The sequence below is a fragment of the Chelmon rostratus genome, chromosome 10 (genome assembly GCF_017976325.1).
Source record: "Chelmon rostratus isolate fCheRos1 chromosome 10, fCheRos1.pri, whole genome shotgun sequence".
In the NCBI taxonomy this organism is placed as follows: domain Eukaryota; kingdom Metazoa; phylum Chordata; class Actinopteri; order Chaetodontiformes; family Chaetodontidae; genus Chelmon; species Chelmon rostratus.
The window spans coordinates 13,960,117-14,102,399 of NC_055667.1; the positions used below are offsets into that span (position 1 = coordinate 13,960,117).

Sequence of the window (142,283 nt, forward strand, 5' to 3'; positions counted from 1 at the left end):
TTTCTCATACTTTCTTTTAACCCTGTGTTCAATGCACTCTCCAGCGGAGGAGTCCGGACTCGGGCTGCCGCACATGCTCATTTTTAACATCAATGACGTTTTTTTGGGGGGCATTTAGATTGTCTGTTTAATTATTTCAAGATTGAAAAATGGTAAAAGTGTCCATCACAATCTCTCAGAGCCGGTGGGCCTTTTTCACAGCAGACATTTTGACGTATTACAGGCACAGGTGTTCCTACTGTGAAAAAGGCCTATAGTGATGTCTCCTAATAGCTGGCTCTGTCCAAGAAACAGCCCAAAACCCAAACATAGGCCTTTTTTTCCACAGAACACATTTTGACATCACACCGGGAAAAGCACAGGTCTAAACAATAAAATTAATAATGCCACTGTGAAAAGGGTCTCCATATAAAGTAGAGGAAAACAGAAAATCCTCACATTTGAGAAGCAGCAACCTGCAAATGCTTTGCAGTTTTTTTTCTAAATACATAACAACTGATTAATCTCTCATTAAAACAGTTACTTAGTTACTTAACCAATCAGTGTATTAACTGATTCTTTCTGTACACATCCCGACCAGCCCTCATATTAGATATTAGAAGTGAGACCGCTTATTTAACGACACTGTCTTCCCACCTGGAACACTTGGTCCAGTTGCTAGAACGTATTCAGGGTGCATATACACTTTAGCTGCCAGAGCCATGTTTATTTTTAGGGTCTTAGAGCAACCAAAAAGTGCCTTTACTCATGAATCAACTTTATGTTCACAGCGCAGAAGAGAAGGCATGAGTACTTAAATGTGAACCCGTTTACCCTGTTATGAAGGGCTCGGCAGCTTTGAATACAAATCATGTGCTTTATTAAATAATGCCGAAGCAGACATTAACAATAAAAATGGATTAAATGCTAAAAAGAGTACCGTTTCAGACGAACAAATAACAAATCTAATAAATATCTGTCCCTTTCTCATGCTTAAAGATGTCATCTTTATGACCTCCAAGCAGCTGAAAAATGAGGAGATTTAGTTGTAGCAAGTAAAATGATAAAAAACATACAGAAAGCAGTCTTTCTGTCTCTGGATCACCACTGTTTTCACTCGTATCTTGACTCTGGTTGCTCAGCTGCCTAGTAAGAAAAGTATCTCCCTAAAAAGAAGGAAAGTATAGATGTGTCTGTGTTCCTCCTTGTAAGCAGGCCATTCTGCAGAATAATACAGTTAGCCGAGTTGAACAACAGCTCATGTGAATTTCCTGGATCCAAACCTCCTCATTTTCCTGTTATTCCCTTTACTGTCTGTTTTCTCTGTTTATGCCATGAACCCATGAACCCCATGTTTTTGCCAGGCAGCATTGGCCAAGACTCATAGTGATCACTGATTTCCCAGAAACTATGAATGTATTTCTTTTTTTCCTTCAATCTGTGTCCACTCAACTTCTTTCTCCATTTCTTTCCTCACTGTTCTCCTTTGTCTTATTCACATCTCCTAAGAAAAACATTTCATGATTGTCCTTATTTTAGTCTTTCGGTTTGCTTCTTTTGTTATTCCCAGCTGCCGGCTGTGGCTCTTTTCTCCTTTTTAGCCTTCTCCTCCTGTGTCCATGCAGCCTTATATTCCAGGACTGGAGGGCTTTTAGCTTATTGTCTATAGATCCAATGGGTGCTTGAGGACATGACAACAAGTCAGTCTTTTTTTTTTTTTTTTTTTTTTTACAGTTGTATGTGTATATGTATGTGTCCACTACACCTCCCTCTATGACACAGCGTCCTCTTATCCCTTCCTGCTTTAATTTGGCGTGCTCTCCATCTCAGTACTTCTCTCCCTCTCTCGCTGAACCTCCACACCCATACTGCAGCCATTTACTATATTGCTTCCATCCCCTCGCTCTTTAAGCTGATGGAATTGTCTCTCTCTCTATTTTGCTGACTGCATCTGTTTTTCCTGCAACTCCAGACTTTAAGTTGTTCATTCATAGCCTTCCCCTCTCCCTCTCTCTCGCTCTCTCTCTCCACGCTGCCGTCTTCCTCCTCATATATCATTCCATCTCTCCCGCCAGTCTGCCAGCTGACTCACTTACAGTCGAGTCGGGAGAAAGGAAAATGAGCAGAGAGCTTTTGCAAGGGCAAGGAAGAAGTCTCTCACAGATGAGTGGTTTTGAGTGAAGGCCTGGCCAGTAGGTGCTGTATGAAGGAGTGACAGCCTAGGTAAATGTCTTCTCAAAGATAAGTTTATACCGCAGAGGTCAGGGAGGTGGAGTTGCTCTCCAGCTTGGGTCTCTTTAACATGGACCTCTGATTATGAGCAGTTAAAACAGTCACACAGGAGAGACACTTTTTATTGATCAGTCTGAGTGAGACGAGCTGCATGCTAATTCTCCTCTATAATCTACTTGCAACTGCCTTAGAAATAGTACAGTGTTGGTTTTGATTTTAATAGCCTGCTCTGAACGGAGGCAGTGGAGATGAGATGACTCAGGCAGTGATTCCCGGAATCACACTGACTTTTAAATCCTAATAACTTCCTGTTGACAAAGTAAAATCCAGTTTGTGTTATTTATGTCATGTGCACATAGTCTCTCTCTTCAGGGTCTGTCCCAAAGATGTTACAAAAATGGATCTGGATTCCACATTAGTTTAATGCTGTCATGTCCCATCCTGTTTTTGTTCCCAACCCTGGAGTTTATCCTGCCACAGTCTTGACCCTGAACTCACCGGCTTTTCTTCAACCATCCGACCTCTCTTGAGGATAATGGCAGAGGTTCTCGCCTATCTAAACTGGCCTCATCAATCATTTTTCCCGTGCTGTCTGCTCCTGTAGCAGCTTTTGTCTGCACGCCTGGCATATCCTCGGCCACCAATGGCAGATGGGCCCGCTGGCAACCTCAGGCTGGCGAGGCACAAAGAAAAACTACAGCAGCACGGTGCGAAAGGGGTTTTCTGACTGGACATTGTGCTGCCCCAGTTACCTGAATTGTACTTTATTTTTAGGAGCAAGTGTGGAATGAGTATGTGTTCGTCCTCATGTCCGTGTGTTTCTTACCCCAACTTCAGTGTTAATGTACTTTTTCAGGGTGTTCAGGGTTTATCTCTAAAGTACTACATACAGTGGTATTTAAAAAAAACAGACGTTCAACATTAAAACAAATCATTTGATTGGTCTAGTTGACCACTGGTCTACAGCTCTGTGAGGCTGTACTTAAAGAGAGGGGTGATTAGTGCTAAATGCTAATGTCGACATGCTAACATGCTGATGTTTAGCAGGTATAATGTTCACCATGTTAACCATTAAGTTTAGCATGTTAGAATGCTAACATTTGCTAATTAGCACAAACACATGGGAATGTCATTAGTTTTGCAGGTATTTAGTCAAACTATGGGTCGGATTAATTCAAGTTTTGACCTGATGATGGTGCTAGATTAGTTCATTCATCCTGACGGAAACATGAATGTCTGTACCAAATTTCATGGCAGTCCATCCAATAGTTGTCAAAAACCACAAACCACAAATGTGAACCTCTTGGTGGCGCTAGAGGAAAAATCAGTAAGATTAATCGCCAAAGTTAATTCATCCTGTTAAAACCTGTTCAAACTGTAGTGAGAATCCATCCAACAGTTTTTGAGATATTTCAGTGTGGACCAAAGAGAGAGAGCCATGCTGCTGGGGTGGCTAATAACAACACAGAAAAGCATAGAGACAGAAACGCAGGACAAAAATATTCATGTTACAACAACAGTTGTTTAAACTCAAAGGCACTGTAGTTACTGTTCGGCAGTGTTTGTTCCTACTTGCTCAGGGACTACAGTTGGAAAGAAGCTTGTAGTTAAATCTGGAACAAATCCTACAAAGTCTTTGTTTTCTATGGATATTTTTGCACATGGTCCTTCTCAAATTTAGTAGAATGAAGATACAAACTTGAAAAAAGAGTCATTTTGAGGTATTTTTTTCAAAATGTCAAAGCCCTCCTAACAGAGAGATGTAAATTGCTCAACCGTCTGCAGGCAGCGATGGGAAGAACACAGTGAGTTTCAGATTTTAACTGGAAGCATGGAAGAGAGGAGTAATTGTTTAGAGGATCTAAGGGGTTTGAAATGTAAACTGGTGCCAGTTCAAGCAATGCTTTGAAAGCAAGAAAAACAAAACAGGATCTTGTATTGCTGGATTTTGGATGAGCTGGAGGGGAAATAGGCCAACTGACCAAATTCACAGTGATTAAGATGCAAAGAGATAAAAGCATGTAAAATTAAACATCTGTAGATCTCTATTGTCATGTGTCACAGTCGCCCCATGACACTTATCTTGTCACAACAACAGCAAACACAGACAGACAACCCCTGGATTACTCAGCCCTTTATTAGACTGAAATCGGCGCATCTCTGCATCTCCTCGACCCGCCCCCCAAGTCTCAGATAAAAGGAGGCAGTAATTCCTGACACATTTTTACTCACCAGCGTTACATAACACTCATCCCAGTCATGCCTTTGATTACACTATAATGAACTGAAGCTCAGTCGATTTCTTTGTGGCAGAATGAATTAAACAAGCTTATGAAAGTTGAGCCCAGTGGAGCGTAGAGATTACTAGCACAAAACCTCATTCGGTCATTATTTCACCTTTGTAGTCTATCAGCTCCTGGATTGATGCAGGAGGAGAAGGGGGAAGAAGTGCTGAAGGGCTATAGGCTATGTGCTATATGCTAATGCCCAGCATGCATTATTATGCTTGGCACTGCACGGCTGAATGCAAGAGCAGTAATAAGAGCCGCTACTAATCCAGAAGGGAGGAAGACGAGGACAGTAGCAATAGATAGAGGACAGGAAGAGAGGACAGGAGGTGGGGGTGGGGGGTGGGGGGTACAATAAAGGAATGGTCAGAATCCACAGAGAGTGAGGTGAAGAGAGAAGGAGGGAGGGAGCAGAGGAGGAGGGAGGGAGGCAGGCAGGGAAGAAGGGTGATGTCACCTCTAACAGGCAGCCAATGAGAGTCAGGGAGGGAGAGAGAGAGAGAGCGGCCGAAGGAGGGTGTGTTTTTCTATCACTGCAGCATCAGCAGAGAGGAGAGGGGCACAATCAATTTCATAGAATAGAAAAGGCACAAGTAGATAAGGAGAAGGGAGCAAAAAGGGACTCAAGGAGTTGCCAGAGGAAAGGAGCATCACTGTGAAGGTAAGGGGATGTTTTTGTGACGAGGTGCACAGTTTGTCATTAAGGGGAAAGAGAGCGGGGGAGAGCTGGTGAGCGGATTAATTAGGCTGTTAGGTGGAGGTGGCTTGTTATGGAATCACACCTTTGCCTCGTCTTCCGCTGGCAGTAAAAGATGACAGTCTGGTTCATGTAAATCACTTTAACAGCTCCTCATTTAAATGTTTTCTCTATGGGCATTTGTCCGATCCCCATCAGGTGTGTTGATGTTTAGGGAAACTATAAAATTTGAGCCATTTCAAGCTACTTAGTTTGAAAAAATGTTAAAATGTTAGAGCACTTCTTTATTTCAGTAGTAGTGGGGGTTGTGATGAATTGAATACACGTCAGCAATGCATTACTTCAAACTGTTAACAGAAATTTGGAGTATTAAAGTCAGGAGTCATGGATAACCTGTTGGGGCAGATTACTTTTAAAGAAAATGCTTTTCTTTTGTTTGTGTGTTTTTGTCCTGCTGTTTGAACATTCGGTGTGTTGCATGCAACAGGGTCTCCTCTGACATGAATATTGAATATTCTTGAATATACAGCAGTGCCGAGTGCCATTGTGCTGCCTCACTTTGTTGGTCAGATTACAAGATTTGCTCTCTAAAATTGTACAAATCTGGATGCAGTTTGGGATAACTTGATTGTAAATGTGATTTTTAATTGGGTTTTTTAGTAACTGCAAAGTGTGTTGAACTGGACTTTAAATCTGTTGCGTTACTATATATTTACAGCAAAGATTGACTTAACAATTTCCTATGAAATGTGAAAAATATATAATTCAAATATACTTTAAATCTGCACCTTGCAATTCATATTGCAATATGTATTTTTCTGCAACCTGCAGGAAATTTCTCAGGCAAATTCATTGCTTTGCCTGTCCTCCTGCTGCTTCGCTACTTTAATATGAATATTCGTTTTCTCTCCACGTTCCCATCCCCCAGCTAATAGCTGAGTGGCTTAATGTTAAGTACTGCCAATGATTGCAATGTGCTGCTACAAATTTCATTGATGTGGAGGATGAAACTCAGCTGTACGGTGAACAGCACAGCAGAGCAGACAACAACAATTTTCCAGTCTACCAATCTTATCTCCTGCAGCTGCAGTGGGTCAATGACAGAGATGGGTAACCAGAAACTACAGACCTTGGAGGGGATCTAAAAAGAACTGGAAGAGGGAAAGAAAGAAAGCGAGACTCAGATATCAACAGGAGACGGCGAGTGAGGGAGATATTTATACGGAAGGAGATATCAGGGGAAGTACAAATAAGGGTGGGGCAGCGATCGCAGCAGACTGTGGAGGTGTGCCCATGAAAAGGAGGCGCTCACCTGGCTGTATGCCATACAGCTGCCTGCTGTCGCCCTCTGCGGCCTGTCACACATCTGTTCCACCCAGCGGCAGAAAATAGACAATGTTCCACCAGTCGTGTTAATGATGTAAAAATAAAACAACTGTATTGCCAGAAGCAGCTGCCAAAGGCTGTGAGCTTGTTCCGTCTCTGGCTTGTTTTTGCACATCTTGTGTTTGGTGAGTAAGCGTATCTTTGTGCGTCCGTTCACATCGGGCACTCCCGTCCTAACACTCTGACCAGAGTCACAAAAACATGATCAGATGCACAAAGATATGTATGTGCGTGGATATACGTGTATCCCCGTGCAGCCGCTCATATCACGCCAGTGCATGTGTGCGCTGGTGTTGTAGTGAACCTGCTGTCTCTCTCCCTCCCTCCATGCCTCAGTAGCCTGCAGCTTGTCCCAGATGAACCCAGTCAAGGGACTGGAGGGGAGGGAAGGCACTGCGCCTGACAATGACTTGTTACCATCTGTACAACATCCATAAACATACTGCACTGCACACATTCACACATTAGATCAAGATACAGCTGCTGCTGAAGAGGGCGTGTTGGAGAGAGTGAGTATGTGTGTGCATGCGTGCCTGTGCGCGCGTGCATCCTCTTCGTGGCCGCAATGCTCCAGAGACCCACTGCTGGTCACATTATCATACTATTTAATGCAGTGGGGTTTGTATGGCAGTGGATGGAGTGGATCTCTAGACGATGTTGCGAGCTGCTGGTGTAGCAGGGATGTTGTTGTCGGAGTAGCTAGACTTGGAGTATATGATTACCCTTGCTACAGTATGGTGCAGAATGTAATCTCCCCTATGACGCTGGGCTGGTTAATTGAGCTGTTCCATCAAAGAGATGGATGGAAACAGGGATTTATGTGAGGAGAGAGGGACACAGAGACCGGAAAAAGAGAGAGAGAGAAAAGGCAGGGGAGGATGGCAACATAAAAAAGATAAAGGAGGAGAAGAAAGTGGACTTCCTTTTGAAAGGCAAAGCACTTTGCATCCTTTAATGTATGTTCACTGCGATGGCTATTGAAGAGAGTAGAGAGAGAGAGAAAAGGAGGGATCAACTAGGATATAGAAAAGGGCAAGGTCACGGGAGGATGGGCCGTGGCAAAAGACAGAAGCATAGAAATGAAAGGCGAGAAGATTAAGAGGAGGATTTCTAAACATTTTTTTTTTTTTTTTACAGATAACTGATTGAAGATTATGAAAGAAAAGCCCTGCAATGTCTGCTCTGATATTTCTGTTTAATTTTTATGAGATGATCATGTCAGACTGGCCTTTTTCTAGATGCCTTCAGTCCTGCAGGTGAAGTGGAGAGCTGGTGTTGTGTAGGAGGAGAGGAGTGATCTGCTCTCACACTGCCAGTTAGGAGCAGCTCCAGGGAAGAGCAGTGCTGCTCTGGCCCTTTGCTCCTCAGCAACCTGTTATAGCCTCAGGACACCTTTGCCAGTCATCCTGCTCAGCAAACACAGCTATACTAACATACACGCATAAACACATCTGCACACGCACAACTTCTGCAAACCCACACTGCAGAGATCCTGTTGCAGTGCGCCAAATTAAAGATTCTCTGGTGTTGTCTCCCTGCCCTGATTACTTTAACGTCTGCTACTGATCAAAGACCGCACGCGGCACTTCCTGGGGATTCAGCCATTAAAACAGCGGCGGGGTAAAATAAGGGTTAAGAGAGAGAACTATCGCTTAGACTGAAGTGCCAACAATAACTGTTTCATCTCTGGTTCCCTTTTTATCCTCCGTTGAGAATAATAGTTGTAAAGTGACAAACTCACAAAGTAAAAAGCTTGTGAGCAAACTCCCTTGAGTTCTCATCCAGTGCGTGTGTGTGTGTCTTTTCGATGCCCTGCACGTGTGTGAGCACACTTGCTTGTGCACCTTCAGGATGCTGTCAAGACAGAGAGTCAGTCCCCCTACCTCCACCCCCACCACCCGACCCCACCCTCCCGAGTTGCAGCTTGGAGGCTGTTTGATTTAGACTGTGCAGATGGGAGTCAGCCCACTGTGTGTCAAGTGGGGGATCGTGTAGACATGCTGTCAGGGTTTGGTGGAGAATACATTGTGGTGATTTAGGGAGCTAAGGGTCAGATGGATTGACAGGCCAGCCATGGGTAAATGATTATAGAGAACTGAGGAGGAGGGAAGGAGGCCCGCGAAAGGGGAGAATGAAATTTGCAGAGGTGAAATGAGGCAGGCAGGGAGGAAAACCTAAAGCTGGAAAGGATTGATTTAAAAGGCAGCAGGATGGTACGGAGATGGCGGAAAGATAAAGGCTGTTATGGAAGACGAGACAAAGTATAAGAGGATCGTCATTGCAATCTCTCTGAACCACCTTGTTCCAGTCATCGCTTAAGAGTCATGTTCTCTCTTCTTAGACAGCTAGAGCAAACCATTCAGCCTAGGTAATTCATTTTTCCTTTACTGCCTCTGTATGTCTATTCTTTTCCATACTCTTCCTGCCAGTGTGGTTCTTTGGTTTCACAGTATTCATACAGTGGTGGACAGAGAAGCCAACATCGGGGTCTTAATCAAAATAATGACTTAGGCTCCTATTAGCCTTCCCAGAAAGATGCTCTCAGACAAAGACTCATAAATCCAACCCTATTATACAATTGAACCTGTGATGGAGACTAGGGCACAAATAGAGGCGTCATGTATGGAAATGAATTTAATTTGGCAGAGTGAATTACCTTATTAAAGCTTTCAGGAGTGATGGCATGAGAGAGGAGAAATTGTCGAATTCCCCTGGGTAAGAAATATCATTTTGGCAGTTAAAATTACAAAACTGGAACCCCACAGTGGATATTACTTCGAATCGGGAGAGAAATTAATCACTGCCAAACCAATAACTGAGGCGCCAGATATTGTTAAAAAAAAAATCTTTAAATGAGAGAATTAAAAAACGCATTCTTTCTCACTTTATATTGTTATTACAGTGCAAAACATTTTCTAATTTTGTGAATTAAGTTTCTTCAGTGCACATTGAAGACAGAACCAGACTGGAAAGCAGCACAGCAATAAAGCTACACTGAATATGAATTACGGCAGAGAGGAACCTCATGTCTGACCTTCTCTGTGTCTCCTTGATGCTGTCTTCATCTTTTTTTTTTTTTTGTCTCTAACTAAATTATGTCTTTGTCTCAGAGAAACAGAGAATTCCCCCTTAGCGTCACTGCATCTGGACAACAGTTAGCTCTATCAAAGAGGCTTTATTGTCCGCATCAGTGACTATAATTGGACTAAATTGACCCTCTGTCCAGTGTGTTTCCCAGTTGCATCTATGAAGTGTTCTGTTGATTGTCAAAGATGTTTCTCTGTGCATTTATGTGCGTGCCTGGCTCATAATGAACAGTGGCCTGTATGAGATGTCCTCATGAATGAATTAATTGTACTTCAGATACCAGTGTTGGGTTTTTGCCTTTCATTTGTGAAAGATAATGTCAAGTGTCCAATGATCAGTAAGTTAAGCCTAAGTTTAACAGCTTCTCAGTGGAAATAGCTTAAAAATTAGCTTATGAAATACCTTTTCTGCCTCACAGAGCTGCTTTTATTGGTAAATGATTTTATTTTGCCTCTAATTCTTTCTTTTAATTCAGCGCAGAAGCTTTGACTTGCTAACCATAAAAGCAAACCATATTTATTATCATTATAAGCAGTAGCAGTACAAACAGTACAACAATATTCCATTGTTGGCTTGGTAAACAGTTATTGGTTAGCCGACAGTAATACACCTTAATCAAAATTTCTTAAACGTTAAACTGACATAACTTTACATATTATCCATTGTGTTTTATAGAGTAAATACAGAATTATATGTTATTATACATTGTAATGCTAACTGTAAAGTTATGTTTATATTCTATGCATGGAGAAATATGCCTGAAGTAGCTAGGTAGCTAGCTATGAACCGATTAACGCGTTCAGCAGTTAGCTTAATTAATAATAAAATTAATTGAATAGCTTTTTGATGAAAGCATTCATTTTATTGGTTGTTTTATAAATATATTCAAAACATTGTCTGAGAATCAAAATTATTGAGCATATTGAGCTTTTCCTCACATCTTCTGCTCTGAGAAAACAATTGTAGCTACATTAAAAGTAACGTTAGTTAAGTTCGCTAACGGTCAGTGGAGCCACATAACCTCTATTATGCTGCCTTTGGGTGCTTTTTGAAATTCCAGATAACAAATATAGTGCATATAACATTATAAGCTAATACATTTATTTGTTGTAGGTTAATTCCTTAAGGATGATATCTCAGACAACTGTGACCGTATTGTGACACTTTGGAGATTTACAGTCATTGTGCTGTCCTGCTTTGATTACATTGCACAGGCTGTTTATTAAGGGGACATGACAGCATTGGTTTACTAATTTATTGATTTGTTGCTGAGAGGCCAGCTGCATTTTTAATGAAACTTGGGGGCATTTTGCACATATCTCAGTACTGTCGGCTACTTCAGCAATGTTGCTTTGCTTGAAGTTCAGCCATACTGTTCTGGTAAGCTTTTAACTGCCTTTTTCAATACTGTTGGAATTAATTCTTCAATTGCGCTCTGCGTTTTTCTCATCAGTTTCCTCTTGACAATGCTTATTAATGTGAGGCCCAGACCCAAAACTGTTTATCCTGTTAGCCAATGGACTGTTAATGGAATAGCCGTGTTTGGCTTCACTCATACTCATCTGTTTCACGTGCCATATTTGACAGAGTTGAAGAAGTTCATGTTCTGGCACCGATGCATTATCACAGTTGAGTATTTGACATCCCTAAAAGCCTGGACTGCATTGCAACATCGAGGGTTATGCCAAAGAATATCTAGTCATTTGAAGCATCACAGAAGCACATCCAAGAGTTTGCTTATTAAGATGCTGTTCCTGGAACTCTAAAATAAGCCTGGGAACGGTGCACTTCAGTTGTAGATTAATTAAATCCATAAATTGTACTGAAGCACCGCTCGGTTTGTTGCAGACAAGAGATGCGTAGTCAGGAAAGCAAAAATGAATTGTGTTTTTTGAGGCCTTAGTGTGCTGAATTAAATGTGACTGCTTAACAACGACTGAGTGGCACACATCATCATTTTCTCACATGTGAAACACACTGTGGTTTGATAGCGTTCTGAATCCCTCTGAAGGCTGATTTATTTGGACTGTTTACATTGAAGTGTATTGATTTTGTTTCACTTGGCACTTCCCCACTTCATACCTACACTTCATTTGAATTAACTGTAAACGAAATAGATGGGGCATGAAACACGAGCATCCATACACACTTTAACAAACAAAGCATCCTCAAGTACTGCAGGTGATGTAAGTAAACAGGCTGTCTGTATTTGTCTCCTCTCCATGTCTCGGTGATGTTGTGACTGCAGTTTCTCGCAGGCGCTTTATCTGCTGTGTCAGCCATGATATATTCATTAGGGTTGGATTACAGAGAGTGGGAGGGGATCAGGTTTTGAGTGGGTTGTAATCCCCATACACTGGCCTAATTTAATCTCACCTACTGTGCCATCCTATTACACACTGCACCCACCACATGCATGCAGGCGTTGGCAGGGGCAGAGCAGATGAGGGGCATGCAAGGTTAAAGCAGGGTAATGTCAGACAAGAGGCTTGGAGACAAAGAGGGAGGATTGTAAGAAAAGAGGTGCAGAGAAGGGAAATTGATTATGAGCGGCAGAAGAGAGATTCAGAGAAAGAAACAAAATGTCAAGGAGTAAAGAAATGTCAGGGACAAAAGTGGAGACGGATAGGATTTAGAGAAGGGTGCTCCGTGTAATTCTGTTTGTCATGAGTAACAACAGGCATATTGGCTTGCTTCTTTCTCTTCTGTGTGAGAAACCTTTCAGAATGCATGTGCGAGAAAAGTCCACCTATGAAGAAGGTGGTTGGATGGGTCAAACACAGGACAGGGATTCATGTTCTGTGTGAAACCAAAAGTGTACTAAATTTTCTCAACCCATGCAGGACTGTAGAATTCCTCAGCTGGTGATGAAACATTGAGATAGCCAAGAAATTGGGACATGCACCAAGATTATTATATCATATAGCTTTTTCATGAACAACATCATAATCATGTTTTCTAATAATTATTAGACGTGTTGTGTCACATTTTATTACACAGTCTGTGCCCTGCATCACATCAATGCATCATTATTGGGCTGAAAAAGAAAAAAAAAAAATTTCAGTTTGGCATCCCATCCAGTGTGCCTTCTGACTAGCGTATTTCGGGATGCCTCCCTATCTCATTATATTTATTTGGTCAAGTTGCAAATAATTTGCAAGTTGGGGAGATTTTACACAGTGAAGTGAGGGTTTATGCAACATATTCTGCTGTTTTCTTTACCATTATGACCTACATCCCTTTCATCATCCCTCCTTATCTGCTCATAGCCAGAATAAATTAGGTCGGGCTAGCCTGCTACATACTCTTTCCACCTGAAGAGCTGGATGTCAGTGAATCTGTTCTTGTTAGCCTCCTCTAAATGCAGACTTTGTGTTTTTAAATCAGGTTGGTGTTGGAGTTGTTGGAGTTTATTCTCTGAATTGATCAGGGGTAATTGGGCATGGCGCTGCAGAGAGCCTCGCACAGTGCCCGAGCTGCAATAATGAGACACTATACTTAGCTGTAAAACTGTCTGTTTACATCAGCCATCATGCTCTATTGCACAGCGGGAAGAATCGAGCAATTGTGTTTTTGTGGCCAAACTTCCAGGGCGCACTTTCCGTGTAGGGATTTTTGTAAATCATTTGTTGAAAACTGTACTGAAGAGAGGACTGAGTGATGTTGCAGAAAGCGATAAGGAGACATGGGGTGAGGAGGCCTCTTGTTAATACGAGAAAAAGATAAAAGGCCCAATCCCCAAGAGAAAACACAGGAGCAACAAGAAGGAAAAATAGATTTATTCAGGGGTACAGATGTCACATCGGGGGAAGGAGGGAGATGAAGAGAGAAAAGGTGCAGAGCAGAAAACAAACCACATGGAGATAAAGAGAGATGCTCTGGAGTGTAGACAGAGGGCCCGGATATTGTTAACGAGCTTAACGAGGTAATTATAAGCAAAGACCTCATCCTCCAGGCCTTACGCGGTTGGGTGGGGCAGGAGAAGCAGGAGAAAAACACTGAGAGAGAAAGAAAGGACGTTTATTATCAGTAACCTTTTAATAATGTTGATTGTAGCGTTAAAGTGTGATCCTGCTCGCAGCGACGAGCAGGAAGTGTGAGAGGGTGGAGGTTAAGATGGGAAGACAAAGAGAGGGATGGCGGGGTAAAGGACAGAGATCCTGTAGAGATTAAAATGTCAGCGTGTGCAGAGGCAGATGCGCACCTGCCAGGCACGCACGCATTGACACACATGCACTCACCTGCATCTTCTCAGGCTATGTGCAAAGCAACTGTGTGGCACTAATTAAATAAGAGGAACACAACCCCAAACACAAATAGTGGAAGTGCCTACAGACTGAAGTGACAGGATAAAATCAGCTGGGATGACTTCATCCTCAGTTCTCATATATCATCCATCTTTATGGCCTATGTCCTCATAACTCTTGTTTTTCACTCCCCCCATCTCTTCCGCCTTTCCGTCTCTCCTTCCATCCCCTCTGTCCAGTGGTCCATTTCAATCCATTTGGTGTTTTATTTATGAGTGTGCGGTGAGCACTGTTTTGACCGGCCTGCGGTTCGGAGGGGGACAAACAATCCCACAGTAAATGTTAGTGACAGGGCTGTTACAAGCCATGCGGCCTTCATACACACTGTTCCCTGTGTTTTTCGGCCCGTCAGCCCGTCCGCCTCCACAAGTCTCAGAAAAGCTGGTTTCTCCTTTCAGTTTGAATCAAGGAAAAAGTCTCTGAGGTGTCTGAGAAACATCATGCAAAAGCTGTGTTTGTTTGGCTATTGCTAGCTGGCAGGAGCTTCTGATGCGGTGTGTGGGTGTCCTATATAGGAACCTGCACGATCAGCATGTTTTAAGCCATGCTATCATGGGATGGAGATGATTTAGATATCTGCCACTATCACAGAGGATTTAGCATTCTGGAATATTACCAGTGGTCTATTTTCACCTTCAGAAAGTGTGGATGTGTGTGTGTTATGTTGCTATATGTTTAGCTGTGGGAGTATACACAAGAGTATCAACAGCTGGCGGCGAGCATCTTTGTTTTGCGTGCGTCTACAGTATAGATGTGGATTGTCAGACCTCGTTGGCCTAACTCTCTATGAAAAGCTCATCAACTGGTTGTTTAGCCGCAGGGAAAGGTCACCACAGCTTCCTCTGCATCCCTGTGGCCTCTCTCTCTGTTTCTATCTGTTTTTCTCTCTCTCGCTGGAATTGGGGCCGAACCCTTTCTGTCATCTCTCATAACTGAGTCAAAACGGGAGGGAAAGAGAGATGAGAGAGTGCGGCGGAGTTGTGGCCACAGCTGGGGCTTCAGTGTACGGGGCAATACCCCGGGAGGAAAGGAGGGTGGGGGGGGAGAAAAGAGAATACAGGCGGAGGGGAGCAAGGAGGGAGAGGAGCAGTGAAGCTCTGCAAAACAGTACAAATAGAGAAGAAATGAAACAGCAACCTCACTTTTTTTTGCTTATTCACTCTGTCTACCTCCTGGAATAGCTAATATAACAGCAGATATACTTGTCACTCCCTTTAACTGTCTGACGGGAGATGACGCACACACATGCACACAGACTGATGCGAACACAGGCGGGACGGAACAGGTTGTCTGTTTACTCTCTTTCATTTTGCGCCTTGCTGAAAATTGCAGCGCGTTCCGGAAAATGTCATGTCCTTGATCTCTTTGCACCACTACACACTGGTGCGTGGAGGGGCTGGAGCTGCGTGGAGACGTGGGGTGGGGGATTTACAGAGACGGGGGAGGGGGGGGTCTGCAGCAGAGATGGGGCTGCGCGCCTAAGATAACGCTCCGGCTTTTGATGGAGCCTGGCCCTCCTGTGTTGGAGAGCACAAGCCGCTCCGTCTCAAATAGATCTCCGCCACGGACTCCATTGGTAATGATTGGATTTAGTTACAGAGCAGAAATGGTGTGCTGATGATAATGATAACAGATGTGATGGGAGTTAGGCTGCCACTTAGGGTCGCGGGATTGTATCGATGCTGTGCCAGCCTGCAAATTTCCCCTTAGACTGGATGGTCTCTCTCGGGCTTGATAAAAGTTGATGACAGAGGCTGATAGAATGCTACCTGTAATTGCATTGTGCATGATCTTGGCTGGGTGGCTGTAATGAAGATGTAGTGCAGGACAGACGGAAGGTAGTGTTCCATAAGCTTCATTGTGTAGAAGACTGGGAGGGAGGGGTGAGGTAAAGGAGTTCACGGGGAGAAAAAGGGAAGTTTCATACTGATGTAAGGAGTGAGAGGCAATCAGCGGGGAGCAGAGAATAGAGAACAGAAGTGAAAGAGATAGAGCAGCGCAAATAAAAGATAGACTTTCTGCAAAGACGACAGTCAGGAAGGAGCAACTCTTTCAAGTGTGGGGAGCATGTAGACATAACGGGAGATGGAGAAAACCGGAGATGGGGAAGGAGCAAGAGATGGAGACACTGGAGACAGGAGATGAAGGTAGAGAGTATAAAGTACAGATAGATGAGACAGAGAGGGAGAGAGGGGATGGGGGGATGGGGTGTGGAGGATGAACATGTTTGAGGGGGAGGGGAGAGAAATATTTGCTGTGTGCGGCTGAGCTGGAGTCAGGAGGTTGTCATGGTGATAGCGGGGTGAGAAAAGGAAAGGGAGGCAGGAGTATTGACACCTAACCCTAGACACTGCGCACACACGTGCACGTACACACACTACGACAAACAGAATTAGTCATGCATAACAATACTGACCTGCCACATCCTAAGTAAACACACACTCACACTTTTTCACACAAACACACACACTCACACAGGTGGTGCTTACAAATAAGCCGAGACCACGTATGAGGCTCAGCGGCCATGTCACCATGCAAACCCTGTCTCCCATCTCTCTGCTGCCCTTTTTTATCGTCACTCAGCCCTATTTGAATGGCAGGCAAATCCCCTTAAACTGACTTGTCTTGCTAGACAATTACCTAAACCTCAGTTTGTGTGTGACTGTGTGTCTTCTTCTTCTGTCTGAGCTGTGCTGTTTTTCCTGTGTGTGTCGATGACACAAAGAGATGAGAGACAGAGGCAAAACAAGCTGATGCAGAGACAAGCAGCAGCTCCAGCGGGCCATGATTTTCTGAGCCAGTGCACACACTTATATAATATCTGTATTTGTATATTGATTTTTCTTAAAAACAAAATTTATATAGCACAAAACTGCAGCAAAAAGAGACATCTGCAAACTGCAGCAGTCGCTGAAATAAATGTAAAAGTTATCACTTTCTTGCATCAGAGTGCTCAGAACAGCAGATATTTATATAAACTGAATATACAGTTCATTACTGGGACCTATTAGTAGGGAGCATTTTTGTAGAGAATAGTAATCTATTGACATGAAAATGAATTAAATTCACCTTGACTCAATTCATATGAATTTTACTGATGTTAGAAGTCTGGCTGAAAATAGCCTGACTCCACACAGATAAATGGGATAGAGATTGACTTGTTCGTCGCTCTGTGGCGAGAGAGTGTGGAGCATAAAAGGAATACAGCAAAGTGCAAACACAGCAGGAAGAAAGACAAATTTCCATACTGGACAACAAACAAATCGATGAAATTGCTCAGTCAGAATGTTAGCGCTTATATAAGATGTGGTTTTAGCCGTGTCCTGACAGAAGGCAAAGTGCTGGGAAGTGCAGTTAAGGTAGCTGATGGGACTGTGATCATTTCTTTAATTTTAGTCCGGACTTGGGAGACTGGACTGTTTGAAGAGAGATATTATATCCATTATTTTCTCTTTGCTCCTTCTCTCATTTCTTTTCATTCATCCACATACCATCAGCCCCTTCTGCTTCCACTCTGTTTCCACTCGATAGACATTTACTAGCTGTTTAGGGGCGTTACATCTACTTCCCCGTCCTCAAAAGACTTTGTATTTGATTAGATGAGGAGCACTTAAGGGGAAGTGCTGCTTTTGCAACTTTTAACAAAGTTAATGGGATTTCCAAGAAGCCATTGTCTGACCTGGTTAATCATTTTGAAGATGCCAATCACCAGATCCTGTGAGCTGTTTTGCTAAAACTGCATCTGCTCCACCTCTACTCTAGTCAGTTAACTTGTGACATCTGACTGGTTATGCTCAAGCCGTTTTTGTTTGCTTTAGTTGTTAAAAATTTGCAATTGTTTGTATTTAAATTTTTTTCTCAACTGCAGCAGTGGTGGTGTGTGTTTGTACGGTGCTTTCTGTGCATGGGTGCAAGCATGTCTGATGTATGTTTCTTCATGTATGGCTCCTGCATGTCTCTACAAGCCCAGTATAGGGCTAGAAAAAAAAAGAAGAAGCTCCAGCCACTTTCCCACAGTCGTTGAACCACTGGGGCCCTTCCATGCAAATGTGTTAGCAAAGCACTATGTGTGACCTTGCCCTGCCAGCAGCTCATTTCCCTGAAGTGGTAGGGGAAAAAAAGGATTACATAAAACCAAAGGAGACCTTGTCAAATGTTTAAAGACTAAATCTTAGCAAGAAGCTGTCTGCAGGGAAGCTTAGGGCCAAAAATTACCTTTTTGAAATATTATGAAAACAAGGTGCATGTGCTTAAGAACCTGGGAAAAACGGAAACTTCTTCAAAACAAAGACATACCACAGTTTCACGCTAGGCAAATTTGTATTTTTTGTTATGTTTCTACAGTAAGAGTGCTTTTATTCAGTGAGACACAGGTATCTCAAGTGTCTAACCTGTTGTGATGGAGGTCGTAGGTCACGTATACACACTCCGCCCCTCTCCTCAGGGTGTGGCGTGCTGATTCTCCCTGCGGAGGCGGCCACGTGTCCTTGCATGTCACACAAGCCTCTGGCAGCTGTGTCCTCCAGCACTGTATGGACCACTTATCACCTGACCCAAGGGACCACTCCCTCCTCCTCTTCTCTCCCTCTGTCTGCTGAATGACTGACTGCACAGCCCCTCCTCAGACATCACTACCTGCAACAGCCAACACGAGCCTGCCCCCACCTGCACACTTCACTTGATGCAACCCAGAAGCACACACAAGTGCACACATATGCTCCCATTCACACCTGAAGCTTATCAGATAACCTTAGCACCGCAGCCTTTCCTTTGAGGCCTGTAGAGCGTTCTGCTGCTTTATGCTGTATTTCTGCATGGCTGACTTGAATAACAATGTAACTTGCATGGAAAAAGCATGATAAAGAAGTCATGTGTTAGGTTATGTTTAGTGCCCTTCCTGTTTATATATGTATACACACAAACACACACACACACGACCGTTGGAGCATCTGCTTCAGTGGTTGATTTCCCTCTGGTGCTGTTGCATACTGTTTGTTGTAGCTGGTTCGTCATCTCCAACAGTGTTAAGCTGCTGCATCTGGTTTCAGGGCTAACACTGGTAAATAACTATACTGATGTCAGCTTCTTTTAACCGGCCTGCCTGCCTCCAGTTTGATCCCCAAAGGCTTTACTAGCACGTTCACATAAAATCTCATTTTCACCCATCTGATCTCCCTCTAATTTCTCTCTCCGAGGGATGAAAGGCCACATAAAAACATGTTTACTCTAGGATCTCCACTGAGTTTCACTTCCTCAAACAGCACATATTGTCAAGGTAGGAAGAAAAGAAAAAAAAGTGGCATTGAAGGTCAAAAATGCTCATCAAAAACACACACACAAAAAACAAGCGAGTCTGTTAGCTCACGGGAGAAAAGGCGAGAGGCTGACTGTGAGAGATAAAGAGCAAGAGAAAGCAGGGGCTATAGGACGGAGCAGTAATAGGAAGCAGGGAGGGGAGAGAGGGAAGGTCACTCCTAATAGCTCTTCCACGTAATTTCATAATGTCATGATTGCCCCTATTTACTCTAGCTTACGCCATTAACTATCTACTGTATGGACACTAAACCATTCCGCTGCAAAAATGTATCTTGAAGAGCTGCATGCATTCATCATTGCATGTTCCTGCTGCACACAGAGTGCATAACAAGTGCCCGCGAGGAGGTCTGGCATGCACAAGGGTGTTTGCATGCATCGAATCTTATATCTCCTGCATGACACGGAGGGTGTGTCTGTAATTACTGCGCTTTGTGCTGCAGGCGGAGAATCTGACTGATGCTGCAGCTAATGAAGCAAATGACGCCCACAGGCAGCAGTGCAGCAGTCTAAGGAGAGTTTATGCATGTGTGTACATACAGGATACATGTGTTTCTCATGTCCATATCTGTTGCCTTTAGATTACAGGTGAATACTAAGAGAATGGAAAAGAGAGATTCAGTAATGCAGCACTGCCCACATGCTGTGCCCATTTAACTATTCCATACAAACGTCTACAGTCATGATTTTATCTACCCAAAAACACAAGCCCTGCTCCATTCTGTTTTCTTTTTCTTTACTGATACCATGCATCTCTATTTCCTGTTACTAACTGACTGACAGGCAAGCCATAAGCAAATTACCTTATCGGTTGCAGACTTAAGTGAGCAGCAGCTAACATGCCAGAAGCAGAGAGAGCCAGAGGCAGCACTCCATCTGCAAGGCTGGCTCCATTAGCTGACAAGAGAGATTAGCTGACCTGCTGACACACTGGCTGATCTTTACTGATATAACACACATGGACTCATGTGCACACAAACACACACACATACAGGGAATCTGACACTATTACATTAGGGTATCACCCCTGTTTTTGATCGTTACCAGGCTTTTACTGGTGAGTGATCCCATAACCAGATCTCTTTCTTTTCACATCTGTCATTTACACTTCTCTTTTTTTACCATTTATTTTTGTTCTTTCCACCTCTCTTCTGTCTCTCTTTGTTTTCACTTTCTATTAATTTTTCAGACTTTTTGTTGTCAACCCACCCTTTGATCTCCCGCCGGTGTTGCCCTTCTTTCTCTTTGTCAGTTTTCTTTCCGCCGTCCCTCCTTCCATCCATCCACCTCTCTTTCATTCTCCAGCCCTCACGGATGTCTTAATGAGTCCACTCCCTTCCCCTTGAATTATTCACCACTTCTTTTATTCTACCATTCCCATTGTGTCTTAAGGGGAAAAACATCAATAAATAAATCACACCAGAGGTAGCTGCTTTTGCAGTCTTGGCAATAGGAGGGATGACTGTCTCTGTGTTTGTGTGTTTGTTTGTGTAAGGAGAGAGAGAGGGAGAGGAGAGATTTGTAGAGGACTTTTGGACTTTTCTGTTTTGTGTTTAAATTTCAGTTGGACAAGTCTGTGCATGTTTTCACCTCACAAATCTATGAGTAACTTAAACAGTATTCTGCCAGACCTTTGTCTGTTTGTCTGTTAAAGTATGTGTTAGAGGTAAAGACGTGAAGACATTAAGTATTTGTACTTAAACGTAAGTGTGTGTGTGTGTGTGTGTGTGTGTGTGTGTGTGTGTGTGTGTGCATGTTTAAGGGTCGGCCTGTCAGTGTGCGCCAGCCAATGAGTGAACGTGTGTACGTGCGTGCGCATATGTAAGTGATACCGCAAACCTGTTAGTGTCCATGTGTGTGAATAACTGAATTTGTATGTACAAGGGGGATGCTGTGTGGAGACCCTGTTGTCATGGCAACCGGGAGAGAGAGAAAGAGAGAGAGAGAGAGAGAGAGAAAGTGGGCGGTTGCCCTCACGGCTACTCTGAAAGCCTTTATTTTCTCCAGGTTTTTGTCACTCCAATATTAACCTCTAACCCTTGACTGAACGAAGTGGGGTGGGGTGCGGTGGGGTCTTCGAAAGAGGTGCAGGCGGTTGGAAAATGAGGAGAATATGGCATGCATTCTATCGCTGCATTTGACACTAGTGGGAGTAGCAAAGTGTGTAATGGCCAAGCTTATGCTAATATTGGTATTGATAAATGTGCTGTCTGTATACCCTGATTCCAGATAAGCTGTGGCTCTGCAGCTTTTTTCTGCTGGGAAATTTCCATTTGGTGGTGACCATGGCTCATCAGTCTTGAAACGCATGCTACTTGGCCTTTAAAACAAAGAGTACCATCATGAGGGAGATATTGGTTTCCCACTGTGCTGTAAAGCCCCTTTTCCATTAAAGTTGCAAATATTGAATTCATTAGCCGTGTTGCCTATTGTCCAAGCCGGAGTGCTACCGCAAGCAGTTTATTAAATTGATGGAGAGAGAAGGTGTTGAATATAGAAAGAAGAGAAGGAGAAGGAGAGGAGGAGGGGCTAGGACATGTACTGTGAAAAGTGATCGGATGGGAATTGAAGAAAGCTTTTAGTGTCAGCTACCAGGGGGGCTGAGAGAAGAGAAGGAGAAGACTGATAAAAAGGTGACAGGAAAATGGGCTCTCATCATCCTTGGACATTTCCTATTATAAGTCTCGGCTCCTAAGCAGAAACACACAGAGAAAACGTGAAAAAATCTTGGAAGAAATGCAATCTTCACTGCGGTGAATGATGAAAGACGTGTCTGCGTTGCAAAGTGAACTGTGGAGCGGAGCGGAAACAGGTAGCCAGTGTTATTTCACATGATTTGTGGTATTTTTCTGCTGTAGCGACAAAATGGGTCTGAGACTTGTCTCACTGCAACAGGCTCATGCATTAAGTATGACCCTGTCAGAGAGAGGAAGAGGGGAGGGAGTGAAGGAGAGAATCAGACGGCCACACCAAAGACGGCAGGTATAGATGGACAGCATCAGTCTGGGACCATACCAAATGTATGGCGAGCGGTGTGAATGAATTATGAATTTGGGTGAATTTAGGGCAAATTGCGCCGACAGGAAGGGGATTTCTATGAATAATTCACTCTGTAGGGGGCCTGATCATCAACCCCCTGCCAGCATCACCTTGTATCTCAGAGCCCCCTCCTCACTTTTACTATCCGTTGACCCTTATAATCTCTCACTGCCTCTCTCCTGTAATGCCAGTCCATTTGCCTTAGTGAGCGCTCTCTCTTTTTTTTAATGTCTAAATCACTCCCCTTCCTCCTCCTGTCCCTCCGTCCGTCTCTTTTCAGCCTGATGTTTCACCAGACAGACGAACCCTGGGGGGAGAGTAGGGGGTAAAGGGGGGCATGTATTCATTTATTTTTCTCCCCCCCACCTCCTTCCATCCCGCATCCTCTCCCCCTACACATCTTCACAGCTGGAGGTAGTTAATATTTAAAAGCAAAGGCATGACAGGACACAAGACCTGCACACATGTTTGAACATGCACACACAAACACAAACACACACACTCGCTCACACACAAATCCAGTAGAGCAGCACATCTGATCAAAGTACAGAGAGGCGTTTAGAATTGATATTTGCGTGACTCACTGCGTTGAGAGAAAATATACCACGCTACATTCATCAGCATAGCAGCTCCTCAGACAGCCGAGTGAGGATATGAAGCAAACAGTAAAAGTCTCTCATGTATATGTGGGCGGTTGGCACGATGGGGATCAGAATATGCGTGAAACTCAGAACACGATTTGACTCTTGAGGTTTGATCTTGTGTGTCTTGCCCCCCCTCCTCTACTGATAAGACAGCCTATTCAGCACTGGAAAGTCCTTGGCAACGCCCAACATGTCTACTTAGTCCTAATTACAACATTTTGCAGAGCATGGAAAGGGTGCAGTTTTCTGTCTAATGGATGACAACGCGCCACAATGGCGTGCAGCAATTAAATCCTGCTATTGATAGTGAGACTAACAGCATAATCCAAAATGTTTTGGTTACTTGTGTCTCTGTGAGCAAAAAGCCTCATAGCAGGAATTCATGAATAATTGAAGGAGTAGCGAAATTGGCTGGTTTGATTTTGCTTGCTTAATACGTGGCCTGTCGGTGGCTAATTTTCTGCCGTCAGTCTTTCTTGCGGGTAAAAAGGGACCAACCACGCCCTCAAATCTCAACACAGCGCTGCTCATTCTACAATCTCCCTGTGATTGAATGACTTCTGATGGCGCCTGTTGACGTCCCAGCAGCGATAATAGTTTTAAAAAGCACTCAGAAACACAGTGACGGGTCATCTCAGCCCAGCTGCAAGCAGCCATCACAGGCGTGACCTCTGACCCTGTCCAATGAAGCAGGTAACGGGGCCGGGATTGGATCTCTGACAGCTGCACAGTGGACACCCTGAAGAAGTGAAATCAGGCGTCTGCTTTGATGTCAGTGTCTCTCACCCCTGTGATAATGGAGCGTCACAAGCCTCCATGCCGTGCACACAGCTTGGAATAGTGTCCATGTGTGTTTGTGTGTGTGTGTGTGTGTGTGTGTGTGTGTGTGTGTGTGTGTGTGTCTCAGGCCACATCAGTCTGTGCTATCAGCATGTTTGTGGTGGCTGGGTAAGCCTCATTAGATGGCAACCTTCCATGCCACTTCTCTCTCCCTCTTTCTTTCTCTTTCTGTCTCAGCCTCTCTCTCACTCACCGGCCCTCCTTTTCAAACCCCTCCCAACCCATTATAGTGTTCCCCTTTACTGCGCCTACTCAACATGACTGGAATATTCTTTGGCAAGGTCGACCTCCTGACTGGAGCCCACTGGACCATGCCCTTTTATTTGTCTGATCTCTTCTGTCAGACCACTGGAGGTGTGTGTCTGTCTGTCTGCCTTCCTTCCTTTCTGTCAGTCCATCTATGCATAACAAGCTTCTTTGTATGCCTGCCCATGAGTCTCAGTGTGTGCGTGTGTGTGTGTGTGCCGGCTTGTGCATGTGCAGCCCACTCCCCCTGTGAATTATGATTGGCGGCATGACAGGCTACGGCGCGCCACATCGTTAATCAGCGTCTTGCCTTGTTCCGCTGCGTCTCCCACTCTGTTTCCTTGGAGGGGACACTGATAGGCAAAGCTCCCACCTTAGATCACATTAACACCCATACTAATACCCTGACCAGCCCCACTTCATTCACCTGCTTCGAATGGCACGTTTAAGGCCGGATCACTGTAATTGGCCGCCTGTCTCCAGAGAACCAACAACCAATTAAAATGGCTGATAGAAGGACGGGAAAATGAGAAGAAGAAGAAGAGAAACAAGAAGAAAGTGAACAAATGATTGGAAGAGCTTGCACATGTGTGTGTATGTATGCAAGTGGATGGATAGGATTAGCGTCACAGCTGTCGCCCTTTGTCGTCCCTGCTCCTCCTCCTCCCCTCTTTCCACAACCCTCCACTCCTCCCATCGCCTCTCGCCCTCCCTCCTTCACTCTTCTACCTCTCTCTTCCTTCACCTCCGCCTCTCCCTCTCCACTTTCCTCCTCAAACCCACTTTTCCTCTTTATCTTCCCCTGAAGTCCTCCACCCACATCACCCCTCCTTCCTCTCCCTCTCTGCGTGCTTGTTGCGCCGTTCTTCTGACAAGGCAAGCAAGTTAGTGTAATGGCTCATTTAATCCTAATGCCGTTAGTTTAAACCGCCTTATTAAGGGCTCAGCTTTTGTTTGGTCTTTAATTTAATCTAAATTGGCTTTATTGATGTAGACAAATCCAACATTCCTGTTTCTTTTTCTTAGATATTGTTGAAAACATTGTTCACAGGGTGACGTGGAAAAATCCAAACTAATTATCTGGCCAGCCATTACTCACTGTGAATACATCTCTCTGTCTCCTCTCACCTTCCACTCTTCTCCATTATCTTCATCTCCTCTCTTCCCTGACCTTCCCCCTCTCTCCAAGGTCACCCATCACTCCGTTGTGGCATTGCCAGCAAACAGAGCTGTGCGGAGCCAAGACTCTTTCAATCAGGCTGCCATCATTGCAGAGCTGCCAAACAAGCAACCCCTCTCTATTATCGCCATTTTCTTTTGTCTCACATGTATGTCTTAATCATGGTGTGCTATAACAGTCCTTTGTGTGTGATACCGACTAGAGTAAACAGTCAGCGGGCTGCGCCACGTGGTGCCGCGGGGGAGGATAGTCTGCGTGTTGTGGCGAGGACCGGATCCAAGGGTACAGATGGAGAACGGATAGACTCCTAGCAGGGGTGGCTCGCCTTGCTCACCATGACTGATAGCATCTTTATCGCACACTTATCACAGCGCCATCACCCAAGTACACCACGAACTGTTCGGTTTGTGCAGGCAGCCCTGAGCAGTCGACCTAATTATCAACTATTTGTTTGTCCGTCTTGCGTATTATCTGATTTGACACTTCATCAATCTGCATTTGTCTGTCCGCAGCCCATCTGGGAGCTGGGAGGCTCTGTTCAGCTTCTTGTTGTGGTATTCTGTCCATCTGTCCCGCTGACTGGCCCTTCCATATGGGCCACTGGTCATGTAATCAACCAATAGGAGATCTTTCTTTGTAGGAACAGGTTCAGTGATATGCATTGTTGGTGTTTTTTGTGGGATGTGTCATTGTTGAATCTTGATTGGCGTGTTAACTCCATGTCCTAGTCTGTCTATAGGTCTGACCACATGGTGCAGGGTAATTTTTCTCCCATTCTGACACATGGCCCCCTGTCTACCCCTCCCTCTCGCTTCTCCTCTTGCCCCCCTCTCCTTTTATCTTTCAGAGTGGGGACCAGCAGGAGGGCGTGGACCTGACTTAAAGAAGACAAAAAAAGAGAGAAACAGACAAGAGGGACCAAAGACGTACGAGGCAAAGCCAAGGCCTCCTGCGAGAGAAACATAGCCTCACACTTGCTCTGCACAAGTGTGTGTGTGTGTGTGTGTGTGTGTGTGTGTGTGAGGTTGCCCTCTGTGCGCATTTTACTGTACGTGTGTGTGAGCAGGTGGGACTTTGATGGGACAGTGAGCAATGCCTCACACGCAGCGACAGCCGGTAGGCAGTAGGGGGCAGTGCTCCTCACGCCTCCTCCCCATCCTCCTCCTCCTCCTCCCCCTCGCTGCCCGGCCCAGCCAAGCAGCCATACACATACCCTCCAACTGTGAGTACAGATTCGTATCGCACCATTCATAACAATGGCAGCTGAATGCTTCCATGAGGTTCAAAGATCTATTTGTTGTGTTAATTACATTGTTGGTTCATCAAAGCACGCTAATAATGATCTTTCATCATGATTAATTAGTGCAAATGAGCAGAGTGAACGTGCGTTTCTCTTTCGGTAACCTCAATATTCAGGGTTGGATTGCGCTATTATGCTTGAAATACTACACCGTCTGAGGTTTCTTTGGTTAGCACTCATCTGTGCCTGGTGTGCCTAATTACTTTGTAATTGAGCCCCTCATACTCTATTGATTAGCCCCACTATTGATCTGGTTTCCTTGGTGCAAACCAGAATCTGATTGGGGATTAATTTAATCAGCGATCGAATTACACAACAAAAATCCAGCAAGGTTTTTCCTCAGTCGCTCTCATTTCGTCTTCCTCCTCGATGCAATATGTGGGCATTGGAAATACAGCTGAGCTTGTGGCCCTGCACTGAAATTGATCTTCATCTTCTCAGCTGCTGCCGGCCTGCCCACAGAGCTCCAATGGAGGGAGAGAGAAAGAGAGAATATTGTTTTCACTGCTGCCTCTGTTCACTCTTTATCTAAGACTACTTGCAGTGAGTCACAGGCCTTTGCCGCCCACGCAGCTTTCAAACGCGTGTGTTCAAACAAGCAATCGCACACGCGTGGACACACATGCGCTCACGCACTCCTAACCCATAACTGTTGATGAGATGCAGTAAATCTCCCGATCTAATCCCAGAAGGGGCGAGGTGACACAGGGGTGAGAGGGCCAGGGAGGATGAAGGGATGACGATGAGGAGGAGGAAGGAGGAGCGGGTCAAAGATGTGAAAGGTCAAGGTGTCCCCTGCCTTTCAATTAGCGAGGCCCTGCCACGTCAATGTGAGCCACTGAGGCAGTGATTGGGATCAATAAAGGAGATGCATTAGAATCTGTGTCAAGGAGGCCGGGGTCAAAAGCCACACCCCATTACAGGAGACATTACACTGCTTTATCGTCCATGTATCATAATTGTTGTTCAATGATCTATCTATCTATCTATCTATCTATCTATCTATCTATCTATCTATCTATCTATCTATCTATCTATCTATCTATCTATCTATCTATCTATCTATCTACAGTATCTTTCTGTTTTTCGACCTGTTTTTGTATTTAACTCCTCCTTGTTTACTGCAACTAAAATCTTTTCTCCCTCATTGCCTTTTCTCTTGCCACCACTGTGGACAAACAGACCACATAAGTGATCGTAAGTGCTTTTAACTTTGTTGACGTCTGTCTGTCTTAATGCAGGTGTTGGCAAAGCTTATTGTAAACACTTACACTCTGCCAGAGAGGTTATCTTACATCCAGCACACAGCAAAAGTCCTGTCGCACTGTGTTGCACTTTCATGAATCTGCCATTAATGTCCATTTCCAGCGTGTGCGTGTTTATGCAGCTGTCGTCGTGCACGCGCGTCTCTCTGTGTGTTGCACATTATTATTGTTTAGCATTATTGGCTCCCAATAGGTGAGATCCCTGTAGGAGCAGGGAGGAGGAAGTGTGAGGAACTACTGTCTGCAAGGAGGCAGCAGGGCTGTCAGATCAAAGACACAGGGAAATAAAGAGGAGTTAAAGCACTAAGCACCAGCTCCTCTCCTCCTCCTGTGCCAATAATGGAGCAGCGCCTGCAGCCCGAACTTCAATTTGATCAGCTGAGGAAAGGGGCTTATTTCTTCTATCAGTGGGAATTCTTTCATTAAATTCCTTCACTCTCCCTATCCGCCTCCACCCCTTGTTTGTTTTTTTCCCTCCATCTCCATCTTCCTTTGCTCTGTTTCCTCTGTTGCTCTGCATGTGCTCTGCCTTTGCTGCACTTCCATCCATCTCCCCTGTCCACTCGGCACTCCATCTCCATCTCCGTCGTCTGATCCACCGCAGCAGCCCTTCCTCCATGCTGTGTCCTCCTTTACCCATTTACCTACATAATGTAAATTCATCCCTGACTCGGGCTCTGTCTCTGTCCCTTAAAGTAAAATTAAAGACTCTAACACGTCTAACAAGTATCAAGCTGTGACCTCTATTCTGCTGCAAACAGCCTTTGTGTGTAGTTACTGAAGCTCTGTGGAGGAAAAGATTTAAATTTCTGCCCATAAGTATTGAAAAGCAGAACATAAAAACACGACATGGGCCGTAAAGCATGTGGAGGAATCAAACACGCTGGTTCAATACAGTAGTCACACAAAATCCCAGCATGTTGGTTTTTATGAGTCTGTTATCGAGGCTTTGCTTTATGGCTGTTATGGACCGTGGTGACAGAGAAAGAGAAACCTCTTCTTGTGGTCATTACTTTTTTTTCCCTCGAAATCCCTGCTTCATTTCCCCACAGACTCGTTCCCTCGCTCTCCCTGTCTCCGAGCCTCACCAGGAGCACTGTGCTGTATATCTCTTTTACATGTACTCTCCCTTTTACATTATGCTACATCAATTTCCTCTCATCTCAACCCATTTTCTCCGCCTGCTCTCTTCCTCTCACTATGTTCCTCGGCCTACATTTCATCTCTTTCTCTGGGGAGTCTTTTTAAGTGATATTGACTGAATGTACTTATCGGCAGCTGTTAAACTATGAAAATGAGTGGTATCTCTGGTCATTCTGTGCTGTTTGCTAAGCCTACCAACAGCCATAAGAATGCGTGTGTTACGATAGGGTCATATATGTGTGTATGTCACAGCTGGAGTTATTACAGCAGCGTGCAGAATGAAAGCAGGTCATGTGAAGGCTGCTGCACTGTTCTGAGTGTGTGCATGTGTCTCTATCTGTTTAAACCGTATAGGTGTGTAACAGCATATGCCCGCCTGCTTTTTAACTGGTACTGTGACAGAAATAATTCTGGTTTTGGTCCTTGCAGTCAAGAGGCCTCCAATGATCTCCACACAGCCGGAGTCTGTCACCGTCTTTAGTGTTGAAGACCTCGTCATGAGCTGCGAAGCATCCGGCAACCCTATACCCATGTTAGTCAGCACACACACCCATTCACACAAACCGATAAAGTCTGAAGATGCTATATTAGTCATGGAGGAGCCTAGCCACTGGTTATCTTTTTAGACAACTGAGAACAGTGACCTTCTCTCTCCTTGTTCAGCTGACATCTACATATTAGTATTACATGAGAGCACAGATTCTCCCAGTCAGAGTTCTCATTTCAACAAGGGATAAATGTCATTAAGCCCTCGAGCAATCTTTTCAGAGTGTCTTAGCTGCTCTGAAGTGGAAAAACGGCTCCAGTTGCCAAGGAAAAGATGAATATCCCAATTACACAGCACAAGCTTAAGAGTCCCACTGGCGCATCTAGTGTAAATTTTGCAGCCATTCATTTGTGACCTCAAATTCACTGACATGTAAGGACATCTTGTGTTAAAAAATGCTTTTTTCAAAGGCATGGAAATGATTTTTCTGACTTTGATTTTTGAGTGAACCCGCTGCCATCAGTGTTGCTAATTTTCTTTTCCTTTGCTCAAGTTTCCGATGGACGAAGGATGGGAAGGAGTTTGACCCTGGCAGCGACCCAGAGCTGAAGGTATCAGAGCACGCTGGCTCAACCGCTTTCTACACACTCAGTAACACTATGGACACCCTGAGGCAGTACCAAGGCAAATATGTCTGCTACGCATCCAACGAGCTGGGGACAGCTGTCTCTAACGAGGCCATACTCCGCACCGATGGTAAGAACACACTGATGGCTGATTATTCCTAATGCAACCCCTGACCAGTTATTGTGAAGGAGTCACTAAAATCTGACTGTTTAATATTCCAATTGAGTGAGTATATGCTGATTTGTAAACTTTAAGGAGACAGATCACGCCATTTGAAATAGTGTCATACTAATAAAATATCCTCTGATATGTTTTCAAACAAGCTGCAACACGTCAGAGGAGCTCCATGTCTTTTATAGATGTCAGTTTCAGCGTCAGTGCTCCTGTGAATGCCTTCAAGGTCCAGATTAGAGGCGAGCTGCGTTGTTGTTGGTTTTATCAGCAATAACAGAGTGATTTACAAAGCTGTGAGCGGAGCCCACGTATAAACCTTTCCTTACCCGGTTTTATAGAGAGCTTCCAGTGCCGCCACCCAGAACATGATTACATGTAATAACATGATAATCAGCATATACTCATGTACACACAAGCACACACACACGCACACAGGCCCCTGGGCGAAAGTAAAGAGCACCTCTGTGTATCCATCCACCTGTGTGACTGGCTCTCTCCTGGGCAACCTCCTTCCTTCACAGTTTCCCTGACAACGGTTTCCCCAGAAACGCTCTTGAGTTGATGTCATGTGAAGCGCTCTTCAGTGGCTCCTGTGGGGTTATCAACAATGATTGGTGAACACATATGACTCACAAATCATGTCGTTCCACTTCTGCAAGACAAAAGACAACCTGGCGCCTTCTCTGAGCACTCAAATACTCGAAGTTCCTCAGATAATACTCCTAATCCACTGCACTGCATGTTTAAGTTGACTTGCGATGTGGATATGCCTCAGGAAATCTTGACATGATGCCGTAAATGTGTGTACAGATGGTTGTGTACATGTTTTGCATGCACTTGGGTATATCTATGCACACTAACAGGTGTGTATGTTTCCTCACTTGCCTCCCTTTAGCTCCCCCATCTCAGCAGAAAGAAAAAAAGGTCAATGTGAGGTCTGAAGAGGGAAACAGTATTGTTCTGAAGTGTAACCCCCCGCAGAGCTCTATGGAGCCTATCATTCACTGGATGGACTGGAGTGAGTACATTACCTTTCCATCTCTCCTTCCATTATCTCCTTCCTGTCTCCTCTGCCACTTAGACAATCTATCTGTACTTTTGTTGTCCACGTTTATCACATCACAGTGAGGTAGTTGATTATTTATTTCGGAAATAATGTTATTTCTTTCTTATATCCTTTCATGCATTTATCTATTCCTGAATGGGTTTTTTTATGTATTCAGTACCTTTTGTTGACAGAGTCTATTCTTAGCCCTATTCTCCGACATCTCTTTATCATCATTTTTCTTTTTCTCTCATCCTATTGTATCTCTGAGGCTCCCTCTTATATTCCATCTTACTAGTTTATTCTCAAGCTCCTCTTTCTTTCATTTTTCGGCTGGCTCTATTTGTCATCATTTTCTCTCTTGATCTCTGTCTTACTTCCTCTCCCCCTCTCTCTCTACAGGTCTGCACCATATCCAGCTGAGCGAGCGGGTGGTGGTGGGGAAGGATGGCAACCTATACTTTGCCTATTTGAAAACTGAAGACAGCAGGGATGACTACACTTGCAATGTCCAGTACCTGGCAACACGCACCATTCTGGCAAAGGAACCCATCACTCTTACTGTCAACCCCTGTGAGTTTCGCTCTGGATCAGCTGAACTAAACTGACCGGAACTGAACTGAGTTCCAGAAATGCATCTTCAGGCTACGACTGCTTTTTATTCAGATTTTAAAGCTATAAAGTGTCATGGGCTTACCGACCCCACCAATAATGGTACTGCCATATCAGGAACATAAGAAACAAAACATTACAGGTGCTCAAACTTTATTCCAAAATTTTTTATTTCAATGGGAGGTGCAGGCCACTCTACATTATACAGTATGTATGTATGATGGCACCGCTTCTGTTCATGTGCTCATAAATAATATAGACTCACTTGAATTACAAAAAGATGTTTTGTACCTCTAGTGGTATCTAGACAAGCAGATAGATTTGGGCTTCAGGATATCTGCCTCTGAGATTTCTGCTGCCACTTCACTGACAAATTACATTTAAAAGATTCAGCAGCTACATCTCTCTCCAGAAACGCTTGAGAGAATGCACTGTCAACAGTTTCTAAACGGACAATTTCTTTGGTGTAAAATTACTTTCAGCGAAAAGTTAAAGTAGGCGCTAGCAGCTCTGCGAGGCTGTACTTAGGCACAGTGGTGATTAGAGCTGAATGCTAATGACAGCATGCTAACATGCTGATGTTTAGTAGGTATAATGCTTACCATTGTTCGTGTGTTAGCATGCTAACATTTGCTAATTTGCAAAACAAATGTCGACGAGAATGTCATAAAAATGCAGGTATGTGTATGTGAGCAGCGATTCCTTAATGAGCCAAGACATGCTTGATTGCCAGGTCAACTCATTGCAAAACACACTCCATTCAAATTCGACAGGAACAAAATCAAACTCACCAAAACCACCTTGTCTTTCCAATGTTAGAACAATCACCAACTCTGGTTTGGTTCTGCGACTCAGAAGATTCAGAGCAGCTTTAGAAGCTGCTTTCCCAGTTCACACCCTTCCTGTCCCCGCCTGCAGCTAACTAGCTGATGGCAGCGAGTGGCAACAGCCAAAGATCTCTACAGCAAAGACATTAGTGAGCACTAGTTGGCCAGTTCTTACACATTGTACCTTTAATACGTGCATTCAGTTTTGTAAAGTGCATTAATTTTGAAAGACAGCTGGTACGGTTTGAGAGTAACATCTCTTTAAAATCAGTCCTCTTTCTTTTTTTTAATATTTGAAATAAATCTATAAAAGTAAAATACTGTATAGGTCCGTATATAATAGTGGCACACACAGTGTGACAAATAGCATGACAATTTCTTGAAAACCACTGAGCCCCACTGTTAAAGTCAAAGTCAACCCACCCCCATGTGTTGGCATGTTGTGCTGACCGAAGCAGCACCATATCCAGTAGACGGTCCCAGAGCCGGCAGGGGGCCCATCACCTCCTCAGTCCAGTGGTAATGAGATGCAGCTCACACTGAGATGAGGCTGCCAGCATCTGTGGCCCAACTAGAGGTCAGAGAGATGAGCACATGTTAACATGAGACCTCTCTGTATGAGTGTGTGTCGAGAAAATCTGTATGATGATGCCTTGTTTGAAAGGTAAAGTCTTCTCCACATGCTTCCACGCCCTGCATTTGTCTGTGTGTGTGTGTGTGTGTGTGTGTGTCTGAGTCTTTAGAGTGGCCGCTGCATCAGCAGTAGGGCAATTTGAAAATTACCTATACATATGCATGAATCTGCCTCTCCATCTTTGTGTTTCCTCCTCTGTTTCTCCAGCCAACTCCGTACTGCGGAACAGGAGGCCCCACATGATGAGACCGACTGGAAGCCACAGCACTTACCATGCGCTCAGGGGCCAGACCATTGAGCTTGAGTGCATTGTCCAAGGCCTGTGAGTGTCTGTGTGTGCATATGTGTGTGTTACTTCCCCCATCAATCAGAAAGCTTGAGCAGCTCCTTTTAATCAATCTTACCTGTCTCTCATCCATCTCTTTACCCTCCTCCTACCTCCCTGCACTCGCTTCACTCCATTATTTCTGTTTTGCTGTCTCCTGCCAACTCTGCCTCTTGCTGCCTTCTCATTTTCATGCATTTCTTCTCTTTTCACCCTGCACGTCTCTTTCTCTCTGTGTCTGCCTTCTTCATTTTATGTCTCAACTACATTCCTCACTTCCTTCCTCTATTGCATCCCTCTATTCACATCCTTCACACTACTGCTATACCTCTTCCCCACCTCTCTCCTCCTCTTCAGTCCAACTCCCAAAGTGTCGTGGCTGAGGAAGGACGGCGAGCTGTCTGAATCTCGAACCACTAAAGACATGTTCGACCGCCGCCTGCGCTTCAGTAATATCTCTGAGAGCGACGGGGGCGAGTACCAGTGTATAGCCGAGAACTCCCAAGGGAAGGCCACACACACTTACACTGTGACTGTGGAAGGTATGCCACACACACTCATGCACATATAGTATATATGCTCTTTTGAATGTGAAATAAACAAAGGTTTAAAAAAGTACTCGAGTGATTTAGGATTGCATTTTCATACACTTAATAAAGAATCAGGTAAAAACACGTAGTTAGAAGGGATGTCAAGGAGGCAGACAGATATTTCACTTTCAGTCCCTCATATGGCTACAACTCCTGTGTTCTTCATCTCGCATGGTACCTTTTCCTAGATCCCTGCAGAGCTAACATTCACATCTTTAATGCTTTAACAGAAAGCCTGTGTCCTTGTTAATGGGCTTTCAGTAAAGAAAATGTTGTCCAAGCCCAAAACAAGATACCCAGGTGATGTAATTTCCTCTTGACAAAGAGAAAAAGACATTTTCCAGCTGTCACAAACTGAGTAGTACTCCATGTGACTAGTAATAGACCTTCACTAAAAAGTGATGGAGTGCCCTTTTAAGTATAACAGACCAGTTTGGTGATCAGTTGCTTCATTTTTGAGACTTTGACAACTTGTGGGGTGTGACCGATCAATCTCAACCCATCAGCCTCACCAAGTACTGTCTTGTGTAACTTAAGCATGTAATGTTTTGCTTGTACTGTATGTCACTAATATATTTCTTCCTTTGTAGCGGCTCCCTACTGGATCAATGGGCCAGTAAGTCAGTTATATGCCCCAGGTGAGACTGTCAAACTCGACTGCCAGGCGGATGGCATCCCCTCTCCTACCATCAGCTGGACCATGAACGGGATCCCCCTCTCAGGTCGGTGCACAAACTCCCCTGCGAATACAAACCTGACCACATAACCTTGAACGCTGAGCGTGTGTTGACTGTGTGTTTTTTTTTGATCAGCTACCGACAGCGACTCAAGACGCAGTCTGACGGCGAGTGGATCTCTAATCCTAAAGGATGTCAACTTTGGAGACACTGCCATCTACCAGTGCCAGGCCTCCAACAAGCACGGGACCATCCTCACTAACACCAATGTCTATGTCATTGGTGAGTGTTTGCTTTGTACATGTCACTCATTCAACAGAGCTTTTGTGTGTGTGTGTCTGTGTGTGTCTCATTTCTCTTTGTGTTTGTTTTTTCAGAGCTGCCTCCCCAGATCCTCACTGAAGATGGGAACACATACACATTTACAGAGGGCAAGAAGGCTTTACTGGAGTGTGAAACCTTTGGTTCTCCAAAACCTAAAGTCATATGGTGAGACACATAACCTGCCTTGTTCTATTCTGCCATGTTCTGTTGCATTGCATTGTACTATATTGTGCATTCAAGTGTGTTGTCTGGCCGATTTTCATATTAACAAATTTCACAGAGGTGATATTTTTGCGTAGGTAGCTCTTCATATGCATAAATTAACAGCCAAATGCCGTTACATCTGGGCTGTGACTGTGAAATTTGTCAGTGTGGCAGATCTCCAGCCAGGCTTTGTTCTTTCTGGTGAAATAGGCAAAGTGGCAAGTGAACTGGCGGATTCATCAGCACCTGCAGTAGCTGAAAAGGTTTACTTCTAACTCTGCTTGCCAAGTTTCTAATGTGTGTTTTTGGGTGTGTGTTTGCCAGGGAGAGCAGCAGAACCTCCTTCCTTCTGGCAGATCCCAGAGTAAACCTGCTCACCAACGGGGGGCTGGAGATCTCTAACGTCACACACGACGACGAGGGCTTCTACACCTGCTCTGTGCAGAACAGCAACTTGTCTGTCAGCGCCGAGCTGGAAGTGCTCAGTGAGTGAGACACTGTGTCCCTGAGCAGCTAATGTTATTTGCGCCTCATGCAGCTTGTCTCAGCATTGCATGTCTCCTTGCTGTCTCCTCCAGACAGGACAGTGATCCTGACACCTCCACAGGCTCTGAAGGTGCAGCCTGGACACACAGCAATCTTCACTTGTCTGTTCCTTGTTGATCCCAAACTCGACTCTCCACTCATTCAGTGGAGAAAGAATGATCAGAAGCTCTTCGAGTCCCACAGTGACGAAAAGTAAGACTAAATTCTATACATTAAAGAAGTGATGATGAGGATAATATTTCCAAGACTAACTAGGAACAGTGTCTATAAATCAGCTTCAGCTAAACATCTTTATATATTGTCTTTCTCTCATGTAAAAATCTGCACCAGTATCATCGCTGGTATATAAACAAACAAATAAACATGTTGCTGTGGAGACAAAAATAAGAAGGAGGAGTTGGTGACGTAGCGACAAACAAATAAAGGGACGTGATTGCAATAAAATGGCTAAAATAAAAGAAGGAGTAAAATGAGGATAACAATGATGATCATTTTCCCTCAGATACACATTTGATGGACCAGACCTGATAATAGCCAATGTAGAACCAGGTGATGAGGGCATGTACACCTGTCAGGTCATCACTAAGCTGGACATGGCTGAAGCCAGCAGCACCCTCACTTTATGTGGTAAGATCACTGATCATATACTGCCTGATCAAAAACCTGCGAGAGACTGAGTATACAAGATAAGCAAAATGTTATATTTTTCTTAAAATTACACAGATCTATTTGTTTAAATTCGAGGTGTGGATACATGCAGTGTGCAGGGAGTTGTGCTGATAGCATTATTGTTGTCCCCTTCAGATCGTCCAGACCCTCCTGCCCTCCTCCAGATCATTGACGCTAAACATCGTGCAGTCACCCTCAGCTGGACTCCTGGAGATGACCACAACAGCCCTGTGCTAGGTTTAGTACAGACAAACACACATCAGCACACACCTGTCTCGCTCTTCCTGTTTTTATTCTGTTCAATGCTAAAAACTGTTTTCATATTTATAATGACTAGAATTTTTGGCATCGTGAGAAAATGTCTTATTTAGATGGACTTTTCCACCAGTGCCTGTAAGTGAGGGTATGCAGTGACACACATACACACACACACACAAATGCAAACATAGATCTGTTCATCTTGTCTAACTCCAACACTCAGAGCAACAAACTCATATAATTTCTCTCCCTCTGGCAAAATGAAAGGCTGCTCTGTTTTCATTACTTGGACAGGATTATTATTTGATCTGCAGCATCAGACTTGGTAAAGCTCAAAGTGTCACTGAGTGTTTATTTATGTTTCTTTTGCGCCTTATGGTTTTCCTTCTGTCTGTCCCCATCCCTCCTCGACTCTCTCTTTTTATCTCTGCAGAGCACGTGGTTGAGTTTGAGGACCAAGGTTCAAAAGAGAGGGGTTGGGAAGAGCTGAAGAGAGTAGGGGGAAATGTGAAGCGGGCCAGCCTCCCTCTGTGGCCATACATGTCCTACCGTTTCCGGGTCATTGCCATCAATGACGTGGGCAAGAGCGACCCCAGCAAGCCATCTGAAATCCACAACACACCTGCTGAAGGTCAGAGCCAGTGTTTTGTGAGCACAAGTTTTCATTCTCAAAATGAACCCAAAAGGCACTGCACTGAACTTTTTTCCAATTGCAGCTCCAGACAACAACCCTGAAGATGTTAGGAGTGAGTCCACAGACCCAGACACTCTGCTCATCGCCTGGGAGGTACGCCTTTGACTTTGATGTACAATGATCAGAGGCAGAGTCAAACAAATAAATGTGCTTCATTGACTGCTGTTCCAATCACTGCAGGAAATGGATAAACGTGACTTCAATGGACCTGACTTCAAGTACCGGGTGATGTGGAGGCAAGTGGTGGGCAGTGGGCCCAACTGGCACACCAACTACACAACTGCACCCCCATTCAGGGTCAATGACATTGGCAACTTTTCTGCCTTTGACATCAAAGTGCAGGCTGTCAATGATAAAGGCGAGGGACCCGAGCCAGACCCCGTCATTGGCTACTCAGGAGAAGATGGTAAAATATGTTTTTTTGTTTTAAAAAAAGGCCTTTTCAGCAATACTCTTTTCTTTTATTGGGAAAATTTATACTTAGTATTCTTTCTCACATATCACTATCCTGCCTGTCATTGTCTCTCAGTTCCATTAGAGGCTCCTATGGATGTGGGTGTTGTACTAATGAACAGCACTACCATCAGAGTGACCTGGGCAGCAGTAGAGAAAGAGACGGTCAGAGGACACCTGCTGGGATACAAGGTACTGATCCTGTATCTCCTCTGTTGTGTGGCCTAACATATTCAGCCCCTGTCCTCATGAATAATACATACATTGGGTTTAGAGCGGAGGCAGCCAGATCTTTGCTTGCCAAGGGCTTCAGAGTTCTCTTTAGTTTCAAGGTTGTGAAGAATAAAGCCTTTTTTATTTTAGATGATCTCACCTTCAAAATGTATCACACTCCAGTCGCGCTGCTCCTCTTTCTCTCTTTTGGGTCTTTGTTTGTCTTTGATGTTCCATTCACCAACCGAGCCGCGCTCTATATCCTTTCCAAACTGTTTTCAGAAAACTTTCAAAAGTGTCTCTTCGGATGTGATCACATCCCTCAAAATAGTCAAGATATGGAATGAATTAAGTATGAGACATGTGTGAAATGTTTAGAATTTTAAATTATTTTTGGGGTCCAGATCTACTTGACCAGAATCGGCTCCAGGGGCCACCACCGAGGCCGGAGGGCCAGGGAACCAGAGAGCATTGTGGTGGTGGAGACTGGGGCCAATGAGGAGAAGAAGGTGATCAGCGACCTCAGACCATACTCCCACTATACCCTGGCTGTCACTGTATTCAACAGCAAGGGAGAGGGGCCCCCCTCTGAGACACTGTCCTTCAAGACTCACGAGGGAGGTGAGAATGAGAGAAAGTGGGGGAAAATCGGTGATGGAGGACAGGAGAGGGACATGGCTGGAATGGGAGTAGATGATAGATAATGATGGTGAGGAGGTTTAATTACAGACAGGGAGAGAAAGATGGGGCAAAATGGGAGGAAAGGATGGATGGATAGTGTGTAACAACAGAGCAAATGACACTCTGGGTGGAGGACACCAGAGAGAAGGAGGGTTAAACTGATGCAGGGATAGATATTATCAAGCAGGCAGGTGTTGGGGGAATGTAGGTGACAGTAGATGAAAATAGTACAATAATGTCCTATCAGCCGGGTGCACTTTAATCAGGCCTGTTTGTGTTGCTGCTAGTTCCTGGTCCTCCCATGTCCCTGGTGCTGGACAGCCCATCAGAGACAGAGATGACCCTCCACTGGATGCCTCCTGGCCAGCCCAATGGAATCCTCATCGGATATCTCCTGCAGTACCAGCAAAGTAAGCATAGTTTACACCCCCATCCTGCAAAATAAGCAACATGAGGGACATAAAATCAGTAAAAACATCACTGCTGGTGCGAATGACAGCACACGATACATTTACAGCTAAATCAATGACAGGAGAAAAATGTCAGAAGCATCGCTTCCTAATGATGCTCATCAGTCAGTCGCATGTCACCCAGAACAGTGTGTCAGCCATAACAATCAAGTGTTGAAGATCAAATAGTGATTGAATGTTTTACTGGCTGTGCTGTGGTCAGTTGTGGAGGGCGATGACAGCCCCATGCAGGTAGAGACAATAGACGACCCCACGGTCTCCCACCTCACCCTTAAGAACCTGGACCGCCACAGCCACTACCGCTTCTACCTTAGGGGGCGCACTGCGGCCGGGGACGGCGAGCCCATCATGAAGAAGGGTGCCACCACGCTGGATGGAGGTATGAAGCAAGTTTCTTCAGCTTCACAGATCTGCCACGTAATGGACCAGCCCGCACTAGATCAAGAATCTGATTCCTCTCTCTCAATGTGTCGCAGTGCCTCCTGCCAACATCAGCCTGTCTGTGGGGGAAACTTCAGTTAACTTCAGCTGGGTGGCCAAGAAGAGACACAGAAATGTTAGCTTCCAGATCCACTACCTCAAAAAAAATGGTAAACCACACTGCACTGACCCTTTTAGTTCATCGCGGGAATAGTTTCACAATCCTAAACGATGAAAAGGAAATCAAGGCTCATGCTGTGTCTCTGCAGATGGCAGCAAATGGAAGACGACGGAGAAGGTGAACTCCTCTCAGTGTTTCTACCAGCTCCAGGGCCTGACTCCAGGCTCTCATTATCGCCTGCGCTTCACCTACAGAAATATCACCTTCTGGGAAACTGACATCGAGACAGACGGAACAGGTACTATGAGCGTTCAGCCTTCATTCATCCTCGCTCCTTTCATCTCCTCTGCTCTCTCCTCCGGGCTTCCCACATCTAAATATAAAGCCTGATCCTACCGAGAGTGTCTTGCAGTTCTCACCACTGCCTGTGAAGTGCTTTCAAAGAGAGCTTGGTTAGCCATATGAAATGATCCATTACTCGTGTTTGTTTGCCGCATTGTGCTGTATATTCTGGTTCCCGAGTGAAGTGCCATCCTGTCAAAATGCATAATGCTCTGTCTCTTTTGCTCTAGATTCTTCTCCCTCTTTCATCTTGCTTCTCCTACCTTTTTCATTCCTTCCACCCCTTGTACTTGTATTTTCATGCTGCTTCCCCATAACAATAAACATACTCTCTCTCTTCTTTTCCCACTGAAGTCACGGAGGTGCAGCAAAGCTTTGCAACGCAGGGCTGGTTCATTGGTGTTGTGAGCGCCATTGTGCTGCTGCTGCTGATACTGCTCATCCTCTGCTTCATCAAGAGGAGCAAAGGGGGGAAATATTCAGGCAAGTGCAGTCTATCATCAGTGTTGAGCTTTCATCAGTGTAGATGTTGAACTGTTGATGAATTCAAAGTGTTTGAGGCCTTGAGTGGCCTTTTAAAGAATGTACTACATTTGTTCGTCCTTCTACATCTGAGTGCAATGTTAGACAACTACTGAGTCACACTCTACAGCAGCTTTGTGGGTAGCACTGATGAACACTAATGAAAATGACACAGCAGAAGTCAAGCAGTTACAGGAATGCACAGCAGTAAACAAGATTATTACTGCTGGAAAGGAGTTAACTAAGATTACACCATGTTTAAAATTTAAAAAACAGCTCCCTGTATGATCCATATAGTGGCTCCAACTCCAAATAATTGGTCAGTTTTCACTCAGCCAACTTTCTCCTTGCAGCCTTCACATCAAACATGTAGCGACACACACCTCTAAGCCTTCCTCACCGTGGTAGTAAGGGAGAGGCTGTGCCCTGAAAAAGGACTGTGAAATAATAATCACAAACCACAAGAGAAACTGCAACCTGCAGGCCACCGTCTGAACGGTCAGAGAAGTGCACCAGCCTTTCATCCCTTTCCACAGGGAGAAACAAGTGGCTGGCTCCCTTTAATGTAGACCTAATTGTCTGTGCTAAAAGCAAGGACTAATTGAATAATAAATACACCCATTCTGACAAATTAATTATTGAGATTGTTTTGAATTTTAACAGCAATATTCATTGTGGTAGTTGTTCCACTGGAAGTCAGATGAGAAACATCAACCACATCTTTTTGCTCCACATGCACAAACACATTTTTTTTTCCCACTCTGTGTTTCTTGCTGTGCAACAGAATGTCATTATCGATGTCTGAGACAGTGGCTTAGAGAGAAACATGGTTGAGATCATCCTGATAATGAAATCCAATAATCTCCTTCGCAGTGAAAGATAAAGAAGAGGGTCCGATGGACTCAGAGGCACGGCCGATGAAGGATGAGACTTTTGGAGAGTACAGGTTTGTCTTCTGAATGTGCATTGTCTCTTTGAGTGTTACATTATGTTTTTATAGATCTAACACAGCCCTCACTCCCTCAGCACTGTTTGGCTTTCTTAACCCTTTATGTTCCTTTCATTGTCCCTCTTCTCCCTAATGCCTGCCCCCGCTATGCAGATCTCTAGAAAGGTATGCTGTGATGTGATTTGCTATCCCAAACCCACTTGTTTATTATACCCTGCCAACACCTTACGTACCTGCTGACTTCCCTGTAGCATCCAATATAATCATGGTGTAACGTATTCTGTATGAATTTTTTAGTATCCATAATCTGACAGTTACTTTCTCTATTAATGATTTGGTCTATAAAGCATTAGAAAGCAGTGGAAATGGCCATTACAGCTCATCCAAGGTCTTGTTTTGTGTGACAAAACTCAACTCAATAATGCTTAATTTGCTATAATGGAAGACCAAGAAAAGCAGCAATTTCTCGCATTTTAGAACCTGGAATGATCCAATTTTTGGTATTTTTCCTTGACAAATGACTTAAAAGTTGTAGAATTCTAGCATTTTTTACATGCCTTATGATAATATATCTTGCGTTTGACCCCTTCTGTGCGCTCACATACTGTAGTGACCTTGAGGAGAAGCGCACGGCCAGCCAGCCCTCCCTGGGCGAGGAGAGCAAGCTGTGCAGCGAGGACAACCTGGACTTCAACGGCAGCAGTGCCATAACCACGGAGCTCAACCTGGATGAGTCGCTGGCCAGCCAGTTCAGTCGGCGCACCGAAGGGCCAGAGGCGCTGCACGGCCTGCCGGACAACTCCCCGCTCAACCCCAACACCGCCACCCCAGCCACCAATGGCATGCCCAACTCAGTCACCATCCTCGATTAACCCCCACACATCCACTGGGGACCATCAGACCAAAACATGTTAACACATACGTGCCCGTACGCTCCTGTTCCCTTCTGACTTTCCGATCTGTAGTTTAACGACTAATACACAATCAATATATTGACTATTCAGGTGCACCTTGCAGTCATCTGATCGACTGGACTATTTTGACCAAAGGAGTGTCCAAAGTAGTGGACAGTGTGATACAAGTCTGACTGACCTGATGATGTCCTTTGACTCCCCCCCTCCCTCCTTTATCTGTGTGGTTTACAACACATATTAGTGACTAACATTCAATTCTCTCCCTTTCCTCTCTTTTGTTTCTCTCCGCAGACAACTTTATAGAAAGATAAAGACAGAATGTTGTACAGGTAGACATATCAGAGGGATTGGAGGTATGGTCCTATAGAGATGCAGAGTGGTGCATTGAAAGAGGAGGATGATGGTAGAGCCTAGTGTGGGGAAACAGGCAGCACATGCTGCTGTAAAAAGTCTGGAATCTTACATGTTTCTCATGCCTTATATTGTTTCGCTAATGATTTTGTACGCCATTTGATGTCTCAGATTGTACTACTTGCCAGTGACATTTTTTTAATTTATTTTTACAAATGTGTTTGAATACAAAACATCATTTTGTTATTTTTTTTAATATCATCACTTTTTCATACTTCTAGACTATTTGTTAAAAAACTCATGACTTCTCTTTGACACCTTTCATAGATCAAGCTGTTTTAACTGAAACTACGTGAAGCCAAGTTTCTTACTATAAATAACATTGGATGCATAAGGGGAACTTGCTGTGAAAATGCTGAGTAGCATCTGGTGTATATAGCTGCATCTACATCTATCTATTTAGCCATAATACAGTATTATAGATATGTACATGCTCCTTCTAAGTTCCTGTGCCTGCTGGGTCTGCATAGAGCACCAGATTGATGTCATTACTCTCTCGCCTTCCCACCAGAAGTGTAATGTCATTATTGGAAATGATAGTGTAATTTTTTGTGTCGAGACCTACGTGTAGCTTTCTGTATCTGTCTTTGTCTCTTTCTACACTGTATTAAAAACATTGTTGTCTCTAATTAACAATCTTTTCATACCTGTCCATCTCATACCATGCAAACTGTTTGAGGAGCAGTATTTATGTATATTTACAGATCAGAGAGTGGAGTCTCGTGAGGCCAACACTCCCAAGTTTTATTTTCAGACCCTCATCAATGCAAGTTGATACTGCAGACAGGATGATTGCCAGCTGATGTATAATAAAGGCAAGCAGTTGGTATATACATCAAACACAGAGAATGTATTCTTTTTAGAGCTGGGCAGACATTGTATTTACATGCTACTGATTAAAACAAATCTGAGCTAGAAGATACTGGAGAGATAAGAGTGGTTAAGAGAAGACCTGGAAGGACAGTTTTTTTTTCCCCCCACAGAATGTAAATACAACCCTTATAGATCGTTTTGATGAACCCAACCATGTTTGATAAAAAATGTGAAAAATGTGCAGGTTTGAAGCCACTTAAATTAATTTTAAAATGTTGCAAGTTGTCATTTTTCTTCTTTGTGCTATTGCTATGAATTCAAACTTTCCGTTTTTTGACTAATGATTGCAGTGAGATTTGGCTGTTTTAGCGAAGAAATAGTTCATAGTCGAGGAAAAAAGACAAAAAAAAGGGGAAAAAAATCCACATTGTTCTGTAGGTGTTTGCAAACATTTCAAATTTCGAAAATCAAAAAATTGTACATTAGTGTCATTTTAGTGATAGTAGTAGTTACATTACAATGAAAGCTAAAGATTGCATTCATGCCCATAACCATCCAGCAATGCATTGCAGCACAGTGAATATCTGTGGAGTTTTTGTCTGATGCAGTTGTGAGAGGCAGGGATGCACCGAGCCAGTTTGTGCTTACCACAGGGAGTAGCTATATGCAACATTGCTGCCTCAGTTGTCTCTTTTCAAATAAAAGCTTGACACTGGCCAAACATCACCTGACACTCCCTGAGGTAAAAGTACACGGGATGTCGAAAAAGGCCAGCGGCACTGAAGATGGCGTGTGAACGCTCCCTGTTGTTGGTTCTTCAGACACACTCAGGACAAATAAAGCTTTTAAAAAAATCTATTTTCATACAGGAGTGGTGAATGACACAAAATATGCCAATATTCTAACTTGACTATCTGCTGCTAAACATCTGTGTTTGTCAGTGTTCGGGGGCAAATGTTAGCTTTGAATGAGGAATGAGTGTACACACACAGATACTCACTCGGCTGCCACTCACTCTTTGCTTTTCATGTGTCGGGGGGAAAGCTGAGGACGCTGGCCTTGGCTTTTCCGCTGTTGTTTCCCCCCCCTTTTTTTTATAGTTAAAAGATAAAAACCTATTAAAAAAAGTGAATTGGTTCATTTAGAGAAGCTTCTTCAGAACTCAGACTAGCAGATTTTAAACAACAATGCCTAAGTGGGAGGGGAAGGGTGAGAGAAAGTAGGGGAGGAAAGAGGGACAGGGAGTGATTGTCACTGCCGGGGTGTAGATGTGCCTCTTTGTGGTGAGTGGGGGGATCAGCGCTCGTGCTATCTATATGTACCGTGGGTGAAAGACAGGAGTTGGGTGGACTTGTACCACATATGGGGCCAACGCAACTGTAACTGCATTATGAATCTACTGCTGTAACTGGATATATGACTGAAAAATAAAGTATGTGGAACAATCTGTATTAAAAAGAAGGGTCCCTTTTTTCCATTGCTATCAGCCAATAAAATCGATGCGTATGTGTCACTAAGCAGCAGGTATCGATCACTGAGGATTCAATTCACATTGAGTGTGAGTGTATCAAATCAATACATTTTTATTAGCACATTGTCACAGGAGGACGAGCCTGTGTAAGGGGCGTGGCGGTCAGCGGGAGCTGGTGTTGAATTGAGAAAAGTAGTCCTTGGTGGGTTTGTTGGTGTACAGCACCTTGTTCAGTTCCTCCTGACTGGGACAGAGACACAAATAAACACACCATGAGTAACTGTGTCTAAAAAAAATGCTTCTTTAAGTCTGAATGCCTGAACAGTCAGTGTATGTACACGTGTGGGGTGCTCACTATGCCTGCTGCTCTCTGGCCAGCTGCATGTTGTAACGGTCCGTCTGAATCCTCCTCTCCCTCCTCAGCTCTGCCTCTCTCCTCTCCTCCTCCTCTGCTGCTCTCGACAGCTTCAGAAGCTGGAGTCCCCAGGCTGCATTCTGAGCCTTCTCAGCATCACGTTGTCTCTGGAGATGGCAAGAAAAAAGGTCTAAATCCTAAGTCCATACAGGGCAGTTTTACAACATTTTAGACCAGCATGTTAAACAGAAGGAGTATCCTAGGGAAGAATGGTGTTCACCCCTCCAGTAGAGTTCAAGTTGGAGGTTTGTGGTCGCCCAACACCTTACTAGGACATTGTATGCTCGTATGTCATTTGTCAACCATCTGTGGTTTAATTTTAAGGGGGCACAAGTCAAAAACTTGGGAGCCACAGTTGAAGGTATTGTACAGAGAGGTAGATTGGAAGAGAGTGTGTGTGTGTGGGAGTTGCATTGGGTTTCAGAGTGACTCCAGTACCTGCCTCTCAAGACGCTGTTTTTCTCTCTCCCTGTGGATGGCGCTCAGCTGTTCAGGACTCATCCCCTTCCACTTGTCTATCAGAACCCGGGGAGGCCTTCCTCCTCTCACCTCTCCCTCCGCTGCCTCTGCACACTCTGTCATCATGTCGGACGTCATCGTGTGCATGATCTCGGCGAGATTCTCCCTTTCCTCTCTCCTGTGCCGCTCCCTCCGCTTCTCTGCCTGCTCTGCAGCCTGCGGGGGGGAACGGGATGTGGTGAGGCCTTACCGCTGATCTGGGGACAGTTGATTGATCATTCCCTTGATGATTACAATAGCGGCAGCTTTTACAAAACCCATCCTCTAACATGTGGTTACTCCTAGCTTAGAGGCAAGATTCAGCCATATGGCGAACGTCCTCCTGAGAGATCCAAGCAGTCAGTTGTATTTGCTTGTGCATCATGCATGTGAGCGGTTATTAGAGAAACCTCATAAGTGTCATGAAAATTACCATGACCTGAAGGATTTATAATGATGCATCCCAATGGAGGATTCAGCTGAGTGCATTCAGGCAAATGAGGGGAGAGCTAAATGGGGCCTTTTAAAAACAGACAGGGCCCACGCGTACATCAGAGCAGTTTAACCATCCATGCTGCTTGGTACCGACTAATGCGATGGCCGCCTTCCTGCAGCAAGTGTGTGTGCACGCATCACTTAACATTTTCAATTGGCAATTTTAATTTCACAATCCCACCTGGGTACGCCGTGTCAGAGCTCAAACCCCCATAGATTTTGCTTTGAGCATCCACATCAGCGGGTGGTGTGTGTGTGTGTGTGTGTGTGTGTGCATCTGTGTGTCCATCTGTGTGTGCACGTGCATGTACTGTACCAGAGCTTGATTGTAGTTGTCAAGCGCGATGCAGGCAGCTTTCTTACACTCCTCCTCTACTGCACACAGCCGAACCCCCCTAAGGTCCTGAAGCACCAGCTCTTTGCTCACGAGCGTCTCTGTGACACACACACACACACACAAGTTGGAAATCACCTACTGTGTGTTTTTCTCACCTGCATTAGCCATTCTCCTTTGTACAAAGCTCTTGAGCGACACACTCACACATGCATAACGGCTCTCGGGGATGAGCATTCATCAATGCCACCTGGCAGTAAGGGCTGTGCGTAGGAGTGTGCGATTGTTTGTGCAGAAAGCATGAAGCATGTGTGTGATTTACAGAGGCTATAGCGTACAGCATGTTAGCTTGTCAGTGATTACAGTGTGTGTGCTTGTGTTTGTCACCTCTGCGCTTGTCTCCCATGCGCCTTCTCTCATTGTCTTCCTTCTGTGCTCGCAGATCTCTTTCTGTCCTCTTCATTTGCTCTCTCCTCTTTTGCTCCTCTTCCATTCCCTCTCCCTGTACATGAAACAAAGACACAGTGCTCAGGGAGCAGCATGGTTATCCATTCAACCATTCACTGGATTTTGTTCCACTGGTCTTTGATGCACACCGAGCACCTGTCTGTGAAGCCGAGCCTACCTGAAAGACTTGCATACTGGCAGGCCCCAGCTCACCCTCTGGAATGGTGATCCTGAATGCCCCCTTCAGGCCACACTTGAGATCAGCATCTCTGGAGTCCTCTACACGCTGATGAGTGGCCCAATAATGGGTCAGGTCGGTTTGCACAGCTCCCCGCTTCTCTCTCTCGTCAATGTCTTGCTGCAGCAGCACATCATCATGATACTTCCTCAGCTTATCTGCAATGTAATGAAAATAAATATACCTCAGTGCTCATTAGTGGAGATGGTCTAAGACAGTATTCTTATAGGGGACTCAGTAATATGTCCCTGAGTTAATTATTGTTTGTAATTTAACTGATTTCATTTTGACCCTTTCCTGGCTCTCATCATGCCCATAGTTTACCAAATGCTCTGTCCCGCTGCCTCTCCATGCTCTGGTGATGCTTTTTCTCCTGGACCTGTTGGTTGAGAGCATCAATGTCGATGCCCATCACACGGAGCCGAGTGTTGAAGATCCGGGCCTTGCGTGTTATCTCTGCAGACCTACGCCTGTCCACAGCCTTTTCTACGGACTGGTCAACAGGCAAATCCACTTTGTACATTTTCTCAGTTTCTATAGAGCCTGATGGGGGACACACAGCATTACTTGTGATAACCTTGGTGAAAAGAAATTATTGTGTTAAATTAGCGATCAGACGCAGGTGCTTTTATCTAAAGCCAGATTTTTTATCCTCTCCTGGCCTGACAACATCACACAAAATCCTGGATGGGCTTCACTGACTGTATGCGACAAGTCCAGGTGTATTTTCTTCAAAGACAGGCAGTGATCACAGATGTAAAGCAGCACTTACCTCTGACGTTAGATGTGGCCAAACTATCTCAGGTATTTGTGGTACTTGATCCATGTAGCTCCTCGGTGAATGAAGCTGTTTCGCTGCACGAGTCCTGTTGTGGCTGGAGGCCCCTGGTAACCATGGTAACATAACATATTCAACATGCCGCAGCACACTTTGTGCTTTATTTAACACAAATCATAACAATGAGTGGCGTAAGTCTGTACAAAACATTAAGCCTCTACGAAGTTAACGTAATTTATTGTGTGTGAGTGAAAGTGGGATACGGGGCTCAACCCTGGGGTCGTCAACTCAATTTCATACCTCTATGTGGTCTCGCGATAAGCCGTGCGGTTTAGTGTCTCGCGCGCTCGAAGGTCTTCCTGTTGGATTGTAAAATGGCGCTTTGTTGTCACAACCGCATCGCGTCTACCTGATTAAGATTATGAAGGCTGTTTAGGTTATCAAACTAAATATGCACTTCATAATGTGACTCGTGCACAGGCCTGCAATAGACTGAACAGAGAGGTTCATTCATTTGCGTGCGTACTTCGTCTTTGCGATACCTCGTCCGGCTTGTTAGCATTAGCTAGCTAACATTTTGCTAGCTAATACTCAGTGCAGTTTTTCTTTAGAATAGCGACACAAATACCCCGAAGATGGGTTATTTAAAATTGATAGAGATCGAAAACTTCAAGTCGTACAAAGGAAGACAGATCATTGGACCCTTTCATAAGTTTACTGCAATCATCGGACCCAATGGATCAGGTATGTTATGATTGAAAATAACAACTCGCGGCTAATGCAAACTGCAGACTGGTTGCTAGCATTGGCTAACGGTAAACAGTACAGTAATGCCCACCTGTCTTTAAAAATATCTTGTAGTTTATGCATAGAATTTATGTATGCGTGGCGCCTGACTTGCTGAACAGCACTTTGACTGCCTATTATACATCCATGTAACGTTACCATTCTGCACTCTTGTTTTTTCAGTGTTATTCGTATTAGAATTTATATTAACTTGTACAACGTTGTATGTGTCCAAATCAGTTAATTTGTTGTGCACAAGATCAAACTAGGTTTTTGTCTTTTAAAAGGTTTAATATCACATTTCTTCATTTTCTAATGCGTAGTTGTTGTTTATCATCAGGGTTAGGTAAACACAGATGGGTTATGTCCAACGTGCTTTACAATGTAGCGTCTCAACTAACTACTTTACACATTATAACGATTATGAAGATAAACTTAAATTGTGCAGTGTACCCAGTAAACGGGTGACTCATATTTGGATTTCATATTAGCTTTATATGGGCTACTTAAAATCTGAATGCTGTTGTTGTAGGAAAGTCCAACCTTATGGATGCCATCAGCTTCGTGTTGGCAGAGAAGACCAGCAACCTGCGAGTGAAGACTCTGAAGGATCTAATCCATGGAGCACCCGTAGGGAAACCAGCTGCCAACAGGGCCTTTGTCAGTATGGTTTACCAGGAGGATAACGGAGAGGAACGCTCCTTCACAAGGGTCATCATCGGTATGAACTGCCATTGACAATAATGTTGGAATGTATGATTTTGTTACTTCATTAATCGGAACTATTTGAAATATTAGTCTAATAACTGTCTTGAACCTGAACCAGAAATTAGAAGGCATTTACTTTGCTGTAGTTGTTTTTTTCTGTGTGCTTTACATTTGACCAAAGTTGGAGGGATTGAATTGAAAGTAACACAGAAAAAAAGCTGAAGCTTGTATGTCTAAATACAGCTGTGCCCCCTTGAGTATTAAATAATTTTAAACGTTGCCTTAAAATCCTACCAGTACTCTCTGGTTTGAACATGAGGCCCTTTGACATACCTTTAGCCAGTGTGCTCACATTTCATTTGAATCCATCCTAAACCCTAAAATCTACCCAAGATGCAGTTAAGATCTGTAATCAACCTCTGTTGACTGCTTTGCAGAATTAATTTGTCATAACATTATTTAAGGTAGTCATGTAGTTATGAAAAAAAATGTGTTTATCATATGATATCTGTCTTTCTTTGGGTCGATTTAATGAAATTTGCATTTCATTGTATTATCCTGTATCGTATAATAACAATAAACCTCACACTCATGCAGTAATCTTGTTTGTCTGCTTGATAAGCTATTTCTGATGTTTTAATTCCTAACATGTGTATCTGCCCTGTGTTTCAGGTTCTTCTTCTGAGTACCGCATCAACAACAAGGTGGTGAGCCTGCCTGAATACAGTGAAGAGCTTGAAAAACTTGGTATTCTGATCAAGGCTAGAAACTTCTTGGTCTTCCAGGTGGGACTGAAATCCTACAAGTCTTTTCAAAGAGATATGTATTCTTTGGTGTTTTTTATAATGCTTCTATATGAAGTCGCAAGTTTGCTATCAGACAGCTGTGCTTTGCAGTGATCACAGTACAGTTAAGAAGTGTTGTTTATGATTCAAATTTGCTATTTGCATTTGTATGATGAAAATTATACAATGTACAGTTTGGGGTGTGGTTAGTTTAGCAGTGCATGTGCCTTCACTTGGCATCACAGCTTTGAATGTGACTCAGCCAATTAGAGCAGAGCCCAAAATATCCATTTTCTGGTGTAGATGAATTAACATCTGGGAACATGGTGTGTTGTTGTTTTTGTTTTATTCACTGCTTGTGCTCCCTCCAGGGAGCTGTGGAGTCCATTGCCATGAAAAACCCCAAGGAGCGTACAGCTCTGTTTGAGGAAATCTCACGTTCTGGAGAGTTGGCCCAGGAGTACGACCGCAGGAAGAAGGAGATGGTGAAAGCAGAGGAGGACACGCAGTTTAATTACCATCGTAAGAAAAACATTGCTGCTGAGCGCAAAGAAGCCAAGCAAGAGAAAGAGGAGGTATGTACTTTGTGTTCAGTCTAAATATTGTATCTGTGGAATTATAGTTAATTCTATATATTTGTGTTCTGGTTTAATTGGGAGTTAAATGCCTGGATTTTAAAGTTTATTATCCTATCCTACACCTAAGAGGAATTCAACCTGCAGTAAGAGTTAGTTGTTAAGATGTGCTTCTGATGAATTTTAAAATTTTATTATGTGTATTTTGTGTTATCTGTCTTATTTTATTACATTAGATTTAATTAAATGTTATAGTCATTGCAGAGTACGGAGTGAAATGCAGTATTTATCTGCAACCCACTATTATTGCTGCCTGTTTTGACCATGTCAGATTCCATAAAGGCCATCAGTAAATAAAACACACAGAATTTAGTTCATCACACTGTCCATCTCTCTCCTCCCTTTATTCCACCAGGCTGAGCGTTACCAGCGTCTGAAAGACGAAGTGGCCAGGGCTAGTGTTCAGTTGCAGCTCTTCAAGCTGTACCACAATGAGACTGAGATTGAGAAGCTGAACAAAGAGCTGGGCCAGCGGAACAAGGAGATTGATAAGGACCGTAAAAAGATGGACCATGTGGAGGAGGAGCTGAAGGACAAGAAGAAGGAGCTGGGCAGGCTGATGAGGGAGCAGCAGACCATCGAGAAAGAAATTAAGTAAGTGACAATTACTTGGTTCCACAGCTCACTTACTTCCCTACTGTGTAACTAATGCCATTTAAAACCTAGGGCTTTGTTAATCACTTGACTCTGCCCACAGAGAGAAAGACTCTGAGTTGAACCAGAAGAGGCCGCAGTACATCAAGGCCAAAGAGAACACATCGCACAAGATCAAGAAGCTCGAGGCGGCACGTAAATCACTGCAAAATGCCCAGAAGATGTACAAGAAACGCAAAGCGGACATGGATGAGCTGGATAAAGAGATGAGGGCGGTGGAGTTGGCCAAGCAAGAGTTTGAGGAGCGCATGGAGGAGGAGGCGCAGAGCCAGGGCCAGGACCTCACCCTGGAGGAAAACCAGGTCTAATGTTGGAATTTTATACACGTATAAGTTCAATTCAGTTTGAATGATTTATTAAAACCTGCATTCCAAAAAAGTTGGGATGCTGTGTAAAACGTATTAAAAAAATTCCCTTTTTAAATGAGCTGTGTTTAACAAAAACGTTTTATGAAGTGTTCCTGAGCCCATGTAGTAACATCCTTCATACAGTCATGTGTTCACAAAGTGGTGAACCTCGCTCCATCCTTGTGAACGACTGAGCCTCTCTAGGCGGCCCCTTTCATACCCAATCATGATACTATCACCTGTTACCAATAAACCTGTTCACCTATTCTTGCAATTCTTCAATGGGTAATTTATACTGTGTACACAAATATCTAACCTACCAACATCCTAACTGACTGTAAAGTGGTCAATACAACTAGGCAACCATGGTTCCTCAGAATCCATTCAGTGGATTGGCAGTAAGATGGTATAGTTGGAATGTTCGTCATAACATGTCATGAAATAAGATCTGTCTTAAAATATGGATGGCTTTACAGGACCCACTCTCTTCTGTCTCTCCAGGTCAAGCAGTACCATCGTCTGAAAGAAGAGGCCAGCAAACGTGCTGCCACGCTGGCACAGGAGCTGGAGAAGTTCAACCGCGACCAGAAGGCCGACCAGGACCGCCTGGACTTGGAGGAAAGGAAAAAAGTGGAGACAGAGGTAAAGATAATATGAAAAAAAATAATAAAATAGATTTTAACTGATTTGAATGCATAAAACCATATATTTTGTTGTCTTTCTACAGGCCAAAATCAAACAGAAGATCCGTGAAATTGAGGAAAACCAGAAACGTATTGAGAAATTGGAGGACTACATTTCCACCAGCAGGTACGCAGCTCTCATTGTTCGATTGTTTGTACTGCGCTGTGTTCAGCTAATTGATTTCATAGGTTTCTCCATTATATTGCCTCATTCACACTCTTTTGTCCTGTTACCCCTCAGGCAGTCACTCGATGAGCAGAAGCGCATGGAGGAGGAGCTGACGGAGGAGGTGGAGTTAGCCAAGAGGCGAATTGATGAGATCAACATGGAGCTTAACCAGGTACTCAATACACACACACACACACAGAAAGAAAATCAAATTTCTTCAAACAGTATCATCTTAGCTGACTGTTGATGATTTCAGTGTGCAGTAGTTGCTCGAGACCCTTCTGTGGAACACCTTCATTCGTGTTTGCATGTAGCATCTTCAGCTAACCTGTTCCACGGAAGTGAGCAACAGAAAGCTAAATGTATACATGTGAATTAATGGATGTTGATCACTGCAGACACTTCACATACCAGGGAAAAGCATGCGTGACCAGTGCAATAAATGATGGCTAGGTGTGCCAGTAATCCATGCCAGTGGGCCAGCATGCACAGCACCGGGGGCTGGCACTCCGATTCTTAATGTTATCAGTTCCACCTGTGTTTGACAAGTGAAAATGTCAGCTGTGAAATCGTCTACAACGAATCCTGTTATCTTTGTCTTCTTCTGTAGGTAATGGAGCAGTTGGGAGACGCCAGAATCGACAGGCAGGAGAACAGTCGCCAGCAGCGCAAGGCTGAGATAATGGAGAGTATCAAAAGACTCTACCCTGGCTCTGTGGTAAGGCAACCGTGGCAATACCCTAATTTCCTTATGCTTGCAAAGGCACAGTTTTTGCTTCCCTTCTACATTTTGTCCTAAACATAAATTCTTAAAAATACGCTGCTGTCTCTCTTTCTCCAGTATGGCCGTCTGATCGACCTGTGCCAGCCCACTCAGAAGAAGTATCAGATTGCCGTGACCAAAGTGTTGGGCAAGAACATGGACGCCATCATCGTTGACTCAGAGAAGACTGGCAGAGATTGTATTCAGTACATCAAGGAGCAGAGAGGAGAGCCCGAGACCTTCCTTCCTCTCGACTATCTCGAGGTGATTACTAGAAAGTACAGATAATATGTCTGCACAGGGGGTCTTTGGAGTGGTTACGATATACAGCATCAAAGAGGCAACATTGAATGAAAACATGAAATTTCAACAAACTTGAGGAAGAAGAGGTCAAATAGTGGAAATTTTAAATAGCTGTAATTAAGAATTTTCCCAATATGTCTTCTTCTTGTCTTATCAAAGGTGAAACCAACAGATGAGAAACTGAGAGAACTGCGAGGAGCCAAACTGGTGATCGATGTGATTCGCTATGAGCCTCCTCACATTAAGAAAGCCCTCCAGTATGCATGTGGCAACGCCCTGGTCTGTGAGAACGTAGAGGATGCGCGAAGGATCGCTTTTGGGGGGCCATACAGACACAAGGTATTTGACTTCACTTAGGTCACTAACTGAAGATGGAAGGATTGGAAATTGTGAAAGGTGTAAAATCTGGCTTCCCTCGCACCTAACCTCTCCTTGTGTCCCTGTGTCCAGACGGTAGCGTTGGACGGTACTCTGTTCCAGAAGTCTGGAGTCATCTCTGGAGGAGCCAGCGACCTGAAGGCCAAAGCCAGGCGCTGGGATGAGAAGGCAGTGGACAAGCTCAAAGAGAAGAAAGAAAAACTCACAGAAGAGCTCAAGGTAACTCAAACTCCTGATCAAGGAGGCTGTAGTTTTGGTCCTGTTTGTTAGTAAAACGGGGTGTGTGTTTGTTGGAATGCAGCTGGATAACCTCAAAATGTGATATTGTCACTGACTGCAGTTTGGTGCATTGTCAAGTGAGGTACACTCACAACAATTTCTACTTGATGTCTGTCTTTGTAGGAGCAAATGAAGGCTAAGAGGAAGGAGGCGGAGCTGCGTCAGGTGCAGTCTCAGGCCCACGGTCTGCAGATGAGACTCAAGTACTCCCAGAGTGATCTGGAACAAACAAAAACCCGCCACCTCTCCCTCAACATGCAGGTACAGTCTGGTCACACCTTCCTGTTTGTTGTTGCTATGGATGTTTTTTTACTTTTGAAGCTTCAGTTTGGGTTTTTAAATGAAGCTTTGCATATCTGTCGTCCTATTTTATGATGTCACCTCCCCCAAAAATATGACAAATCCTGAAACAAAATCCTCAGTTTGAATAAAGTGATTAATTGGATTAAATGAGTTATGATGAGTTATTCATTGGTGTAAATACATGTAGGCATTCAGTAAACATTGACTTTTGGACTTCAGGGGTTGGAAACCTGTGCGACCACCGCTGGAATCTAATTCTAAAATAATATAATGTTAATAACTGATACCCATATAATCTGCAACTGTGCTGAAATACCAGGTTTAATCAATGAATAGTCATGCAAAAAAAAAAAGAGAAAAGGCTGTGCAGCATTTAAATGTTGACGTAGGTTGTCAACGTTGCGAACAAAGCTTCGAACTGTAATGAATTTTGCATTACATCTTGTTTCATTTGTGTCATGCAGGAGAAGTCTAAACTAGAGAGCGAGTTGGCAAACTTTGGCCCTCGCATCAACGACATCAAGAGGATCATCCAGTCCAGGGAGAGGGAGATCACTGACCTGCGAGACCGCATGAACCTGGTGAGACTGATACAAAGCGACTTCCATTTAAACGCCTGTCTGTGAAAATGTGCCGTTGCAGTAATATCTATGTTAATGTTTTTGTTTCCCAGGTGGAGGATGAGGTGTTTGTTGAATTCTGTAAGGAGATTGGAGTGAGAAACATCAGAGAGTTTGAGGAGGAGAAGGTGAAGAGGCAGAATGAGATTGCAAAGAAGCGGTGAGTTCAGTGATCAGTCCGATGGAGTGCAGGTCAGTTCCTTCCGAGTTGTCAGCTAACCTGTCTCAGGTTTCCTGTGTGGTCTAACCCGACATGCATCATTTTTCTTCAGTCTTGAGTTTGAGACCCAGAAGACCCGCCTGGGTATCCAGGTAGATTACGAGAAGAATCAGCTGAAGGAGGACCAGGAGAAAGTCATGATGTGGGAGCAGACCGTCAAGAAGGACGAGGCTGAAATAGAGCGGCTTAAGAAGGTAAAACAAAAAGTGAAAGATGAGCCTGACTTCTAAAATGTTTCGCTCTCAATTTTGACATCAAGTTAATTCTACTTTTGTGTCTCTGTCATCTTTCTTATCCTTCTGCAGGAGGAGCACAGGCACATGAAGATTATTGATGAAACAATGGCTCAGCTGCAGGATCTGAAGAACCAGCACCTCACCAAGAAATCTGAAGTCAATGATAAGAACCACGAGATGGAGGAGATCCGCAAAAAACTGGGTGGTGCCAACAAGTCAGTGGCTGCAAATGCACACATAAACTTCAGTATTCGTGTCATATAAACAGAAGTATTACCTTCGAGTTGGTTTGTGCTACAAATATTTTTGTATCTCCCAGGGAGCTGACTCAGCTCCAGAAGGAGGTGACAGCCATTGAGACCAAACTGGAGCAGAAGCGCAGCGACCGTCACAACTTGCTGCAAGCCTGCAAAATGCAGGATATCAGGCTGCCTCTTCGTTCTGGAACTATGGATGATATCAGCCAGGGAGAGGTACACACAAAGCCGCTCATGCAGGCTCTAACTTTTATATCACTGGGAGTGAAACAGAAAATACCATCCTTCTTTTGCTCTGCTGTTCCAGGGAAGCTCCCAGACCGATGAGTCCAGCAGCCAGAGGACGTCCAGCACTGTTCTCGCTAAAGAGGCTCTCATAGAGATCGACTATAGCAACCTGTCTGAAGACCTTAAGGTAGCTGGTCCACATCAGTGTCTTAAATTTAACAAGCCGCCTCCTCTCTTAATTTTATTTACAGAGTTACAAAGTGTTTCACAGTGTACAAAAGAGGGAAAAGATCTATATGGAGCAAAGATATGACACGTATACTGTCAGACACAGAAACTTACTTCATCCCAACTTCCTACAGGATGCACTGTCAGAAGAAGAGATTAAAGCGGAGACTAACACACTGCAGCAGCGTCTGAACGAGCAGCAGAGCATCCTACAGAGGATCAGCGCCCCCAACATGAAGGCCATGGAGAAGCTGGAGAGCGTCAGGGACAAGTTCCAAGAGACCAGTGACGGTGAGAAGGCGGGAGAATGAGAGAGAGAGAAATGAAGCATTGCAGGTTTACGGTGCCTTTCTAGAGCTCTTAATTATGTTATGTCTGTTTTGTTTCTGTCCTCCCCTCAGAGTTCGAGGCTGCTCGTAAGAGAGCCAAGAAGGCCAAGCAGGCCTTTGAGCAGATCAAGAAGGAAAGGTTTGATCGTTTCAATAACTGCTTTGAGTCTGTGGCCACTAACATTGATGAGATCTACAAAGCCCTGTCACGCAACAGCAGTGCCCAGGTACGCCTCAGTGTTTTTTTTAAACAATAACCTATATAAATTTAGTGCTGCAATATAAATTGTGGTCAGTGTGGCTCATGCAATGGCAGATAACACACAAATCACAGGTGATGCACTATGTATCAAAAGCAAAACAGTTTACAATGAGTGTGTCCCTCATCTGTAGGCTTTCCTGGGCCCAGAAAACCCTGAGGAGCCGTATCTGGATGGCATTAACTATAACTGTGTGGCTCCGGGGAAGAGGTTCAGACCCATGGACAACCTGTCTGGAGGAGAGAAGACCGTTGCTGCTCTGGCTCTGCTCTTTGCTATTCACAGGTACGCAGTCTGAAAACATGTTTGATTTTTAAAAAAACAAAAAAAAAGAGAGTCTTTTGCAGAAAAGTGTTGTTTACAATGTCTCTCCTGCTCGTCTCTAGCTACAAACCAGCCCCCTTCTTTGTCCTGGATGAGATTGATGCTGCTCTGGACAACACTAACATTGGCAAGGTCTGTTAACAAATGCTGTTCGATTCAGTGGCTTGAGCTTTTTAATCAGTGTTTCTTGTAGTGATTTCTTTTTTTTTTTTTTTTTTTAACACGTATTTATGAATGCTGCTCATGACATAAAACACAAAGTACAACTCATAATTTCCCTCTGTAACCTAAAGGTGGCCAATTACATCAAAGACCAGTCTGTGCAGAACTTCCAGGCCATCGTCATTTCTCTGAAGGAAGAATTCTACACCAAGGCAGACTCACTCATCGGTGTTTTTCCAGAGGTGCGTTTCTCAGTGTCTATAAGAAATACAGTGCAAAATAGTTAATTGAAAAAAGTTAAATAAAACATAGCCATGAACCTTCAATAGTAGCTGGAAGCTCATCCACTCTTAAGTGTTATTTTTAGCAAAAACTTGAATTACCTTAGTTAAACTGGTTAATCCATCCATCAAATTTCTGCCACTTCTTCCATAAAGTCGTAAAATCTAATTTGGTAAATACTACAGAAAGTCTTGTATTATAGGTTTTGAATTCATCATCATAATGAATCTTATTTGTAAGACTTAGTTTCAAACATGCCTGATCCTGTAAGGATCCAGCAGAAACCTGCCAATGATAACAGATAACAGCATCTTCTGTACATACGATCGAAGCATTAACTAATTTTCCTTCTCTTCTGCTCACAGCAAGGAGATTGTGTCATCAGCAAAGTGCTCACTTTTGACCTCTCTCAGTATCCCGATGCCAACCCAAATCCGAATGAATAGGACGAACACTCCCAACACTGGTATTTTCACCTGCTACTCTGTCTGGATTGCTAACATATTCTGTAGTCACAGATCATGTATCCATTAGGTCCCACATGTTATTTCCTGTTGGTTTCTATGTTTGTGTATTTTTTTTTTAATATGCTAGAGTAGTGAATTAGTGAGGTTTTTTTTTAGTTGTGGGGGGGTCGTCCTTTATAGACAGCGGCGCCTGGGATGTATGTACATTTATAAAAGCCTTTGTCAATTTGGCCATACAAGAGTGATTATAATAATCAGTCAAAATGAACTATGATCATGTGAAAACGCGAGGGAATCCAACCTTTTTAACAGACTGTAGAATTTGTATCAGTGTCGAATTTACCTGAAGCAAGTATTTGTTGTCAGAGCTTTTATACTGTTTATGACCCTCTTTTCAATGGTGTGCTCGAAAGCCTTTGCCTGTCTTTAGTTCTGTGTACTAAAGGATGTATTTGCAGTTTTCACGCGCAACCTTTTTTTAAAGCTTAATCAGGAAACATTCCCATGTGTGATAGCTAAATAAAACCCCTAGTTAGCTACAACTGGCGGTGCTATAATGAGATCACGGAGCTTTGTTGAAACTTTCATCAGAACATTATTTCAAAGGAAATGTGCTGAGGTTGTACAGCGTTATGAAAAGCATCAGTCTCTCTTTATATTCCTTGAGTGAGCTTCTGAATCAGCTTTAGATGAATGGAAAAACTCAACATGAGACTACTCTGTCTGTTTTAGTCTGTTTTATTGAGTTCTTTGCTTCAATAAATAAAATTTGAATTATTTAAGCTCCTTTATTTATTTTTACTTTTATTGCTTTTACTGTGTAATGCAAGCATGCAGCTCTGTTTCTAATATCAGGTGCAGCTTTTGACAGCTTTCTGCATCAGTTTTGAGGATTTTTTTTCCCCGTATTTGAACCTAAAATAAAGCATCCATGTTGCTGCATTAGTTTCCATTCCATAAGGAGTCAGTGTCTGCTTTGCTAGACGAGACTATTTATAGAGGCTCTCAGTTTTCACACTAACTTCTGCCGGGGTGAGCATCCAAAACATGCACCTATCCTCTGATCAAGGCTCCGTCTGCACTAGCTGCCTCATTGCAAGGCATTTCTCTCATTATTTGTGATCGTTATTTACTGGAGCAAACTTACCTGTTGTGTAAGGGTTTTCTTTTCCTTCTCCGAATCATAGCCTGTGCTGCCAGATGTCCGTCTTTGGTTTGTTTGCAGAAAGAAAACTAACACAGAAATGAATGTTTGGATGATTTATTTCTTTTATCATGGTGAAAAACACCAGTGTAACAACATCCATAATGGCACAGCTCCAGACGTGAAGGAGAGTCAAGGTGAGAGCTTGAGCTAGAAAGTTCACTCAAACTTAACTTTGCAACATAATGTATGTACGACAGTGAAACAGGCTAATACGAAGATAATGTACAAAAAAAGAAAAAAGACCTCCAGAAGGCCTGTCACTGTGTGCATTCAGGCACAAAACACGAAACAATAAATTATGCCCATGCATTCACAAATTAAATTTGTTGTAAGGCCAGGTGAGCCGTGAAGCTAAATCCACCATACTCCAGGTATGCTGAAGATACATAAAGCGTACGGGTCAAACTGAGTGTCCCTAACTCAAAGGTATGACATATATATATGTATATGCAACGAAAGCCCGTAGCAGCAGAGTGACTTAAAGTGACTTGAGAAAAAAAATAAAAAAATCACATGCACTACTTTGCTTTACTACAGTATGGCTTTCAGTTGAACAAATACTTTAATACAACTAAATCTTTGGATCATTATTTCATAGGTCAAATGCAACTTTAAGTCCAAAATGAAATAAAAAAAGTTTCCTCTTTAAAATCTGCTTTCTGCTCACAAGAACAGCGGCGAGCAGCAGAAAACTTAGTCAAAAGACTCAGTAACAAAAGCCAGCAAGTCCTAACTGATCAGAGGATGCTGCTTTACCGACAAAGAAAAAAAAATACTTGCAATGTTCTGTTGCACCACAGCCCTTCAAAGAGTGTGAGCTGAATACTCAGTTGAACTCTTCTCGGCCCGGATGCACAAAAACTCAGTTGTCGTCTCCCCAAAGTGGAGTCCTTTCCCGCTGCCCTCACTGAAGGGCAGCACAATAAAAATATCTGCCTGCTCCTTATATTCAGTGACTCAGTCCATTCACTATCCTGCCTCCCTCAGCGAGGCTTCAGTAAGACACTCAGCTCACTTACATGGTTGTCCCATAAGTCGTATGGAATGGATAACCTCAACAAACGCTACAAAGAAAGAAGTGCGTCAATGTGTTCGCTCTGAGATAACTTTGTGTTTTTATTAGTTTCAGTGAATCTGAGGATTAAGGTGTTTCATCATCAGATATATTGTTTTTCCCTGATTAAGTTTCTACCACACTTGATAACATATTAAACCTGAGCCAACCTGCCTTTAGGCCTCGAGCCAGGCTAGTAGATACAGGTTGGCACAGGGGGCAACAAGCTTGGTAAAAGTGAGGCGAGGTGGAGCCACCTGCAGGTGTAAAAATCACAAGATGACCACGAAAACTCAACCTCTAAACGGTGGAGCTGGCCTCAGCCGGCTCCTGTGAGGAGGGGATCTTGGGGATTGGACGTCTCTTCCTCCTCACAGCCGGATCCGGTTGGCCTGGTTCCTGGGCTGCCGCAGCAGGGGCGGGAGAGGGGACGGGACGTCTCTTTTTCACAGAGGCGATGCTGCCGGAGCGTTCGCTGAGGATGCCCTGAGCCACGCTCTCCATGTCGTCCACTGTCGTGTGCATGGCATCAGCCATCTCCCTCTTAGACGCAGAGACAAAGCTGGGGTCTTTGGCCAGGGAGGCCAGACCACCCTTGACGAGAGCCTGGAAGAGAAAACAACACGCAGTGGCCCTTATTACGAACAGGAACATTTTCTAATTGCTGCTACTGTTAATGCATCACAGGTCCTGTTGTATTAGGTGATATTGTCATTCTGCAGCAGTGTCATGCCGGACATTTTGAATTATGTTAGTTAGAATGAGACATTTTATAATAGTTCAAGGGAGTCCAAACTTTTTCCCTTGGAGGCCCAAAACAGCAACTTAATGTTGGCCCACGGGCCAAAAGTAAATGGCTGTTCTATTGTTACGATACAAAATGGTACAAGGATCCCAAGTTACCTTGATGACATCCTGCACAAAGTGTCATCCTGGCTGTTGCATTCAGATTATGAAAAATACATATTTAAAGAGAATATTTACCACACAAAAAATAAAACGGCAAACACAGCGATTTATATTGTATTTACTATTAGTATTTTCTTTTTTTCACTACATACATCTGGTGGGTTAAATCAAACCCTGCAGTGCTCACTTTGGGCGCCCCTGTTACAGACTATAGACCAAAACTGTCATTTAGTTTGTTTTGTAAATACCAATTAATACTGTGGTCGGTGGAGTTTTTCCTGAAACACCTACATAAAACTCAAAAATTAAGCCATCCACAGACTCAGTGTGTCTGTGCTGGTTTTTACAGCTGATAATTGTGGGATGTTAAAACTATGTCTAAAACTTAACAACTGTGTTTATTTTCAGAACAAATAAGCGCAGTTCAGTCCAGGACACTCGGCTTTAATCTGTGTCCAGGAAATAAGCCTGATGCTGAAAAAGGAGCTTGTGTTTGTCATCGCTCGTCTATGACGGATGTGCCGGTGGATGAGGACATTTCCCGCTGACGGAGCTGGTAATTAATTAGTGTGTGATAAAAGAGGCGGACAGTCAGAGATCATTCCTCGCTTACCTCCTGGACGAGCTGGTCAGCTGCAGTGCGGGAGCTCTGACTCCGACTGTCACCATAGTCAGGGTAATACGGGAACTGCAAAGAAAAGATATGCATCTGTACATTGTCTGCATAAGCTGTTAATCATTATTTCCTCTGGATGAGTCAATAAAATATTACCTGTGTTTTGTCCGTCCTCACTGTGAAGTTCCAGGAGCGCAGGTTGTCTAAACGAAGGTGAATAAACAAAAAAAATAAAAAATGTGTGAAATTCATCTTTTATTAGCCAGATTTTACTCTATTTTTACTGATCAGGAATTTTATGTTTTGGTCCTTGTTAAATGTAAAGTGGCTGGAAAAGCACCGTAAAATACAAACTGTCACCTCAAAAACATAATGTGAGTCAGCTTGTTAGTCGTGTGTAAAGTGCTCTGAACAGCACTCGCCTGTATGAAAGGTGCTGAACAAACGCAGTTTGATTGACGGGTTGACGTACCTGGCTCTGCATCCTCACTGGGATTATAGAACCCTTCGGGACTGCCTTCCCTGTCAAAAGAAAATCTGAAAGGCAACAAAGATTTCCACCCATCAGACATGGTTCACTCACATGTCATCTGATCCCCGTGATTGACAGAAGTGTGTGTGGTACTCACTCCGCGAAGGCGTTGTTGTTCGTGTTGCTTTTCGGTGCGGTTGTAGGGAAAAATTCAGTAGCGGACACCAAGCCAGCGGAGTTTTGTGGAGACTCGGGCTGGCTCTCAGAGAACTTGAGGGGCCGCTGGTTGGTCATCTGCTGGGGGTGACCGTCGGCGGGCTCAGTGGAGAACGAGTCCACCCGGTTACCAAACAGACCGTGAGTACGCTGGAAATACAGAGCAAGACACACATGAAGGCAGAATCCAGTATTAGTGTACATAGATAATCCAACTGAGCCGCAAACATTCAATCCAAAAATAAATACTTAGAGCGCCAAGGTTCTTCCAACAATGTTAATCCAGAATATGTGCATGAATATGCTTGTCTGTACAGCCGTTGTTTCAAGCTGCAGACAGCGTCCTCACATGGTAAATGCCTTCCTCTCCAGCCTCCTCCATAGCTCTTTCCAACTCTTCCTCATTCTGCAGGTCTCCTGAAATGGCCCTGTGCATCTCTGGAGCCACCTCTTCATCGATGCTCCTCAGGCCCGCCTAGAAAAAAACACAGGTTGAGGAAAAAATGAGGGAGCAAAGGCGCACAGCAGCAGGTGCACAAGGAGAGGAAGAAGAGGAAAGGTGAAGCTGTTTCACTTCGAGAGAAGTACGCTGTTCTGCATAGAAAAAAACTTGATGATTCAAAATTCCAAAAAGTTTTTGCATAGCATGCTGTTCTGAAAAATGTTTGACAGCATTTGCGCATTTTTGAGTAATATTCAGTTGTTATGAAGCCATTTCCTGTCTGACAGTTCTAACATCAGAATAATGATGTGATTTTCACCCCGCGTTCACTGCTCACCTGGATCTCCGGGCCTGAGGCACTCTTCTTAGTGGGCCGGTAGCCGTAGTACTCCTCCTGACGCTTCAAGAACTTACGGAAGTGGTCCTGGAGCAGGAAGGTGGAGTAGAATTTCCCCACGGTCACCTCATCATCTACAACCAGAGACGTCACAGTGCTGTCAGTGTGAGAAAGACTGGACAGTCATCAAAAGGTGAAATTGAACTAATTGTGTTTATGCTGAGAGTCTCACCTCCTATTGGGGGGATGACTTGGTCCAACAGTTTCATACTGGTGCGCTTCCAGATTTGCTTTATGATGGCTCTCAGCTCCTCGTTGGCCTGCTCAAAGTTACCTGCTCAGAACAACCCAGTGAGATTTTAGGGTCATTGATTACTGTATGTACATCAAGTTGAATCCAACACTGAACCTTTCGACTGTCTGCACCTTCTGTTTTGATCTTGAGGGCAGTCCTGACCAGAGCAAACAGGGTGGCATTGAAGGTGACAGTGCCATCGCTGTTTAGGGGCATGTTCATGCCGACCAAACGCTGCAGACAGGAAGTTCACGGAAGGTGGACACCAGAGAGGAACAGAACAATCAATTACAATTCAGTCTTAAAAGTCTTCATCAGTGCTTATCATGGAGCAACAAAAGACTGGGACAGTTGTGGAATGCTCCAAAAAACACTAACTACCAGTCTGAGGAGTTATATGTATGCAGGCCATCAACCCTCTTTATGTACCTTGCATGCAGCGCGGTGAGGACAGAACTTGCCGAATCCCAGTGGAGGCTGAATGCGTCGCAGCAGCGTCACCACGTCCAGATGTTTGATTCTCCCCCTGTTGGATCAGAGGAACATCTTATAGTCATAGACTCAGAATATGTCGCGGGGCACTCGCTTACTGTAAATCTGGCCTAGTCCCTGTGTGTTCAGACTTACGTGGCCTCAGGGTCATATTCAGCCCAGATCTTCTTAAACTCATCCAGATGGTGTGGACCAAGAAGAGACCAATCACGCGTCAGATAGTCAAAGTTGTCCATGATGACAGCTACAAACAGGTTGAGGATCTGAAGTGGACAAGAAACAAACCACCTGTAATTATACAGTTTTAACAAGAAATTGTTTTTTCATGGTATGATGATTGTTAGAGTATAACAACAGATACGCACCAGGAAGGCACAAAGACAGTAGAAGCTGAGGAAGTAGAAGACAGCGAAGTTGGACCCACAGGTGTACTCCTCTCCTGGCAGGAAGTCAGACTTGGGGTCGCACTTCTTCCCATACATCGAAGCCATCATGACCTCCTGCCAAGCCTCTCCGGTAGCACACCTGGACACGTTAAGTGAGAACGTGGCTCAGTTTTTGCAACCAGTGACCTTTAAAGCTATCGTCCTGGCTCAGGGACTCACCGGAATAACATGAGAACGGCTTGAGGGAATGTCTGGAAGTTGTTGTTGCGGTTGATTTGTGTGCCGTCCACTAAGGCTACTTTCCCAAAGATCTGAAAGGTTGTTACAATCCCAGTCAAAATACGGAAACTCGTCTTAGTGGAGTTTACTCAGAAACATGATCAGTCTACAGAAGTTTACAACATCCAGAAAATAAAGCGTGACTGCACCTGCATCCCGATGACTGCGTAGATAAAGAAGAGCATCACGATGAGCAGAGCCACGTGAGGCAGAGCCTGTAGACACAAATCAAAACAGCACAGGGAAAGTGTGTTAAAGGTGAAGATAAAAAATGGAAATGGTGATGGGCATAGTGTGACAGACCTGGAAGGACTTGATGAAGGTCCACAGCAGGTTACGGATGCCCTCCGAACGGTTCAGCAGCTTCACCAGACGCATGACACGGAAGAGTCGGAAGAATGTGATGGAAACTGAGGCATTTTCAGAGTCCTGCAGACAAACAGAAGCAGATGATTTGAGGTAGGAAAACACTGAAAATGAAAAACATTGGTGGTTTTAATGCTGGTTTCAGCTTACCGCGATTGCTTGCATAGGATTTGTCTCCTGCACAAAGTAGATGACACAGTGTAGTTACATGAGTTATATTTGATAGAAGTTATCATTTTATTAATAAGGGGCGCTTAACAGACATAGCATTGATCAGCTGTTAAACATTATTAAGGTATGATTTACAATCACAAAATAGGGTTAATATTGCAGACAATTCTTCCACCTCTGATGAGTTACAAAGCCTCCAGGTCTCAGCTGCTGAAAACTCATTTTGTACCTCATGCGAAAGAAACAACATAAACACACGTCTGAGTTTTCAGCCAATCCAGCCGTATGTTCAGTGCTAAGTTGTAGCCCTGAGTGTATAAACTATCTGAGCCATACTCGAACACAAACACCTCTGAGATGTAAGATCGGACAGACAGCAGGAACATGGACGTTCCTCCAGCTGTTTGGGCCACATGCGGTTCAGTACAGCAGTGCTACAGTTTAGTAGAGAACATAGTGGGGTGCTCACACAGCAAGGCTCATGCAGCAGTGCAGTGCAGTGCAGATCAGATATTTACAGCGCAGCCATGGAGACAGTACAGTCCTCCACTGGAGGCCAGGGCAGTCTGTGGAGGATAGACAGATGAGTGAGGTGAGGTGAGGTGCATGGAGGACAGGGGGATTGAGAGGGATTAAGAGGAAGAAAAAGGAAGCAAAAGAAGGGGAAGAACAGGAGTGAAATAGGCTTTGGATGGAGAAAAATTGAATTTGCTACAAGCTTGTGTTTGTGGATGGAAAAGATGAGGACGATGAAGTGTAACAATGGCAGGAAATAAAACAGTGATTGGCTTCATCACATAAAACAACACTAAATCCTTAATTGAGATGATGCTCTTTTTAGAGTGCTGGAACAAACACACAGAAAACATAATATTACTGAAATACCGTTGTGGGTGACTATGGGAATAATGGAGAGCTTGGTGGTTTGATGATAATGCAATGCTTCTGAGAGTTGCACTGAGGAGGGTGGGGGCGGAAGAGTTGGGGTGGGAATGGCCAACAACAGTACTGACCATGTCCTGTGAGCTAGCTCTGCTGGCACCAATCAGCTGTTGGGCCACCATTATATGCTTCTGGGTCAGAGCATTGAACAGATACATTTAGTCACTTCAGGTCAAATCACACTATTGACCGGGAGTGTCAGCAGCAGGGACTTTCATACACAGCACCTGAAATGATAATCTGATATCTGTGGAATTCATTAGGATCCATCTGCATGTTGTATCGCCTGCACTCACATCGACTTCGCTCAGGATGACATCAACGACGCTGCCGATGACGATGATGAAGTCAAAGACGTTCCAGGGGTCTCCGAAGTAGCCCTGCACAGAGAGGAAAAGCGGTGCTGCGGCAGGAGGACACTACATTGGGTGGACGACCATCCGAACAGCAAACATTAAATTCAGTACCTTCGCTTTGAAGGCCATGAGCTTGAGGATCATCTCCACGGTGAAGAGCACGGTGAAGATCAAGTTCAGCGTGTCTGACAGCTTGGTCACAAAGTCCGACTGGTTGCAGTGCTGTTCAAAGTGGAGCGCCAACATTAACCTCGACATGTTACGACTGTTTATTTGATGCAGTGTTATTACAAAATGTAGTTTTAGTGATGATAATTACATATAACTTGAAGGAAATGGTAACAATAGCAACATACTGGCTTACCCCCCGAAAACTCATATTTTAAGGTTTTCTCAATGCTGTCAAATATTGCAGGCAACATTAGAGTTAAATCAAATGTATTTAGCTATCATTCATTAAGAGTACAACACTCAAAAACCCTGTTAACACAGTTTTACACAGCATCCCATTAACTCAGCCAGTACCATAATCAGGTGTTTCTCTTAGTGCTTCATCAAGCTGATCAAGCGCTGAGTGAAACGCCTCTCTTCAGTATTAATAAAAGATCTTTGATTATAGTCTTGCAGGGGTTGAGTGTGCGCTCTCCACCACAAACAACTGTGGTTAGTGCTTTTCTGATCATGTTTTCATCTTGCAGCTGCCAGCACCTCCAGCCCTTCAGTATGTGCTGCGCACAAAGACCCAAAAATAAGATCCAAGCTGCAATAAAACGAATTAGCCTTCAGTAACAAATAAATCTGACCCATATTGAAACTTAAAAAACTGGATCTCATCCACTCAGTGCATTATCCAGTCTTATCTTACCATAGTTATATAAAGGAATTTACATGCAAAGTAAGGTTTTGTAAATGAAGTGACAAAGAATTATGTAGGGCACCCTGCATTAATGCGCTCCTAATCCCCACCATAATTAATTAGTCTGGGATTTTGCCGGAAAGTCATAATGTCCCACATTTTAAATAAAGTTTCAAAGTTTCCACTTGGTCATTAATTAAATGCTGTGACAAACACTGAACTCTACCGGCTATTGACACGGAATATTGACTGTCAGCAGCCTCAAGCCAATCTCGATCATTTTAGGTTACAGCCTACAGCATGACTTTAATTTGCATACCTGCATCCCCAGACATAAGGTGTTGAGCATAATCAGGAAGAACATGAGGTACTCAAAGTAGCAGGAGGTGACAATGTACCAGACTCTGTACTGGTAGGGGTTTTTGGGGATGTAGCACCTCAGGGGACGTGCCTTCAGGGCGTACTGCACACACTGACGCTGAAGGGGAGGAAGAAGGTGGGTTAAAAGAAAAAGTCATTCTTCACTTTAGCAAGACGTTTTGGGTTCTCTCATTGTCCGAAGCCTCATCTCTGAGGGTCTCGGCGTACCTGGTTCTTGTCCAGCTCACAGTCCTTATACTCCTGCTCGCCCTGCTCCTGGAACGTGACGATGACGAAGCCCACAAAGATGTTCATCATGAAGAAGGCGATGAGGATGATGTAGATGATAAAGAAGATGGACACGTCCACGCGGTTGTTGAAGACAGGACCCATGTCCTCTTTGTCTGAATCGATGGCTCTGTATAACAGCCTGGGAACAAATGGAGTGACAGTGAGAGGAGAGGGGAAATTGGCGGGACAAAGATCAAAGATGAGAGATGCAGTAAGGGTGATTTTAGATTAAATGTATGATTCAGCAGATTAAAAAGACCATATTGCCTCGATTACCATCTCTGGCTTGAGGTAATGGAATTACTTCCCAACTCAATATCCACATAATAAGATGTTCTGTCTTCAAACTCAATCAAAGAGATAGGATCAAAAAAAAAAAAAAAAGCTATTTATCTAATCAAAATTGATGCTCTGCTTACTTTGGCCAGCCCTCAAATGTGGATACAGTGAAGAGAGCCAGCATGCCGTACAGCACATTGTCAAAGTTGAAGTCACTGTTGAGCCATTCTCTCTTAGCCAACACGGTGTCTTGAAGTGAATTATCCATGTGCTTCCAGAAGTATCCCCTGAGAGCAGACACAGAGAACTGTCACTCCGAAATGCCTTTCTGACAGATGCAAAGATGTGTGAAAGGTGTTTGTCTTACTGGCAGTCCTCTCCGGTCGTTTTGGATTGATCTGTGCAGCTGTAGAATTTACCCTACAGGAAGGAAAGGACCTCTGTACTTAGAGCAGAATCATCTGGAAATATCAGCTTCACAGTCTTGTACTACATGCGGTGTCAACATCACCCTTTAAAAACTCACCTTAAACAGTTGCACTCCTATGCAGGCGAACATGAAGTTGAGCAGCATGGTGACCAGGACGATGTTGCCGATGGTTTTGATGGCCACAAACACGCATTGGACCACGTGCTGTCATTAAAGAAAAACAACGACCACTCAACACTGTTAATGCAAATACTGTCATTAAGTACGATTTGGAGATTATGGAGATGTCTGACATATTAATACAAATCTCACAACCCCTCAGATTTATCATGTGACCCCTTGGAGGAGGCCTTGGTCGGAGGCCACTGGATTAAAATAGTAGTAAGTAAACTTTCTCCACTCGACAAGCTACAACAGTAAAATGCTACTTATACATCAGTGAATCAGTATTAATAATCTAATAATGTTATATACAAATATATGAGTCACAGATACCCTTTTTCTGAAGAACAAGTTCTTCTAATTTTGATACTTCAAGTAAATTTTTCTCATAATACTTTTGTACTTGAATGTACTGATTATGAATGTAAGACTTTTACTTGTAATGATAGTTTTAGTTAAAAGGGTCTGATTACTTCCTCCACTGCTGGAAACGCAGACAGAATCACCGTATGTATGCATGTGTTGTACCTTCAACCCTTTGGCTCTATTGATGGCCCTGAGAGGCCTCAGCACCCTCAGCACCCTGAGAATCTTCACCACTGAGATAGCGCTGGATCTGCATACAGCACAGGACAAAGAGAAGGCTTGATGCGCGCATCTGGGTGTATGAAAACTTGTATTTTAGGAAAGAAACAATAAATCTAATATGGCGATTTCAGAATGTTTACTCACTCCATTCCCATAGAAAGCAGCGAGACTCCAACCACGATCAGATCCAGGATGTTGAAGGAGTTACGGCAGAAAGAGCCCTTGTGCATGAATGCTCCATATACTGTCATCTGTCAGTCAGATACATCAGTCAAACCCAGAGTACTGAACTAAACTACTGTGTTTAAACTTGGTTTTATTAGACAGAGGAGCAGATGTGTTATAGGAAATTAGTCAATCAAGTACTGTGACAATTATCGGTCGTTTATATTTTTATTTAAGCAAAATTCCCCAAATCGACTGATACCAGCTGTTGAAATGAGAGCATCTGCTGTTTTTCTTTGACTTTTAAAATATTGAATTGAACATCTTTAGGATTTGAACTTTTGGTTGGGCAAAACAAGAAATTTTGAGTGACATTTTTTACTTTTTTCTGACATTCTAAAAACCAAACAATTAGCCAATTAAGCAGGGAAATAGACAGATTACTCAATTATGAAAGTAACTGTTAGGTGAAGGCCAGATGTTGAAAATGTCATGAATTTATTTCCAGCAGTGCTGGCACACAGATCGCTGAGCTTGAAGGCAATCACTACTGTCAATGCAAATTAAGTAGCGTCACAGTGATTCTTTCAGGTTCTGAATATGGTATCTCAGTGGAAACATGTAAGACCTGTAAAAAACAGCATTAAGTAAGGCAGAACATGAAATATATAGCACATTACCTTCAGTACAATCTCAATGGTGAACACAGTTGTGAAGACGATGTCAGCATAGGCCAAGATCTGCAGGAAAAACAAAAAGGGTTCATATCAACTTTGGCCTCCTTTCATAAGTAAATGTGTAGCGGTAGACCTGATTGTCACCTGGTTCCTGTAGGACTTGGGATCAATGGGGTCCTCTGCTGCCAGGGAAATGGAGGAGAGCAGGATGAAGAGGAGGATTAAGTTGGTGAAGGATGAGGCGTTGATGATCTTGTAGCACAGCTTACGGAACCTGGATACCAATGAATGTGCAAAGAGATGCAGGTGATGAGTGAGGCCAATCAAGCCACTGTTGTGTTATCATGATGCAGTTTGAGAACACTGAAGTAAAACCACTCTGGTTCCCACTTGTTCTGAGGGCCAAAGATGAAAAAGGAGCTGGCTTCAGGCAAAGGAACGGCTTCTTCCTTCAGCTGCAGGTCTGCCATTGGCCGGGGCCGAGGGCTGATGGGGATTTCAGGCTCTTCCTCCTCGTCATCACCTACCATGTGGCAGAAAGACTCAAAGTTCAATTATTGGTAGAAGTCATGTTACAGCACAAACAAAGATCTAGACAAATAAATGAAAGTCATATTTTTAGAAAAAAGAAATCTCTCTATACTGAATCACAGTGTAGACTTTATATGGTGGTCACCAGAGTAGTGTGAAAACAGTCTAACTTTAGACTCTGCTATAAACTTGGCCCAGGGAATCAGCTGAGACTAATAATAATGAAGGGTTACTATACTTGTACTGTAACATAGCCAGGACAGCAGCGGCCAGTGTAATGAATATGAATTCCTGCAATCAGTGACCTCCTTCTGCTACAACTGCATCGCTGAGAAATGTGGGAGGTTAGAGATGAGTAGAGGCTCAGGCGTGTTTTGTGTTACCTGGGAAGTCATCAGGTGGGAATGGATCTTTCACTTCGTTTACGTTGGACTCAAACTCGTCAATTTTGAGCTGAGAAAAAGAAACACACGTCCATGTATTATAGACACTTATGCACCCGAATAATATATAATTGCCAAGGGATACCATGTGATATGATACCAGAAACAACGCTAACCTTGGCTGTGGTGGGCATGCCTTCCATCTTGGCTCTCTGCTCTGCCAGTTTCTTAGCTATCCTCTCCCTCTCCTCATCAGTCTTTTCTGGCATTTTGGACCTGGGAGGTAAGAGAGAAAGGGAATGGAGCGGAGTTATGAGCTATGAGAAGACAGAGCAGATCATCTTACTTTGGTTTAACTTTTGGCATTTTTTTGTTCACCTCAGTAGCTTTCTCCTCATCTTCTCCTCCGCCTTTTCTTTCTGGGCTGAAGTCAGACTCTCAGCCTCTGCGAGGTTGTCGACGGCGATGGCCAAGAAGACATTGAGGAGGATGTCTGATGTCTGAGCTCAGGGAAACAAAAACCTTGATCTTTAAAACATCATCGCTGTGTATACAGCTTTTAACCACGCTTGCAGCATGTGTATTGATTGCACTGTTGGTCTGTTTGTCAGTCTGACTTAAATATCTAAGCAGCTGCTGAACTTTGGTGATTTCCTGACTTTTCATCTAGTGCCATCATCAGGTTAAAACTTCTGTTTGTCCAATACTTTTGGATTACGGCCAAACACCTGCAAAACTAACAACACTCCAATTGGGTTTTGCTGTACATGATGTGCTAATTAGAAACGGTTAGCGTGCCAAACTAAGATGGTAAACATGATGAACATTATACCTGCTAAACATCAGCATGCTAGCATTGTCACCGTTAGCATGAGAGCCTGCTGGCGTTAGCATTTAGCTCAAAGCATAGCTGTTTCTGAGTACAGCTGGCTCTAGACTCCTCTTCTTGTTTTATCCTAGATGGCCCTGTGAGTGTATGTGAAGGATACAGTTCCCACAGACAAAGAGGACGATAAAGTAGATGGCGACCAGGATGCCAGGAAAGACAGGCCCTCCGTAGGCCATAATGCCATTGTACATGATGGTGGTCCAGTCCTCTCCTGTCAGGACCTGAGAGACAGTCAAGTGATTCATTCATTTATGGTATGGAAGGATGGGGTAGACACTGCTACTGTAAATGCATCACCAAAAGCAGACCCCATGTCTAACCTCACCTGAAACACACTGATGAGGGCCTGAGGGAAGTTGTCAAAGTTACTGCGTCTGGGTCTGTGGTCGGGAAAGTTGAATTTCCCCCCAAACACCTGCATGCCCAGGAGTGAGAAAATGACGATGAAGAGGAAGAGAAGAAGGAGCAGGGAGGCGATGGAGCGTACAGAGTTGAGGAGAGAGGCCACAAGATTACTCAAAGAGGTCCAGTACCTGCAGATCAGTTGAAGGAACAGAGGTGTTAAAAGACGTGAAATCACATGACAACTAATTTAAGGCAAGATGATCCGTTGAGGGGGAAATGACTTACTTTGTGACTTTGAGGATCCTCAGCAGTCGGATGCACCTGAGTACAGAGAAACCCAGGGGAGCTACGGCTCCTGCAGACAACATGATCATCTCCAGGATCCCGCATAGCACCACAAAGAAGTCAAAGCGGTTAAACAGAGACATGAAATATGCCCGGGGACCCAGCGCATACATCTTCACGAACATCTCTATGACAAACAGCACCAGCAGAACACGACTGGCCACATCTGTTGAGACAAAACAGGAGAGAGATGAAGGGATGAAGCTGTGAGCGACGGCAGTTGTGTAAAAAAAAAAAAAAAAAAAAATGCTCCCAATATATTCATGACCGACCTTGCAGGGAAGTGAGCTGGTCAGGCTGGTGGTGGTGCTCTGTTGCTATGGTCAGTGTATTGAGGAAGACGAGGAACATCACAAGCCAGTAAAAGCCTTTGGTTTTCACATACACCAGGCACTTCATCCTGAAGAAACGGTTCCAGCGACGGGCCAGGCGGCTATAGACAAAAATAAACCTGACTTACTGTGCCAAGTCGCAGCGAACACTGCACACAAACATTTAGACATTTACAGCAGACTCACTAGTAGTACACGATTCGACTCTTGCCTTCCAGGTCATACAGGCTGTCTGTGTCTGAATCTCCACTGGTCAAAGGAAGGAGTCCTGGCAAGAGAATAACACTTGTAATTCAACAGTATCTCTACACAGGACGGGTGCTGAGGCGGTTTATAGTGCCGACCTTTGCCCTCTCGGTCGGCATCCAGGACTTCAGCGTGAGTGATCCACTCCATGTAGCCATGCAGGTCTTCATCCAGCTGCTGACGCTCTCTCAACTTCTGGAACTCTCCACGTGACCTGGCCTTCTCTCGCTCTTTGGTAAACTCTCTGAGTGCAGAGTGGAATGTCATTATTCCTTGGTTTGTCCGTTTGAAGAGGCAAGATGCAGAGAGATGGAGAGAGAAAGGATGGAAGATAATGGTTGTCTTACCCACTGAGCACACCCAGAACCAGATTGAGCACAAAGAAGGAGCCCAGCAGAATGAGGGGAACAAAGTAGAGCCAAGGCCATTCATTTCCTATGGCATCATTAACCTGAAAGACAACTCTGGGTCAGCCACAAATACTGGTTTCTGTCAGGCGTACAGTGTACTGTACAATAACTAACTAAAATATTGACAAATGTTTTGGTGGCACGAGCAGATTCGCCAACACTGAAACTGAAAAACAACTGAGGCGATGATCAGCCACTGACCCAGTAGAGCACTTTGGTCCATCCCTCCATGGTGATACACTGGTAGACCGTAAGCATGGCAAAGCCGATGTTATCAAAGTGGGTGATGCCATTGTTGGGACCTTCCCAGCCTGGCCGACACTCAGAGCCGTTGATCAAGCAGCGTCGTCCGTTACCAGCCTGAGCGCAGGGTGCAGGCAGCTCACCCTCTGCTGTGGAGTAGATATCTGTGTCCCACAGAGAAGAGGTAAATATCATTTTTCAATGTGGCTTCAGGGATTCATAATAAATGAGTGCCCTTCATGCATACTTGTGCCAGTGTAGTAGCACGTCTTATGCATTTTGCACTTGAAGAGCTCCAGTCCCATGATGGCATAGATGGTGACCAGCAAGAAGACCAGCAGGGCGATGTGCAGCAGAGGGAGCATGGCTTTAAGGATGGAGTTCATTACCACCTGCAGGCCTGAAGGGGAACAGTAAAACCAAAACATTACAACAGCACAGACTCTCAGTAGCCTCTCCAGAGAGTTCCTTCATGCATAAAGTATCTCCAAATGACTGAAGCAGTGCGATGTGGACACAGGGGTTTTTCTGCAGTATTTTTGGATTGCAGAAGAGGCTCTTACTGGGGACTCCAGAGACGAGACGTAAGGGCCGCAGCACTCTGAAGGCTCTCAGTGCCTTCATGTCGAACCCCCCACCCTTCTCCAGTGGCACACCTGCTATCTTATTAATGGTGTCCAAGGCAAAAGTGAAGAGGCTGTAGGAGAAGATTATAGAACCATAACTGTTATATGAGTGTTACAAAATGGCCATTCAGCAGAACAAAACAGCTTTGATGTGACAGTGTATCAGATATGACATTTTCAACTGGTAGAATCGAAGTGTCAGAGGCAGTTTCTTAGATGTGGTCCCAGGGAAGCTGTGTCCTTTGCTGGCAGAGATATCCACCTGCAGCTCAGAGCTCATCTTACCCCATGAAGACGATGACAAAGTCCAATATGTTCCAACAGTTCCGTAAATAGGCGCCTTCATGGAACACAAGCCCATATGCCACTATCTTCAGAAAGCACTCTAACGTGAATATGATCAGGAAGATATACTCCAAACTCTCCTGCAGCAAGAAACAAAACAGGAAATTGCATTTTATAAAGCTCACAACCTTCAGGCTAAAATATGGAAAGACTGGAGTAAATGACAACTTTGACACTTAAGCGCCTGCTAGGTGGAACAGCAATAAATGTTGCAGGTATTAGATGAACTCATTAGCTTTTATAACCTCTTGCAGATTAAACACAACCTCAGAGGGTTTAAACAGATGGGTGGCACACTGTGATTAATGAAATAAGTTGAGCCACAATTTAAGAAGACAGCTTTGTCAGGATGCATGACGTAAACTGTTTGCAGAAAATTTAAATAGTTCAAGAGGTGGCTAACAGATAAACATCAGGGTGGTTGAATAAAATCTGTTTGCAAATCGGGCCTGTATCTGTGTTTTTAGAATCAGTGTCAATGTTTTCAGAGAAAAAAGCAGCTGGCCATGCAGCAGACGTGCTACCAAAACACTCCAACGCACATATTTGCTCACAAAAGCAGCTTGAAATTGTCATTAGATTGAGCACTTGTTCTTTTGCTCTTCGTTGCTGCTGCACATGCAGCAGAGTTCATTTGAAGTGTAGCTCACTACAAATGCTATATGATTGGCTGTGTATTTCCCTTTGATCCGTAAATCAATCATACATTCACAATAATACATACTTAAACACAAGAGATGTTATTCAAGTGAAACAAAGCGGCTGCGCTTCTGTGCAGCGCATCAATGTTACAAACCATCATATTTCATGAGTACATGAGTATGAATGCGGTAACATGAGGCAACGTTTTTGGACTCTTCTGTATCCACCTGCGTCAGTGTGGTGACGCTGTCTGGGCCGACCTACTTCCAACAGCAGCGGGGGTGGGGGGAGCTGAGCAGCTCTCCTTACATCGCTCACCTCTGAGGAATGGCACAGCGAGAGGTAAGGAGGATTCGGGAGGAGGCTGGTGAGTGAGCCAAAGCAAAGAGCTTAAAGAAATGGATCAGTTTCAGTTCCAGACACCCGATGACTTGATGAAACTCTCTGGGGGGGGTGTGTCTATCAGTTGGGTATCAACAACTTTGATAGCTTTGCCGGTGGGCAGTCATTTTTTGGCATCACTGGGCAAAACATTTAATAATAAGCTTTCAGTAATTAAAACAGTCTGAGAGAAAACTAGACTTCTGCACCTTCTCAGGCTTTAGAAAATATAGCCTGTGGCCAACCACAGGTCATCTCAGAGAGAATGCGTTCTTATTGGCTGTTCTATAAATGCAGATGCACGTTGTTTGGTGGTGAAAGCCTGATTCAGTGGTGGGAAATCCTGCAGAAAATATTGCAAGTTGTGATAAATTTGCAATACCTACTTCCCCTACAACGCCGTATAGCACAAAACAGGTGTGAACACTATAGGAATAGCTTTCAAGGGGGCATAGCGGTGTGTGTGTGTGTGTGTGTGTGTTTGGATTTGATTCCTGGTTGATTTGGTGACACCTGTACTTACTGGAGGTATCATCATGTGCAGTGTAATACTGCAGATCAGAGAATTCTGGGGGCAGCAAATCAAACTACTGTCATATCAATAAAGGTGTCAAAAACTGCCCTTTTCCATCATCCTGTGAGCAACTGTGATCTGATTTCATGCTGCCCTCGGAGTCTGTGAACAGCATGGCACAGGAGCAGGGCAAAGGAGTTTGTTACCTCCCTGACAAATTGGAGGTTTGCAGCCTATCATCTAACAGCCCACTGTGGCTGCTCCTCGTTCCATCACTCCCTGCAACATTTCAAACTGAACCGCTGTCAAAAAATGCAGAAGATGACCTTTGTATTTTTTCGTAGATGCATTTTTGATGAACGATAGCGGTCGGTGTCAATCTGACTGACCAACGCGTTGCATTTCCTATGACCACTTTGTAACAGAAGTCAATTTTGCCAATTAAATGCTTTAAATGTGAAGCTGGAGCAGCGGGAAATGTTTGGTTTGCATTAGTATCAATACAGCTTTTTTTCTGGGAATGTTGCCATAGACCTCCAGTTTGAGACACTGCGGTAATATAAATATTACAATACTTTGGGCTAATGCCTCAGTCACCATTGTGTTACCTCATTCAGTGATAGTGACTTAACAGACATTTATCTGTGTGCTAATTTGTCAGGGTTGCTGCTTTAACCTAGTGATGTGTGGAGTTTATTGACTGAATGGCGATGGCCGGCTACAGGCGTTATACTGTATATTGACATTTGATCTGGAAGTCAGGCCTCTCAGAGAAAGTCTGTCACAATAAGCCTTCTCTATATCATAACACCAGTGTCAATACAACCTCCAATATCTAGACACTGGCAAGATGTGCACGCTGTGCAAACATATATCTTTTGTTCACAACACCACACACACTTTGATCATCCCATTCATTCCCCGAGCTATAACACACTACCCACATCCTGACAGCAGTGTAAACACACACCTATGAGGCTGAAATATAACACCTATAATATAAAACACATCAGCAGCTTCCATGGGTCAAACACCTGCCAAGAGCTCGTTTACACAACTGTAACATGAGAGAGACTGTCAATCACCTGCTGTCTGGAGTAAATTGTAATCTAAATGTAAATTTATCCATACAGGGGAAAACTCCACACACTCATATCCGGCTTATTCTTAGTTAATTGACATGGTTTTGTATTATTGTCTTCTTTAATAGCCAGTTTCTGGTCAGAGAAGGTTAAAGTAATCTCAGTTGGTGGATAAACAAATAGCGCAGTTGTTTGATGGCATGCTCCTCTGCAGACGCAGATGGGACTCCAAATAAAGGACTGGAAGGATTTAAATGAGGCTTGGCACTCACGCCAACTGAAACATTTAGCTATGAAGTGTTTAACTTGGCCGGCTCAAAACAGTCACTCTCATTTGTTGGACACGGCTGCACAGTCATCTACTGGTCATGGTATAATACTGGATCCTTTATAAAGACCACAAGTTTGTTTTTCATAGCCAGCCTATTATGACGAACAAATGCCAATACCACATTCTGAGCCACATGTTAGAGAAAGTGTGTGAGATCATGCGTATACTCACTAAACTTGAGTTGGTGTTATTACTGTCTTCTTCAGGCATGGGCAGGAACACAGCCAAAGCAATACAGTTCGCAAAGATGGTCAACAAGATGATGATCTCAAAGGTTCTGGATGGAAAAACTCAGGATCATAACAGCAATACATGTGGAGGACTGGTAAAATCCCAGTTACCCCGAAAGAAGCATTAAATAAGGATTCATGATGACAGTATTTGACTGGAAGGGTTAAATGCTTAAATTGTCAATTTCTGTATCTGTGTGAGTTTCTTGTGATGTAATGTAACAAAACAAATTAAATCAATCAAACAGCTCTGCAGCGCTAACAATGGTCAGCCCCTCTAAGTGCTGCTTGAAACATCATCCCTATAACAGCCCATCGGGCAGCCAGCAGAGCCGCATGTCTGCCGTGCTGCTTCATTCTCGTCCATAGGGGGCGCAGCAAGAGAATTCCCCTGCCAGGTCAGCATCATGTCTCTCTGTGATGCCGCGGGACAGCTGCACAGCCCAAGAATATGACCAAACCATTTAAACACAGACTACTGCTCAGTAAAAAAAAAAAAAAAAAAGAAAAAAGAAAAAGAAAAGCTGTTTATTCCTTGAGATACTTATCCATATTTATTTATTTTAAAATAAGTGAGCATTGATTGATTTTTTTAAAAGCACGATAAGAATGATTTGAAAGGTTCGATCCATTTCTGTAATTTGCTTTAAATAAATCAGCCATGTGTCACACAATCACATACCAATGTGATTAAACGGCTGCAGTAAAAAACTCACGGCCTGGCTGAGCATATGGGCGCAAAGTTCAGCGAAACCGTTCACAGAAAGCAGAATTCGGTTATAAAATGTGAATCACATTCGCTTCAACACTGTAAGCCCTATTGTGAAGATATGGATGTCGTCACTGGAAAAATAGGATTAGTGGATCCTATTTTGGCAGTTAAACGCGTATTATCCCGGAAAGGACATCAGGCTATAAGCAGGAAACCCCCTATAGGGGCCATAACATCACTCAGCAGTCTGCCCTGTGTTCATGGAGTGGCGGCCTTTCAGAGGAGCTATTTCCACATTAATAGCAGAATGTCAGCACAGTGAGAGGCAGTTTATGTCTGCCAGATGTAAGCTTAAGAAGCTCTCCAGGTGAAAATATGAAGGCTACAAACTTGACATTGAGACCAGGCAGCCAGATACATAACAAAAGTCTTAACACTTCGGGGGATCGCCTTAACACAGATTTGAAAGAGACTTGGCTCGGGCTGTGCTTACCACAGGTGAACTACACGGCTGATAATTCACTGGCCTGCAGCTGTCAGTGTTCTCAACCAGGGCTCTGCGTGCTGTAATAACTGCAATACCTTCAGCATCTTACACAAGTCAATGTCTACGTAACAGTACAACACAAAGGCTGTGAGTTGTGTATAATGTGTGTGCGTGTGTAAGATATAAAGGATACTTCCACTCCACAATGTTGATGCAGGCCTTGCGAAAGGGGTTTTTGAGGGTAAAGAGGAAGAGGGATCTTGCAGGTCTAGGGTTGCCCCCTGTGGCCTGCAGCTTCTTCAGCTTCTCCCTCTGCTTCCTCTTCAGCTCCTCTTCATTCATGATGACCGGCTTGGCCGCCTCTGCGTTGGCCGCCATCTCGACGCCTTCACCTGAGACTAGCTCCCGGTCCTGTAGAAATGTGTCCTCTCACTGTATAATCCCAAACTGAGGCGCAGTATAGCTCCCCGCCGTGGAGGGCCCCCTTCTGGGTTCCAGACCTGCCTGATCCTGTGTGCGCTCCTCCGCCACCGTCTTCTCCTCTCCCTCTGACTCAGTCTTCCTCACACTGAGCCACAGGCCTCTCCTCCTGGCTGAGGGCCTCTGACAGAAAAAGCCCCCACACCAGGGGAAAATAACAGGAGCCCAGAGTGGCTGGAGGAGCAGTTGGCCCTGCGGCAGTTTAAAATTAGACCGTGAACCACTGACAGGCCATGCTTGGGGATGGTTAAGAGGGTGGGGTGGTGGTGGGGGGTTGGATAGAAGGTGGAAGATGGGATCAAGGGGACAGGGGGGTTGGGGCAGGACAGCAGTGGCAGAGGAGAGCACAAAGAAGCAGAGAGACAGAGTCTGGGGGGGTCTTGCAGTAGCACAATATAATCATCATAACCCTAAACTGTGAAACAACAGTGAGCAGAGAGGAGGGAAAACACACAGATATTTCTGCCTCCTGAAGCAGGTGGATCTATTTCTTGCAAACTGTCACAGTGTGTTTTCATGTGGGACATTTTCTCCCTGTGAACCTTTAGTGCTAGAAATTTGGGGTTGGGTGATGGCGTTGGTACCACCTTGGTCTAGAAAACACTTCAATGTAGTTGTAAGCCGGTTGTTTATTAATACATGTGCCAACGACTAGAACTCCTCCTGTGGGCACCGATAAGTGGAGGCTGGTGTGTAAACAGATAATGAACGGCAACGTAGTAAAGAACTGTTGTAATAACATGACTTCACAGAAATTATTATTGCTGACAAACACTGCAAGAACTTAAATATGTCCACATCTGGTAAAAACACAATTGTGTTATAAATCATTTCTTAAATGCTTTAATAGTGATTATAAAAGTGAAATAGAAGGGGTCTAAGTGCTTCCAATGTGGGCCACAACAAAATGCCAAAATAAGACTTATCAAACTGATGTTCCATGAAATGAACTGTTATGAATTACTTCAAACAGAACTGTTCATGGACCTATATCAAGAACTTGAACGCCTAATTCTTGTGAAATTATGATCAAAATGTGCTCAGAATCATTCATCCGGACCACAGAAGTTGGTAAAACGATAGCAAAATATACTCGTATCAGCACAATTCAAATGAAAGCTGATAAATGATAATACTGAATTAATGCTGAGCCCTTCAGAGATTAGTCTGAATAGTGTGACATGTGATTTTGGGAAAAAAAAGAAGCATGAACCACAGTTTATGACTTTTTAAACTAAAAGCACAAAATTCAATATAAAAGAGGTGATATTGTTGAAAGTTTTCCCAAAAGGTGAACACCACACCAACTAGCGCGCAAAGTTGTAAGCCCACATATTATGTACTTTCTCGCCCCCTAGTGTCAATAATCGGTAGCAGTGACTTCTGTCGGAAACAAAACAATGTCCCAGAACGTCAGGATGAATGAAAAAAATAATAATCTTGCACTCAGAGTAATTTTTTATTTCACATCAAGCTGAATGTATAGACTTGAGCAGAGCAATACTCCAGTTAGGCTGGAGATAAATAGAAGAGCAAAACACTGATAACAGTAATATCAAATTATACTTCAATCAAAAACACTTCAGTGATAAAACAAACCATTACAGACAAATAAACTTTAGTAGTTCGCATCGTGCATAAGGTAATGGGAGTCAGTGTGCCTTTCTGTGTCACATTAAAAATTCCCCAACAAGGAGCTTCAGTAGCAGGATGTGAGCGGGAATCCACTGACACATAATGATGCACACAAGGCACCCTGATTCTGCCACACTTAACCGCATTATTGGCAGCTTTACCGATTTAGGACATTTTCCAGCGGCAGAGATTTGATTCAGCTGAGGATGGCTTTTGAGCTCTGTTAAATGCCCGTTCTCCGTTTCTCTCTTTGCATGAGATAGCATGTTCTGTCAAACTGCAAAATTCAGGACACAAATGTGGCCTTGTGCCTAACTGATCCAGGTTCCACTGGTAACTTCAAGATAGAAGATTTAATTTGATTTACAGCTACTACTTGGAAGATACACTCGCCATACTTTATTGGTAGACCTTACTGTAACTATCTGTTGTGTTGAACAAGCTGTGAATGGTTAACATTTATGAGCCGAGTTTTGCAACAGAGTTTGCTGTAACGCAGTCACCCACACAAAGAGAGGAAGAGAAAAAGGCACCTACTGGGGCTGTTTGAAAAGGTAGCAATGTCAAACCTTTAAAATCACAAAGCTCAAAATGTACAGTCCTTTAATTACTCTATTAGTGCAAATCATATTACTCACACCCAAGTTCCTACTCACAGCTTGCTGAGCAGTGGTGGCCTGAAGGTTAGAGATCTTCTGAACTGAAAGGTCATCGATTCCCTCCACCGGACCTCCCTCATTACCACCACTTAGGTGACTAAGCAAGACCCTTCACCCAGGCTGCTCCAGTGGAGCTGCCCACAGATCATACTGTGGTTGTACTTGTACTTCCAGGTGTGAATGTGTGTAACTATGTGAATGTGATCAGGGTGTTTCTGAAAAAGAGAGCCATGTCCTCAGTGAAACTCCTCCGAATAAATAAAAAGGAAATAATCTAAATAATGGAAATAATTATCACAAATAAATCATTATTAGTGCTAAACTAGAAAATGTGCAATGCTTGTAATGTAATGTTTGATATAATGGCACAGGTAGGGTACTATTTCCATCCCAAATAGCTAAATTGACTGTTCATACTTAAGTTTACATGTCCCAAGGTAATTAATAAATTAAGGTACAAGAAAAACTACTGAATATTATACCAATTTAGCAGGAGGCTAACAAGGAAATTATTGTGAGTAAGCTTAAAAGATATTCACAGTCTGACTAAAAAAAGATTCTCACATCATAAAGACATTCAAATTCTGTTGCATTGCAGATTGCTGAAATGATCGATATGATTTCTAGCAGTTAAGAGTGCGAAAACATGCAGTTTTTTTCACGACTGCAACTTAGCTGGAAGTCTTATATATAATACATAAAACATATCTGCTTGTTAGATCAGTATGTAAATGTTTCTTATTGTGGAAATACTTAATCAGAGGGTGCAGTGCACAGCAATGACAAGAAGGTTAGTGAAGTGCAGCTGGTGACAGTGTAATTGCAATGAAACCAGGGAAGTTACCCACTCTAAACCTGGTTTGAGGTCAGCTGCAGGCTTTAACTAAGCATCTTGTGGCGGTCAAAAACAGTCTTGCGCTGTTCCTGGACCTGCTTTTTCCAGCGCTGCTGTGCTCCCTCAACTCGCTCCAGCACCGTGTTTCCTCTGGCCAGGGCGTTGTCTGGCTGAGGACGCATCTCCTGAACACACACAAAAGCCAAGACTTGATTGATGGACTTCACATTAAGCTGAAATGAAAGAAATGCATTTGTCTGACTGGTTACCTCAGAGTCATCCTCATTGTGCAGTGGCTGGGTGTACGGGTCATGTTTGCGAATCAGAGGGTCGACTAGCAGCAGGAACAGCATGTAGAGCAGCAGTGCACCAACAACAGACAGGTAAATGATGATGGTTACCTGAGACAGACAGACAGGAAAACATTTAGAAATGCTAACATAACGGTGTAAAATTCTTAGATCCAAAAACATTTTAAAGGTTGTTGATAGTCAATGTTGAAAGTCAACTTTCAGCATAAGAGGTGTGTGTCAGTAGACAAAGATCTTAAGCCAGCTCTCTGTAAACTGTGACACCACTTCACACATCTTGCAATTTATTTTTGATTAAACAGAAAAGCTCAGAGCAAAACTTATAGAAAGCCAGTGGTACCTTGATAGTGTTGCTACTTCGCTCCTCGTACTTGCACTCACACAATAGGCAGTAAGCCTCCACATCATGGCCGGGCACCGGCATGGGCTCCACTACATGGAGGCAGTTACTGGACAACAAATGAAAGTGTCCATGTGTTAGACATTTCTAATAGATTTTACAAGGATTTTTTTCTACACAGTCCCAGATGGGCAGCACAGTTCATAGCAAGATGTTTCTGGTTTCGACCCTGCCGGCCAGCTGGGGCCTTTCTGTGTAAAGTTTCCATGTTCTTCCCCCCTTTCTTTTCCCTGCATGGGATTCCTCCCAACAGTCTCAAGAAGTGCAGGCTAGGTTATTGACCCTAAATTGCCTGAAGGTGTGAATGCGAGTGTCAATAGTTGTCTGTGACTCGTCCAATGTGAGCTGGGATCGGCTCCAGTCCCCCCATGACCTTCAATGATGTAGGAATGGAATGATATGGCTAATGGATGAACATTTATTACTTATATTACTCTGCATGGCAAAAAACAAGAAGAGTGTGTCATGACTGAAAGTGTAATTAAAGGGTTTCTCTTACCAATCCTTCTGGGAGACATTTCTGTTGTATATGTGGCCAGTGATGTTTCTGTACGGCGGGCAGATGCACTTGCAGCGAACATCCTCAAAGTTCTGTAATTGCAAAGAAAATTGCATCAAAGGTGGCCCAAACTTGTTCAGCTGTTTACTTCATGTTATAGCTCAGCTGTTTATTTTCCCCTTTCTTTCCCCTATTAACAAAACAGAGTTGTACAAAAACAAACACAAAACAAACTGGCATGTACTCAAAGTTCCAGTTATCTCAGCGTGGAGGGCACAAAAAGTCTGAATAGACTCTCTTATACATTAGAGACATTAGATAAGAGAAGCACCTAAGTCGAATAGATGTCCTGTAAGATCAAACCAATCATTAGTTAAAGAAATTTAAAGACTTAAATGTAAAGTGTGCTTTTCACACGGATCTCAGAGACATGCACTTGTTTTGGTCTTGCTGGCGTACGAAGCTGTCGAAACTGTCACAATTTACTGCTGATAATATCAACCCTAAATTTACATTACTTTGGAAAAATCTATTGTTTGGACACACTGGGGATTCTTGCTCTGTGTTTGTTTGACCATGGCAGATTAATTCATTTATTCTGATCAAATCTCTTTATACTAAAAACATTCACACACACGAACGAAATAATAATAATTGATAAGATTAAATTATTACATTAGATTACACAATTAAAAGACGTTTCATTCCACTCTTTCAATACTTAACACTTCATTGCAGATGAATTACAAATACACTTTTTAATGAAGGGACAGTTTTAATAAAATAAACAAAACAAACAAAAAAAAAAACAACAACTGTCGGACCACAATAAACAAGTACAATATACATTACAAACACATTAGACAAAAGTATAGTATTACCTATAATCACACAAGTGTCACACCTGATTACGCTACAAGCTAAAAACACTTCTTTGGCCACAATTGTGATCATTCGGTTACAAAACACGTTAAAGTTTCACAAAGACATACCTTTGCAATTACCAAGGACATAAAGTTAAGTGCATTGTCACGACAGGACTGTTTGATCGAAATAAAAGCAGCCGCAGACGAATAAAATGGTGATAGGATCAGTTTCGGCAGACGACCACTTTTGGCACAACGCCTCCAGGTAAAGTGACTGAAGTAAAATAGCATTACCTCTACTATCAGGGGGAAAGGAAACATATTGATAACGAACCAGCTAATGAATGTCAATAATGAGAGTTCATGAAAGTAACGTTACCAGATGAGGAGCTGCAGGTCTTACCTTCGCCTGTGCAAAGCCAACAACATCCAGCAGAAACACGGTCGCTACTGCGGCTACAGCAAAGGCCCAGGATCCTTCCCTGCCAGACGACATTTTCCGGCAGACGAGACTACTTGCACGACGGATGCAGAACCACTTGCAATTCTCTGCCAAAACACATCAGTGCAGTTTATAGCAGTTAGCTAGCTAGCAAGAAAATAAGAGAAACAAAGGACTTAACAGCGATTACACTGGAGTTAAAAACGTATGATACAGCAAAACAGGCAATATATTTAACTAACCGTGTAAAAGTTGATGAAGTGTTTGTTTTTAGTATGCATTCAGTATGTAGCTCAGGCTGTACTGGCTTGATGAAAGATCGACCACAATAATTTCGGGCTTCCTTCTTCCGGGTTTAACGTCTCACGTCATACGCCAAGATGAAACACGTAGCGACACTGCCATCTACTGGACAAAGTACAAAATATAGAGAGAGAAATTTCGATTAACTGAAAAAAAGATGATTGTAGTGCTGGGAAGTAAGCACATTCACTCAGGTGTTTTTTGTACTTATACTCTTCTTGAAGACTTGCATTTTATGTTTACTTTATAATTCCACTACATTTCACAGTTAAATATTCTACTCTTTACTCCTAGTTATTTCACCGTTATAGTTACATGTTACTTTACAGACTAATATATTCCATACAAAACATATGATCATACAAAAATGTGATGCATTGTTATATACAGGGTTGTAGTAGTGAAGGGAATAGTGGAACTAAGTGTATAGTACATAAGCACATAAGTGATGCTCTCAGAAAGCATGGAATTAAAGGTTTGTTTTTAGCTGCACTTCACAGTAAACTAGTACTGATGGGTCAAATTAATAGTTTGACAGTCCATTACATCTTTCCAAAAATATTAGAGCCTCTCATACATCTGAATCAGTTTACAAACATTTCTCATGCAAATAAACTTGCAGCAGCAACAGAAATGGTTAATGACGTAGACTGAGTTGTTATTTAAGATGACTTCCTCCCTGTATGAAGACCAGTCAATCAGTTTGAAAATGATCAATCTCAAAAGTTGTATTGTGCTATTTCTGCATTGGAACAGACCGTGCTTGCTCTTTTGGGACACTAATTTGCCCCAATTCTGTGAATAAAACATGATTTCAGTGAAGCCTGTCTTCTTTATTTATGAAATCCAGTGCTATAGTAATCATTTCTAAGTGTTGAGCCAAAATAAGATGGATTCCTCCTTTGTCGTAGGCCCAGGGTACAATGAATACCTAAAAAAACACAACAGAAATAAGGTTGAAGCTTTACATAGTAATTACTGTGATTGGTTAAAAGAGGTCTGACATATGGTGAGATTTCACCAACTGATTCAGTTTTTGCACAGGCATGAAAAGTGTTAAAAAGTGAAGGGGGCTCATTGAGGCTGCATACAGAACGTACAGGGCCCAGATTTTGGTTCTATTCTTCTGGTTATAGATTAAAAAACCCAAAAGTAGGGTATAATGTTTAGTATAATAAATTTATGAAAACATAACATTAATATTATGCTATGTTTTAAAAAGAAAACGCATAACCAAGGAATTTGTGACTCATCAGAATATTTTCCCATATCTCTCCGTCAACACTGTTCTTTTGTCAAATCCTGTCTCTCTGGTGGAATTTGAAATGTAAGCCTCAGCTTCTTGACCCAATCGATACCTCCATTTCCTGGTAATCCTGCTTTCACTTCTCTCTGTATAGTAAGATACTCATACCTTTAATAAGCCAAAGAAATCAATGGCTCACAAATTCAGCCTGAACCACTTGAGCTTGTGGTCACAGAGATCAGTTTAGACCGTGGTTATTTCTCTAATGAGCTATGATATCAGTGTGAACAACACAACCCCATCCTCTGTGTAACCTCAATCATCCATGTGACCCTTGATTCAACCATTTAAAACAACAACTTCTTTATGGCATCACATGCGGAGGTATTCTGGGATTTCAGAATTCTGTGAACAGAAATACAAGATATTTGTTGATGGAGACAAACTGCTACTGAAACACTGTTAAGTAAATATACAATATTTGTACCGTGACATAAATTAGTGAGTAGAAATGATGGGAGACTATGTCAGAAGCTACTCATGTGGAACACAGTCACAGGCGGTCGTTGGCCAGAGTGAATTAGCAATTTATATCAGACAGTGTGAACCTTGCAAGATGACATCAATATTTGCATAATTAGAGATTTTTCTTTATTAGTGTATTACTGTGAAAGAAAATGTATGTATTTCTGCCAAGCTCAGGTGAACGATTTTGCTGTTACATCTAGACATTAGATGCATGTTTTTTTGTTATTTGAAACCCCCCCTAACAAGCACCCCTTTGTTTGTGCATGAGCCTGCAAAAATAAATGACCCGAAATAAAATGATTACTGTTCTTTAAGCTCTTTGATAACAGTCATGAGCCTGGTCTCTTCTGAAAGGTCACTTTTTGTGCTGCTTTATATGACATTTACGTTTTTAGTTACAGTCAGACTTTAACTTTTCTGTTTTGTACAAACTCTGCCGCTGTTGTTGCAGTGATATCGGGGTCTTACAATGGTTTGTACATTTAGAATTGAGAGTATTTGTGCTTTCAGTAAATATGCAGTCTTGGCAAAAGGGTTGCTGGTGCTTCTTCTTTGTTAGATCAAGAAAATAAAAATATTGTGATTATTATTTTTTAAATTGTGCTGGTAGTTTTTTTAAATAAAGAAATCTGAAATAGGGACATTAGGAAAAAATATGTTGTATAAGTTAGTTTTATGTTGTCAGTTTGTGCTGAATGCTGTTAACAGTAGGTGTAAAATGAATCTATTCTTTCTTTCTATGTGTATGGTTTAGAGTGATGATTGTTTGGTTCATTTATTTCCTTCCTTTTGAATATGAGTGCTGAAAACATGTTAATTTGCCCCTTGTGGAATAGCACTTTGATGGTTTGGCATCACACATGCATTGGTTCATCTGTGTAACAATGCATGAGGCATTTTTGTAGCCATAATGCATGTTGCATCATAAACCAGGTCAGAAATTCTCCTCAGTTTGTGACTTACGCGGGTCTTCTCCTTGTATTTCGTCCTTTCAGTCCTGTCATTGTAAGCCACTTAGTTTTCTGTCTCCTCTGATGCATGGCTGCCCTTTACACCCTCAGGCCAATTACAGCATAAATGACACTGGCCAGAGCTCAGTGCCAGGTCTCATTATCGGTTCAGAGCTCTCAGAAAGAAGAAAAAGGTGATTTGGTCTCTTTATAGGCAGACGTAAGAAAAGTTATTCATTTGAGAAAGAAAAGAAAAATAGTTACCTCATGTTAAATGGTTTATTAGTTCTAAACAAAGCTGTAATTGATGCAGACAGATACAAATGTTTTGACAGAGTCTGTGGGAAGCGGACTGCGCACACACTCTGACTATCAAACAGCAAAGGAAAATGATTCATAATGGAAGCGCTGCAGAGAAATCCACCTTATAAACAAGCTCAGAAGATGTCAAGTTCTCTTATTTGTCAAGGTACCTGAAGGTATTGACTGAATCACATTATTCAAAGCATTAATTTTCATGGGACTGAAAACTGCAGCCAGTTTGCCCACTAGGAGATGCTATAAGGCCCAAGGCAAAGCCGAGTGAATCCAGACCTGCAGACTGTAGTCAGAGCAGACTTCAGAGCGGTCAGCAGGGATGCAGATAAGATGTAGGAGGACATGTAATGTAAAACAAGATTGAATATGCTGTGAAATCCACAGGTGAGGCTACATAAAGAGCGCATAAAAACAGCCTTGGTGGTGTTAAAATTATTCGCGAAATTACCTTCATGGCAGCTCTGAAAGGCTGAACAGCTTTGAATGATTCTAGGTATAAACTGCATCTTAAATTCTATGTTGTCATCCCAATGAAGTCATACATGTCCTGCTGAAGGAAGATACCTGGTTCTGTCCTCATTCTCCCTCTTTCAACACACCCCTCAACCTTTCAACATTGTTGTTTTTGACCTTTATCACATCATCTGCTGTGTATTTTTGCTCTCCATTCTGCCTGTGCATCATGCTTTTGCAGAGAACACAGTTTGAATAACAAGACTATCCCTGGTAAGCGTTAAGTCTGCTCTCAGCTGAAGTGATGCATTGTGGGCAGCAGGACTATTCTAATAGACACACATGGTAATTACAGTAGTGGGAGGCAGCAGACAGTGGTGGTCCAGGGACAGCACAAAACTATAAATCACAACTCCTGGTTCCGCCCTCCTGAGCGTAGCCGATCACGCTCAACCAAAAAGCAATTCTGCCAACATGTGTTTGCACATTTGTCTTCATCAGCCACTGGCTTGTTTTGGGCCTCTGCGACTGAATTTTCCTTCCCGCGGTGATCAAACACGGACTCAAGCGTTTGAGTCAAAGTCCGCTGTATTAGGCTCAACAATTAGCCACACTTGAGATGTAGCGAGTGCAATTATTCTACGTTAGCGAAGAGCAGCAAGATGAAGGGTTGAAGAGGGTATTCTGTGTTTATGTCGAACATTATGAGCTGCTGAAGTGGAAAAAAAACAAACCAGGATGAGTCTACAAAATACATAAAGAGTTTAATCTGGGTTACCTTCAATCAAATAATAAACAAAGAAAAAAATCACCTGATGTCACTTTGGGTACAGTTTTTTTTCTTTTTTTTGGAGGGGTAGCGTGAGATGCTTCCAAGAGAAGTGTCTAAATCAAAGAGGTGGCAATGGCAAAGGTGTTAGAAAAGCAGGCAGTGATGGTGACTGCCCACTACAGTGTGTGTGTCCTCTCCTGCTTCATCCATACTGACAGCTGCCTGTCAGCCAGCTGAGCCCATGCAGGGAAGAGGTGTCTGCTGAGGAGCCGGTGTCAGCAAGGTGAGAGCCGAACCCAGCTACGCTGAGTTGAGCTGAAATGGATGCAGAGGAGAGGAGAGAGCGTCTCCTGCCTCTGAGGGACACCGATTTTCAGCGAGGAAACAGAGACTGCTGGAGCAGGAGACTCAGCCAGACAGAACATGAAAGCCAAGAGCGGCCATGACACATGATGGACACGAACGCAGGAAGAGAAGCTGCCTCCTCCTCCTGCTCCCCTTTCCCCCCTGCTCGCCATCCCTCTCCTTCGGCGGCGCTGCGCAAAAACAAGAGCACCGAGGAGGAGGGGAAGAGGGAAAAGGAGAGATGATGCTTGAATCGCAGTGGCTCCCAGTTGAACTCTGCCCCTCCTGTAATGTGTGGTCTTTGATGTTGGCCAAGACGTTCAGAGAGATGCAGGAAAGCTTCAAAGAGACCTTCATAGGCCGATCATAGAATCGTGGCATGTTGGTAAGAAACAAAACAAAACAAAAAAAACCCAGCAAGCTGCCAGAAATCCACATGCTTCTTTCAAGAGAGACCAGGGGTCAGGCGAGAAGACAGCTGAAAACAATAGCGAGAAATGAAAGGTGACATGAATTGAAAGGTAGATAAATAGCTGCAGGGGAGGAAGGAAGTTTGTTCTTGGTATAAAAGGATGCGATTGGTCTCGGAAAAGCTGCCAGTTGGCTTAACGAGGCTTGGCAGGCCCGTCAATAGACTGTCAGCCATTAATGTCCACATTTCAACGACAACAGCGCCCGGTGTGAGACTGATGTACATGTCCAGTGATGCACAGACGCCTTATGGGGAAAAAATGCAACACACCTGGCCGATCAAGACAGCGAACAAAACAACAAAACTGATGCACGTTCGTCACGTGTGTTGCACCAAAACAAACCCGAATAGACGTTGTAATGTATGTGACACGCCTTCCCGTGTCAGCTGCCTCAAAGAATAAGGGGAAACAAGCTAAGCGGTCAAAGGTCACAGAGTCAAGGGTTTGCCTGACAAAACGATGACAGATCAGAAAACAACGTCGAATCCAATCCTTCCAACGAGGGACCTCACGCATACTTTGTCCTGTTTGCGATGGGGGTGGGGGGTCTTTCTGTGGGAGAGGGGCTTTCCCTTAATGGGATCGCGTTGAGTCGCAGTGATCTATCGATTCCAGCCCTTTACTCTTATCGTCAGTGATTCCCTCGTTGTGGCAGTTTGCGATCCACCTGCCCCAGCTGCAGGCCTCGTCTGCAGGGCCCTCCTCCTCCAAATGCCACTGTGACTCACCGTCCTCTGTTTGGGCATTTACTGCAATCTGTCCTGGCAGCTCAGTGCTGTGCCACAGCGGACTAGCCCCTGGCAGTGTCACAAACACAACCCTGAACAACAGTATACTTAAGCCGTGCCTAGATGATATAGAGCATAAATGCCTGTACATGCAGCATGACAGAATAACAGGCAGCCATCTTCTTCCGACGAGGGGAATATTGGCGCTTTTCCCCTATTGTCTGCCCTTCCCTGAGACCACAAGCGGCTTGCAGAGAATCAGATGTAAACAGGGAGATCTGAGATCAAACTTGTCATCTCCCAGCTTCAGAAATCAATAGAGCCCCATGTTCTCCGTCTAATCTTGGCACACATGTGGAGCGAAAAGGAGGCAGGGAAGCAGAAAGAGGAGTAAAGGAGGCAGGCAGAGGAGAAAGACAGGAGGAAAGGTGATGATGGAGGAAGGAGGCATAAATGGAGAGAGCGCCACACCTCCAGTGTTTTTGGGGTAGCAGCAGACAAACTATCTGCATGGCAAGATACCACCAGGGGTGTGATGGCTGACCTGTTGAAAGAGTACTTAGCACGATGTTATAATCATGGTGGACAGTTTTTTAAAATACATCAGATGGGGTCTTTTGCAGTCCACTCATTCTTCTTCCTTGTGGAAAACCTAGTGCTTAATTGGCCACAATGCAGATGAACAGTTTGGTTAGAGATTTGCCCACGTTATGCTAATAGCGGCTAACGTAGCCTCAAGCCTCTAGCCTCGAGCAGAGTTGAGGAGCGGGCTACACGGGTCTGGTGAGCTCACTTCTTTCTAGCTCCACACCCCGGATTGTTTTCATTTGTCGGAGTTGTAGTCTTCAGGCGAGGCCGACGCCGCCGCCTCAAGTGACATCTTTTGAGGCAATTTGTCAGATTTCACTCAGCTCCCTCCGGAGCAGCAAAGGGCTTTAAACAACTTTTTTTTCCCACACAGGCCTACGCAGTGATACTCCCCAAGACGTGTAAACAGACTTTGATGTGTAAAGTCAGTGGAGTTCCCCTTTAAGTGAGAATTCATGTGCAGACTGTGCAATACGAGGCTACACAGGGACACACCTGCAGTGCATTGCAGTGGCATATTAGTGTAGTAGAAGCAACATCTGAAATTGTAAAATGTTTGAAATGCTGCACAGACCTTGCAGTGGTTTATTGGGTCAGGATTTTCTCGTGCTATCAGTAATTCAGTGCAACTTTCTTACCAACATAAGTAGAAAAATTTCTTTGAATTAAATAAATCCCCATCATCTCTCCCAGTGCAGCTACCCCACCCTGTTTAACACCCTATATCATATCACTCTCCATATCTGACCTTTATTGGCTTTATCAATAGGCTCTCCCTTAAAAGAAGAGGGGAGAGGCTGTTTAATAGACCTGCGGAAAACAAGGAACAGGGATTGCGAAAACACAAGGAAAACCGAGCGAGAGATAGGCGGAGGCTGAGAGAGAAACAGAAACCGAGAAAGAAAAGGGAAACGACAGAGAACCAGGAGGAGGTGGGGTTAGAGGGAGACGCTCCACTGCCTGGCTGACAAACAGAGGGTCCCTCCAGAGCCAGGCAGATGAGAAGGAGAGGAGGAGAAAGGGAGAGGGGTGAGAGAAAAGGAGGGGAGTTTGATGTGGGCAGTCAACCCCACCACCCTCCAACAGCCTTCCCTCTCTTCCTCCACCCCCAGCAGAAAATCTATGCCTGCTCTCTTAGTATTCCTCCCATCTCTTGTGAAGGCTCTGCGGAGGGGAGAGCAGACAAGTGGACTGCTAGTGAGGCCCTGGCCAGCCGTGTGTGATGCTGGCTGGGAGTTTTTTTCCCCTCCTTCCTTTTTAGGATGGGGTGTTTGCTCAGGGCTGACAGGACAGACAGAGCGCCCAGCCACTTGAAAACCTCCACCAGGGACCTGAACTGGACACATCCTCCCAGTACGCCTCCTTTTCCTCTCCCCTCCCCCTTTTATATAAAAAACCCTGGAGATCAATGGGGTTTATAGTGCGGACTGCCTATTTTCAGGCTGGACCTGATGACCAGGGAGGGCGCTGTGAGGAAACAACCAGTGCCATTAAGTTGTCTTCTTGAGGCTGAAGTATTTATTCTTTGTATTTACTCCACAGTCAAATGTTGACCTAACTATGACCCAGCCTGCTGGAGCAAGTCCTCCCTGACTTGTGGATTGCAAGCAAGAGGACCACCTGTGGCTCTTTTTTGCATGTGCGTTTCAGCACATCAACTACAAATTGCATATATGTCAATGCCGATGGTTTCTTAAGCATACCATAATTTTTCAAATTGATTTCCTACTTTACAGGTTGCCACTGGGTTTCATTTATTTCAGTACAGTACTTACAGTATGAAAAATCAATTTCAGCTTCAAGCTTAATAGGTTTTCTGTCACACTTTGTCACCTTTTTTTAAAAAAAAAGATACTTACCCACTTACGAAGCATGTAAACTCTGATAGGGATGGCAATGAGCATGAATTCTAATGACTATGATGTTCCTCTGACTTTTCATCTGGGGCCATCTCTAGGTAAAGATTTGTTAGGGATTACTTTTAGTGCTAATTAGGAAATGTTAGCATACTGATGAACATAGGCAAACATTACACCTATTTTGCACAGGCATGTTAGCATATTCATTTTGCGCATGTTAGCGTGCATGAGCATTTTTCTCAAAGCACCACTGTGCTGCCAGTGTGGCTGCTAATGTATCCCTACACAAAAATACCTCTGATAAACAGAGAGGTGACACATGGTCCACAGTGATGGTTTCATACATATCTCAAGCTTCACCATGTTGATATTGTCATATATAAATGATAGTTATGGAAAGTAATGCCTTGAAAGTAGGAGAAAAAAAAGAAGAAATCTTTAGGAAGTGGTCAGCAGTATTGTAAACTGGCTATATGAAAGTCAAAAGAAGTTTAGTCTTTTATCACATTTTGCCACGACCCCTGTGAGCCACCGCCAACTCTGTGCTGCTTCCAGTTGTCATTTCAGTCAAATCAATACGACCCTCCTCCACACCGTTCACCTCCAGCCCCATCACAGTCCCTCAGTGTGCTCATGAGAAGTCCTGCTCTACATTGCATCCATCCAGACCTTCAGCATCACTCCACCACCGGTGGCATCACTATCTCCTTAAGATGAAATCACAGTGGCATCTAATCACCAAAGACTCTTCATATTCTTGAATTTTCTTTCACCAAGCACATGTTAAATAAATAAATGTGATCATTGTTCAAGTGTCCGCCTCAGTTGAGTCTCTCCTGATTGAAATGCAGTTGGCAGGTTTTGTGCTTAAACATGAAAAAGCACTTGTGCAATGCAAGGTCTCTGGTTCGAATCTCCAGACCACATTAGGAAATTTTAGGTTGTGAAAATAAATGATAAAATCACTTCTGTTGTGACAACTGTCAATGTACTCTTCAGCAAGGCACCCAATGCCCAAGCCGCTCACTGGCAAAACAGAAAAAGTGTGTGTGTGTGTGTGTGTGTGTGTGTGTGAATAGCAAAGCAAAGCATGAGTGCACATTTGACCTTCCCTGGATTAATAAAGGTTAAAAAGGTAAATACTGTTCCTGCCCCCCCGTACAGCTGGCCTATCTGCGAGAGCATATTATCTTAACTGCATTTGCACACAGTTAACCATTGTCCTCTGAAAAAAATTACAGTGTTATTGATCGCCTGTGTACCTTTAATCTCCATGACACACAAAGCTTTGTTGTCCTTAACAACACGCTCTTCAGAAGTAGCCCGCTCCTCTGTCACCTTGAGCCCGGTTCGTCATGCTTGTGTGATCGCTCTAAAGGTCAGAGCTTGTAGCTACTGTCATTAGCTGTCACTCTCCCACACTTCCTCCCGCTCCCTGTCTCTCTCTTCCTTCAAGTCGCTCTCTGTCACGCTTTTCTTTCTTCGGCTCTGCAAAACAGATCTAAGTGCCATCCTTAGTTGGACTTTGAAGGTTAAGAGAAGTGGGAAGCGATCCCAGTGCAGAATGAACCTGCTGTGTGCATGTGTGTTATCGGATGTGCGCACGTGCACGGAGTGGAAGCAAGTTGCTCAGGGTAGCTCTGGGAGCGCTGTATATTTAAGTGTTAGAGCGTATCAGACAGTATGCTGCGTGCAATTACAGGTATGTTTGAGAGAGAGGCTACGGCCATCTGAGGAGCCACTGCCTGAGGCGAGAGGTGGAGAAGAAATGTTTTTCAGCACTTCAGCAGCAGCTAATCAAGGTGGAATATCAGTTAAAGCATGGATTAATTGCATTTTTCATCACTGACATGTAGAACAGTAGCACAATACTGTTTTCCAAATACAAACACAGCATTTAATGAACTGAATTATGGTTGAGCGTGCCCATGAACACGCATGAAAGAGAGGGGATTCATCTCATCGCTGGAAATCCAACTGACAATATGAAACAGCGACAATGCCGAAGTGTCTTACATTCCACCACACGCAGTGTGTTTAATTGAAACATGTTTGAGTGAGAGGAAGGAGAGAAAGGGGAGAATAAGTAAAGAGACAGCAAACACAGGTGTGGTGTTTTATCTGTTGGGGAGGTGAGGGGTAATCACGGCAAATTTTAATCAGTTCAGATCAATTATTCATGGTCAGGGGCCTAGTGAGCTGATTTCTAAAATGCCTCTTCTCTCTCTCTCTGACAGCCCTGTATGAATTATTCAGACTGCATTTACACAAAGAACTCAATCTCTGATACCTGATCAGTCAGTTAGAAACATTATGCAACAGGGAATGTCAATTAGAAATGGGGAAATGGGTCTTGGGGTGTGTGCACAAGAAAAAGGAAAACAAAGCCACACAAGGAGAAGCAAGAGGATAACACACACCATGCAAGGTCCTGAAGAACCCCAAACTTCATGATCTTGGGAGATTATTCTTTGAGAGAGGGGTTCTAAGGTTTAACGAGCTCAGGCAAAGTCAAGATCGTCCCTGCGCCGTGTGACCACTCATCATCCATCAGTTTGTCTATTCGCTAAGTGAACTCCACCTACAATGTGCACCGCATCAGACCGAGGACCCAACCCAGCTACATGTTCAAGCTTTAATCATTTCCCTTGCAACTCCCTCCTCCTACCCTCTCCAAAACACTTCTTCCAGCCCCTGCTGCTCATTCACGATGATGCTGCTGCCTCATTTTCATCCTCGCCAAATTACCCTTGTCCCCTTCCTCCTGCAGCTACTTCACTGGCTGGTGCAGGCTGTTTGTAGTTAGATTAAAAACCCGGTGCTGGTCTGAGAGCCCACGCTCCTGTGCCTCAAGGCCAGGGCTTTACACACTGATCCCTGCCAGCCATTAGGTCTTTCCCTGGTCATCTTTCCACATGGTCACCACTGCTCGTCCTACTGGGTCCCTGCAGGTGGAATGACCTTCCCTCCCTGGTCTGAAAAGCAGCGTAACATCCCGTCGTCAATCATTTACTGAAAACTTTACTGTTTTCAAGCATCTCCATATCCCTGCTAAATCTTTTTTTTTTCTGATTTCTCAACGAATAACTGCTGTTATCTCGCTTCTTAGCTCTTATTTAGTTTCTTTTCCAAACAGACGTTTGTACAATATATCGGCTCTGTTCGGGCACATTGGTCCTGATTCTTGCTTTGCTTGCAATGAAGGTAGTAAAGGAATTGTTCTTTGGATGAGAATGAGACATTACTAAGTAGCTAATTCATCAAACATCATCTGACCTTACAGTGCTGTAAGATGGTTTAGGCTATGTGATCTTGTAACTGGTAAAGTAATTCAAACTTTTGACTGAAGTAACTGTAACTAATTACTCATTTTCGGGAACTTGCACAACACTGGTCGTAAGTGAAAAAACAACTTGAATAAGGAGCTACAGCCATGCTAATGGCTCTGTGAGTCTACGGTTGGAGCTAAATGCTACACAGAAAGAGAAATAGGGATCACCATAGTTGGTAGGATTCAGCCTCTGGAAACCATGAATACCAAATTATTTTAAAGATTTTTTGGCAAATCAGCTGTATTTCAATAGTGAAAGGAAAGGAAGAGGCGAGGGAGGAGATGACAAAGTAAAAGGCTCGGGCTGGAATCGAAATCAGGCCGCTGTGGTATAACCTGACGCGCCAGATGGTTTGTTACACAGAACCATCTGGGAAGTCGTCCATGGAAACTGTTTGGAAAAGGGCCGGCACTTTCAAAAAAATACTTGGCAGGTGATTGGATGAACCATCTGTCTGTCACCGGCTAACTTCAGCCATTCACATCAATGAACCATATGATGCTTCAGCACTAGAAGCCAGTCGGGAGAAGAGCGAAAACATCTTTTCCATGAAGAAAAGCCTTCAGTGCCATTCTTGGCTCTTCTGTCGGTGAAGAAATACTCTCCAGTTCTGATATAACTGGTGCTATGGAACCATCAATGCTAACCTCTCTCTTGTTTTTTTTTAAATGAGCAGTCACACCTAAACCTCAGGTCCCCAGAGGACACTGATTGGTCTGAACCACTGTGGCTCGACCACAGGCGCTTAACTTGAAGCCTGGAGAGATGAAGATGGATTCTTGGCTTGCGTGATCGTGTCCCCTGTAAGGTAAGCTGTGGTAAGGAACCAGCCTTAACACATGGCCATCCACAGAGCCATGCTGCACATAAAAACCTAAAGTGAATCCTACAGTCATCATACATGCTGCTTCATTACAGGACTTTTGAGGACATGCTGCCCCAAAAGTTAGTCTGAGAACTTGTAGTACAAGGACAAAGGAGGTGGAGGGATGAGTGCACGGTGGAGGGGGAGTGGTCAAGCGGAGAAAGGCAGATAAATAGACAGTGGAGGAATGAGAAAGTGTAATTCTTGCTTGGCACAATTTGTCATGCCGTACCTGACAGCCACCAACCATAAGTCACCAAATAATCACTCTCAATAATTCAGAGGGGTCTCTTGTGTCCTCCCTTCCCCTCTGCCTGCCCTTGTAACGCATTCTCGTGACACGAGGTCAAACCACATGCCCAATGGCACTCTTCATAAATGCAGTTTGACTAGACCAGGTTTGACTCAACTGACTGTATTGCTGCGGTGCATGACAAGAGGTTAGAGGGATGGGTGGAGGGAGAGGCAGGACGTGTCGTTCATTCCTCCCCGTGTTTCTTAGCGATCCTGCATCTCACCGGCTGGACTAATAGGCTATCAGAATTGACATCTCCATGGGAACGTCCCACTGCATCACTAATACACAATTCGCTGCTGTTTCCTTACATTCCAATAATATCCTGCCGGACTGTGGAGGCACTAAGAGTCAAAGCTGTTTTTGTGTTTCTCTGTCTTGGATTTCCACCTGTGCTGTTTTATAAAGAGCGCAGATCAATGCCAATTTTGTCAGTGGATATGAATTCTGCAGGATAAAAAGATGTCACAGTACGGGGTAAATGTTGAAGGCCCATGGGTGACATTAGAAATAGAAGTTCTTGATTGCGTGATGTCTGGCCAAATTGTGCGAAAGATCTGAAGGATAATTGGACACGGGAACTGAAGGACTTGATCACGACTGGAAGAAATTATGAGGCAGATAAATGTATCATTTCTCCAGCAGCATGTGTCTTGGTTGGGATAGCTGGCCAGTCCATTCATCCTCGTCATGTTGCTGTCAGAGCCCTGCTGCAGACGAGTGATGACCACCCCTGTCAGACCAAGCGCTGTCTGTCTCCCTCTGAATGATAGAAATGTAGAGTGTGTCTGTACGCAAGGACGGATCAATTTCTTTCACTCTGTCCTCTGCGTCTCTGTGCTTTCCCTTGTCATACCTTTGAAAATCACCGTAATCTCTTCGCCTCTGAAAGAGAAGATTTGGATGTTGCCCCCCCCATCTCTATCTGAGTCTTAATCCACACCTTTCATACATCGGTAGGGTTTTCGCTCTGACATCTGTCCCTGCTGTGTGTCACTTCTCGACCTTTCCGCTGTGTGTGTGTCCATCATCTCTTTTGTCTGTGACTACTGGCTTGGGTGATCATGTGTGCAGCGTGTGTTTATTTCACAGCGCGGGGCAGGAGGGGATCGCCACCGACTTGGGGACGCTGTGAAAATGTCATTGTTTGGTTGTGCTCCGCTTTATGACGGCGTTTATACAGCAGCGATGATTTTTCTTCCCCAGCGTGGCCTTCTGCTTTGTCTGCCTGGAATCAGGAACGGTAAATAAGTGGTAATGGGAGTGAATGGGAGGGGAAGTCAGCCAACGTCTTTCTGTCATCACTTTAGAAGGTTGCGACCCTAAAGCACGGTGGCACAGGGCTGCTAAATTATTCAGGCTGTGTCTCAAGCCCCGATCTCTGGAGAAGACAGGCTTGTGATTGCTGGGAGCGGACTGACTGACATTTGCACATGAAAATCGGCTCTGTTTTCCCCAAACACCCGTTCTGCTCAAAGAAAACAGTTGAGGGACCCTGGTTGTGCGTAATGGGGGCTATGGGTTGTGGTGGGTATCACTGGCATGGCGGAGGAAACATTGGTTTTTAGATGACGAGCAGTGAACATTAGTTTCACTCATGTTTGCAACTCCTGGAGAAACAAACCAGGAGAAAAGTTCGGTTGTGAGGTGAAACTGCAGTTCTGGGTAAATGAATATCCTAAAAGTGTCAATATAACAAGCATAAACGCAGCTTGAAAGTTGGAGTGGCAGAACCGGACCTAGGGGACTGGCTGACTCATAAATCATCTTTCTGAGTGGGGTCAAGGGCCATTTGACTGAGACATGAGCAGAAATGTGATTTTAGTAATGGGAATATTTTCTCACCAATAATGCAATGACACAATGTGCATATTCCGGCATATGTATTGATTAAATGCCAGCATTTTGTGTACATAGAAATTGCAGATGGCTGGGATTAATGAAAAAGAAAAAAAGAATCAGTGTGTTCCAAAAGGCCACTGCATGCTATCTCAGTGAATGGTTGCACATCTCTATAATGATGCATTACACTTTACAAGGTTTATATGTGTTAGAGCATAACTATTCTGAAATTGAAAATCGAGGTTTGCTTTATCATAATTCATTCCAATAAATCTTCAATAGATTGCTACAAAAACAGTCCACACAATCCGAGTTGTTAACTGTTATTCAGCCAATTAAAGCTGGAGAGCTTTTGATTAATCTGACTCCTTGCAGAGTGCAGGAGAGTGAGCAAGCAGGAGTGTGTGTGTGTGTGTGTGTGTGTGTGTGTGTGAGGGAGGAGAGCGAGAACATCCCTCTGTATGCTGGACCATGTCTCTGAGCTGAAGGCGAACGGAGCTGGGGTGAGGGGTGGGGGAGGCGGTGGTGGGGAGGTGCAGAGGATAACTGGCCCTGCTGGGAGGGAGGGTAGAGGAGGAAGAGGAGAAGAACACAGCTAAAGAGAGGGAGGGTGAGAAAAAGGGAGAAGGAGAGGGTGGAGCATCGGACAGATGACAAATTGTGATTAATAAACGTGGTTCAGGACAGCAGTGTGGAGGGCTGTTATTAATAGAGAGAATTAGAGTGGCTGTGCAACTCAATCTGCACACTGTCACTCTGCATCAGGCCCCATAATCAGAGCCTAATGAAACAGCACAGCACCAGGATGTAGACACATCCACACCCGTGCACTCTGCTTACGAATCTACACCGTACAGAAAACACACATGCTCAAGTATGGGAGAAAATAATGCATTTCACGTTGGAGTGCAACAACAATGTGACACATGGACTAGTGGGCCTTGACAAACAAACTTCATACTCATCTTTGAATTATCTTGCCAAAAAACGTGACATCTTTTCCGTAATGTGAGACATCCATTTCTTTTCATTTCTACTCCACAGCAGCCCTATTTCCGAGGGGCAAACCAACACATGCATCAGATGCATCAGTGATTTACATTCACTCATTTATGTTGCTTTTCATTCATTTCCACACTTGCAGTAAATACAGAAATGTAGATGTCTTTTTCCAGCATTGATTCCCTGGTTTTAGCCTCGCCCCAAATCACCTCTTTATATCCCTAATGACCTCTAAATTGATTTACACGAGAGTAATCTACATGGCAAAGACTGCAAGCTTGATAGGTGGATTCCTGTCAGTGTGTACTGCGAGCAGCGCTCCCCTGGGGAGTGACGGCGCCCCCGGCAGCTACGTGCCTCTTGGGGACGAGATGTCATCACCCCTCAGAGCTGATGCTCTGTCTGTGTTGGTCACACTCCCTGGACTGTTGTGGATTGTGTGACAGTGGCACTGTTCCAAAACACAATATGTCACTTATATCTGTGTATGATATGTGACGTATAATGATCTCTGACTTATATAGCTGAGATTGTTCCACCCGTTGCTATTGAGGCAGCCTTGTCACAAAAGAAAATGGCATTGTGAGTTTCTGCAAACCACGGATATGTTAAATTTGTACATTTCGTACGCATCATATCAACAGGTATCAAAAGTGATGTAGCTCAGATCACTGATACATGTATGTGAGCTGGGTTTCTCTTCAGAAGGTGGAGGGGAAGTTGGTGACATGACAGCTACGTGGGACCACCGCCAGGCTGTGTTTCTTGTGTTTTTTTTAACGAAATGTAGGATTATTTTCCATCTGTGTTTGAGGCAACAAAACCGGGGATTTTTCAGGCAAATTATGATCCTTTCCTAACCCTAACCAAGTGTTTTTTTACACCTAACTCCAAAGTAAAGAAACATTTATACTGCCGATTGGGTTGTTTAGCCTAAATGTTGCCTGTGAATGGCTGAATCGAAGAATTAGTATGCCTATGCAGACAAAGCAGCCATAGCAGAAGAGAAATATAACATGAGTAATGTAGCCATAAATAAGTTCCTGCTCCTCTCTTGCTTGTTTACACAGAAGAGGAAAAAAAGCTTGGGCTGGAATTATGCAGGCGTGTGCACAAAAGACAGAGATTAATTTTCTGTGTATCATAATATATGAAATTAATTATTAAACAAGATAATAACTCAAACAGCCCGGTACTGTTTGGACCTTTTTTCTATTGGTGACAGTGGAGACTGTGAGTCACAGTGAAGTCAGAGCAAGTGACGTGATAAAGCGATTGCATTGAATAAAAAAAAAAAGAGAGAAAAAGACACATTTCATCAACAAAATGCATAATGTTGAAATTTTAGTTGAGTGTGAATACTAATGGGAGCAAATCAAGAAGAGAATAGGGAGAGAGGGAGACAGACAGCTGAAAGACATGCGCATATTTCAATATTAATCACCTCAGTAATATTTTAACAGGCTTTAAAAATCCAATCCTGAGCATATTGCCTCTGACTGTTGGCAATGATTATCTGCTCCCACTGTTCTAGTGGGCCAGACAGACTGACCCGCAAACTGGGACTGACACAGCATTTAACTCGTCCCCGCCCTGCTCAGCTATACCAACATCTCCCAATGGAAATATCACAGGCCGTCGCTCCCCAAATCTTCCAGGCCTTCCGCCTCAATTTCCCACTAAATCCAACCCATCCTTGGAAAACCACCTTAAAACTCTGTGATTATCCGCCCTTCCGTGTCTGCAGGGATCAGGTCGGATGATCCCCGCTTTGCCAGACAGTGGTCATCATATCAGAGGAGAGAGGGGTCGAGGAGGTGCTGGTTGATGAAAAGGGAGTCATCAATACTGTATGTAGACCTATTCCCCTTGCTCCCACTGCTTCGGCCATTAAACTTTAAACACACAGATCTGCGATTGTGCCTGTCAGACAGGTGACACAGCTCCAAGGAAATGATAATATGAGCTAAAGATGTTTCTGAAACGAAAGGCGTTGACCAGCGAATGTGACTTGGCGGCAGCATAAATTACAAAACTGCAGCATAATTGAGACATGTTTTAGCCAACGTGGCATCACCTTATTTCTCTACTGCCACTGTGACAACGAGGACACGTTGATACACGAATCCGAAACATGGCCTCCCATTACCAGTGGTGCAAAAACTCTTTGTCCATGCACACCTTCGCGTGCCTATGTGTGTGCATGTGTGCTTGTGTGCAGACCGGCGTGCAGGCATTGTGTGTGTTTGTGTGTGAGGTTTTAGGTGAGGAGAAAAAGAGCACCACAATGTGTGGGGCAGGGTGTCTCACTAATGAGGCTTTATAGCTGTGGGATGCCAGTCACACACACAGACAATGGTCAGGGGAACATTTAGTGTCTCCTCTCCATTCCTCACACATCATGCTGAGGCAGCTTTTACTTAGTCACCCTCCTCTGTCCTCCCTTCCCCGACACGCAGAAGATGAAAACATCTGCCTTCGCTTTGCAGCGCTTTATCAAGCATTTTTGCTTGCAAAGAGTTTGCCTCTCACAACAGGTGAATGTCAGGCTAACAAGGAACAGATGGGAGGCATCAGTGCAGTCCAGGCCTAATTTGTGTCAGGCTACAGTGAAATGCATTTCCCATTTGATAAGGCTCGCAATCATCGTTTCAAAATAGAAGACAAGAAAATCAGGAGTGGACGTTAGCCCTCGCTATAGGTTGCTGATCAAATTCAATATCCATAAATGTGGTTGCGGACTGCAGGTTTTTTAGACACAGAGGAGCAAAATAAAAATGCAGGTATGATGTAAAGGTGAGAGAGAGAGAGAGAGAGAGAGAGAGAGAGAGAGAGAGAGAGAGAGAGAGAGAGAGAGAGAGAGAGAGAGATCTAACAGGTGTCGGCGAGGACTGCCTATGGACCAAACGCTGCGATAAGCGATACAGTGGACGAACCGCTCTGAACGGGAGCGTCAGATTGCCGCGCGTCCCTCATTTGGAATTGCGTCAAAAAGTCTCCTGGCAGGTAAATCCTGGGCTTCGTTTCCTCTGAAGTTATCGCCATTTAAACTCCATCTCCTACCTGGAGAGAAAAGAGGGGATTAAGCGCTGATTAAGAAACTCTCCTCACTTTCCTGGCATCTCCTGCGCGCCCGTCGGCTCTCCATTTGGCACTCCAGCGGTCTAAAGTCCTTCAGTCATTTTTGGTGGGACGCGGACTGAGCGGACACAGAGAATTTGAATGCTGTAAAAATTTTGGATTACAAAGAGCAGATGGTGAGTATTTCTTTCTCTCTTTCTGTTTCTTTGAACGGTTTTAAACTGAATCAGAAACATGTTCATTGCGCGTTGGAGGTAATCTTTTATGCAATTTACGTATCACCTATATGAAAAAATACAATAAATATTTGTAGACATGTATCTTTATTTTGGAAATATTATTTTGACATTTATATTTATCATTTCATTTGAGACACTGTTTGAATGAATGCAGTTTTATCACATCTGAATTATGAATATAACAGTGGTAATTAAGGACAAATCAATTATTGAGTGTCTTTGCTATTTTTTTGCTAATCTTTCCAGATCCAGATATAAAGAGGAGGAATCTATCAAAAACACACCCAGGTTGAAAAAAAAAAAGTGTTATTGCTCTCCTGGACACTGGAAACGAGCTAAAAGTGTGATTGTGTCAGGAAAAGAGCTCTGATGAACTTTTGTCACTTACAGTCATGGCATCAAGTGAGGCGTCCGCCTGAAGTGAAGTCCTGTGCTTTGTAGGGGGAGGCGTCAAAGAAGATTAGAAGATATCCCTCATCCAGGAAAACAAACAAAGCCTCCACTCCCTCCTCAGTGAGCTGAATTTTGCATCAGCCCTCATTTCAGCATACTTTTAATAAGCTCTGCTCTCACAGCAACCGTCACAGTGTCAGTCATGGTTTCTGTTTGATGCTGAAAACTAAAGCTGGACTGCAGGACAACAGGGGCAGTCAAATAAAAAGGTGAACCAGACTTCATCAGATAAATGATGTTTTTTGTAGTGTGTCACCACATGTCTGAGATGTTCAGATTTGTGTGTTTATTTCTTTGAACACTGTGGTATATGCAGGTTTCAGCTTTTTACCCATTTAAATATCTTGTTCCTGGTCCACTGGACGTCTTTATCGCCTCTCTAGGATCCACTCATATGATCGTTTCCCTCCGGGCTCTCTGCCATTTTGTGTTCTCTATTATACTTAGCCCACTGTTTCCCCCCCACTCCTCTCCCCATCCTTCTTCACCTTTTCATACCACACTGGTTCCCTGAGAGGCTTCATCCTGGCCGGCACTATTCCAGCCAAGGGGGAAGAGGACTTCCTGACGCTGGCCGCCTCGCGGCTCAGCCGCAGGAAACGTGTTATTGGAGCTGCTGTGGGTGTGGCCATGGTTCTGATACTGTTGGTGGCCATCCCCCTGCTGGTCCACACAACCAAAGGGAGGAACACCGGAAATGCGGGGAGCCATTATGAAATGCTTGGGAGCTGCAGGATGGTATGTGACCCCTACGCTACGTCTCAGCCTGGCCAGGAGGTGTCAGCTGTGTCTCCGCCGCCCCAGGATTACTCTGGGAAGAAGATAAAGTCGGGGCTTCGCGGGCCTCCAGGGATCCCTGGCCCTCCAGGAGCACGTGGACCCCCTGGAGAGCCAGGCAAACCGGGGCCACAGGGGCCCCCAGGTCCAGGTCCTGGTGGCTATTCACCTTCGCTCTACACTCCCAAAATTGCCTTTTACGCAGGGCTACGCAAGCAGCATGAGGGGAGTGAAATACTGAAATTTGATGATGTAGTGACCAATGTAGGTAACTACTACGAGCCCAGCACCGGCAAGTTCACCTGTCCTCTGCCTGGCATCTACTTTTTCACCTACCATGTTCTAATGAGAGGTGGTGATGGGACCAGCATGTGGGCAGACCTGAAGAAGAACGGACTGGTTAGTATTTGTGTGTGTTTGTGTGTGTGTGTGTGAGTGCATGCATGAAAGTGTATGTTCAATAGCAGGTCTTTATATATGTGTTTGTATTTGTATGCACACACACGACCATGCAACAGCTTTTTTTTTCATTGCTGACCATCCTGTGTTACCATTAACTCACATCTATCTCTGTCACATTGAGTTCTTCAGATTCGGAGCACATTCCACTTAGCAGGTGGCAACATGGCAGTCAAAGAATGAAATAGCGATCTTTCTCCTCATTAAGGGGAATTCATGCTATACAGTCTAAAATCACAGCTACAGATACTTGCGTTCCCACATGTGCTGTGGCTAAATGACAAGTGGCAGAATGCAGCTGCAGAAAGCAGCCGCCGCCACCAAGAGGAACAGTCTAATTAGTAAGTATCATACACAGAGCTTGATTACCGCCTAAACACAAGTGCAAAAGAGCAGTGGAGAAATGTCTGTCAATGCGTGGACCAGTCAGTTTACACCTCAGCTAAATAAATAATGAATGTAAAATTGACAGTCCACTCATCCACTCCCTCATTCCCCAGACACTAATTAAAGACAGAGGGGCTGACGGGGGGAAGAGGAGGAGAGAGGTGGGATAAATCACAGGGATTTCATCAGAGGACTCCAAATTCAGGAAACATTCTTCAAGTTGCATTTTTACATTCACCCATTCATCAAGGACTTTAAATGCAAATGCTCTCTCCTCAGACCTCACTCTCCAGGCGTGGTGCGCCAAGGACTGTTTAAAACAAGTGCACACAGGCTGATGCAGAATCATAAATACTGTATGGGTCGTCACCACGGCTGTAAATAAGGCTGACTTGTGAATGTCTCATTCAGGCTTGATTTGGCGAGACAAAAAACTAAATGTTTAAAATCATACGTCCTTAACTAGTGTTTGATTGCATATGCTTGAGTCCACAAAGGTGAATTTGTGTTTAAGGTTGCCTGCCGAATGTCCTATATTGTCATTCAAGTCATCTTAGCCTGCTAAATAATTTATACATCTTAGATTAGATCCCTGAGCACCGGCTATACTTTCCTCTCCTAACCCCTCCCCAGCTTGTTCATTGATTCTCCATTAATTATCTTTTCACTCAACTCAATCATTTAGCTTCACCCAGGTCCGCCTGATGCCCGTCAGGTGGCCTCCTTAAAAAGTTCTCTTAAATAGAGCACTCGCCTAACAGGGATCAACCCAAACAGAGCTGCTGCTAGATGAAAGGAGAGAGTAAATGAAGTGCTGCAGAAGGCCTGATCATGTTTGGCGTTATTGAAGCCCTGAGGCAGGTGGGTACTCTGCCTGTCAGTCAGGGGCTAGGGTTTACTAAATGGGCACGATGTCTGACAAGTTGCTTTCCTGACTGTAGAATCAAACGGCCTGTTTTACCATTGCCGTAGGTGCTGAGGCTTTATTGGGTATTTTGTCTGCCCACTGGGGTTTATTTTTACCCAAGAAAAGCCACAAATTTGCCACCTTCCCTTTAAGCCTGTGTTGTAACTTTTACGCCTCAGCAGATAAGGTCATTTGTAACCCTGGATTTGTTAGGCAGCCAGTCCAAAAAGATTCAGGACTGGCAGACAGCTTCAGCGAGAATGAATGAAACACAAGAGACTCGACATGGCAGGAGCATACTGAGATGTCTACTTGGAGACACAGGTGGGGGGGGGGCAAAACAAGACAAGTGAGTTGATGGGAAGATCGGGGATGGAGCAGAGGAAGATAGATGACTTAATGGAGGTGTGGAGGCAGTGGGCTGGTAGACGAGGCATCGGGGAGGCTGGTGGTGAAGGCCAGGATGAGATCAGGCACGATGACCAATGGACACCCACTCAACACGTCTGGGTTTGACAAGTGATCAAGGCCGGCCAGAAAGGGAGACAAAACTGGTTTACAAGCTGTACCAATTGCTGATAGAAACATTATGAAAGCATCAAGTGAATTAATTCTGCACACAAGTAGATTTCCTTTGGGAATTTTTGATGTATAACTCCCGTATCTTTGCTAATGATGTTTAAATAGGCGCGCTGCATTGGCTGTTGGACTGTGACTTGTGTCATGTGACATGAGTGAGGTATAATGCAATGCCAGGATCTCAGGAGGATGTGCTGACTGTGGCAGGGCTTCCATGGGATTCCTATAGATCCAATACCTATTACCTTCACTAAATCCCCACTCTGTAAAGCCTACCTGCTCACACCTCGGTCTAACTTTCACAAATCATTGCAGCATGACAGGGCGTCAGAGTCAGGGGATTTGTGATGGAAGGAGGTCACACTTGAGCTGCTTCCATGTTTGTAATGCGACGGTAATTGACTTGCATTACATTGTACAATGTGACCATTTGCTCAACACTGTTACACCCTTCAGCTGATCAACACCCACTTGTGTTATTTGCACAGCCTGGAAACACAAGGCACATGTTGCTAAATTTGATAACCCCCTTTGGGGTTGATGGATCCATATTATATCCTTATGAAATTTAATGATTGAATATTGATTTTTTTTCAAAATAGATAGTTATGAATGACACTGCTATTATAAATCTGCATAATCACACTATCCCTACTTGACTGTCGAGGATATATGGCTTGTATGCTGCTTAATATTCCAGCTTGGTAGCAAATGTTATTAGCACAGTCTATGCTAATATCGGCATGCTTTATGCTGTGAAGGGTGGTAATATGTCATGCGTACCTCCTCAGCAGAACTTCTCCCTTTCCTCTCATTAACTGGTATCTGAGTTGTTCGCCATAGAGCTCCACGATATATTCTTAATACATGTCCAGTGTAGACAAATAGATACTGGCTCGGCTCCCGCTTCATCTCTCCCTTGTTTTTTCACCTGTCATAGACTTTTCTTAATTGCACAGTTAAAGGTCAGGTTATTTCATACTACGGTGTTAAAATGTCATCACTCGCTGTGATGACCGTTACCTGTATTAACCTCCCAGTACAGAGACACAGATATGCTACAGGTAAAATATAATTAGCCTCAGAACGAGGGGCAAGAAAGAGCTAGATACAGCTAGATACAGAGCGGAATTTTCTCTGTAAGGATCTAAATAAAAAACCACAACGTGTTCTGATGAAACACGGGAATTCAAATCAGGCAGTCCCTTTCATACTGTGCACAGGTTTGACCATCATAGTGCGGCAGACTACAGGCTGTAATACTGAATGGCAGGTAATAGCAATCTAAGGTACGGTTCAATGTTACAGTCGCTTGTCGCCATGTAATCCCCGGGCTCCCAGAGGAGAGGGAAAACCTATCCAATAAATATTCTATTTTCACAACATCGCCCCCCTCCACCCGTCCCCAACCCTCCTGCCATGCGCTGGAGTCCCTTAGGTAAGTTTAACAGCTACTTTTCTATTGTCTCCGCTCTAAGAGGTCAGTATATCACAGTGAATGAATCCTGTCAGTTTTATTACCAGTGGAGCACAGCCCCACAGATAAAAACAAGACTTCATATACCACCACTACATCTCCCTGGTCTCACAAAATAGCCTCGCTTGATCAGTCTGTTACTCTGGGCCCCTCCTCCCTCCCCTTCCCTCAACCCTGTGGTCGTTGTTTTTGTTTTTTCCTCCCCCTCCCTCCTTTTCGTCCATCCTTGTCGGCCTTCTGCGCTGCGGCTCCACTTGTATAGAAAATGACACTGCAGCTGCTCCCCCGCCAACCCCCGCCCCTCCATCCTCCTTCCTCCTCGCCTGTGGCCCCCTCTGCTCCCAGGCGTGTTTACTGGAGGCCCTATAATGAAAGGGCTAGGCGGAGACAGAGACAGCCACAGGCAAGCCCTGGGGGCCCCTGCCTCACGGCTCACAACCCTTCCAGCTCTAGGATCAGCACAGTGTGCTGCCTGGTTCACAGGGATCAGCCTGTGTCCTCCAGCCGTATCCATCTCCTCCGCCGGCTTCCTGTCCTAATCCCACCACGGCTCCCTCATGCCTCTCTGACTGGTATCTACATTAATGGATGGCTTGCATTATTCCTTCATGCACAGGAACATTAGCCAAAGTGCCAATTCATATATGATATATTGATCTCAACGCTGAGCGATGGATGATATTCTGTAGTACAGAATTCCACCACTCCTCCACGCGTTAAGTCATGAGAATGCGAGGAGGCCTGAGAGGACAAAGACCTCCCTACAGCTCCCTCCGTTACGCTGTTTGGCCAAAATAATGAGCAAGATGACATATGCCTGGTGTCGATGGGAAGTCACAACAACAGCATCACTGTCAGCTGCAGCCAAAGATGCAAATGTGATATTGGCTGTCAGTACACATATCAAGCAGAAAAACAATATAACCTTTAAAGATGACAATATATGGGTGTCGTTATTTGAGAGATGGTCTTATGAGGGCCTAAGAAAGGGTAGATTAGGTTCACTGTTTAATTATACTAATTGGGCAGCCTGGTGAACACAAGGGTACCCAAGTCTTTTTTTTTTTTTTTTAATGTATCTGATTATATAACAAATTGCTTAGATTTTTCTAAAGGCTAAATCTACATTTTGTACATGCTGTAAATGTACGTATTGGTAACTCGACACATTTTATTTAAGTACCTGCTACCTGCTGTTGTAAAAGAAATGATTTTTTTCTCTTATGCATTTTGATTTTGCTCTAACGAGTATAACAGACAGATTAGAATATAAAAGATGTCATATTACATTAGAATATTTTTAATCAAACAGTTGAATCGTTTAGCTGATTTATTTGTCAACCTCCGATTATGTTTCAGTTTCAATCAACTTTATTTAACTTCAATCATTGAAGCATATTTGATGTAGCAAATAAGAAGTGTATAAGTTAGAGAGGTGACAATCAAAAGCTGTATACAATATATACTTAAAAATACCTTCAACTACGTAAGTGAATTATATATTTCAGTTTAATAATACACAGGTTTCTGGTTTACTGTGCAGTCATGTGCTTAACTTCTCCACATCCCAGACAGTTGTTATCACATCTACAGGCTGAGGAACAGGTATTATTGTATCTGACTTTCACTTCATCACCACTTTTCCCCCCGCTGAGCAAGTGTTTCTTTTAATTCTATTTTTGTTTCACTTTTCCTATGTAATGCGGCTTACAGTGTCCACTTATCCTGTGTTAAAAGGAAAGAAGCAGAGTAGCTCTGCAGTGAGAAATATAGCCGTTTTAAAAACATCCCTGAGGACGACAGAATTTGAAATCTAATGAAAGAGGCTGTTGCAGTAGAGTAGCAGTAGCTGTGCTGGGTTTTACTGTGTGGTCGTTGAACTGTGGGTCCTCAGGAGATCTACTTCTCTGCCCCCTTAATCAATCTGGTTTAGACTGGACAGGGACATGCTTTCACTGGTCGCCAACATGCTGTATATGTTGGATGCAGCACTCATGACCTGCATCTCATATAAGGAGCCCTATAGATAATGTCCAGGAAATTGAACACAACTCCAGGGTTGATAGATGGTGGACAACACACTCAGACGAGGGAAAAATGAATTGGTGCAGGGCGGAAAGAGGATTTTTTTTTTTGTAGTTACAGTAATTCAGGCTCCGTTGCTCAGCGATTGACTGTTTTCGAATTGATGCATGCTCGTTGGGGAGAAAGGGGCCCCAGTGACGGGAATGACATGATGGTAGTTGAGTTGCAGATCATATTCTGCGGCTGTCATGGAGATGTGCGTGGCTTGTCTGGCTGCTGACACAGATTGAGTGCTCCCACCGTAGATGGACACTGAGCCAGACACAAGGCCACTGATGGCTGACATATGCCTGATGATTGGCGCTGCTACACCAGAATTATTGATGCACCCTATTTAGGAGGTTTTTAGGAATGCAGCCTAGTGTATGAATCTATCTATCTATATATCTATCTATCTGAGATATTTTAGTAATATTTTGACCAGAGTCTGAAAGGGTTGTGCATTATTTTCCTATATATTATTTCATTTATTTTATATTTACACTTTCTTTTGTTCAATTGTTGTTCAATCATATACAAAATATTTCGCAAGACATATACATGCTATATACTTTTAAGACTTTACATGCATATGCCAGTTTAAAAAACGTTAAATAACACAGCGATATATATTCTTGGTATGGTTCTTATAAGATTAACAGGACAGTAATAAGTGGACAAATCCTGTTTCTTCTACAACTGTAACTCAATCTAGGCATGTGTATTTAAATATCTACAATGAGTAAACCCAATTAAATGTGTTAACAAACAAGTAAAGATCCACTGCTGCTGGGTCAATAAGACCCAACTCACACACAGAATGCAAATGTAAAACTGTCTGGCTTTGGCCAGACGGTTTTACATTTGCCACTCAATACCATGCATATTGAGCTGGCCCGGGATCATAAGCAACAGGTCAATAGCTGGTGTGTGGACAGTGGTGCTGTTTCTCAGCTGAGCTAGGTTCCCCATAGACAACCTGTTGTCCCAGATGAGTCCGCTTATCTCCACAGTCCAATCAGATCTCCATCCTCGGCCCTTTCCCCTGAGCCGCAGCCACAGCTGATCAATAAGAGGCAGAGTGGCTGTGTTCTCAGTCCACCTCCGGGGGTCACAGGTCACAGTCTCATCCATCTGTTTATCCAGTACGAATGCAGAGGTGATGCCATGCTGTTAATAATTGATCATGACCCAACCTGCAAAAGATGAAGCAAATAAAGTGAGAAAAAAGGAAAGGAATGTAGTTGTTTTAAAGAGCCGCAGAGCTCCTGGAGCCGCTGAGTAAGTTGTGGTGACATTAGCAAGTGTTTGTTCAGTTTCGTGCATGTTCTAATTGTCAATGCGTATGTCCTCTGTGGGTGACAGGTAAAAGCCAGCGCCATCGCTCAGGACGCTGATCAGAATTACGACTACGCCTCCAACAGTGTGATCCTGCATTTGGACGTGGGCGATGAGGTGTGTGTGCAGCTGGATGGAGGGAAGGTCCACGGAGGGAACACGAACAAGTACAGCACCTTCTCCGGCTTCCTCATCTACCCAGACTGAAACTAATCCTCACTCGCGGAGAGCGGACACCGACACACACATAGACATGCTCACACCTACACAGACATGTACATATGCAAAGTAATGCACATACACGGTTGTGCACAGAAAAAGACACACACATACGCACACACAAACATCCTGAGATTACAACAGACTGCGGAGGTGTGGATTGAGTGAAAATCAGAGATAAATGGAATTAAGTGGAGTTGTGTGATTTTGAGCCAAGCATCATGAGCATTTATTGGCGCCCTTTTTGTGCAAATATGAATTTCAGAAGATGTACAGTACAGGTGCACATAACAATTGCACGTTGTGGCTCTGAAATATTTAAAACAATTTAATGTGTTGCATATTATCTGACATTGTGACAACTAGAATATAACAACACCATCAGTTTAATTGTTTTTAACTGCAATGATGGTGTTGAGGTTGCCATTAAGCAAGTTGGCAAATGCACACGTACTGTATTCCAGTCTTTACCTTATACATTTCTGCTCTCCATTCCAGTGACCTCTGGCTGAATGGCCTGACAATATTTTGCAGCTCATCATTGTAAAATATTTTTCCCTTGAGTGAATTACACCAGATGAAATGAATTAAATCCCTGTTGTGATCCCCCCTGCATCGGGTCAGTACTGATTAAACTGAGGCCATCTGAGTAAACACAATGTCTGACCTTTCTTTCTTGTCTCCATCGTGACGCAGGACATCACACAGCAAGACGAAGCAAAACACACGCTAAAGTTTCACTTGCCAAGTGCATTATTGACAATTTTGTGAGTGTGTGTGAACATGCCGGTATGTATGCGCAGATACGCATGTAAGATGACGAGGCAGTGAAGAGCAACAGCTGCAGTATTTTATTTACATTAAATGTCGTATGATACATTACAGACACGTTACTGTAATTGCGCTGCCATGCATACTTATTACTTTATTTTTGAGAAACCCTGTCTAAGTAACATTATATGTATAAACACAGTAATCCTGGGATGGGCTTTCTGGTATGTTGAATAGGTTGAGTAGACAATTGCTATTAAAATATCTATACCTACCTGGTCTGTGTTCTTGCATGTTGTCTTGGCATGATGAAGGTCAGGGCTAGATTAAGGCAGGTACGTTCAACAGTCAGAAACGTATGCGGGGCCTTGTTCAGTTATAGTTTGGAGTGATCACTCGGACTGACTGTGGAGACTTGGATGTATGACATGGCTGTGTGGACTTACAACGGAGATCGAAGCAACAGCGGCTGACCACAGTCACTGCCTGCTACAGCATGGATTTCCAATATGTCTTTAGACACTGTCTAAGACACAAACATTAATACGGCCATATTGACCTCAGTTTATAATACACCCAGGATCTACAAAATCCAGCCATTTTAGATGCAACAATATCGTAATCAATTGCACAAACAAACCAAATTGGTTCAGTGTTCGATAAGGCTTGACATTGTTTATCAGGGTTCTGAACCAAGATAATATGGAGAGAAATGCACAGAGGGAATAGGTGAATTTATTCTTCAATAATATTTGTACATTCCTCTCAATTTATTGATAATCCAACAGCGCTTTCATGGAGGTCGCTTTCTCCCACACCCACTTATCCTGCCACTTCGAGCCAATTTCCATTCCTGAATACAGAGTGTACTTACACTGCTATGGGAGGTAGAAACAGCAACTGAATCACATTCTAAATCTTATTAAGCTACGGCAGCCACTAAATGACTATTTTCATGATTGATCCATCTAGTGATCTTTAAAAAAAAAAAAATCAATGAATTGACTCACTCTTTGGTCTAAAAATGTAAACGAAAAGTAAAACGTCTATCACAATTTCTCCGAGTGCAAGGTGACTTCTTCAAATGTCTTGTTTTGTGTGGCTAACGGCCCCAAAACCCAAAACCCTCTGTTGAATGTCATATAAGACAAAGAAAAGAAACAAGTGCTCACATTTATGAAGATGGAACCAAAATATTTTGATAAGCAATTATCAGAAGTTAACAATTCATTTTCTTTTATCAACTAATTGACTAAAAATCAATGTGCCAATAATCAGCATCATCACATACATAAAGAAGAAAGGTCATTGGAATTCAAGACTGTTTCTGCTATGAGCTCACCATTACCTGCCGAATGCTCTTTTTTTAAAGGAAATATGTGTGTGATACATTTAGTCTTTGGGTTTGTGAATGATCTATGAACTGTTCCTTATGTTACACATGGCATGAAATGACTGATAAACACTGTACAATGAAACTGTGGGTGTCATTTCATAGATATACATAAACAATCATACCTAACAATGTTCACAAATCCCTGTGTCGTATGTATGTCAGTATGTGAATATTTCCACTCTATGTCCCTTTTCTACACTGGGCCTGTTTATTCTATAGTTAAATTATAGCCACTTGAACAGTTCCTAAAGCAGGGAGCGAAAGGCATCATCTCCATGTTAAATAGATGAAACTTAGATTATTGGCAAAAGGGAAAGTCTAATTAGAGTAGAGAGCGGACGGCATTCTGTCATAAACACACAGGACTTAAAGGATTTGGTGAATCTGTTGCTCCTGAGTGGAGAAGGAGGGATGCAGCCGCACCATGCCCAGGCCCAGCCCCCGGCTCTCTCTCCTGGCAGATTCCAGTTGAAAGTTAATTGGACGGGGAGAGGTCTGAGACAGGCTGCGCTGAGGCCCATTAGTGATTCCCCTGTCGAATGCAGAGCCACGAGGATCACAGACTCACAAATAGGAGGATTAAAATAATCAATAGCCTTGACTTCCATCGACCACACACAGACACACCGAGTAATTAGTGGACAACCTATTCAGCAGTGGGCTATGACACCCTCCTGAACCTTACCCCACACACACATAAGCGCCACACTCTACTGGCTGTGGTGCCTAATGAGGGGAAATAGTTGTGTCTGCTTGGGAAGAAAATGAAGAAAAGGTCAGGAAGCCACCAAACAGCCTCCTACTGCTCATATCCCAGTCCTTTGTCACCAGATCATTTCTAGGGAAAATTGACAACATGGCCAAAAAATAAATTTTTTGTAGTCTGAAATTTGAGTTTGCAATGTTGCAACAAACAGGAGAAAACCTAAATTGTCTCAGACAGCCAACACTTGTTTTATTGAATTGGATTAAATTCTTCATTTGGCTTAAAAAAACAAAAAGCATAAAGAGGAGATCAAGATATCCCTCTTGTGTTAAACACTGTGTATTTTGCCTTTAAAATGTCCCTTTTAACAAAGCACATTCCAGCAGCAACACTGCCCTCTTGTGTCAATGGAAAAACACAACAATGTTTGGCACATTGTGCAAAACTACAAGACACTGCTCCTTATTCTGCTGAATCAAACAAATCTGCTCAAAACCACAAAGTTTTCAGGGAAAACATTTATTTAAAGGCAGCAACAAAACTGGGGTGAAATCAAAACATGGGAATCCATCTGAAATGTCTCTTTCTACCTCATGATAGTATGGCTTTGAATATACCAGTTATCTGCTGAATCAGAGGAACGTGTTCCTCAGTCAAAGCAAGTCTTAGCCAATGATACAGTAGGTTGCTGACAGCTTTTACATATATATATATATATTAATGTCCCATCCAACTTTGACACACTAGTATCAATAGTTACAGTTTATCATGATCAATTTATGTTGTCTTAAGTGCTGCATCTTGGAATATTATTGCAAACAATGCAAGCACAGAGACTCCTGGATGCAAACAAGTTGGTCGCATATGTGAAAGGACCTGGCAGCAATAGCCAGGTCATTTGTGGTCATTTGTAGGGAATGTAAAGGCACTTTTTAAATTAAATGTGGAAAATGAATCCATGGAAAAGGCAGGGGGGAAAGGGCTGTAAAAGATAACTGCAAAAAGAGGGTAGGTGTGATAGGGTAAAAAAAAAAAAAAAGTGGGATGCTCTTCATCTTCACCCGTTCATGACCATCCTGACCAGTTCTGTAAGAGATGAGAGAGAGAAATGTGAGACTCATGGTCTAGAGGTCTTCCCAGAGATCTCCTCCAACTACAGCATGTGGTGCTAAAGCTCCCCCCCCCTCATCCAGCTTTGGGTGAGAGGTGCTGCATTTGGAGGAGGATCCCCCATATTCTGCTCACCCAGAGGAAAAAGGAGAGGTTGAAGAGGGTACTGAGAGAAAGAGGTGAGGTAATCATCTCTATCTCCTATTCAGCCAAAGCACTTGGCCATGTCTAAGATCCAAGAAGAGCTGGTTAGAGAAGCCATCCTCGCTGTTTGCTTTCCTCTAGTTGAGAAGCAGGGAAAAGGGGAGAAGATCAGGGGAGCTACAGTCCAGTCAGAGAGCGGCCAGCTGAAAATTCAGCTTCCATCAGTACAGAGGAGAAAACAATCAGCACAAGAGCAACTCACTGCAGTTCTCTGGTTAGTAGAAAAAGGGACTGGTCCACTCTCCCAAGGCTGGTGGCAATACTCCAATGTGAAACAGTTCTACTACGTAATAAACTGTCTAATTTATCGGTCTATTAAAAACACCTCTAACACCAATGGCATGCAAATGAGATTTGAAGAGCTGGCCTGTGACCTCCACACCCATTAGTTCAAATAACTCGACACTGGCCACCAGGCTTTTCCTGAATGAGACCAGTCACTTCCCTGTGTGTCCACCATATCCCCTTATAAACTGAGGGGAGTCCCAGACACATGCAGAGGGGCATGCTGCAGCCAGGGGCCAAGATAGAGGGCTGCAGGAGAGAGAGACAGGACAGCAGGAGGCTACACATGGGTCAGAGCCTCAGGACTAAAGATGAGAGGGACCACCAGGCTTTCCCACAGGCACCTACAGGCAACAGCACATTGTCACCCTTTGCCAATCTGAAGAGCACAACTACAGCTGATTAGTGTTAGGGGGGCCTAATGGGAGTGGATTATGTAACCACTAAAATGCAGGAAAGCCTGGAGGTGCCATCTCATGGTATACCCAATGCCCGTACCGGCCCTCAGCCTGACATGATGTGGCGGACAAATGCTGTAGAGGAAGAACAGTTAACAAACTGTCAGCAGTTGACATTTATACATGGCCTCTTAAAGCAGTCAATTAACCACAAGCAACAGAACACATAACATGAATAGATACCCACCTGATCATAAGACTAAATCAAGCACTACAGTAGTGACTTTCAGTTCAGTAGTTAAAAAGGTGCTTCCAATGATTACCAGTATATTACTAGGACTGAACATTTGCATCATTATCACAAACTACACTTTTTTTTATCCAATGACTTCTCTTGGCAATTACACAATATTTCACATCAACACAGCACATACAATGTGAAATTCATGACTGAGGTTTCATTATCACATTGCCTAGACTGGGTAAAATGGTGACTGGGGATGGCAGGATCGCAGTCATATCTGCGAGAACCGGGATTGGGAGGGTCAGGTCATAAAAATCAACAGCCTGAGTGGGTGACATAATGCATCATTAATGAGGAAAATACTGACTACATTCCCTATAAAATGAGTAAAGCAGCAGTGCTCCATTAGAGCTGTCTTAAAAAAAAAAAAAAAAATGGATGGTTTCGATGTACATGTGGATTCTAATGAGGTCAGAGCCAATCCGTGCATCACTAACGGTTACATTGAATAGTTTGCATGTCAGCTGTCAACCATTATCTTTTGCTCTCACCTTCATAATTGATGCAACCATTTGCATCTTCATGTCCCGCCAAGAGCGTCTCCACTTCCTCCTCTGACATTTTCTCACCTAAACAAATCACACATTTCCATGTTACATGGGTGACACCATCGTGATTTTTAACAAAGTGATTACAAAGAATTTCACACATAGAAAAATAAACACATTAGTAAAAATTTGTAAAAATATTAGTTTTATCATTATTAATAATAACAGTACTATAAATACATCTGCATACCCCATGATGAACAATTTACAAACATGCACTTAATTTACTTTTGATGCCATACACAAAGTTTACATTAAATTTATTTCCGCACTGACCTCATCTAACTTCCCTATTGTGGGGGTTACAGTATTTTATTGGCAGTGAAAAATGGCAATGTAAACAGTGTGTAGAAATGAAATGAACCCAAAGCAGTCCCTCTATCCAGATATCTTTTAAGGAAGATAAAAATGTAACGTGCCTAACGTGGTGAGGACGTGACGAAGCTCTGCTCCCATTACTGTGCCGTTGCCCTCCTTGTCAAAGACACGCAGTCCCTCCACAAAATCCTCCATGGAGCCCTGATCTTTATTCTTAGCGATAGCCTGGAACATGGGCAGAAACTGCTCAAAGTCTAGCATCTTGGTGTTCATTTCTGCAAAAAGACAAAAGAAAAACATGATACATGAGCCAAGTTTTGAGCCTCCAGCTGCAACACAGTTTTTTTTCTTTAAGCATAGTAACAATCTAATGATTTGTTCACATTAAAGATATATAACTTTCATTTCAAAAGTTCACATTTTCCTCTCACCCTCAGCCTTGGGGTTGCCCAGAACTTTGAGCACCTCAGCATTGACAGGGTTCTGTCCCAGGGCCCGCATGACATCCCCACACTGGCTGAAGCTGATCTTCCCTTCTCCTGTCCTGTCGAACAGCAGGAATGCCTCCTTAAACTCTGCAGGACACACAGACACATTACGAATTAGAGTGGGGATATGAATTATTGTAGAAACGTAGAGATAAGCAGACATGTATTGAAGAATGATATGGAGATAGGAAGTGAACTTGAAAGAGATGAAAACAAAAAAGCCAGACAGATAATGAAGAAAATGAGAACAAGCAGACTAGAGAAAGCACAGATCATGACAAGTGATTAAGATGGTATCTGGTGTCTGCCAGTATGCCTAAATTTAAAGTGAGCCGACAGGGCTCACGGCAGCACCATGACAAACTTGCGTAGCTTTCAAATGCCACTCTAGGTGAGACAACTGAAGCCGGTCTTTCCAGGATAACAGATGTATTATTTAAACCCCTATGGGCAATCCCAAACTAATATTTCAACTTTGTTCAAATGCTCAAACCTTACAATTTAAAGAAGGCTGAAATTTTTAAATAAACATGCCATTACTATTTCCATTTAGATCTACAGCAACAGCTTGCTCTGTGTACTCTGCTGGTTGACATTGAAAACACCCCTCTAACTTCAACAAACACTGTAAATTTGTGTCAGTCATCCGGTCAGTCTTTGAGTTTTCACTATACAGCAACATACACTGGGTTAAATAACTTCATGCAAACACTCAAGTTTCCAAAGATAATATATCTGCATTATAAGGAAATGTGTTAAAGTGTAGTAGTATGTGTGTCATAGCTCAAACAAGGCACCAGAACAAACCGATATGAAAATAGTGTATGAAAATGTTTAGAAAACTCTGACAATAAGAGTGAAAGTAAGGAAAAATGTTGCTAGAGCTCAACTGTTTAAAGAAATGTATCATCCTGAAGAAAATGACACTTGGCAAAGACCACCCAACAAGCTGTACGACTAAACAAATTTCCTATAGAACATCAACAACAGATATAGACTTGACATAGATCTCACAGGTACTTTAATAAAGTGACACAAAAGAGCACAAGATAGGTTTATTACAATAAACATTTGTATTTTAAATGTTTGGATTACATTAAGGGGTGCATTAAGGGGTTTGTAACTCACAGTATTGTAAAAGTTGCCTTTGACTTTAATACTTAAAATCAAATGGTATTGATATAAAATGTAGAGAAGCCTCAACTGTAACCAACAGAATGTTTGGCAATTCCTTTAATTAAACAACACAAATGTAATGAATTACCTCATTGTTTCAGCTATGTTTATTGCCGGGAGGCTTTAAACCGAGAAATACCACTAACGGTGCGAAATTTATAAAGGCTAGTCAATCACCCACAAAAACATCAGAAAATCCTGTATAACCCTAAATTGACTAAACAATGTCACAGTTAGACTGTTACGAAACTTCTATGCTTCAGTTTAAGGTTCATGTCAACCCAGTGTCATCTGTAATAACAGGCAACTCATTTACAGCAACAAACTTATTTCTGTGCAACGTCATTAATGCTGTAGTCACTTTATCCATTCCATGTGCAATCTGTGTATAGTCTGTGAAATTCACCAGTATTCCTGGCTGTATATTTTTATGGCTTTCTTGCAGCAATATATATTTTTTATGTATATATATATAGTTTTTACATACTTTTTTCTGACATAAACCCTGTGTATAATTGTACATATTTATAGTCCGCTTTTATTTTGTATCTTGTATTTCTCTATTTCTATTGCCATTTTTTTTGCAACTGCCAGACCTGCTGCTTGTAACAACCGAATTTCCCCAGCTGGGGATTAATAAATAATAATCTTATTTTATAAACAATCAATGTGTCAGTTCATACAGTTTATTTTATTGGCCTTACCAGATTCAGCGTCTGGCAGAGTCTGGCAGGATGATCTTGCAGGTGGCTTGAAACATTTATTTTTAAAAAAGTTGAATCTGACACTGCTACTGTTTCCCAGCTTCACTTAGACCATCAATATTTTACAGTACTGTTGAAGAGTCAATAAGGCTGTGAGCTACCTGAGCCATCTAAATCATTCGCATTACCATATATTGAGTATTTTGGTTGTTGTTAAAGTGGAATTAATCAGGCTTTCTCAACTGTCAGCAATGATGCAATCTTGTCATGGATCACAAGATTGATTAATGAGGCTCTTATCTAACATCAACCATTCAAGTTAGGCTTACCAGCCAAACAAAATGCTTAACTAAAATCTAGCCATCAGGGAGACATGGAGTTGGATTACACAATATCCGGGCAGCAGCCTGTTCCTAATGTTATGGGACAAGCTATTCCCCAAAAAGCTCAGACTTTGTTGTGGAGTTTTTCCTGTTCTGAGGAATGTGCCTCTTCCCTTCTGGTGTGTGAGCACTTTTCCCAACACCATATTTGGTATTAGAGGAGTGGAGGAAAGTAGGAGGAGAGTGAGAGTAGCTATGGCCTATTATGTCAACGCTGATTAAACAAACCAGCCCGAGGACAAAAACCATCCACCACTGTATCCAGCACCAAAAAAGGGCACACTGGTGGAGATGCACCACTTGGAAGATAACAGGCAAAGTTTATGGGCAAACTGACACATCCAGAAATGACTACTGTCAAAGAGAGCAAGACTTAAGAGAACGGATGTGAGCTTTGGCCATTTTTGGCTTCATAAGTTCTGCTAATGCATGATCGACCACATACAAAAACACTGCAACACACGGTCAAAGCTGGTAAGTGCTATAACGTTATACGAAATATATGACTGATTTTGACGTACCAAACAACAGTGCAAAGCGACTCTCATTCACGTTTAAAACAGGCTTGGTTTATCCAAAACCAACATGCAGATCACACCCTAAACACTCGGGAGATAGCGATCATTTTTTTTGCGCCAAGGCGGTCCCCTTCCACTGACTTACCATGAATCTGATCCAGGTTAAATTCAATCTGGAAAGGACAAGGAGTTGCAAGTGGAAAGTGATGAAACAGTACGGAAATAAGGAAGGAAAACCTAGACTAAAGCCAGGAATACTATGACAGGCGAGCATAGAGCAGGGTGATAGTGGAGATACAGGGCAAAGTGTCATCTCAACCGAGCAAGAATGGAAGCATGCATAACAGGGGAGATCTGGAAAATGCCACAATACAAAATCAAAACTCACCAAGGATTTGATCTTCCGAGAAGTCAGACTGTTCAAAGAGAAATTACGCTACGTGAAAATGGTTCCCTTTGCAGCGCAGCGTAAAGCTATCTTGCGTTAACTTCATAGGCTTTCGAGCACATTATTCAGTTAGTTAGGTTTAGTCAAAACAGATATTTTCTAACTATAGCACATTCAGTAATGATTGGTGTACTCGCAGGTACTCTGGTAACATTAATAAGGCAACCCTGTGATTGTTAACTTTATCTACCGTGCAAGCTAACGTTAGCTTCTCAAAAGTTGCACTTCCGCTAGCGACCAGCGAGGGAATTCAGATAACCAAAATCAACTTAACACCTTTGCAAAGCTAAATCATTTTATCGAAACAAGAAGCTAATGACACAAAAGTGACAGTACTGCTAATTAAGTCAAGCGGAACGAAAAGACCCACCATAGTTGTGTTTGCTGAGGTGTGTCCGAGGCGTCGGCAAACCAAAGAATGTAGTCGGCTACCGGAGGAGGGCAGGATGAGAAAACTCTAGCAGCCGTGCGTCATTACGTAGAACGCACGACGTACTTGCGTGACGTAAACCGAACAGCCACACTCCATATATAGCAATATATACAAGGGTATGGTCTGTGATGTACAGTACATAAATTATATGCTTTAAAACTGCTCAAACTATATTCATTTTATGCTAGAGGTGGAAGGTACGAGGAATAACCAACTCTAGGAGTAAAAGATGAATTTAAGAGCTCAATTTAATTAACATATTTTGATCAGCCTGCTCTTATATGAATTATTAAGAAAGTATTTAAATACTGAAACTCCCCCCTCTAGAAGCTTCTCTTCTTATGCTTGCTTTGAATCTGAGTTTAAAGCATGTACCTACAAGCATGATCTTGGCCTATCGCTAATGTCAATGGGATATTTGAAGCCTCCAGTGTACATGCAGAATGGACTCAATATTGTATAAAAACATACAATACTTGCATATTAATGTATTCTGGATTAAAACCTTTTAACAAGGAAATTGAAGCTTTTTCTGACATAAGTTATTATTCCAAGCGCAGTATGCTATGTCTGAAAACATGTTTGGAGGGGACCTTTAATCAAAGTCACATTTAAGCAGCCTACTCTTAACCTTGCAAAGTAATCATCAAGTCAGTGGGTCCTACCGTATGTGAAGAGACGTGTGTTCTGATTAAGAAATGATTTTGTAGATGCTTTAAAGGATATCTGTCCCTTTGTGGTGTGTGTTTGCCTTTGGTGGGCTTGACCCCACTTGGTTAAATTGATGCATGATTGCAGTGAATGACTTTGCCATAAGGACGTTGAGAGTCTGGCCATGCAGGAATGATGGATTACTTTAGGCCTGTGAGACCATGAACTGATGCCACATCTCTTAACAGCCTGGCTAAAGTGCTGTCATTGCTCAGCAGGAGCTGTGGCCTCCTGTCAGGTCCGTGGTCCCACTGTGAGCAGGAGCGGGTATCTTAACATGGCCCACATATCCTTACAGGCTAAATGGGGCAATCTCGCTCTATAAAATCATGCAGAGCACACAGTGTGACACTTAGAGCGCATAAGGATGGCAGCAAAGCTAAAGCACCAACAAAGCTAAAGCACGTTAGTACAAAGTCTAATGGGGGCATCAGCATAGTTTGAGATATTGAGTTTCTTCAGTATATCTTACAATTAAAATGTTTAGTCTGATTAATATTTGCCTGCCTTTGACATGAAATCACTGTAATGGTTTGGACTTGTGTAATGCTAACATGTTTTCCTTTCCTATATCTATTGATGTTCTATACCTATTTACTTAGAATTAAATATATCAATTTATTTTAGATTTACTTGAACATTAAGAGAATTGGCATTAGTGTAAAATTCAGTAGCATTATTGCTTCTTTTTAACATACAAACATGCATGTTAAGAAAGGATATGTTTTAGGGTCAGGGTATTTTACAGCTGAAAAATAGAAGTATAATTCTGCACAGACTCTGCACCAACATCTACTCAGCTGTGATATACTCTTCATAAATAGTTGATGCAGAGTATTATTAATAATGGAGTGCAGAATTTGCTGCTGGACAAACTATACAAAAAATGACACACTTCCTTAATAACCTCAAGGTCTTTACTCAATGCCTCACTGCCTTACACATCATATTTTGTATAAGGTAAGGGGCCAACATTTGCCTCTACCAAGATATAGGCTACTGCGCTATATCTGCCAGTGATTATTAAACAATGCATGTCAGGTTGATCAGGTCGATCTGTGACTTATGTCACATGCTGTCATCTACGTCACAGGATGGCGAGGTCTGTTCTCTGTGCAGACAATTTTTTTAGTAGTGGAAAATGGGTCAAGTGAAAGCTCTCTAAATCTTTAATCCAGCAAGAAATAACGACTTCCACCACTTTGAGATTTGAATTAGATTTTGTTGTCTTGCTTCTTGTAATAAAAACATAACAGTGGTGTGTAAACAGGACACAAGGAGGAGATGGCTATTTATTCGTGGGAAATAGCACATGCTGTGGCAGGAAACAGCCTCTTTCTCCCTAAGGAGGCCACTGACTGACTGACAGCCTCACTTTCGGTGCCCCATTTCTTGGCATGTCTTATCTTAGATTCCTATTTCAGATTAATGCTTACACCTTATTAGCATCAGAGTCCTAGAAAGCTGCTTTGCAAATAATTAGCATGTGATGTTTTTATGGACCTAACTGACTTTTGACAACAACTTATCACTGTGTATGTGAGATTACTAAACACTAAACATGAATTACGATTGATTAACAGAATATGAGATTTCTAAATATAGTCTTAATTTATGAATGCCCCACATTAGCTTTGTCAAAAAAGAAGCTACTCCACTCACCTCCAAAGTGCTGGGGTCAAATGGTGAATCTGAGGGACGCAGCATCCTAGGTTTCTGCTCTGGAGCCGGTTTTGGAACTGCAGGAGCTGCAGGGAGGCAGGGGTAAGGAGGACCCAGTCTGGGTTGGGCCACTGGTGAAGGAGACTTCTTTATGGAGGGTTCCCTTTTAGGAGCCATTCCTAACGTCCTGGACAGCCAAAACTTAGTGTCAGATCTCTGCACCAGCTGCCGCTATGGCTGCTGAGAGGAGATATCAAGCTATGAAGCAAAGTGTGTCAGTTGTGCGTATCCTGTGGGGGGTGGAGGTGGGGGTGGGAGAGCAGCTTGATGGTGCTGATGATGCTCAGGGACTGGCAGGTGGATGAGGCAGAGGTGGATGTATGGAATAGCATGTGAGTGGATTTGTGAAGCAAAGCGTAGGAGGAGTAGAGATGAAAAGTCGAGTGTAGAATAAAGAGGGGGCGAGATATAGAAAGAACCGGGCTCCGCTTTATGACTCCAAGCACATGCTGTTATTTGGGTCAGAAAGGAGTGTGTGGGTGAGCGAGGCGGCAACATGAGGGGTTTCTGTGTCAAGCTCAGTCCACAGATTGTAGCCTATACTGACATCATCTTATGTTTGTGAAGAGGAGATACAAGAGGTGTCAGAAATCTGTGTCTCATTAATAGCCTGCAGTCCCATCTTGCAGCTAATAATAGGTTGCTCTAAAATAAATACATGTTCTCTTCGTCTCTGGTCCCCAGATACTCTTTATCTTCCTCCTGTTTCTGCAGAGGTGCTGACACTGATGCTACAGGCTCAGATGCAGAGGGCAACAGGACATCAGGCGTGAAAACGTTCACCGTGATTAGAGCCAGATTTAGACTTGAGAATATGTTTTTTTTACTGCCAAGGTTGAAGATTGAACATAAATTATTCATATTACCTGAACAATAAGGGCACAAGGAACTGCAACTTATGTATTTACTTTACAAAGTAAGTAAATACATTTACCTACATTCAGGGTGTCATTAGGTACATTTACTCAACTGTTTTCAAGTGCAATTTTGATAGACCTGAGCATTTCCATTTACTTCTACTTCACTACATTTCTTTGGTGAATTCTACTTTTTACTCCTCCACATTTTTTGGTCAGCTATAGTGATTTTGTACAATTACTCAGAAGATGAGTTTTGAGATACTTTACTTGAGTATCTCCATTTTAATGTTACTTTGTACCTCTAGATACATCTCAGAGGCAATATTACTCCATTACATTTGTCTGACAGTTGTTGTTACTAGTTACTTTTGAGATTGTGATTTTTCATAACCTTCCTGTCCAGTGAAAACCATGTATCGCCAAATTCAGAGATTCTGAAATATGTTTTTTTATATAAATTGAAAGATTAAGTGTTCCTTAATGGTCGTGTTAAAATAAATAGATTATTTGTTTTAACTATTTTATATTTTTTGGATTAGAAGGAAAATACATTGTCACAAAGCTGAAAACAGGGTGTTTTTCTGAGCTCATGGAAACTTGTCTTTTTAGAGATACGTGACTTTCACAGGACAGCTTTTCTACATGATCTTATAGAATATGATGCATTGGTGTTGATTGTTGAAGAAGTTAAAATGATCTCAACCTTAAACATCGACTGCAGTAAAATGCAACATACACATGGTTGAGCAGTAATATTAATCCAAATATAAAACAGTAAAACAGTGACAGGGACCATTTTTCTGCATAATGAGTACTTTTGATAGCCTGCTTTACATTTATTTGATAATATTTAATTTAATTTAATTTAATAAGTTTTTGAATGCAGGACTTTTATTTGTTGTGCAGTATTCTATTTTCAGTGTGGGCGTAGTACTTTTACTGAAGCGAAGGATCTGAATACTTTCAATTTCCATCTGTGTTTGTAGGCTACACGCATGAATTACAGGACATTTTAAGTACAGCTACATTACAACCAAGGCAGTAGTTCCAAAGAGTGCCACTAGATGTCACTCTTACACAACAGGAAGACACGGCATCAACTCGTTTTTACTCGATAAAAAGAAATTCACAGAGACCTTGTGACTCATTTTTGTAATAATAATAATAATAATAATAATAATAATAATAATAATAATAATAATAATAATAATAATAATAATAATAATAATAATAGTGATCTATCTATCTATCTATCTATCTATCTATCTATCTATCTATCTATCTATCTATCTATCTATCATTTAGAAGTGACATATAAAGTGACGTTAAATGATTCAGGATTCAGTGTCACTGTGCAGATTTACAACTTCTGGCGTCACTCTATCCGCTCCTCCAATAATCAATGTTCTCCACTCCTCAGCGGATATTGGGCCACAATCCATCGCGCGCTCAATGGGCCTTGAAATCACCGTTTATGTGGCTCTAGCGTCAAAACAATAGCGACATAAGACCCTTGCTGTGAGACCAACGGCACTTCTGGCGCTTTAACAGAGGATCGAACATGCAAAGTGGAGAAAAAAAGAAGAAAGACCTCCAACAAAGTCATTTCGAAAATCCCGAAATCAAACACAGGTTCAAACGCAGAGCAGTTTTTTTTTATGATTTCATTCTTGAGATGTTAATAAATTCTGTCAGTCTATTCAGCTGCCAGCTGATTGCTGATGAGTCTGCCGAGCAGACAGCTCAGTTTAAGAAGATTAGCAGTGCCTCACGTTTTCCTCATCATCTGCAACAATAATCCACCACAAGAGGCTAATAATAACAGGAATATCCTATATGTCTGCAATCAAATAGATTATCTACAATATATGCCGTAATTAGGAAATTGAAATATTATCCTATTATGATATTCAGGTGTCTGGACAGTTCTTAACATGTCTGAAATTAATTCTCAAAATTATTAGACACTTAATTGGAAAAATTACCAACATTTTTCTTTCTTTCATTTTGTGTGCAGTGTTCTGAAAGCAAATTCAATTACTCCAACTTAAAGGAAATGTTTCAACAGATCCTCTGAGGTGCCCCAACTGACTAATGAAATTATGGCAGTTCTCCCACCTAATGCCATTCAAAGTCCCCCCCTGCTACAGCAAATCTCCAAACCACCTGATTTATTTTTAATGATATTACACCCTTCAGTCGGCTGTGTCATGGTAATAATCGGGGCTGCTCCAGCTGCCTCTAGATCACATTAGCCAGGCTTAATATTGACAGTGCCGGGCCCACTAAACAATGAGGCTATGGGGAAAGGGAGCTTAGAGGCTGCCTAGCCAATGGGCATACTGCAGGAGGTAGAGGAGATGCAGGCCGGGATGCTCCAGTTCCCTATGCCCTGGAGGACTGGCACCATCATTAGGCAGCTTCTTCTATAGTCCTGTGGAGCTTTAAACCCACCACTACCAGATCCAGACCCCACCCAGGCCCCAGACATCAAAACCATACTGACAAGGGACCATGAAACTAGTGGCAACTTGATTCCCTGCTATTCTTTCGCCGGATGGAGAGACCTGCCAGGACAACAGCTCAGCAGCTGCACCTTGCGTAGGTTCCTGCTGTGACAAAGTCCTTGGAAGGCTTGGAGTGAACTACTCTGCAGGGCTCACCTTGGGACAGCATGAAATCAGCTGTAAGAAGTTCATCTTCAAGACTGAAGACAAATATAAAGCAATTTTGGATTCCTGCAGAAATAAAAAAAGGCTACTAAAAACAAACTCAATCACTCACGGAATATTTTTACATTCAGAATTTGATCAATATTTTGTTATTTTGGGTTCTACACACCAAAATGCAAGAAAAACCTTTTGCAATCTGATTTGATTAGAGAAGTGCTTTTATCCGTTAGACTAATTTATGTTGCAGGCTTGTCTAGTTGCTGTATTTGCATAATGGTCACACTGGGAATCAGACTAGGCCACTTGTGGGACACTTGCACCTGATCACAGAGACACCATGGCTCTTTGCCAATCACACCTCCACAGATGATTCTCGCAATTAAAAATCACCTGTATTTGTCCTTGGATTTGTCTGGTTGTTCAACATCAGTTAGATGTCCCTGTATGCTGAGGTTTTATCTTCTGTCCCAAATTGTTGTTTGGATCGGAGGGGATTTTGTATGGGGGCCCACAGATTACCGTTGTTGATTAGTGGTTGGGTGTAATCCTTTCAGCCCCTCTCTCTCCAAAACACCCCTGGGATATGGCCATCTCCCTGAGGACCAGCAGCATGGCAGATGGATCCTCCTCCCCCTCTTCTGCCCCCTCTAACAGCACACCCAAAAACACTGTTGATGTCCTGGGACGGAGGTTGTAAAGTATCCTGAATATGAAACCACAGGCACCTTTGTTTAATGGCTCTCTCCCCACTTAGTGAGAATTGCCCTCAGGCCTGATTCCCATTCTGTAGCTACATTTCTGCCCGATTGGAATGTCTTCCAAATCCATTAGCCTAGAGGAAGACGAATAAGCGGCAAACAATCTGCTCTTATAGCCTGGATGAAATGCTGCTAGATCTTATCCAGACTCACTCTGTGAACCAGGAGAACCCTAAGTTGTTGACATCATAGTTTTATGGACATGGCAAACCATTTGCCAAAAATGTATTGTGCTGGTGTGAAGTCAAACATGGGATTATATTCCCGACACAGGGAGACGAAGACAACTGTCCGCTTGTCTGTGGGGCATCAGTTCACACACATGCTTTTTTGAGTCTACAGCTATCATGTGTCCTGTGTGTTCATGTGCAAAGACATCATGTGCTGTATGTTGGCTGCAGGTGGCACAGGGGAAGCTTGGCAGTTGTGAACCTGAATTTATGCAATAATTTCCATCATTATTACAGTTTGATTTTCACCTAGAGAAAAAAAAATGGTGTACGAAGGACATCATTGAAGTTCTGCTTTGAAATAATTCAATGTTTCTATTTATCTGAAATTTCTTTGAATGAAAAATGAACCAATGCTGGAATAATCACTTATCATCAAGAGATTTATCTCAGGTTAAAAGTCCATGATTCATGACTCTGTGTGTGTGTGTGTGTGTGTGTGTTTGAGTGTGTGAGACCACTGATGTTCCCCTGTGTGCAGCAGAGTCAGTAGGCCTGTCAGTCTCTCCCTCAGGAAAGTCTGCTATGTAACCATATTCAGCCTCAGTGAGCAGCAAATGGAGGGAACAGAGCTCTGGGACTTCTTAACACACACACACACACACACACACACACACACACACACACACACACACACAGACACACACACACACACACACACAAACAAACAATTGCTGTATACAATATGCTGTAACAATAAAATGGTAACTTGATAACAATCAGATAAAGTCTATACGCACAAAAAAACTTGCTGAAGGAACTTTTGATCCCTCAGTAGTACAAAAAAATGTGTATAAATACAAAATGATGACGTTACCATACTTTTATATCTAGTTCGACAACAATACAATTTCATCTATAGTCTCACCATCGTGTGCCACATCACCCCCGCCCCTCACCACGCCAGCCCCTCTCGCAAATCCACGCTCCCTCCATCTTTTATGATCACTACAAGGGGCTCAGCTTTCAGGAGCGGTCCAGGGAGCATGTGTGTAGAGCTTTAATTCCTATTGTATTCGTGCAGTCTTGGTGTGTGTGAGTGTGTCTGTGTTTTAGCAATAGAGGGAGAGGGAGATAGAGATGAAGAAAAAGACAGGAACAAGGACCCATCTGTCAGTGCAGCGCACCAAACCCTCCCATTCCTCTCTGAGTCCCAGGAGACAAGAGCGAGAGACAACTCACTTGTGGCAGTGCTTTTTATAAGGAAGGGGGACACCCCGATTAATAGCAACAACACTTAAATAGCTAATCTAAGACTGGTACTCTTTTGGTCAAATCTTTAAACAAAAACTTGTTTTGGACAGCTCATGCATAAAATTGAGCATTCATGTTAGCCAGTTTTTGCACTGAACACTAAAAACACACAGAATTTTCTTAGAATTTTTTCCTATATGCACTTTAAATCTCTTAGGGACACACTTGAGTCAGTAAAGCACTGCACAACTTTGTCAAAAAGTACATTTGCTGGATAAATATTTTAGAGTACCCAGGTTAAATTCATGCAAACTCATCAAAAGTTGGTTCAGATCACATGTGTCCACCATGACCTCTTCCAGAAGGCTGGCTATCTATGTTACTGCTTGTATGGGAGCGGGACACAATTCCCTCTTCGTTAGTCAGTCAGTCAGTCATTTGGGAAACCGATGGGGATTGCCGGAGACTGCCGGGCTCCAATTCCCCATGCAGGCTGCAGGTGTGGTGGAGGCCATGCTCACACTCATGGGACAGAGGAGTAGTGTGTTTGGGGGGTTAGGGGTGCATGTACCTGGGGAGCTTTGGGCACATCACATTAGTTGTTGATGTACACACACACATGCAATGTCTGGTTCACATGGGGCAACACACACACACACGGAGGGGGATCCTCTTTCTCTCTGTCCACATGCCTTTGTGGCCAGTGCACTGACCAGGAGTGATTAGGGCCGTTGGAGAGGCGGATAAATGCTGTTTCAGCACGAGACATCATCTTGGGCGAACGGTGACGCGTGAGCACCCAAGCAACAGATGCCCCCACCCCCTCAACGCTTCCTATATCCCGCCATCTGTTAGGGTCTGTTCAATAAATCGTTGGATAAGTGCCTGTTTTTACGCGATGCTGCCGATTAGCCACGTGACCACGTCTTATTTGCGAGACTCGGAAATATATCGCACGCTCAGAAACACAGAGAGCCCGCAGTGCAGTTGACAAAGTTCAGTCTCCCTCAGTCTCGAGCACAGCTGTGCGCAATCGCGCGCACAATGGGATCAATGCGGGGGCACGTGCGACTCGCGAGACCCCGGCTGTCAATGGCCAGTGATGACAATAGACCCCCACTGCGCTGCGGCTCGCCACGCACGAGGACTGGGGGTGTTTATTATGCCATGGCATTTGTCGTCAAAACAGGGGAAAACGCTCAATATTGAGATACGATTAAAAAACAATAAAGGCCATATAGTCACTTCAAGACCTTCACGGATTGCGTTGAAATCAAGTCTTATGGTGGTTGTCAGTAATGTGTTGATGCATTTTTATCAAAACATAGAAATAAAGAAATAAATCTACAAAAAGACCTGACCTACAGTATCTTATAATTATTATTTAATCGATACGCTTTTTAAATGCGTTTTTATAGTACGATTAAGAGTACTATTCCCATTGCCTTTAGCTCACCATAAAGTACCTGTCTGTTCATCATTACACCAATCGATTCAACAATCACATCGCCCTTGGGGGCAGAATATGACGCTAAAAATGGCAGAAAACAATTGAATTTGTGGGTGAACAGCGCACACACCTGCTCTCTGCGCACTAAGCTGTCAAAATCACTTAAATACGCACACATGGAAGAGCGTCTCTTCCCTCGGCGAAGACCAGGCCTACACTGTGTTTAATGAAGTGGAAAATTCCTAATCCAACCGACTAATGAAGAGATAGACAATCGATTAAGACAGTTAACACACAGCATTGAAACTGAACAGAAGATTTTTTTTTTTGCTTAGCTACATATTTCCAAGTGTGACGATGTATAATGTCGTATTAAGATGAACATTTTTACAGGCTATTATGCGGGACCTGGTCGCAACATCATCCCATATTGAGACAGGCGTTACACCGAATCTGTGACCGTTAGAGTCTGTATAGAGACAGAGGGTGAAAAAAAAAAAGTGGACAGAAAACACTGGCCTTCATTTCTGCTGATCGCTATTGAACTTATAAGAAATATGCATTTGTCAAGACTAAATAAAAAACTTGTTGGCAGATTATCAGGGTGAGATGCAGCTAAGGAAGTTGGTGTTTGTACGGTGAAGGGAAATAATCTGTGGCTGATGAAAACTATGTGTGATGGTAATGTTCATGTAGATCAACTGTATCATCAGATGCAGTATGTTCCTAATACAACAGCCGTTCTCAGCATCATTTATGATGGCCATTTTTAGAATGTTTTCCAATGTGCGCGCACTTTTCTGCACCGTCCCTTCAGCCTACCAGCCTCTCAGGGTTTCAGGACCTCCTCATTTACAAATAAAGCCGTGTCTGCACGTGCACCCGTGCGCGCGCAGCTTCCCCCCCTAACCCATTTGCTTGGCGAAAACTTTTGGCCACGAGCACGCCACGCGCATTTGGATGAGTTGACGGTGGGTGGGGCGCCCGAGGGAGGGGCTTGAACGGCTAAAGGCAAAAAAAGCAGCCCAGTCGTGCCATTTGGATATGAAAGTTCCACGCGAACTGATGGCTATCTGAAGGAGCAGAAGAGTTCGGCACACTGGTGGACGCACGACGAGAGAAACGCAGCGACTCTGGATTAGTCACTCAGTTGCTGAACTTTTCAAAGCCAGATTTTTGTGTTATTTTTGCGTAGAGTGAGCGGAATCCAAGCAGGTGAGTTTACGCATTTGTTCATTATTAGTCCAGGATGAAGAAAAGCACACCCGACATAGATCTCACCAGTGGTCGAAATTTAGGATGCTAAATTCTGCACATGCACTTGTGTTTGAGGAAAAAAACGCTCATTTATATATATATATATAAAAAAACTGAAATGAAGGTCTTGTATAGACAGCGGTCTTGTAATCACGTTCAGCGTCATACAGTCCAGACACAGTTCCTGCAGATCTGAATTAATAAATTACAGCAATCTGTCCCACTTTTACGCATTAGTGCACAATAATTAACTAGGGCAGTTTTTTCAAAACAATAGCAAATTCTCTGTGCTAGGTCTGCGTTACACTTGAAATATTACTTTAGTTCTTTTTAACTTTTGGGCATATGCATTTATTGTACAAGAAGATGTACAATTTAAAAAAAAAGGAGAAAAACAGTGGGCCAATGTGCGCGGCTCGTTCACGTGTGTGTTGAGTTGTATGTTGCCTATTTAATCTTTGATCTTTATATGCTGAGTAAATCCCGTCGTGTCCCAGATTGACAGCGTCTCTGAAGCGGCTGTAGCTCTAACAGCAGGGGACCATTGAGCCATCTCGTTTTAAAAACAGCCATCTCTTCCTTGATGTCGGAATATCCCAATATTAGACATTTTAAACAGTTGCAGGGTTTCTTCCAAACAGCTTTACCCACCTTCCATTGAGTAAGACGGGTAGCTGTCCACACTGCGGTGCTGAAATCAGAGTCTGTATTCCATGAGAGATGGGGTCTAGTTTCTCTCCCCAGTCAATCAACATTTTATCATGACATTTACACAGCAGGGAGAAGCATCATGCATTTACATTTACAGACATTATTTTCTGAGATTGCGTTTTTTGATTGACTGATTTTTTGTGTTTCTTCAGATCAAAATGATGACCAAGCCATTTGGGAAGAGCGGGGACATGAGCGAGCTGGTGAGCTCCCTCGGCTGGCTGGAGGAGGAGGAGGAGGAGGACGGCAGCTCTCAGGACGGAGAGGAGAGGGGGCACCACGGCCTGACTGTGGGGGGCCGCGTCCGCTCCTGCACAGAACTGGGCAGCGAGGACATGGAGGAAGAAGAGGAGGAGGAGGATGAGGAGGGGATTGGACCAAATGGAGAAAACGCTCCCAAGAGGAGGGGCCCTAAGAAGAAGAAGATGACCAAAGCTAGACAGGAGAGGTTTCGTGCCCGGCGAGTCAAGGCCAACGCCAGAGAACGGTCACGTATGCACGGGCTGAATGATGCCCTGGATAATCTGCGCAGAGTGATGCCCTGCTACTCCAAGACACAGAAGCTGTCAAAGATTGAGACTCTACGGCTGGCACGCAACTACATCTGGGCTCTGTCGGAGGTGCTCGAGAGCGGCCAGTCCCCGGAGAGCCATGGCTTCGTGGAGATGCTCTGTAAAGGTCTGTCTCAGCCCACCAGTAACCTTGTTGCCGGCTGCTTGCAACTGGGACCCAGTCCGATGATGCTCAACAAGCTGGAGGACAAGTGTGGAGGCCCAGGGGTCGGTGGCATGGGGGGTCAGGCTTGCCATCCCCTCAGCTACCCATCTCCAGGCCTTCCCAGCCCCCCGTACGGCTCCCTGGAGGCTTCCCACCTCCTCCATATGAAGGGATTCAAGGGGCCTGTATATGACAACCCCTCCCCTAACGAGTGCAGCAGTGGCACCCCACCGTACGACGGGCCCCTCACTCCCCCTCTGAGCATCAGTGGCAACTTTGCCCTGAAGCAAGAGCCTTCTCCCCACGAGTCCGAGAGGAACCACACGCCCCACGCCGGCCACCATGCCCACTACCTCTCGTCCCACCATTACCCCACTTCCACGACTGCCGGCCTACCAGGGGGGCCTCAGGGTCACCCACTTTTTCAGGCTTCACGCTATGAGCTGCCCCTGGATATGGCCTTTGACTCCTTCGCTCCCTCTCACCTGATCACGTCTCAGATGGGCGCCATCTGAAATGTGAACATGAACAGCTGAGAGGACCAGGGACTGACTTTGCTATGAAACTGGCCCGGAGAGAAACACTGTCCTTGAATAAACTGCTGTAAACTATGGCTGCGGTACTGACTGTATAGAGAAAATGGTTTCCATTTAAGTTGTCTAGTACTCTGGGAGAGCACTGAATGCTCAGAGAGAGACTCAACACCTCAACTCAATCTACCTGATACAAACACGCACCCATGATTTTTAATAGTTTATTTATTCTTTTCTGTCATGATTACATGTTGGTTTTTGGATAATAATTTTCTCCGAAGAAGTTGCCCCCTCAGTCGTTACAGTGATTAAACTTTATTTTACCAAATTGGTCACACTCAAGCATTACACAGACAGGATTGTGTAAGTGTAGGGATTGAACAGAAACATGAAAAAAGTTTGTTAGACCTGCATAGCAAAAGAAATTAATGAGTCATCCAACCTAAACTTAATTTGTGCACTGGGGCCTACAACCAATGTCCCCCTCGGCATAAGAAAAAGCAATGCATTTTATTTATATCTGTATTTAATATTTATTTTGATAACGTCTTGTCCTTTTTATATTTTTCTCAGCACAGTTTTTGTTTCACTGTCTTCTTGGTTTGTTGTCAGCCACTGGCAACCGTACTGTATTTAAATTATTTATTTGAGGTCTTTCAGGTAATTGTTCATTTGGTGTCACAATTTTTGTCATACTGTACTGTAAATATTTTGCTGTTTCGCACTTAATTGAATAAATATTCTTATATTATATGCTATTTCCATAGTAACAATATTTGCCATGTGCTTTCTTCTGCTATGCTGCCATCCTGTACTTAACTCTAAGTTCAACACAGAGCTCATGTCTCCTAATGTTTTTTATTTAACATTTCCGCATTGGCAGGAATACTTCAGGGACCATAAGTCAGAGGAGTAGTTTTGACCATTTTCTGCAAATTCAAACAAAATCCAGATTAAGTAAATTAGATTGCAATTACTCTATTTTTAACAATGTCAGTTCACGTCATGCTCTGAAAGTTCCCTTTGTACGCATTCTGCTTCAGGCGTTTTACTGAATTAGTATGGCAGCGATCACGTGCAGGTTTCTAACAAGTAGTCTTATACACCTCTCATATATAGAAAATAAACTCCATTACACAAACAACAGTAAGAAACTAAAAATTGAATCTCACAGGAAAGAAAAATAAATGCTGAGAGGCTCCATTTAATTTCCAATAACAAACACAGGCACACTGACATAAAAAAGAATGAAAATGTGCAAGACGAACTTGCTGGAATAAATGAGTATTTCGTGGCTGGGCAGTAGAGATCTGTTGCAAGAGTTGGAGTGCGTGTCTCTGTGTGTGTGTTGTTCAGAGGCTTGCGCCTGGGTGTCTATCAGGTCAGGCAGCAGGCTGTTGTGGGCCATGGGAAAACAGCTCCCGGGAACAGGTGAATGTGTCAGAGGCCTTTCTCCCATTCGCTCTTTCTCTCCCACATGTCCCATTTTCACATCTAGCTTGTGCCAAAACACTGTGGGGCGAGAGCTCATTTTTAAAGAATTCATCCACATTAACTCGAAGGGAGAAAAGCACCAGGTCTCTGTTCCGAGACAAAGCATATGGATGTTTCATATTCATTTATTTACATTTTTTCAATAGAATATTGAAAACAATATAACCTCAGCACACAGTACATATCATAAAAATCATTTTTAAGCTGAAATTTCAGCACAGATGCAATAAAATATGCAGTATTCACATCCCGAAATCCAGAGCAGCCCAAGCTGGCAAGGTTCCAAACATTTATATCACTCAACTAATGACAAAAGCCTCAGTTTTGACCTTAATGTTTGTGTTGAAGGGCATGATGGCTCTTGAAATAGACAAAAAAAAAAAAAAACGGGCCGGCAGAGTGTAAAGATGGAGAGGTGAGAGTGCGAGCTGGTGTGTTCGAGTGTGTTTATCATTGGCAATTTAGGCAATTGTAAGAAGGGGAAGGTGCCTCAGAGGCTGTTGTCCAAGAGGACTTCCCCCCTCTTCAGCTATCTCTCCAAAGGTTTGTCTTTTCCAGTCCTGGCAATGGTGGAGAAAGGGTGGAGGAGAAAAAGGGAACGATTGTTTTACTGGGCGCCACTGGTCCATTGTGAACGCAGCCTGTTCTTTCTCTTGACCTGTGACCTGTATTGTTGTGGGGCTTCTCGTTTGGGGAGGGCAGACAGCTGGGGGAACTGCGGGAGGGCTGATGGACAGCTGGGCCAATTTGGGGGGAGAGAGAGAGAAAGAGAGAGAGAGAGAGGAGAGTAAGGGCATGAGAGAGAGAGAGAGAGGGATGAGAGAGGGAAAGGGAAAGGGGAATTAGTGTGTTGGGGGAAAGAGGAGAAGAGGAAAGAGAAGGAGAGGGCAGGAAAGGTGACGGAGGTCCTTGCTCCTCATTCACAAGTTTGTCCTCCCTGCTCCTGCGTGTCAGCCTTGGCACAGGAATGACACATTGCTTTACACACAGACAGACATTTGGCCTGTGAGAAAGTTCTGGCAGAGTTAGCTGGCGCACACCCTCTTTGTGTCTTTGCTGTTTTGTCACGACAGAAAACGGTGGGGGGCAGGGTATGTGGATTATCCTCCTGAGTCCAGAAACATGAGTGGGTGGATATGGAAATAATCCACGTAAATTAACTTTGGATACAAGATTACAAAACACAGAGATGCAGCACAGTCTCGGAAGACTGGGGCATGATGGCGGAGAGATAATTTGACAGTTACATGGAACAATTTTACGAGGATATAGAAAAGACATCCATGTTTATTATCTTAAAAAAAAATTTAGGTTTAGAATTTGGTCCAATAATAAACCTAATAAATTCAATATAGTTCATTGAAGCAAAGATTTATCATGTTAAAATGATAAAAAAAAATTAATCCTGATTTAACACTACTTTCAGTGGAGGCAACAAAGACAGGCTGAGCATATCAAGTGCCTCTTATCTATGATAAGGACATGAGGGTCTCTCAATGGGAGGGGAACGCATGCTCTGTGATGCCATCTTGGCCGCGCCGGCCGGCAGCGGAGCGCGACCTGTAGCTACGTCCCCTGGGGGAGGGAGGTCATGTCAGATGTCAGCCCACGGAGAGTTAACGGTACTGCACTCCAGCTCTTTAGTCCTAAACTTCTGTGGTCTTTTGTGGTTTTCATTTTTCACACATTATGCAGTAGAAGCCATGAACACGAGAGCATGTTATTTTATGGCAACATAAAATGCTAACCTTGAAGTTAAGTCATTTTGGCAGAGGAAGCTGGAATCACTGACAAAAAAAAAAAAAAAAAAAAAAAAACACAAAGAGAAAAAATCAGAACAGAGTTAGCTTGGACTTCTTCCTTCTCGCATATATTCTAGTTTCTGTGTGCAGCACACTTAATCCACTGGCCAAACAAGAGTGGCTCCCACTAAAATGAAAAGGTCCTGATCCATAGGAGCCAGATAGAGGGATAAAGCATTGTGATTAAGATTGTATTAATGGGGCCATAGGAGGCTGGAAGGCTTTAATCAGTGTCTGTGTGCCGGTAATCCCTCTGCCTTTAAGCTGGGGCGAACACAGCGATCCCCCCCTCCTCTTGGGCCACAGCGCGCGCACACACACACACACATCTCTGTGGGGAGCGTGCTATGAGTGCCCAGGTTGAGAGGTGGAGCACCCCGAAAAAGAGACGCCCTAGACTTAGAGGAGCAGCTGGTAGAAGAAAGAGCAAGGAGATGGATGGAGAGAGAGATGTGGGAAAAGACAGAGGACAACAATGAAAGATGGCAAGGCTGGTGTTGTATGGATCGGAGGAGAGGGGGAATTAAAATGATGATTAGGTTGGTCATGGTTAACATGGTGGAAGCAATTAAATCTAAATTAAGAAAACTAACTTTTCCTGACCGCAGTTCTATTACCTCATCTCATCAGACTAGACTATCATTTGTGAACTGAGACATCAATAAAATGAACTCCAACTTCAATGAATAACCAAGGATGGCTCTCTGTGTTAAGATTCAATAAAAACACTGCTGTTCCCTCTGTGAAATGTGCAAGGAAAGTTCAAATAACTTTGTTATAGTCAGAGAAATCATGCAAAAGAAAATGATATCACAGCTTGTTCTGCAGATAACAGAGAAAAATAAGAAAGGAGATGTACATAGGAGGGGAGGGAACAGGGCAGCTCACAGACTCATTACCTACGGGAGTGGATGTAAAAGGTGACATTGTGTGCATGAGGATGAGGGGTGGGCCTTCTCCTCCCAGAGTTCTCTGAGAGTATTAGGGTGTAGGAGTTAAAGAGCTTCTAATGGGATCTGGATGCTGTCGTGTTTACCCTGCCTCCCCCTCCCTGCACGCCCACTGCATTGTGGAAGTTGCTGGGCTTTGGGAGACCACAATGGGCTGAGTGCGGGGACAGATGGAGGTCCCTTTCGAAGAGGGCACAAAACACAGCCAAGGTAGGAGGGCCGTGGTGTCTGAGAGAGCGCAAGCAGCCAGCATACCCTACTGCCAGAGACGTGGGAGAACATTAGAGGTGGAGGAGGGAGAGGAGAAACTGAAAAGGGGTTTTAGATTTTCCCTAATTATAATGCAAGGAAGAGTGTAACTTGGAGTGTCCCTTTGCTCTGGTAATCTGTCTGTAAATTCAGCGTGATCTAGACACATTCACGTGGCTTCAGTTCAGGATCACTGTGCAGCGCAGGCCTCTCAGTCAGCTGCCCGGTGTACTTGCCAAACTTTATAAACATCCCGCTTTGTGTATTCTCGCAAATACTTTTCAGAGTGGAACAAGGCAGCAAAGCTAAAGAGACTTAAAGTGAG

The 142,283-nt window shown here is 43.5% G+C and overlaps 8 protein-coding genes across 11 annotated transcripts; 4 read left to right on the forward strand and 4 right to left on the reverse strand.

Annotated features, from left to right (window-relative positions):
- The first annotated feature begins 5,041 nt into the window (after positions 1-5,041).
- Positions 5,042-45,134, forward strand: l1cama (L1 cell adhesion molecule, paralog a). 2 transcript variants are annotated; one of them, XM_041945493.1, is made up of 27 exons: positions 5,042-5,160; positions 26,086-26,460; positions 29,376-29,478; positions 29,987-30,189; positions 31,130-31,252; positions 31,682-31,852; positions 33,560-33,674; positions 34,035-34,219; positions 34,858-34,989; positions 35,080-35,226; positions 35,322-35,433; positions 35,797-35,957; positions 36,051-36,210; positions 36,521-36,645; positions 36,823-36,924; positions 37,379-37,576; positions 37,662-37,732; positions 37,820-38,045; positions 38,169-38,284; positions 38,710-38,926; positions 39,274-39,396; positions 39,659-39,835; positions 39,933-40,046; positions 40,146-40,295; positions 40,694-40,822; positions 41,735-41,807; positions 42,421-45,134. In XM_041945493.1, the coding sequence occupies exons 2-27, from the start codon at positions 26,331-26,333 to the stop codon at positions 42,680-42,682; spliced, it is 3,825 nt and encodes a 1,274-aa protein (XP_041801427.1). In that variant the 5' UTR covers positions 5,042-5,160; positions 26,086-26,330; the 3' UTR covers positions 42,683-45,134. The 2 variants fall into 2 exon arrangements, with proteins under 2 accessions (XP_041801427.1, XP_041801428.1); XM_041945494.1 differs by lacking the exon at positions 40,694-40,822.
- Positions 45,135-45,581: 447 nt separating this feature from the next.
- Positions 45,582-48,369, reverse strand: ribc1 (RIB43A domain with coiled-coils 1). The gene is made up of 7 exons (XM_041946638.1): positions 48,171-48,369; positions 47,787-48,004; positions 47,549-47,663; positions 47,144-47,262; positions 46,273-46,509; positions 45,775-45,941; positions 45,582-45,663 (listed from the first exon to the last, which is right to left on the reverse strand). The coding sequence occupies exons 1-7, from the start codon at positions 48,367-48,369 to the stop codon at positions 45,582-45,584; spliced, it is 1,137 nt and encodes a 378-aa protein (XP_041802572.1).
- A 629-nt stretch (positions 48,370-48,998) lies between these two features.
- On the forward strand, positions 48,999-59,987 carry smc1a (structural maintenance of chromosomes 1A). Its single transcript, XM_041945424.1, has 26 exons — positions 48,999-49,368; positions 49,943-50,131; positions 50,791-50,903; positions 51,275-51,478; positions 51,894-52,132; positions 52,236-52,494; positions 53,041-53,181; positions 53,267-53,349; positions 53,464-53,563; positions 54,002-54,109; positions 54,233-54,418; positions 54,617-54,796; positions 54,908-55,054; positions 55,238-55,375; positions 55,882-55,998; positions 56,091-56,197; positions 56,310-56,451; positions 56,563-56,708; positions 56,813-56,966; positions 57,058-57,165; positions 57,341-57,497; positions 57,608-57,762; positions 57,929-58,080; positions 58,182-58,251; positions 58,413-58,523; positions 58,929-59,987. Exons 1-26 carry the CDS (start codon positions 49,260-49,262, stop codon positions 59,007-59,009), a joined length of 3,696 nt encoding a protein of 1,231 aa, XP_041801358.1. The 5' UTR covers positions 48,999-49,259; the 3' UTR covers positions 59,010-59,987.
- A 337-nt stretch (positions 59,988-60,324) lies between these two features.
- Positions 60,325-80,830, reverse strand: LOC121612509 (dihydropyridine-sensitive L-type skeletal muscle calcium channel subunit alpha-1-like). Its single transcript, XM_041945431.1, has 45 exons — positions 80,646-80,830; positions 79,195-79,300; positions 76,014-76,153; positions 75,666-75,799; positions 75,350-75,502; positions 75,061-75,266; positions 74,797-74,900; positions 74,548-74,693; positions 74,390-74,471; positions 74,144-74,304; positions 73,812-74,037; positions 73,507-73,714; positions 73,282-73,402; positions 72,671-72,785; positions 72,469-72,568; positions 72,293-72,362; positions 71,769-71,901; positions 71,523-71,652; positions 71,382-71,441; positions 70,681-70,787; positions 70,477-70,564; positions 69,883-69,990; positions 69,724-69,776; positions 69,497-69,643; positions 69,015-69,216; positions 68,746-68,904; positions 67,682-67,792; positions 67,511-67,594; positions 66,791-66,838; positions 66,252-66,278; positions 66,039-66,164; positions 65,885-65,950; positions 65,676-65,767; positions 65,436-65,595; positions 65,206-65,333; positions 65,008-65,104; positions 64,710-64,812; positions 64,516-64,617; positions 64,284-64,417; positions 63,854-63,979; positions 63,446-63,654; positions 63,289-63,353; positions 62,973-63,019; positions 62,814-62,888; positions 60,325-61,897 (listed from the first exon to the last, which is right to left on the reverse strand). Exons 1-45 carry the CDS (start codon positions 80,828-80,830, stop codon positions 61,592-61,594), a joined length of 5,550 nt encoding a protein of 1,849 aa, XP_041801365.1. The 3' UTR covers positions 60,325-61,591.
- Positions 80,831-82,337: 1,507 nt separating this feature from the next.
- On the reverse strand, positions 82,338-86,939 carry tmem9 (transmembrane protein 9). The gene is made up of 6 exons (XM_041945432.1): positions 86,822-86,939; positions 86,541-86,686; positions 85,272-85,363; positions 84,713-84,821; positions 84,331-84,462; positions 82,338-84,246 (listed from the first exon to the last, which is right to left on the reverse strand). Exons 2-6 carry the CDS (start codon positions 86,631-86,633, stop codon positions 84,106-84,108), a joined length of 567 nt encoding a protein of 188 aa, XP_041801366.1. The 5' UTR covers positions 86,634-86,686; positions 86,822-86,939; the 3' UTR covers positions 82,338-84,105.
- Positions 86,940-106,875: 19,936 nt separating this feature from the next.
- c1ql4a (complement component 1, q subcomponent-like 4) lies at positions 106,876-114,446 on the forward strand. Its single transcript, XM_041946350.1, has 2 exons — positions 106,876-107,427; positions 114,267-114,446. Exons 1-2 carry the CDS (start codon positions 106,882-106,884, stop codon positions 114,444-114,446), a joined length of 726 nt encoding a protein of 241 aa, XP_041802284.1. The 5' UTR covers positions 106,876-106,881.
- Positions 114,447-117,836: 3,390 nt separating this feature from the next.
- On the reverse strand, positions 117,837-127,198 carry zgc:153867 (uncharacterized protein LOC337226 homolog). 3 transcript variants are annotated; one of them, XM_041944904.1, is made up of 7 exons: positions 124,586-124,671; positions 124,156-124,183; positions 120,930-121,073; positions 120,600-120,773; positions 120,124-120,201; positions 119,429-119,463; positions 117,837-118,417 (listed from the first exon to the last, which is right to left on the reverse strand). In XM_041944904.1, the coding sequence occupies exons 1-6, from the start codon at positions 124,586-124,588 to the stop codon at positions 119,435-119,437; spliced, it is 456 nt and encodes a 151-aa protein (XP_041800838.1). In that variant the 5' UTR covers positions 124,589-124,671; the 3' UTR covers positions 117,837-118,417; positions 119,429-119,434. The 3 variants fall into 3 exon arrangements, with proteins under 3 accessions (XP_041800838.1, XP_041800837.1, XP_041800836.1); XM_041944903.1 differs by lacking the exons at positions 119,429-119,463; positions 124,156-124,183; positions 124,586-124,671 and adding exons at positions 123,913-123,940; positions 127,022-127,198; XM_041944902.1 differs by lacking the exons at positions 119,429-119,463; positions 124,586-124,671 and adding an exon at positions 127,022-127,198.
- Positions 127,199-136,371: 9,173 nt separating this feature from the next.
- On the forward strand, positions 136,372-137,445 carry neurod4 (neuronal differentiation 4). The gene has a single exon (XM_041946475.1). The coding sequence runs from the start codon at positions 136,372-136,374 to the stop codon at positions 137,443-137,445; it is 1,074 nt and encodes a 357-aa protein (XP_041802409.1).
- The last annotated feature ends 4,838 nt before the right edge of the window (positions 137,446-142,283 follow it).

Coding starts and splice junctions, on each gene's coding strand:
- l1cama (XM_041945493.1), top strand. CDS start 26,331: ATGCCTCACACGCAGCGACAGCCGGTAGGCAGTAGGGGGCAGTGCTCC. Junction 29,479..29,986: donor TCCGGCAACCCTATACCCAT/GTTAGTCAGCAC, acceptor CCTTTGCTCAAG/TTTCCGATGGACGAAGGATG. Junction 38,285..38,709: donor GACACCTGCTGGGATACAAG/GTACTGATCCTG, acceptor TTTGGGGTCCAG/ATCTACTTGACCAGAATCGG.
- ribc1 (XM_041946638.1), bottom strand. CDS start 48,369: ATGTACAAAGTGGATTTGCCTGTTGACCAGTCCGTAGAAAAGGCTGTG. Junction 47,263..47,548: donor CATGGGAGACAAGCGCAGAG/GTGACAAACACA, acceptor TGTGTGTCACAG/AGACGCTCGTGAGCAAAGAG. Junction 45,942..46,272: donor AACAGCGTCTTGAGAGGCAG/GTACTGGAGTCA, acceptor TGCCATCTCCAG/AGACAACGTGATGCTGAGAA.
- smc1a (XM_041945424.1), top strand. CDS start 49,260: ATGGGTTATTTAAAATTGATAGAGATCGAAAACTTCAAGTCGTACAAA. Junction 53,350..53,463: donor GACTACATTTCCACCAGCAG/GTACGCAGCTCT, acceptor GTTACCCCTCAG/GCAGTCACTCGATGAGCAGA. Junction 57,763..57,928: donor CACGCAACAGCAGTGCCCAG/GTACGCCTCAGT, acceptor CCTCATCTGTAG/GCTTTCCTGGGCCCAGAAAA.
- LOC121612509 (XM_041945431.1), bottom strand. CDS start 80,830: ATGGCGGCCAACGCAGAGGCGGCCAAGCCGGTCATCATGAATGAAGAG. Junction 71,442..71,522: donor CCAAGTCCTACAGGAACCAG/GTGACAATCAGG, acceptor TTTTTCCTGCAG/ATCTTGGCCTATGCTGACAT. Junction 65,596..65,675: donor GCCGTTCTCATGTTATTCCG/GTGAGTCCCTGA, acceptor TAACGTGTCCAG/GTGTGCTACCGGAGAGGCTT.
- tmem9 (XM_041945432.1), bottom strand. CDS start 86,633: ATGTCGTCTGGCAGGGAAGGATCCTGGGCCTTTGCTGTAGCCGCAGTA. Junction 85,364..86,540: donor TTGGCTTTGCACAGGCGAAG/GTAAGACCTGCA, acceptor TTGCAATTACAG/AACTTTGAGGATGTTCGCTG. Junction 84,463..84,712: donor GAAGTAGCAACACTATCAAG/GTACCACTGGCT, acceptor TGTCTGTCTCAG/GTAACCATCATCATTTACCT.
- c1ql4a (XM_041946350.1), top strand. CDS start 106,882: ATGGTTCTGATACTGTTGGTGGCCATCCCCCTGCTGGTCCACACAACC. Junction 107,428..114,266: donor ACCTGAAGAAGAACGGACTG/GTTAGTATTTGT, acceptor TGTGGGTGACAG/GTAAAAGCCAGCGCCATCGC.
- zgc:153867 (XM_041944903.1), bottom strand. CDS start 127,198: ATGGCTCCTAAAAGGGAACCCTCCATAAAGAAGTCTCCTTCACCAGTG. Junction 121,074..123,912: donor TAACCTGGATCAGATTCATG/GTAAGTCAGTGG, acceptor TGTGTCCTGCAG/AGTTTAAGGAGGCATTCCTG. Junction 120,774..120,929: donor GGGCAACCCCAAGGCTGAGG/GTGAGAGGAAAA, acceptor GTCTTTTTGCAG/AAATGAACACCAAGATGCTA.
- neurod4 (XM_041946475.1), top strand. CDS start 136,372: ATGATGACCAAGCCATTTGGGAAGAGCGGGGACATGAGCGAGCTGGTG.